We start from the raw sequence: 131,879 nt of genomic DNA, 5'->3' as shown, positions 1-131,879 counted from the left end.
AAATTATATTCAATTGATAAATTTATAAATTTTATTTTCATAAATATAAACTATTTACTTAAAATATAATATGATGATAGAACAGTTTAAAATTAACAAACTGTATAATACATGTCTAAAAATTATCATATCTTAGACTTTTATTATACAATAATAAATTATCTAAAATGAATAAGCATAAAATATTGGTAAAAAGAAATCCAGTTTTGAAAGACGGGTCAAAATTTAGCATAAATTAAATACAAAATAATTTTTAAATATATTTTTTCATTAATATATTAATTTGCTTAATAACTAAATGCAAATACAATAAGATAAATATATAATAAGAAGTGGTAAATATATACGGTTTAAACAATTAATTAATTATAACATGTAAATTATAAAATTATTGTATTTGAAATAGTTATATAAATATTTAAGTATATGATTAACATTAAAAATATATACCACTTATGTTCTAAAATAATAATTTATGTATAGAAAAGTGAAAACAAACACTCGTGCGGTTGCACGGGTCAAAATCTAGTTTCTAATTTATTTCGCATTTCCCACGTTTTTGTGTTAATTTTCTTTTGACATTTCTTCCTATATACAGTAGTTACTTTAGTTTTTTTTTTTGGAACGCAGGTTTAAATAATTTGACAAAATATTAACTAGCTGATTATAGTCTTAGGTATATTGTATCTTTTCTATATCTAAATTTTAATTTACATTTTATAATTAATTAAATTGTTGAAACATGTATGACAGTATGAGCAATAATGCCGAAACAACAAACAAACTTGAAAACCTCCTATGTGTACAAACATGTGCGGACCATGTTGTTAGATTCGGATTTGTTTAAAGTAGCTCGAACACACACAAAGAATATAAAGAACTTGCTCTCTTTATTGAATGCTTTAGAAAATATGCTCAAAACTAAAATACTCCTCTATATGACTATATCAATACCACAATCTCCGTATGTATATATATTAGAGTAGATTTCCTTTTCTTAATAGTTATAAATAACTCCTAATACTACTAGGTATATATCTAAGCTTATCTTATCCTTATCCAACTTGACAAAGGATATCTTGAGCTTCAAGCTATCAAAGCTTACCCAACAATCTCTCTCTTGAGCTTTGAGTCCACAAGTTTTGAACTCCTATCAAGTATCTCATCTCAACGAACTTAATCATTGCCAAAGCTTTTGTGAGGATGTCGGCTTTTTGTAACGTTCCCGGTACGTGCTCACGTCGACGAGCTCTCTTTCAATACATTCTCGAATAAAATGGTAGTGTTTATGAATGTGCTTGCTCTTGCCGTGAAAGACAGGGTTCTTGGTGAGCTCTATAGCCGACTTGCTATCAATCTTGATGAGAATTCTCTCTACCTTCCAACCCGTGATCTCGCTTAGAAGGTCTTGGAGCCATATGGCCTGACGTGCTGCTTCAGTTGCGGCCATAAACTCTGTCTCGCACGATGAGAGTGCAACTGTGTTCTGTTTTTGTGAACACCAAGTAATCGGTGAAGTTCCAAAATAAAACATGTGACCCGTGGTGCTTCTACCATCGTCTTGGTCTATGTTGTGACAGCTATCAAGATACTGCATGATTTGCTTCATGATGTCGCCATGTGACTTACGAGGCCTTTGCATGTAGGGACTTGCCACACTGACCGAGAATGCTAAATCCGGTAGTGTGTGAAGCAAGTAACGTAGGCATCCCACGTTTCTTCTATATTGCGTTGCTTCAATCTATTCTTCTTCTTCGGCTTTTGAAACCTTAAGACCAAACTCCATTGGTATCTTGGTCGCATTACATGTTTCTAAGGTCCTGTTCGTTTGTACATCTGGAAGATGCATCCAGATGGTCCATCTAGATGTCTTATCCAGATGCTTCATCTGGGTGTTGTTCGTTTTTTCATTTTGTTCATGCATCTAGATGAATCATCTGAATGCAACTATTTTTGTTTGCTTTTCATTTTTTAACTTTCATTTGCATCCAGGTGGACTTGTTAATACAATGACAAAAATATATTTTTTTACGTTTCGGTGGAATAATAGCATTTTAATGGTTTTGGCCAAAAATATTTTTGCGGTTTTTGAGAAAATATGTGTTTTTCGCGAAAAAGTGCATTATATGGTTTTGGCGGAAAAATACGTTTTATGGGTGTGGCGAAAAAATACGTTTCTGCAGTTTGGACGGAAAATGTGTTTTTGAAGATTTAGCGGAAAAAGTGTTATTGACAAGAAAAGTTGTTTTTTCACGATTTTGCGGGAAACGTTTTTTCGCGATTTTGGCGGGAAAAGCATTTTTGCGGTTTTGGCGGAAAAATACATTTTTCGGTTTTGGCGGGAAAATGCGTTTTTCCGGTTTTGGCGGGAAAATGCATTTTTCCGGTTTTGGCGGGAAATGCCTTTTTCCGGTTTTGGCGGGAAAATACATTTTTTCGGTTTTGGCGGGAAAATGCGTTTTTCCGGTTTTGGCGGAAAAATACATTTTTCCGGTTTTGGCGGGAAAATGCATTTTTCGGTTTTTGGCGGGAAAATACATTTTTCTGGTTTTGGCGGAAAAAATGCGTTTTTACGGTTTTGGCGGAAAATGCGTTTTTCCGGTTTTGGCGGAAAAATGCGTTTTTCGGTTTTGACGGGAATGCATTTTTTCTGGATTTGGCGGAAAAATGTGTTTTTCAGTTTTGGCGGGAAAATTTCATTTTCCGGTTTTGGTGGTAAAATTGTGTTTTTCAGTTTTAGCGAGAAAATGCGTTTTTCCGGTTTTGGCGGGAAAATTCTGTTTTCCGGTTTTGGCAGGAAAATTATGTTTTTCGGTTTTGGCGAGAAAATGCGTTTTTTTCGGTTTTGGTGGGAAATTGCGTTTTCCGGTTTTGGCGAGAAAATGCTTTTTATGGTTTTGGCCGGAAAATGCTTTTTGGAGTTTTGGCGGGAATATGTGTTTTTTGGGTTTTGGCGGGAAAATGCGTTTTTTCGGTTTTGGTCGAAAATTGTGGTTTTACTGGTTTAGCCGAAAATGTGTTTTTATGAAAATGTGTGTTTTATGTTTTTTTTGCGGAAAAACGCACCTTGCGGTTTTGGCGGGAAAGTGTGTTTTTTAATTTTTGCGAGAAAATGCATTTTTTGTTATAACGGAAAAATGTATATGAAAAAAAATAGAATTTACGGTTTGAAAATAATATTTTGATTTTAAAAGGTCATTTTTGTCATTTATTATTTTGGACTGAACTAGATGCATCTGCATCTAGATGCACCATCAAGACTCACCTTCATTTGGATGAGAATTTGAGATGAGTTTAGCTGGGTGATCCATCTGGATGTAGCATTATAATGCACAAAACGAACATCAATTTGCATCTTCACCCAGATGGATCACCTGGGTGAGGAAACGAACAGGGCCTAAGCCAACTTCTTTAAGAACTTTTCTTGCGTATGCTTCTTGTTTAAGCTCAATCCCATCAATACCTTGATGAACTTCTATCCCAAGATATTATGTGAGTTTACTTAGGTCAGACATCTCAAACTTTGATGACATCCCTCTTTTGAACTCACTTATTGCGTTGATGTTGTTGTCGGTTATGAATAGATCGTCGACATATATCGCAACGATAAGGATCACATATTTTTCTTCTTTGTGATACACTGCGTTCTCCTTTGTGCATCGACTGAACTTCATTCCTTTTAACACTTGATCCAGCTTAGTGTTCCAAGCTCGTGGAGCTTGATTTAACCCGTACAAGGCTTTTGACAGCTTATAAACCTTCTGTTCTCTGCCTTTAGCTTCAAAACACTCGGGCTGTTCGACGTAGACGTCTTCCTTTAGTTCACCGTATAAGAAAGCTGTCTTTACGTCTAAGTGATGAATTTGCCAACCGTGTGATGCTTCTAGAGCACTTAGAAGCCGTATGGTTTCAAGTCTCGCAACCGGCGCAAAAACTTCATCATAGTCGAGGCCTGATTCTTGTATGTAACCTTTAGCTACAAGCTTTGCTTTAAACTTCTTGATAGTACCGACAGCATTCCTTTTGATTTTGAAAATTCACTTGAGACCAATTACCTTTGCTCCAATCGGTCTATCAACGAGATACCATGTCTTGTTCTTGTTCATTGAATCTATCTCTCCTCCGCAAGCATCAGTCCACTTTGACCAACCCTTTGCTTCTTGGTAGTTCCTTGGTTCGTCGTTTATGGATAGTAAGAGCCTCTCGATGTCTAGTTCAGCTTGTAGAACATAGTCGTCTAGATACCGAGGTTTGTTGCTCTGTCGTGTTGATTGTCGTATTGGTTGTTGTATTGGTTGTTGAAGTTGAGGTTGAGCGTCTTGATCAATGTCATTCTCTTGATTATGATCTTCGTCTTGTTCATTGTGCTGGTCCTTGTCCTCTTGTTGTTGATCATTATCAGCGTTGATCACAACCGGTCCTTCCCCTGCATCAATGACTTCTCCCCACTTCATTTGGAACATACCTGGATCACGTGTAGTCCCAGTTGTTTTGTTCCAGTTCCAACCTTTTTTCTCATCGAACACAACGTCACAGTTTACTACAATTCTTCGTGTATCCGGATTGTAGAGCCTATAAGCCTTGGAAGCTGGTTCTGTTCCGAGATGAACCAAGACCAACGATCTATCGTCTAACTTCTTGAGCATTGCACTGTCTATCTTTGCATATGCTAAGCACGCGAAAACCCTTATATGATTTAGGTTTGGTTTCTTCAGTCGCAAGCTTTCATAAGGCGTCTTGTTCTTAAGAGCTCTCGTCAGTAGTTGATGACATAGGTTGAATGTCGAACTGCTTCGCCCCATATACGTTAGTTTGGGTTGGTTTGGGTTCGGGTGGCTCGGATTGGTTTGATTGATTCGATTTTGGTTAAAAGTTTGCAACAAGCTCTTCAAATTGCGAAAACAGTCTCAAAGTCGATAAGAATCACTTAAAGAGTATGATTAAAGCCCTAAACTCCCCCAACGTGACAATCTAAATTCAGTTTATATTCCAAATAGCTACGGGAAAAACTAGAAAATGAAATGTTCAAGTTTAACGATTGTCATCAAGAAACTTAGACCCCTAAAGAACACACATTTCTTGGATACCAAGAAACAAGACAAACATGACATTAAGCAAAAGCATGAGACACTTACACATCCATAAACATTCCAGCATCATCTAAGCATTTCAGTTTTATATTCAGCCTAAGGCAAATGCGTAAGGCTCCAGGGATCTAAACATTCATTGCACACACAAACAGGTTCCACATTCTATGATAGTTCTCTCTGGTGAGCTATCTGGTAGCACCGGCTAAAACGTATTGAAATAGGAAAATGTGTATAAGCCTCTTTGTTTGTAATCTATTACTCCCAACAATTTGGCTTACGCAATAATTAATACAGTACTTCATACATGTTTCTTAGATCTTAGATGTTTCTGCTACTTAATAACATATCATATCATATCAGTATACATGTCTCTCCACTCATACTGCTACTATAAACCTGTAAAATACAGAAACTATTGAACTGAACCAGAAGTGCTTCTTACAAGATCTTTCACATCAGTCAACTCTTTCACCACATCTCTCATGGACGGTCTGTTCCCTGGCCTTTTGTCCGTACACACAAGTGCCAAGTCTGTAACTAGAATTGCCTGTTCTCTAACCTGTGTATCTAGAAGCTCATCCACAAGCCTTGGATCAACGATTGGACTAACAGTATAATCCTCTTCATCCTCGTAGCTGCTTAACACAGATCTAACCCAGCTCACGATATCAGTCTCCTCAGGGAAAGATCTGTCCACTGCTCTCTTTCCCGTTATCAGCTCAAGCAAAACAACTCCATAACTATAAACATCTGATTCCTTGCATCTCACCGTCTTGTACGCATTTTCTGTTTTGATAGCAGCAATGATTAAACCCAACAGTAAAACAAAATGTTAAATTAATGTTAATGCTGAGAAGTAAAGTGTACCTGGTGCAATGTAACCAGTGGTGCCTGTGATGGTTGCTGTTGAAATAGTCGAGTCATCAAGAATCCTAGCCAATCCGAAATCTCCAATGTGAGGCTCCATCTCCGAGTCCATAAGTATGTTCTCTGGTTTGATGTCACGGTGGATGATTGGTGGATGACAGTCATGGTGTAGATACTCTAGCCCGTGTGCAATCCCAAGAGCTATGTTGAACCGTGCAGACCAGTCAAGACCTGTTTCTCCTTGATTATTGCCTCTGTGCAGAACGTCGTGTAAGCTTCCATTGGGCATGTACTTGTACAGCATCAGGCCATTGTCTTTCATAATCCAAAACCTTTCCAACCGAACGAGGTTTCTATGCCTAACTTGCCCGATCGTCTCGATCTCTCTCTTCATATTCTGGTTTGCACGTACGCTTTCTGCGAAGATGAGTTTCTTCACGGCGTATTCTTCGCCTGGGGCTAATGAGGCTTTGTAAACAACTCCATGAGCTCCTCTTCCAATGATGTACTTGTCGTCTAGATTGTCAGTGGCTGTGAGAACTTTGTTAAGCAGTAAGGAAAGACCTTCTTCCTCGTCGAGGACAGGAGTATCTTCTGTCTTGACTCCTCTTTTGCAGCAGGTAAAAACCAAAACTAAAGCAAAAAGTAAAGCCAATGCAGATAGAAAGGAACCAACTGCTATAATGGCGATCATCCAGGTGCTAAGTTTGGCTTGACCTTTGCAAGTTTTAAACTCTTTACGGATCACTGCACTTACTGAGTGAGAAGGTTGAATGCAGAGGCTTGGGTTTCCAGTAAATACTGATGAACTATTCATCAGCTTTTCCGGTATTGGACCGGTGAGCTGATTGTTCGAGACGTCAAGCTGAAAGAAACTACGACTCTGAAGAACGGATAAGTTCCCTGTCAACTTATTGTTGGATATGTTGAGCCGTACGAGATCAACAAGACCTCCCAGAAAGGCTGGAATCTCGCCGGTGAATCCGTTTCCACTGAGGTCTAAGCTGTTCAGGTGCTTTAACGAGCCAAGAGAGGAAGGAATCTCACCTTCAAAAGCATTTCTAGCTACCTGGAGATCTATTAGGCGGCCAAACTCTGCCAAGAACGGTGGAATGGCTCCTGAAAACCGATTGTGGCTGAGAACCAAAGTAGTCAAGCTTTTCCAGCTTATGAAACTTGAAGAAACAGAACCGTTTAGTGAGTTGGAGCCGACATCAAACTCCAGCATTTTCACACAGCCTGATAGCTGAGATGGCAGAGAACCTTCCAGGTGGTTATGTGAAAGATTCAGCCGTTGGAGGTTTTGTAGATTTCCCAGTTCTGGAGGTATCAGACCGGTGAGTTTGTTTTGAGAAAAGTCGATTGTCTGGAGATTTTTACAGCTTCCCAAGCTGCGAGGGATGGATCCTTCAATGTTGTTGCCTTTGATTTCCACAAACTCAAGACTATGTGTGTCAGGAAACTCAGGAAGAACACCAGAAAGCTTGTTTCCTCCAAGCCAGATTCTCTCAAGGGTCTTACACTGACCAACAGAGGGTGGTATGCTACCATGAAGCTGATTAGAACCCAAGTTAAAAAACCTCAACTTCTGTCCATGGCAGAGATTGGGAGGTATCTCTCCTGTAAAACTGTTACCAATTAGATCCACCTCCTCTAAGCTTCTATTCACACCTAAACTCATCGGTATCCCTCCATGAAAGCTGTTGTTAAACATCAAAAGCTTCTTAAGATTCTTCAGCTCAGTAACTTCAGCTGGTAGTTCTCCGGTGAGAGTGTTGTTGTGAACGACCATCTGTGTCAGACTCTGAATCTTCCATACGCTGATAGGAATCTCACCAGACAGCTTATTCTCGAAAAGCTCCAGACTTTGTAGCTTCTTTAGGTTACCCAATGCAGCGGGTATCTCGCCTTGGAGCTGGTTGCCGTTCAGCTTCAAAGTATGTAAGCTGCTGCAGTTCCCAAGCTCATGAGGGATATTCCCAGAGAGACGATTGTCGCCGAGGTTAATAAGCGTAACCTTTTTCAACATACCCAGTGATGATGGAATGTTACCTGTCAAGTTACATCCGATGATGACCAAAGAGTCAAGGTTACTGCAGTTGCCAAGTTCAGGAGGAACACCACCTTCGAAATGATTGTAGGAGAGTTCCAAAGCCACCAACTTCTTGCAGTTGCTTGAACCGAAACGAATCCTCCCTCCAAGGCTGTTGTTGCTGACAAACACTTCGCTGAGATTCTTGAGCAGGTTGAGACTTTCCGGTAACGAACCATTAAGCGTGTTCTTGTGCAAGTACAGATACTCCAGCTTACTGCAGTTCCCAATGGACTCAGGGATGGGACCAGACAAGTCATTATGAGACAAGGTCAGATCTGAAAGCTCTTTCAACTCACCAACACTTGCAGGAATCAGACCGGTAAGATTGTTGTGATCAAGATTCAGCACTTGTAGCAAGGGAAGCTGGAACAAGGACTCAGGCAACTCGCCACTGAAGAAGTTTGAAGTGAGATACAGATAAGTCAAATTCTTCAAGCTACCAAAATGATCTGGAATCTCTCCGGAAAACCCATTTTCAGACAAATCCAAGTACTGAAGTGAAGTACAGTTTCCTAAACTGGAAGGCAACGGACCAGATAAACTATTGTTACTCAGATCCAGAGTGATCAAGCTCTTAAGCTCCCCTATTTCAGAACCTAATTGGCCCGAAACCTCAGACCCACTCAGATTAAGAGTCTCGACTTTACCTGAATCATCATCACAGATGACACCAAACCAGTTATTACACGGAGTGGTTTCAGATGTGTTCTTCTTCCACGTCGAATTTATTTCAATTGGTACCGTGTCAAAGTGACTGAGAAGCGAAAGCAAAGCCAAACCTTCCGAGTTAAGAGAGGAGACAGAATCAATACGGAAAGAGACAAAGAGACAACAAAGCAGAGTAATTCCAACTAACCCAATATTCATCATCTGTGTTGAAATCTCTCAACAGACGTATCAAGACTGAAAATTTGAAACTCTCAGACCACACCAGCCCTGAACCCAGAACGAGAAAGAGAAAAAAAAGGTGAGAACTTGAAACCCTCACAAGAGCTCACCAAACCTGGACCCAGAACGAGAAAGAGAAGAAAGGTGAGAACTTGATTACTCTGACACCTCTCACCAACACTGAACCCAGAAAGATAAAAGAGAATAAAAAGGTGAGAACTTGATTTTGAAGGGGACTGAATAAGAACGTTTGATCGGAATCTATGGCAAATGGCATTATTTAAGGAGACTAGGAGATTGGTAAAAGCGCGCTTTCTAACATGAATGTCAGAGATTGTGAACTTAACTTTACGGATTCGCGACTTCAACGCTGTTTCGTCACCCTCTCCACTCGGAGACTGTCATCACCCTTTTCTCTTTCTTTTTTTTTGGGAAATTTTGTAATTTATTTTATATTTCCCACGTTTTTGTTTTCTTGATATTAATTTTCTTTTGACATTTCGTCCTCTGCGGTTACTTTAGTTAGTTGGGTTTAAATCTTCCGATTGACAAAAGAAGAACTATATGATTATAATCTAGTATATTTGTATATGTCTTCTATATCTAAATTTTTAATTTGCATTTATAATTTAGTAATTTACTAATAAATTGTTGAAACATGTTTTAGATAATTTTTAAACTTGTATAAGAATCTCTAAACAGCAACAAAAAAACTCAGGCCTGATCTAAAAATAAAATTTGATATTCCATGGCAGTTACAACACATGAAATAATGAACCTCTGTCAACAGTATTAGAAGTCTTATTAAATCACTTACATATTCTTATTTTGAATAATGCTTTCTATCATGATTATAAAATGTAAGCATTATAAGCGAGTGGTATTGATGAAATAAGATAACCTGCTTTCTTTGAATAACCAGGTCAGTATGGTCGGGTAGTAATGCGGGTATGGAAAAGTGTAAACATTTTAAATTTGAAATCTACCTTTCAGATTATCAATCAGGTGGCAACATTATCTAACTCTCACGTACAACCATCAAGCTTGATTGCCACTAGTTGGCCGACTATTTTCAGTTATATATATTTTTGTTCATAAGTTTCGAAGATGAGTACTCAATCCCTTTATGAAAGATTTTCTAAACTTATACGTGAGACACCTGAAACCATTAAAAAAAAACATTTTAAAAACTATTCAGTTATATATATTTTTGTTCTTTAGAAAAGATTTTTAGAGTATTCACATGGATTAAGGTTTTAATTAACGTTTATAATTAAAATTATTATTCATTTTTAATGTACACTTACCAGTAATTATTAATCAATGATATTTTTTCTAATTCAAATATTTTAAATAATGTTTTAATATAAAAAATACTTTAATATATGTAATCTATTTTTATAGAACAAAAATAAGTTTAGAAAATCTTTCATAAAGGGATTGAGTACTCATCTTCGAAACTTAATTTAGGGCCCTTTCTCAAAAATAAAAGTCTTCTACACTTAATTTTTAATTTATTCCACCAAACGCAATCATTCCATGTGCACGATGACATATTATATAACCATGCCGTCCTTAATTTTATTCGTTTTACGCACATGGCAATACGAATTCAAAAGTCGAAACCAAGAAAAATATTCTTTTATCCATTTCGATCTTATGTTGGTTGGTCGCCACGTTTGCGCGTCCCCCGGCCCCAAACGAATTTAATACGAGCTTTTATATAGTATGTTTCAGTCACCAAACCCTACTGAATAATAGTTTACGAGAGTCGTCCCATCTAGATAACAACAAAGAAAATGTGATTTACAACATAGGATTTAGAGAGTGGTCCGTCCTTGATCTATAATCTTCTACGTATCATTTAATTTTCGTTTGTGTTTATTTTTGAAATATAAATAAACTCTTATAAAAGGGACGTTTTCAAAAATAAAAGAGAAAAGCTTTAAAGGATTGTCATATGGAACTAAGCCAACAAGGTCTGCAGATTGCGCATACAGTCTCTAAGTTCTATCGGGAAAACTAAAACTCACATGTTCAGGTTGAACGATTTTCATTCTAAAACCTAGAGCCTAAAACTAGAACATACACATTTCTTGGATATCAAGAAACAAGATAAACATGAGATTAACCAAAACAGTGACACTTACACATCCATAAACATTCCAGTATCGCTTAAGCATCGTTAAGTAGAGCATGTGAATGTGATAGATATTTTCACTCACAGTAAGAGATAAAACATCAAACCATATTAAAATATTTTAGTGGTATAATTTAAATTTGGGTTTTTAGTCAAAAAACAAAACTTGTTTCTAATTTATGTAAAGAATATTATTTTTTGTGAATGAGTAAAGATTTAAGGATGGTTATTGGCAAATAAATGTTTGAGAACTTTAATTTTTTTTTTGAGATTCTACTGCTATAATAGTTTAAGGGTTTTTGAAATATTACTAATTAATTGTTATTGATTCTAAGATTTTTAAATTTCATCAAAATTCTTTATTTATTTATGAAAATAGTTTTTCATTCTATTTTAACAAAATTTAACGTTATTAAAATATAATTTACATTTTTTATTCATAAAATACAACTTTCAAAATATTTTAGCAATTAAAATAATAGATGTAAGATTTAAAATCCGCTATGTAATTTGTTATTTGAATATCACAACAACAAATTACATAGCGGTAGAGTTTAGGTTTTTTTAACTTTAAGTTTTGAGATTATTTTTTAGTGTTTAGGGTTGACAGAGTTTTAGCGTTAGATGGGATTTATGGTTAGGTTTAGGTAGGGTTAGTTTAGGCAGGGTTTAGGGTTAGCAGGGTTTAGGGTTAGGTAGGGTTTAGGGTTAGGCAGGGTATTTAGGGTTAGGCAGGGTTTAGGGTTAGGAAGGGTTTAGGGCTAGGTAGGGTTTAGGGTTAGGTAGGGCTTAGGGTTAGGTAGGGTTTAGGGTTAGTAGGGTTTAAGGTCAGGTAGGGTTTAGGGTTATGTAGGGTTTAGGGTTAGTAGGGTTTAGGGTTTAGGGTTAGGTAGGGTTTAGGGCTAGAAAGGGTTTAGGGTTAGAAAGGTTTTAGGGTTAGGTAGGGTTTAGACGTAGGGTTTAGATTAGGTGGGGTTTAGGGTTAGTAGGGTTTAGGGTTTTGTAGGGTTAGGGTTAGGTAGGGTTTATAATTAGGTAGGGTTTAGGATTAGCATGGTTTAGGGTTAGAAAGGGTTTAGGGTAAGAAAGGGTTTAGGGTTAGAAAGGGTTTAGGGTTAGAAAGGGTTTAGGATTAGGTAGGGTTTAGGCAGGGTTTAGGGTTAGGTCAGATTTAGTGTTAGAAGGGGTTAAGGGTTAGGTAGGGTTTAGGGTTAGGTAGGGTTTAGGGTTAGGCAGGGTTCAGGGTTAGGTCAAGTTTAGGGTTAGGTAGGGTTTAGGGTTAGAAAGGGTTTAGGGTATGTAGGGTTTAGGGTTAGGTAGGGTTTAGGGTTAGGTAGGGTTTAGAATTAGGTAGGGTTTAGGGTTAGTAGGGTTTGAGGTTAGTAGGGTTTAGGGTTAGTAGGGTTTTGGGTTAAGTAGGGTTTAGGGCTAGAAAGGGTTTAGGGTTAGAAAGGTTTTAGGGTTAGGTAGGGTTTAGGTTAGGTAGGGTTTAGGGTTAGTAGGAATTAGGGTTATGTAGGGTTATGTAGGGTTAGGGTTAAGTAGGGTTTAGAATTAGGTAGGGTTTAGGGTTAGCATGGTTTAGGGTTAGAAAGGTTTAGGGTTAGTAGGATTTAGGGCTAGAAACGGTTTAGGGTTGGGTAGGGTTTAGGGTTAGTCAGGGTTTAGGGTTAGGTCAGGTTTAGGGTTAGAAGGGGTTTAGGAATAGGTAGGGTTTAGGGTTAGAAATGGATTATGGTAGGTAGGGTTTAGGGTTAGGTAGGGTTTAGGGTTAGGTAGGGTTTAGAATTAGGTAGGGCTTAGGGTTAGGTAGGGTTTAGGGTTAGAAAGTGTTTAGGGTTAGTAGGGATTAAGGTTAGTAGGGTTTAGGGTTTAGGGTTAGGTAGGGTTTAGGGCTAGAAAGGGTTTAGGGTTAGGAAGGTTTTAGGTTAGGTAGGGTTAGTAGGGTTTAGGGTTATGTAGGGTTAGGGTTAGGTAGTGTTTAGGGTTAGTAGGGTTTAGGGTTTGGTAGGGTTTAGGGTTAGGGTTAGGTAGGTTTAGGGTTAGGTTTTAGGTTGGGTTTTAGGGTTATGAAGGGTTTATGGTTAGGCAGGGTTTAGGGTTAAATAGGGTTTAGGGTTAAATAGGGTTTAGGGTTAGGGTTAAGTAGGTTTACGGTTAGATAGGTTTAAGATTTAGGTGGTACGAAGGGTTTAGGGATTAGGGTTAGGTTTATGTAGGGTTTAGGGTTAGATAGGGTTAAGGTCTAGGTTTAGGTAGGGTTTAGGGTTAGGTAGGATTTAGGGTTTAGGTAGTAGGAAATGTTTAGCGTTTGGTTTAGGTTGGGTTTAATGTTTGGTTTAGAATAATGCTTAGGATTATAGGGTTTAGGGTTTGTTTTTTTTTTTTGTTTATGCATTTAGTGATGAGTTTTTCGGATAAAATTTTATATTAGTATTATTGATTCATAATTTTTCTTAAAATGTTAAAATTTTTAACGTGATTTTTAATGTTCTTAAAACAAAGTATGTATTTTTTTATTAAGTTTTTTGTGACAATAAGTTAAATATATCTTAGACCACAAATCATATATATTCTCAGTCTTATACATTTTGTTTTTCAAGTTATTGTTACTTTTAAATCTTTTTATACAATTCTCTTAATATTTATGTATGCATCCATAATATTTTTTAAAAAGGATTTTTCATTAACTAATGTATTTATTGTAGTTTTAAATATATTATAGTTTTCGTGCACTTGATTAAATTTTTTTGGCGTTGGTGGTATTTGAAGTGGTTGAGAAGCTGAATGGATATTTACTTTTATAAAATTTTTGGTGAATGTTTAAAAATAAAAATTTGTAAAGGCTTTTTAAATCATATACTCCTATACATTAAAAGAGAAGTCACTTTAGTGATTTCTGCTGAGGTGGCACTCATATAGAGCTTCTCAGGATAAACATTATAATTATATTGGCTGAGTTTTTTGAATTTTTATTTTTCATTTATTTTTTTTTACTCTCCTCCGCGTTTTCTAAAACGCCGTCGTATGTCCTGAATTTTTTCTTTTTCTTTTTTTTCAATCGCGTATCAATGGAAGCTCTATATGGTTTCGATCCGATGAAGAGAGTCCGACCAGAGGAGTTTGCTACTCCCTACTCTGCTACTTCAATTATATCCATCGCAAACATCGACGATAACCAGACAAGGTTTAGTTTGTCGATACTCTTGGAATTTACGGTTTTTTTGGTTTATCTGATTGGATTCGACTTTTAAGCTAGTTGGCAAAGATTTTTTTGGTTTCTCTGATTGGATTCGACTTTTAAGCTATGATACAAAGATTGTTTGATTTCTCTGATTGGATTCGACATATGTTAAGCTGTAAACTACGATCTGCTTATTAACATTTAGAATCTTTGTATCTAATTGACTGATTAACCTTCTTGCTGTTGAGGTCTTGATTCTCTAGAACCAGACAATTACCACGACCAGAGATGTGTTACGCGGACTGTCTACTGATGGAACAAGAAGAGACACCTGACATTTACAAGAAACTTGCATTCGACTTCAGTCCCTGACTCAGGACTGTAAGATTATCTTCTTCTTAATAACTCAACAAGCATTTAGACAGTCCTCTCTTGAGATATTCAAGTTTGTTTTTTTGTTTCATTAGCACGATTTAGAGCTTCACATTACTAATTCCGATAGTCTGTTGCATCGCTAATTGCTATTCGATTTAGAGGTTCACATTACTAATTTAGTCTGTCGGTTTCATTCCTTGCGGTTTCCGGTCTGTTGGTTTTCGGATTTTCAAGTTTGCTTTTAGTTTAATTATGGGAAAAAATGTGAATAGCCTATTTACAAAAGGCCTAATATATTGTCGATAGATGTTAAGCCTATATAATTAGATAACTTCCGCAAGATTGTAAATTAATTTGCATATTAATAACTTTCTTTATTATACGAATCAATTACTTGCACAAGTTGTTTTCGTATTTATTACATTACTTGCGCAAGTTAAAATCATATCATATGCAAATCAATTTATGACAATACACAATTAAAATCTTTCTTTAAACTATTTCAATCTTTATTAGAGGTCATTAATATGATAAATAAATCGGCTTAATATATATACAGTATACGATTACAGTAGGAGCAATGTGAAGATGATGTGTACTCTGTGGGGTTGTTATGCTGAACAAGTATACGATTACAGTAGGAGTAACATGTCCACCATGATTATTTGTGTTATCAGATTATGTTCTGTTAAAGAGTGGAAAGGTATATAATATTGTTTCAATTTCTGTAAAATGATTGCGAGCATAACATATTAATAAGATCAAAATACTTTGTAGGTGCTTACTCCATATCTAGCGGGTATAATTCAACTCATATTCTGCTCAACCCAACACTTGATTTTATTGAGGAGTTCAAATCAAGGTACGTGTCATGCATCTTACGTTCCAGACCTATAGAAGAGTTCAATACAAATAGATGTTTATTTTAATTTGTGAACGTTATTTTTACTGACGGGATTTTAAATTATGTGTGATTATTTGTGATGGCAGTCTCCCTGATGATTCACTTGATCTTACAAACAACGATAGTAGCCAATGGTCTGTTGGTACTGCTACTTCTATTTGTGCCAGGGTTTTTGTTCTTAATGAGAGGCTAACCATCAGAGAGATCATTGACAGTACTCTGGTATATAGACTACACTCTTTGATCTCGAATTTTTTACACATGCGTATACTCCATGTGTTATCAATGTTTTTAACATATTGTTATTGACGAATAAGTTGGCACTTTTGTCACTCTGGGGACTATTGAAACAATTGATACTAAACGTGGCTGGCAATATTTAAGTTATAAATACTACAACAAAAAGTGATGCCTACAACCAATGTTGATGCTGATGGCTGGACCTTGTTCTTCTGCAATACGTGTGACAAAGAACACAGTGATGTCATTTCCAGGTATTGAGCGGGTTAGATATACAAATAGATGAGTTGGGTAAATCGTCATTGAAATAGTCTGTGACGTTAATTAATTTTTTTGTACAGGTTCAAATTAATTGCCCATGTCAAGAACGATAGCGGTGAGGCTAATTTTCTTTTGTTTGATGCTAATGCTCAACAAATTGTGCGTCATTCTGCTGCTGAACTCTATGACGAGGTACTTTTATGCAATATAATTGTACATCAATTAACACAATAAATTTGTTTGTTTAACCTATCTCTATGTAATTGTAGAATGAAGATGAAGACTTCTTACCAGAAACAGTTAGCGATTTCTTTGGTAAGAGAGTCCTTTTTGAGATTTCAGTTGACGCTGATAACATTAAAGGAAAGAGCTCTCAGTATGTTGTTCGATTGGCTACTGATGACCGTGAAATGGTTGAGGAATTTGCTGATTTGCCTCCTAAACCGGTAATTTACTGCTTCTAATTGTGATTATTTTGATTGTTACAGGAGCATAATATTGATTCGATTAAATATGGTTCTTGCAGGTCTTAATGTTGGAGTCCGCAGATGATATTTCCTCTGGTTCTGGTGGTTTTACAGCAACTCCTTTGTCCAAAAGAAAAAGCGAACAAGATGACGAAAGTTGCCTTGGGGATCAACAATCTATTGGCAAGAAACTCTCTCAAAAGAAACTCAAGGGCGAGTGAGCTGTCTCTTTTTTCAAATGCTCTCCTTTATATTGTTATGGCTTTGTTTTTTCATCATTTTAAAAACATTTGTCTAAGGTACCTTTGTTAACATTGGTTTTGTTTAAGATTTGGTCCGACTACCTTTGTTTTTTGCTTTTAATTGGATTTGAAATTAATCAAGTTCCAATCTAAACCAGACAACCTTTTCTTAGTCCATTTGAAATACTGAATAACAAAAAAATGTAACCGAAATTTTACTAATCTTATAATTATTATCAAACCGATCCCACTTATTAGGTTTTCATTGGTAGTAATACAATCTCAGCCCATTTGTAATACCCAACTTAATAATCGAGGCAGTCAGTCATTAAGCACCAGCAATATAATATTAAGAACACAACTATAATAATTTTAGAATAATTTATAAAATACTTACAAAATACAAGGTAAAGTTGCACTTTCAAGAGTTAAGTCGAGATCTGGATTAAAAATCCTAATAACTGGTAAAGAAGGGAAGCCGCAGACAAAAATATTGAATGTCGTCTACAAACAAGTTTTTCAGAATATTCCGTAGTCACAGTATGTAATTTTAATCTACTTTTTTTCGAACACAAATTTTAAAATATTTAAACTGTTACAATTATTTATTTTTTGTATTTGCTAGATGAGTTGTGATGAGTTAGGAGACCGATGATGGTATGTCAATTTAATATTATTACATGTTCAATAAAATTTAGAAATTTATAAATCTATCAAATAATGTTACTTAATTTTTTGCTTACAAAATTGCTTACAAAATTTATTTAATTTAATTTTTTGCAGGTTTCTAATCGAATTTGTTTTCTTTATCGAGAAATGTACTTCATAATTTATATTATTTATGGATAATATTTTGATTTTTATTATATTTTCTTTTAATATGTCTACATAAATGTTTGTTTATTATTTATGGAAAAATAATATTATTCACCTAAAATAAAGAATTACGACACATATACAATCTAATTAATGATAATATAAAATCTGTTACTTCTAAATCTATACACTATTTATTCCATTTTTTGAATGAAAGTATCTTCGTAAACACACAAAATATTTTATGACGTTGCAATTATACATACACACAATATATGCCTCTTCATACTGACGTTATTGTGTTCTCTCTCGTGAGGTGCGGACCGAGAAGGAACACAGGGTGCGGGCCGGTCATGTTCTTATATCCGCACAGGGTGCGGACCGGTCACCTAGTAAATATAATATTCAACACACTAATGTTGATTGGTTATATACTTAAAATTCTGAAGTAGGTAATTGCAAATTTGCTGAACTCATAGATTCGTTGCTATTTTATAACTTATCATAGGATGAGGTACATATGGTAAAGATTGCTTTGATGATAATATAGCGTCCATATCGTAATGTGTGTTTTTTTGTTTTATCTACTATGTATTAAGAAATAATTAACACGTTCGATAATATTAAAGAGTAAAAAGTATTATTTACTTCACAAATAATAGTTTTAAATTATATAATTAAAAAAATTGTTTGATTGATATTTAATTACATAATTTATGTTTTTAACGTTTTACTAAAATACTTTTTCAGATAACAATACAATATATATATAGAAATTATTTTTTTAATTATATTTTTAGATTTTGGATAATTCAATATTTTATTTTTAATTATATAATTAATAATTTTATTTAATTAATATTTGGTTATAGAATTTATGCTTTTTATTTAAAGACTTTTTCAGATAACAATACAATATATAAAAAAGTTATCTCTTTTTTAAATTATATTTTCAAATTTTGGATAATTCTTACTATTCTTAATAATAATCAATTATCTAATCAAAATCAATTAAAATTTCGTTTTTATTTTTTAATTTATTTATACATTTTATTCATTAAGGGTATAAACGATATTAACCACTCTAACTTTCAACGTGAGAGTTTCATTGCAAAAATTTACTTTGCAAATAATAGTATAGATAGATAAAATTTCTTCGCAGAAAGCAAATGTGCAAAACTGCAAATGGAATTTTAGGATAACTGGGGAAATTAATTATTTAGAAATGGCACTAATGATGTATTTATACATATTCCCCATCATACAAACAGTGGCAAGCGCACCTCCACAACTGACCAATGATACGCGAAGCCATATGTCACCGTCCATTCATAATTTACTGATCGAATAAAAGAATGTCACCGTCAGTAACTCTAACCAAAACATTATAGTAATAGACATTACTTAATACGATTTGTTCCTTCGTTCGTTTGGTCCCGAAGAAAGAAAGAAAAAAAAAGATCGTAATTCCAATTTTATCCTTTTAGAAAGAGACAAAGAGGAAGGCGTATTTTCTCCTCTCGCTCCTCCCTTTTCTACAGAGAGAGAGAGAATCGAAATTCCATATTTTTTTTCTTGAGAAAGAGAGAGAGAGAGAAGACGAAATCAATCATCGATCAAGTGCATCCAATCGCGAAACGGATGAAGAAAGCTATGGAATGGAATGTGTTATAGTGATGAGGCGATCTTCGACTCGGTGATTAAGATTCGGAAGCTCAGATTTCTCTTTTCGAAGCTTTTTTTTAATTGGATTGAAGAAAAAATGAAGGGTGGTGGTGACGATGCTGCTTCCTCCGCCGCTGCTAGTGCTAGTGGTCCTCCTCCGTCTCTAGAGTGGAGATTCTCTCAGGTCTTCGGCGAGCGAACCGCCGGAGAAGAAGTCCATGAAGGTAAATAAATAATAATAATTGCTTACCTCGTTAGAGATTGATTGTCAAGTGTTTTCGAGGAGATGAGAGTTTTTAGATCCAGAGGGTATTATTTGAGGAGGACTAATGATTTTTTATTTGTGGTTTGGATCTGATTTGGATGATATTATTGAGTTCTTCCTATACTACTGCTTAGTAGGCCCCATTGATGTGTCTTTGATTGCACTGTTAGTGATCTAAGCTTCTGTCTGTTTCCACTGATTAGAATGCTTTCTCGACTTTGCTAAAAAAAAAATCAAAGGAAAGCGTTTGATGAAATGTCTGTCGAGCTGGAAGTGTGTAGGGTTATCAATTGTTATGCATTTTTGGTTCATGAGTTATATTGAATTTGTAATATTGAGCTAGTTTTGAAGTTGCTCTTTTTTGGCGGATGTGATTTTTTGGAGTACTAATGTTACAAGATGGTTTTCAGACAAATTTAATTTGCTGTGTTTCGGCATTTCTCTTCTTGTTGTACTAGTCTACTTCACTGTGAGTAGAATATTCTAGCTGCTGTTTACGGCGTTAATGTGTGTAGATTTAGTGATGACTTTGTTTATCTGACGATTCTTTTTTTTTTGCATGAATTTGTTTCCGCAGTTGACATCATTTCAGCAATTGAATTCGATAAAAGTGGAGACCATCTTGCAACTGGTGACCGTGGGGGCCGAGTAGTTCTTTTTGAGAGGACGGATACTAAAGATGTGCGTTCCTTTTTCTCCTGCGAGATTTACTTCAATCGTCTTTCAAAACATGTTATTGTGCTGTAATGCGTTCTTCTGCGATGTTATTTTCAGAATGTTGGATCCAGGAGGGATGCTGAGCAGATGGATTACTCAGTTAGGCATCCTGAGTTTCGATATAAAACAGAGTTTCAGAGTCATGAACCTGAGGTACATTGAAAGATACCACCGGATTTCACTTACGAATCAAATGTGTTGCTAGTGCTACAAAAATAATCTCGCTCTCCAATCTCTTTCAGTTTGACTATCTTAAGAGTTTGGAAATAGAGGAGAAAATCAACAAAATCAGATGGTGTCAGCCAGCAAATGGTGCATTGTTTCTGCTTTCCACAAATGATAAAACCATCAAATATTGGAAGGTGCAGAATCTGGATAGCCTTCTATCTTGTTTCCAAATATTATAGGTCGCAGTCTCACTTGTGAAAGTTGTCTAGAAGCTTGTTGGTTATGCTTCCAAGACTCCATTAAAAAGAGGATGAGTAGTTTCTTACCTCTCTATGCATTTTTGATCAAACAGGTACAAGAGAAGAAGATCAAGAAAATTTCTGAAATGAATATTGATCCGTCCAAAGATCCAGGTTCAAGTAGCCCTCTTCCAATAATCGCTAATGGAGTACATGCCGATAAACCACAAGATTACCTGAGCAAGGACTTTCCCTTCCCGCCAGGAGGCATTCCATCTCTGCGTTTGCCCTTGGTAGTTGTACTCTATGCAATATTATTTTTTCTCCTTTTTTGGTGTCAAATGGAGTTATAGATTCAGGATTCTGAAAACTAAATGCATATAGATATCCAACCTGCCATGCCCGGAGCTTCACTCCAGTAGAAAGAGTTGATCCAGTAATCTATCTGGTTGGTTTGTACTTAAAGACTTGAGGTTTTGCATGGTTTAATATTATTTAGTTCTGAATGTAGGGAATGTAGTTGTCCTTGTTTCCCTTTGTAGTAAGTAAAGATCAGTACCAAATTTTTGTGACATGCATTAATCAACTGTTACTTGGCTTGGAATAATGGTCGTTCTGCATATTTAATTTAGGTGACTAGCCTGGAGACAAGCCTTGTGGCGAGATGCCGAAGAGTGTATGCGCATGCTCATGATTACCATATTAATTCAATCTCAAATAGCAGGTAACTTTTTTCTTTAAGTTTTCCCACAGGCTATATATTTTACTCACGATATCTTTTATGCCGCCTTTTTACCGTTTTCCTCCTTGATTTTCCATCCCCGGAAACAATGCTATTATCTATAATATGTTTTAGTATTCTATAATGCTACCATTCTCATTATCGAACTTCGTTGATCTTAAATTTCACAACTTATACATACATGCCTTCCAGTGCATTGATTCTTTTTTTGCATTGCGATAATGTACGATTCCTTTAATCTTTGAAGCGATGGAGAGACCTTCATTTCGGCTGATGATCTGCGAGTCAATCTCTGGAATTTGGAAGTCAGCAACCAGAGTTTCAATATTGTTGATGTTAAGCCCACAAACATGGAGGACTTAACTGGTATGCCTTCTTCCATTATTTTGGTAGAAGTTATAACGTCCTTATTTGAAATTCTCTTCTTTTCACGTTTACTTTATAAAACATTATCCTTGTTGAGCATGTTTTTTAATACTACATCGTCTCTCCAGAGGTTATTACATCTGCTGAGTTTCATCCAATCCATTGTAATATGCTCGCATATAGCAGTTCAAAAGGCTCCATCCGTTTGATTGATATGAGGCAATCAGCTCTGTGCGATTCTCATACTAAATTGTAAGTTCTATTCTCCTCATCCTTTTATCAAAAAGGATAGTGTTTTTCTGGATTTGCGGAGCGGGTTGTGATATGTGCTTAACTAAGTTGAAACTTTAAGTAAGAAGGGATATGAATAAGTATGTTAACTTCACATATTTCTGTTATCTTGTCATCGATGACATTGGAAATGGAGATTATTAGGCTAAAAATTTCAGACCACTGACAATTGTTACTTTCCTATCACAGGTTTGAAGAACCGGAAGCACCTGGTTCAAGATCATTTTTCACAGAGATAATTGCCTCAATTTCAGATATTAAATTCTCAAAGAATGGGAGATACATACTTAGTCGCGATTACATGACCCTCAAGGTTGGAAATCATCTGATTCCCTTGTCTTCATCTTTCTCGTGGTAGGACAATATAGTTGTATCCTTCAGTTCTTTCTGATATCTGCTTTTTCTGACGTTTCAGCTGTGGGACATAAACATGGATTCTGGTCCAGTTGCGTCTTACCAGGTTCATGAACATCTGAGACCAAGGGTGAGAGCTTCTTCCTATGTGCATCTCTCATTTGATGATTTTGTTTTGAAAACTAACCACGTTATGTTTACCCGGTTGCAGCTATGCGATCTATATGAAAACGACTCCATCTTTGATAAATTCGAGTGTTGTCTGAGTGGTGATGGATCAAGGGTAGCAACAGGCTCGTACAGGTTTGATTGCTTGTCTTCTTTTCAATTCAGTACTTCTCTATCTTATATAAGAGATGAACCATTGACATGCGTGAAACCAGCAATCTATTCCGCGTATTTGGAGCGTCTCAAGGAAGTACTGAAGCTGCAACGTTGGAAGCTAGCAAAAATCCGATGAGGTAAATTGAAAAACAGAGAACATTGATAGCTAAACCCAAGTCATAGTAGTTTATGGTGATCAATTTGCAAATCAATGGTTTACATTAGGAGGCAAATCCAGGCACCTGCAAGATCTTCCAGATCTATGACAAGCGTGGCTAGACGAGGTTAGTGGTAGTGGTCACAGTAAAACACATTCAAGCTTTTACTGTTTTCTTTTGGAGTGAAAAAATGGTGTGTTGGATGCAGGATCAGAGAGTCCAGGATCAGATGCGAACGGGAACGCACACGATTTCACAACTAAGTTGCTGCATATGGCTTGGCACCCAACGGAGAATTCAATTGCTTGTGCAGCAGCCAACAGCTTGTACATGTATTATGGATGAACTGGAGAAGAAAGAAAAGAAACATGGAACCAGCTTGCTCCATTTTAACTTTCCATTTTCTCCCTTTTCAAGCTATCTCTGCCTTTTTCTCTCGCTCTCTCGTTTAACAACCAAAGTGATTATGTAACCAGAAACATTGTAGTCGTAACAGAGGTATGCTGTGACCAAGACCAAAGCAGGAAGAAGCAACAGAATATTTTTCAGGAGTTAGAAGATAAAACAAATGTTGGATTGGGAAAGAAAAGAAGGAGATACCTTTTTTACCAGAAGGGTATTTGTCTGAAAAGGAGAAACCTACTTAGGCTGTCTTTTGTTCTTTTGGGTTGCTAAAGATTCTTTTTTATTTTTTTAGTTTATATTACTCTTTTAAGAAACAGCTTATCTTGTGTGGGAATTTTAGTACGATAATGAAACGATGGGGAGGGTTGTGCTTCAAAATTGTTTATTTATTCTTTTGTCATATCTTCTTCTTGAACGCATTTAGCTCTCTATATCTCTCCTTTTCAATTGATTTGCAGACACCCTTTTGTGATTTTTACCGCCACCGACAATAAAATGTAGTTTGTATATCTTCATATCTTCAGTTACGAGAACTATATTATCAGTGGCTTAATTGTTTTTTGGCAAAAGTTATTAACATGTACACAGTTCTTGTTACACTTGTGAAAATGCCTCTTAAAATATAAAAGACAATTTATTATCCTAACCTCCCAAACAGTGTAGAGAGCAACATATATGGCCACGCCACGCGACCCTTAGATAGAGGAAAGTAATTAACCATTCAACTAGTAGATCGCGTGACACGCAAGTTATCACTATTGTGGATTTTCGTGGTGCTACAGAGTTGCAACGACAATAATTTATTTTCCTCCGTGTTTTATATTAGAGTAGGTCTCTAAAGACGTGAGGAAGAGGAGTAGAAGCTTCTTTTGAGGCGGATCTTCTGATGATAACGTCTGATCATTCGAGAAATATGTATATAAAATAGATAGCGATATACATAGACACAGTGTTGTGTTGTCATGTTAAGACTTGGTTAGGTGATCGACGGCCAAATGTTTTAAAAATATATTTTCTTATTAGATATAATGAAGAGATCAGCTTGATGAGTATTGATAGATGTGGCCACCGAAGTGGGTTCTGATGATCCTTAACTCCAAGAATATTCCTCTTACATTTGTCACTGAATATTCCTGCCAGCTTTGGTGCCTTCTGATGCACTTTCCATAGTATTCCAGACTTTAATATTTTGATAAATTCAGTGTTCTAAAGGCTATTCCAACCGAGTATAATTATTTTTTGGTTTTAACTTTATTGGTAAAGTTTGTGACCTAATCGATAAAGCCACTACCCATGCATGCATCTCTTTTTCCTTTTGTTTAAATTTTGTATCTATATAGAACAAAATCCTTTTGCCAAATCAGTAAAAAATGTTAAAGTAGAAAAATATGACATAAATGTAATTAGTTGAGAAAATTCATCAAAACTAATAGTCTAATATACACATGAACAAACAAAATCCCTCAATAATGAAACATTATATTCTTACCCAATATAATACTTGTATTATGTGTATATATATATACCAATGTTGCAAAAACTTCTTTTTTATGGTTTAGTTTTTTCTCACTCTTTTTTTTTGTAAATAATTTACTTTTATTTTAATAAATAGATAGCTAAACGGATTAATAGGTGGATATGCTTTTGTCTCGTGCCCGCGTCTTCTCACCTGCCTAAAAATCCACATAAAAGGAAAGTTTTAACAAGCCAATCTTGTTTTTTGGGTCAAAAACAAGCCAATCTAAAATAAATAAATAAATGGCCAACAAAATAAACTAAGAGCCGTCAACACCGTCCGATCAGCACACGTAGTCAATATTTGACCTTAATTGTTACCATCCAACGGTTAATAAAAATAAGAACCAAATTTCAATTTTTCTTTGCATACGCGCAAGGTAATATTCCAAAGGCATCTTCCGAGAAAAAAACCCTATTCGTATCTCTCTTTCACTTGTATATAAATCAAACTCATCTCCTACACATTCCACAACAATCATACATCAAGGTTTTCCACAAGATTCTTTTTCAGCGCTCTCGGACAATGGCTAACAAGAACAACATTGTCATTGTATTCGATTTTGACAAGACGATCATCGACGTGGACAGTGATAATTGGGTCGTGGATGAACTTGGCTTCACTGATCTGTTCGACCAGCTTCTCCCCACAATGCCCTTTAACTCTCTCATGGTTTGTGCATCCATCCCTAACTATATTTTCTGATTTTCATTCAACCCAATATCAATATTTGGTTTTCATAATAACAGGCTCGGATGATGAAGGAGCTTCATGATCATGGCAAAACCATTGAAGAAATCAAACAAGTCTTGAGAAGAATCCCCATCCATCCTCGCGTCATCCCTGCTATCAAATCTGCTCATGCGTTAGGGTAATTCCATATTTTTAATTTTGATTATATGCTCTGATTAAAGAAAAGACACGTACACGTTCACTTATACGGTTTGGTTATTTTTAGGTGCGAGCTGAGAATAGTGAGCGACGCGAACACGTTATTCATCGAAACGGTTCTTGAACATCTCGGGATTCGTGAGTATTTCTCTGAGATTAATACAAATCCTGGACTTGTAGATGAACAAGGAAGGTTAATAGTATCTCCTTACCATGACTTCACCAAATCCTCCCACGGTTGCTCTCGTTGCCCTCCTAACATGTGCAAGGTATACTTTACTACCATGTTACATGCACGGATTACAATTAATATTTGAATATTTTATATGCTACGATCAACTCATGTCGTGTGTTGAAACTATACGGATCCACTTGTGTGTGTTTCTTCGGTTAATTAATGGTTTTAATAATTTTATATTTATAGGGTTTGATAATTGAGAGGATTCAAGCTTCTTTTACCAAAGAAGGAAACAAGATGAAGATGATCTATCTTGGAGATGGTGCTGGTGACTATTGTCCGAGTCTTAGACTCAAAGCTGAAGATTACATGATGCCAAGGAAGAATTTCCCGGCTTGGGATTTGATCAGTCAAAACCCGACCTTGGTTAAGGCTACGGTTAGAGACTGGACCGATGGTGAAGCTATGGAGAGAATACTAATGGGAATAATCAACGAGATTATATTATCACCAGAAGAGGAGAAGATGTTGAGCTCTGATCATTGCAAGATATCTGTCGGGATTGTTCACGAACCTTTGGTGCCTCTTGCTCTTCAAGTTCCTTTAAGTCTGGTTAAGTGATTGATGAAGATAAGAAAGAATCTAAGATCTTTTTGTTTCGAACATTGTATTATATTCTTCATGCAACCGAGAAAGAAAGTATAAGATGCCTAAAGTTGAATGGTTTGGTTTATACATGGATTGTTTTGAACTCGTATTTATGTAACTCCATTGAAAGCTTAACGCCCCTTACATCGGAATCCCACTACTCACCTACTGCCTAAACATTCAATTTGCTACTTGTGTAGCATTTTTTAATATTTTTTCTGCAAATTTTGCCGGTCAATTAAAGATCATAGCTCAAATTCTACGCCGGCCTCGCCCACAAGTTTTGTTAAAACCCACCTTGCTTAGATAACAAACCGGATTTAGAAATTTAACATTTTCAGGGCTATCCCATAATGCCCATCAACCAGTATAGGCTATGCACGGTTTATAAGTAAGTGGCTACTAGGTGATTTTCCCGTGATATAAATATTTTTGAAGTAAATATACTATAATAATTGATTGCTATTTACTTTTAATTTTTAATTAATTTATAATTTGTATGCATCATTTATATTTATAATATTATATTACTTTAATAATACATATGATTTTATATATGTTATATTTAATCGATTTTGTTGTTTTTACAGTCAATTTAGTTATCATTTCTGTAATTTGGATTGCATCTCTGAATTCAACTATAATATTTTTTATTCTAAATATATTAAAATTTTGATTAATTTCATATTTGCATTTAGGTGGTTATTGTCTTAAATATATAAATATATTTTATGAAGATTATGTATAACTTTAAATATTTTGTGCTTAGACTAAAAAAATAAAATAAACTAAAGTGTCTGATTTCAGCTAATATAAATTAATATAAGGATAATATTTTGAAGTCTCATGCATATATATATATATATATATATATATAAATTTTAGAAAAGAACTAAATTGTAACAGTTGTTTAATATTTTATTTTTATTTTAATATGTTTTGAGTTGTTCTATGATTTATATTTATAAAATAAATTACTATTCTTATAAAATTATATATTCTTATTGTAGTTAAATCTATGATTTTAGATATAAGTTAGAATAGTCGAATCACTCATGTTGTGAGTATATTGAGTTACTGTTATTCTTTCAAATCCAAATGATATATTTTTATTTTTTATTATAATCAAGTCAAATCAAATCAATTTTATTTATCGTTTAAACGTGCATGTATTTTCATAATATTTATCAAATTATATATTGATGTTTTTTAAAATATATTATAAAATGAAGTGATGCTCAATAGGAAGTTACATACATAAGTAGGTGATACATTTTTGGAAGCTCATGAACACATATTAATATTTACAATAATTAAAAGATTCTATAAATTCTAAATAACTTTATGTCTTTGATTTATTGAATGGAAACTAAAATTTATTTAAAATAATATTAAAAATGAGAATTCAGATTTGCTTTGATATTTTGATTATGGTTATATTAAGTTCCACAAACATAAAATTTAAAAGAAAATTTAATATTAAGAAAACAAATAACTTTAATAATGATAAAATATAATATATCTATTTTGCAACTATTTGATTTTTTTTTGTTTTCATTATCTCTTAAAAATAAGCAGTACACAAAATTGTGATTTGATTTGAAAATAATATTATATAAGTAAAATATAATTTATCGATATTGTTTTTGATGTAATTGAAAGCTATTATAGTCAACAAAATATATGAAAAATAAATAAATCACTTCAATAATACTAATTATAAACTATTTTTAGTCAATTAAACATATATCAATTTATGTTTCTCAATTATTTTGTGTAATCTTCTAAGAAAATAGATAGATTTATAAAAATACTTCTATTAGTTTGAATTTTTTTTTGTATTGTTTAAAATTATGTTTTGAAAGAAATGTTATTTCTTTTTCTAATATCAAGATTATCTGTGTAAATTTTTTTAATAAAATCACATTATATACAAATTTATGTTTTTCATCTAAGAAAATATAGATATAAATAAAGTATTTTATTACTTCAAAACTATATTTTATGTTATTTAAAAATATTTTTTAAATGTAATATTACTATTTTGTGAACTTTCCTTTTTTTGAAATCATATTAAATATACATATATTTACGTTTTCAATTTTTTTTAACTTTATAAAAAAATTCCTTTTTTATTATATGTATATGTTTTTGGAATTTTTTTAAAAAGAAACTAAATTAAAAAATAATAGTATTTAATATTTTTAATTCATTAAGGGTATCAGTGTAATCAACCATCGTGAGAGTTAATATGAGAACGACACATAGGAAACTAACTTCTCAAATAATATTATAGAGATAGAAAAAAAAAATATTTGAAATGAGTTTTTACTGGGACGCTTAATAGGACACCCTTTCTTTTTTATAACTTGGGGTGTTCTTGGGGGTCGAGGCCTAACCAACGTGGTTGCGGTTACTCACAATGAGAATTAGATATTGTACTTATGTCACACTGCCACACAAACGGATATATCTGAGATAGTAAGTTTTTTTTTTTGAATTGAAGAAGTTCTAGGCCGAAGTATATAATCCTTGGACCAAGGAGAAGAGCCGGTTGTTTAATCCCTTTCCCGCAACTGCTGAGACTCGAACCTGGTACCTCTACCTTTTGGGAAAAAGGCTTTACCAGCAGAGGTAGTAGTAGCTCTGGGTCTGAGAACTAAGTTTCGAACCTGATGTGATTAGCGCTTTTCCAAACCCGTACCACTCAGACCACACAAGTGTGGTTATACTACACTTGTTTTGTTGTGTTAAGTTTGTGTTTCCTTGTTTTAATACTGTAGGCATCAGCGCACATAATAGAAAACAAACATTAAATGCTAATAAGCAATGGTAACAAGAGTTTAGTGAAAAAGGATTTGAAGAAAACAAAAAAACAACTAAACAACCGTAGCCATGAATGTGAAATATTCTAGCAAATGAAGACTATTTTATACTTGGGGAAGTAAAGGACTGGTTTCATCTTCGTTTTGGTTAATCTCTTCGGTTTTCCTAACAGCTGCGTGTAACAATACAACCACCACGCCTACCACGACGGCCACGGCAATATTGAGTTTTGCGTCAGTCAAGAAAAGAACCGAGAGAGTGAGAGCAGACATGACGATAAGGACAACACGGTGGTCGATCTCTCGGTCGAATACAGTGAGTGGTTCGTCGCGGAGGAAGTAGAGGAACAACCACGCACCGATAAGGGCCAGTAGGATTAGAAGGGCGAAGGGTTTCCAGATCAGACTGAGAAACACAGAGAAGAGGACGACGATGGTGTAGTTGGTTTGGAAGTAGACGATGTTGGTTTTGATTCGGGTGATTACTGAGGCTATCTTACGTGGGAAGTGGAAGGAGCGTAGGTCGAGCATTTGCTTCCATGGGCGGCGCGTGGCTAGGCCGGGTCTTACGTGGTGTTGGTTGTTGGTGCGTGTGATGTACTCCAGTTTTGGGGCTTGGTCGTTAGCTGCCGTCGGATTTGTACCGTATATTGTTGTCATGCTGTTTCTTCTCTTCTTCTTTTTTTTGTAATACAATGGAGAGTGATATTTTTGTATGTCAGTGTGATGTGTGAAGAGAAATATGTACAATGGAGAGGTTATATAAAGTTTTTAATTTCTATAATATATAAGAAATATGAGTTATACAAAAAAAAATGTGAAATGTGAGATGCGTTAGAAAACAACTAATAACACACAAATAAAATGCTACGTAAGAACGATATTTTTTTGGAACATATCTTTGACGGCTGACTCTTCCGAAGGATTCACCTACATAACTGTTATTAGAGTTCATTTAAAAATAGAGTTTTGTTTAGTTTTTTTGTGTGCATATAACTTGTTTTAACGTTTAGATTATGTAATTCGCAACCGATTTGTTATTACGGTGATCATACTGTCGTGATTTTTGTTTATAATTTATAATCTCATGAACTGGAATGGCTTGCTGATCGGTGATCATAATTGACAATCGTCTTTAGTAGATGAAATGTCACGGAAAGAAAAAGTTATGTATAACAAAGGCAACACTCTTAAAACGACGTAAACCCCCACAATCCCATAAAATAAATATACAAGTGTCTAGTAATAAAACGACAGGTGAAAAGTGCCATGGGGGACAATAACAGGCTACGCTGGCATTGTCTCAATTTATAAAGTGAAAAGAGGTGATATCCAGTGAAAACAAACCACATGGGACTTGTTTAGTAAGATGAGAACGAGGAGAAAACTGCAAGTCATGTAAGGCCAGGCCAGAAAGAGCTGAGACTTGCCGAGTTACTTATTTTTTTCTTTTGCATTATTGAACACTCAACCAAATGAACATGCATGGATCATTTATGGCCACCACTCCAACTTTAAACCCCCTTTTTTATAAGTTCCAATTTTTTTTTTTGGGAAAGGGATAAGTTCCAAGTTGAAACCTTGATATTCTGCTATAATTTTGTTATTGAACAATAATAAACAGTTGATCATGATGAAGGATGGTACGATAGTTTCAATGATGGACACATTGTATGTGGATGAGAGATTCTCAATGGTATTTTTCGAGTCGAGATAGTCAAAAGGGATTAAAAATCAAGATCATCACTGAATAAGGGCTAGCTAAATGTAGATGATTATAAATATATCATTTAATAATGGCGATTAAACGAATGAATACAAGGAAACATTTTGCATCAGGCGTATATCATGTTGTGTGTATGCATTTCTTCATGTCTTCTTGCGAGACGTGATTCAAGTGCAAAACCCAACAATAACAACGATCATGATGGTAAGGTCGACAGATACTTGGACTTGGAATGTGTTACTATCACTAAGACCTATCGCGCAACAGTTTCTAAAGTGTCGAGTGGGAAATGGTGACAGTGCAAGCTTCTGGTACGACTGTTGGACCCCTTTTGGACGGCTTCTGGATCACATTGGACCCACTGGTCCTTGTAATTTGAGAATACCACTAACAGCCACAGTGTCCAAAGCCTCAGACGGCGTGAACTGGACGCTGCCACAACCTAGGTCAGACAGTGCTCTAACTCTTCATATCCATCTAACAACTGTCATGCCTCCTCACGCCTCTGCTGAACCGGACTCTAATATGTGGATTGTTAACGGAACCGACTGTCATGGCTTCTCGTCAGGCAAAACTTGGGATATGCTTAGACCTCGCTCAACTTTTAAACAGTGGGCTCAGACTATCTGGTTTAAAGGACACATACCAAAGCATGCTTTCACTATGTGGGTTGCAAACCTGAACCGTCTCCCAACAAAGGATAGGCTGATCAGATGGGGCCTGAATATCCAACCGTCCTGCTGTCTGTGTACCACTGCTGCTGAGTCTAGGAACCATCTATTAATCACTTGTGGTTATGCGGAATTTGTTTGGCACCATATCCTACAGAAGCTCAATAGGTCTCACCTCTTCTACTCTTGGACAGAGCTTATGTCATGGATCAGAAAACCCTCTTCAGCAACGCCTTCAACACTAAAAATGGTGGCGGCCCAGGCGACAGTGTATCATTTATGGAAGCAGAGGAATATCAGCCTACACAATGGAGTCTGTCTACCCCCTCACACTTTCGTTAGGCTCATTGATCGCGAGGTCCGCAACGTAATCACAGGAAGAAGGGGAAGAAAGCGCTTTGAAGGTCTTATGGTTCGATGGCTTTCTTAACCTTCTCTTGATCATTTGTTTCTCAATTATGTATCCCCTTGTTTTTTATCTTTTTTGCTAAGGTGATATCTTGCAGCTATCTTGTATATCTGAACCTTCTCATATTTATATGATATTTACATTCCTAGCAAAAAAAAAAGACTAGGCTATTTTGTTGTGGATAGTCTTATGATAGTGATAGTACTATCAAGCCATGGTGCTCGAATAGCAAATCCAATAAGATTTTAGCAAAATAGTGATGAAAATTAATATCATACGCCTATAAAATTAGACAATTATTAATTATATTTTAGGCTTAAAATTTTCCTTAACAAAATTTGTGATAAACGCAGTCAAATTGTTAATTTGCTATTAATTTGAAAATTGTGATAAACGATGTCCACCACTGAAACATCATAATTAACTGTACTTAACTTGTTAATAATATGATTTTAAAACATATGATAAACACTTGCAAATTTTTTTTTTTTTTTTTGACAACATCACTTACAAAAATTTAAAACCAATTTTTATTAAAAAAAAATAGATGTTTTCAAATGGTAAAAATGACATTTATAATATTTTAATGAATTCTTCCGGAAAACTTAAAACGCCAGAAATGCTTACAAGTAAAATTATAACCCTATTAGCACTGAGCCGGATTTTAAAATATACCCAAAATATTTCCAAACCAGGTGGATTGGACTCGAATATATACGGGTTTTATGAGTTTTGAGTTAGACCTGCGCAGTTGACACCGCTACAAATAAATCCTTGAAATAGTAATCTTTGCAAGTAGCAACTATATATTAATACTCCAAGTAAATTCAGTTAATGAAGTTGAAACTACACAATAAAGTGATAACCCAGCCTTAAGACAATAATAATAGTTGGTTGTAGAGTTTACAAGACAAACGAAACTTAGAAAGTGCAGTGATCCTTCAAGACCTGCCTCGCGAGATCAAACGCTCCACTGTGCTTATATATCAAATGCAGATTGTGAGCAGCTTCTTTGCGTAGGTCACAGTTAACAGGTTTACGCTCTTCTGCAACATTAGGATCTTCGTTTGGGAGCTTCGGCATTGGATACTCTTTCTCGTAAACCGCTAAAACCTTCTCGTAGTACGAAGCCGCAAGAGTCACAAGACCTACGTGATGATACGCCCGAGCAACGTTATACAAAGCCTCTTGACTGTTGCTGCAGATTCTGATATTGTTGTATAGAAATGCAAAGCCTTGAGCAAGACACTCATGCCGGTTCTTGAGTCGGAAACCGAGGGCTAAGTTGATTAAAGCAGCTCCTGAGAAAAGAAGATATAAGAGATGAAGACTTTTATTTAACTGATCGAAGGAGAGAAGAATATAGATACATGCTTACCTACGCAGAGGTTGATTAAAGGGCTATCTGGCATTAGTTTATATGCTTCAAGGTATTCTCTTGCAGCATCTTGATGTCGGCTTGTAACGGTGAAATGATGACCAGCGATAAGAATAGGCGGTACGCAATCTCTGTACTTGCTTCTTAAGTGATGCATGAACTTAGCTTCACTCGATGCTCTTTTCCCTAGTCTGCGCAAAATCATACGAGATATTTATACTGCAAACCAAACCGGGTGGACAACACTTTCCAAGTGAAATGAAATACGCTCTGTATACCTTGAAATGACTTTGTAATAGCAGTTCCAGGCATTCAAACGATACGGATGTTGCTGAATGACAGATCTTACACAGTCAAACCACTGCTTTGGATCCATAGTATCACATGATATTTCTGTAAACAGCAAAAGAAGAAAGCGGTGTTAACCATACACCCACGAAGAAAAATGGATATCAAGGTTGGGTTATAGGAGATTACTAGCTCCAAGTGACTGAAGCTCCTTTTTTATCTCAACAGGCAGCATTTTGGCGTCCAATCTACGAGCCAGGTTAACTATCTCCAGAGCTTCCCAAAACCTTTGCAGCGATGCCAATGCCTTGCACAACTACAAGACATGCAATTTAAGGAGTCATGACAAACATAAAGGAAGACGGCATCAAGGAAGTTATACGGTCATTCGCAAGAAAAACCGTATGTAAAAAGAAACAATAAAATATGTAGAAGGGAACCGTTAATTACATCTACAAAGAGACGGTGGTACTCTTCATCCTTCATAGCTTCTTCCTGAGTAGAGAAGTCAAAGTATAACACCCGTCAACATAAAAGGCAAACAAAGAGGACATAACCGCCATGCATTTCACCCACAAAAGTCTTGTGGACAAGTTCTTATCAGGTAATACGGGAAGGTATGATTGTGTGCACATAGATAGATACCTCAGATTCACTGCAGATATCTTCGTTCTGAGCTTTAATAGCAGCCCGTTCTCTGATTCTCTTTGTCTCATTTAATGTTGCCCTGATTTTGCGCCACTTTTTGGGTCCGCCTCTCAACCTATAGCTCAACATGTTTCGGAACAAAGGTTACTAATAATGCCCAGACAGAAACGGCAAGTCTTAAAGATTATAATGGATATGTTTTTTTATACTCACTCTGAAGCTTGAGCATCTCTAGGACGTCGGCGTCTTCTATTTCTTTGAAGCTCCGAAAGAACCGATCGTTTTCTTTTTCCCTTGACCTACACGTCTCATGAGACCGAGTGCAAGTACAGTGTAAGGCGCCAGCATACAAAATATTTCCATCAAACGACATTCTGCTAATGCTAAATGAAAGAACCCTAACGAAATGCTGAATGTTCAGGAGGGTACAAGTACATTTTTCTTCAAGAAGCAGTTACTATTTATGTTGTCAATTTCTTTAGCATATTTATTATATGAAACTTGGATACAGAGATATTACCGTCCGCCGCCACACCCATTTAAGAACCAACTGCAATGCTGTATTGGCAAACTCCTCGAGCATCCCCTCTGAATAATAGATCTGACAAAGATGCATCCTGATCTTTCTTTTCTTCCACCATGCCTTCTGTTTAGAAGTATCAAGATCTACACTTAGAAAAAAGAACCATTGTTAGCAAACTTATATCGCATAACTAACATTTGGAAGAAAAACAGTTCGACGCTGGAAAGATATCGCAAATCCATTACTTGTACAAAGTTTGGCAGTGAATCTGACAAAGTGATATTTAATAAGGTATTGTAACATGGGTAAACTATGCACTCGTTTAGATAATACGGCAAGAGAAGATAGTGTTTTTTTTCTCTGCTGACCTGGATTTTCCGGAGGAGAAAGCACTGATATAGCTTCATCTCGTTTGCCATCTTCCAGGAGAAGTGAAGCCAGAGTTATGCGAGCATCAATTGGATCACTGAGTTCATTCAAAGCTGAGGGAATTTTCAGTTAGCAACAAATAGAAAAAAGCTAACGAGAAACTGAAAATACAATTAACAATAAGATTTTAATTTGCACGACATGGAAAATCATAAGATATTTGAGTTTCGAAACCTTCACAAAACATCCAATGTAGTTAACTACAGACAGAACATAGTAAAATTGTATCTCTACTATTGACAAAAGGGGGCTATACATATGCACAACACCTAAATTAACCTCTTATTAAATAGATTAAAAAGTACCTTTGTAATAGAAAATGATGGCCTGATCTCGTTTTGCCAACGACGTATAACAGCGAGCAACTTTCACAAACAAATAACCATCCTACAAGGAAGTCCACGGAACTAGTTAGCCCAGGGACGAAGCAAAAGTTGTAAGAGAAGAAACAATCCGAGTACAACTGCTTATCAACTTACATTCACAGTGTCATTGACTGCTAACAAATAGTATTTGAGAGCAGAATGAAAATTCCCAATCTTTGTTAGCTCATCAGCCAAATTGATGATGAGATTTGGATGTTCGGATACAGCCTCCCGTGGTAGACTACTTAAAACAATCTGCAGATGCGGCAAGCAACATAATTCACAAGAGAAGGTACATCAACTTTTTGAAAAGAGAAACCCCTATATAAAAGACTGCACATCATACTAAAGATCATAACACAACAGAACTGACATACTTCAAATGATGTAAGAAAGTGAGACATGAACTTGAGAAGAAACACGAAGGAATAAGAATGACAAGGACCAATGCAAACCACATTCTCTTTAGGTAGATTTAAAATCTCATTTTTTTTCCCAAATCTTGTTATCCATCTACTAAATAATTAGAGGAGGGTATAGTTTTAAGGCAATCATTGGGATAAAAGATTAGCAGGTTTATAATGTAAGATACACAAACCTCTGCTTGCTCCATTTCTTGGAGGCGAACATGACAGATGGCTTGTCTGATTTTCAAGCTGGAAGGTAGTTCTTTTCCTAGATTGTAGATTTGGCGCACATCATGAATATACTTAAGAGCTCTATCATACGCATTAATTTCCATCAAAACAGAAGCCAGTAGATCCAAGACATCAGGCCCCACTTCAGATGGATGAGATTTTATATGATCCTCTAAGATGTTTGCTGCTCGTTCACCCTCGCCGGATTTTAGAAAATACTGAGAAAACCAAGAAAAAAAAACAATTTCGTAAACTGGGCATAACCATTTGTCTCTTTCTGGGTATAGAAACTACATCACAGAGATTAGCAATTTAGAATAAATTTATACTCATTCAGCTTATAATACCTTTGTCCCCCAATCGAGGACCTCAATCCTCTCAGGATACCGACGAAATATTTGCTCATAGGTTTCGGCAGCTTCTTTATATCTTCCAGCATTTAGGCAGAGGTCTGCATATTCATATTTCAAAGAGAAATTCTCTGGATCAGCTTGTACTGCTTTGGACGCATAACTCCTTGCAGACAAGTCCCCTTGTTCCCTGAAATCAATTAGTTTTGTTAGTTAGCTTGGTACTGTCAAACAAAATTCTAAACAGAAAACAAAACAGCTTCCTGCGTTTTCGTTTTACTCATTTTCCCAATAACTATATTACCAAGGCTAATAACATTGGGTTCTTGTTACTTAATTACTTGCAAGCCCTACAATCTCTGTTACGGTCTTACTGTAAACAACTATCTTGACATCTAGATATCCGTTATTGACAAGCACATAGTAGTAACATAAATGTTTCTGCGTTCGCCATTTCTGCTGTATAAAAGTGAAGACTGGCATGAACAAAGAGAACTTACTTGGACCTCTCGTAAAGCAACTTCCAACACGGTGATTTTGGACCTTCAACAGTTGCAGCAATCCTCAATACTCCAGTAGACAATGAGTCGGTCCTACCAAGTTTCTCATATACAAGCGATAGGTAATGATACGCTCGACCGAAGGTTGGTGCTTGCTTAATAACGTCTAATATAATAGGTAAGGCCTGGAAGAAAGTAAAACAGCATAAATCTGGATCAGTCCATAAATAAATATAAATAATATGAGACACACACGATTTAGGAAAAAGCAGCAGTTTCTGAAATGTAATAGTCAAAACGATATTGTGGTAGAGAAAAATCAGTTTACTTTTTCAGGAAAATAATGAAATGTGTTCCCGAGCTACGCTATTCTCTCTAAAAAGGCACGATACCACAGAAAATAAAAACTTCGTCTGGGATTACCTCACTGTCTTTATTATCTGCGTGAAGAAGAAACGCCTCACTCAACCTCTTCTGAATTTCAGGTGAAACTTTTTTCTTTGACCCCTGTCGTCTACCCCTTTTTTTATTCTGCACAAGTATATACACTGTCATTTAAAAAAAAAAAAAAAAAAAAAGTGGCAGCATATGCAGAGTTGATATATGTCCCATCATATAATTTCGTGGAGTGTAGCACGAGAAAGTGCACAAGTGATGCAGGAGGGAACTTGTATTTCAATGAGGTTCAAGAACAAACATGCAGTTCATGTACTTTTTCCCTTTTAAAAAAAAAGAGTTAATGCTAAATAATAGACAAAAGGACAAAGTTCTTGCTGCAAGAGACGGAGTGAAGACACAATGTAATAGTACAAGTTAACTTGTGAAAAAGAAGAAGCTGTCCAAGGAAAACGTACCTTCCTAGACTTTCGTCGGCGGCCAGTATCGTAGAGTTCCATGAATCCCTTCTCGCCCGAGGTGCTATTCCAGATGTTAATAGCATCATGCCTGGATCTCTTATCTGAACCATCACTGTCACATTCACAAAAAAAATAATCAACACAAAATATATGTTGGGGAGTACTTGACCAACAAATCCAACTAAAAGCTACGTGAATGGGATTTTCGAATGCATAAAGCATTAAACAAAACTAATGGGAGGGAGAATTTAAACAATTTATTCACCGAATTGCACAATCTAGGAAAATCAAAAGTTATTGTCATTGCAACTAGAAACATTATATACCAAAATAAAGAAACAAAAGGAGAGTGAAAGACGAACCGTTGAGACTCAGTAAATGCTTTGCGTTTCTTCTCAGCGAGAGCTTCATATTCAAGGCGTTCGAATGTTGTTGGAATTCCACTGACAGCTTCAGACTCATCTCCTTCTTCAGACTCATCTCCCTCATCATCATCATCATCATCATCATCTACCTGGCCTCCTTCATCACTGTTTCCGTCATCATCATCATCGTCATCATAGTTATCATCACTTCCATCACCACCGTCTACTTCCATATTGCTTGGACCCCCTTCCAACACAGAAAACGAGTGTTCCTCATCTCCTTCTCCCACCACACCCTTTCCCTTATCTTCCATCCTTTCCAAAAGACAAACCAAAAAGAAGTCTCTTTTGGAGCTTCACTATCTACAACGCAGAACCAATCAAAAAGTTGACATCTTTTCTCTACCACGCAGCTGCTTACTCGACACTGAAACCGTAAATATTCAATTTCCCTTGAAACAAAAAGGCTCAAAACCCCTGAAATTGAAGAAATTTGTTACCTGAAAATCCAAGTGAAGTGTGTCTGAAGAACGAAAAAGAAAAGGTTTTGTTTCTCTTCAACGACAAAACACAAAACCAGAAGAAGACCAGATGCAGTTTTCTCTCGGCCGGCGATGGAGAGAATACGAGAGAACGGTGGAGAGAAGATATTGGGTCAGAAATACAATATACTAAAAGGCCCACATGTAAGCCCAAGAGAGATATTTCTATAAGAAGATGATGTCTTTAAGCCCAACAGAAGCATTCTCAATTCTTATGTACAAAGATTAAAACAAGAATCGCTTATTCTCCCTTCAACGCCAAAACCAGACGATTGCCTAGAATTTCTACTTCATTTTCATGTCTTATTATCTATGTTATTAAGCTTTTCGTGAGCATAGAAACCACTTGCTTGGATTTATCTACACCGTGGAAGGTTTTCTATCAAACTAATCTCTCAATTGAACCGAGAACCAGCCGGTGCTAAGAGATTGTAGCTCAACAATGTTGTTTCATGGAAAGAGGATAAACAAGACCCTTACAGGGCTCGTAAATCTCAAACATAACAAGTCAGAACCAAAGCTTTACATGTGTATTAGAAGATGGGCCGCCGGCCAAGCCCCGAGGCTTAGAGTGCTTTTATAAACCCTTACTGTTGTAATAAATAATAAACTGTATGCTCTACAAAAGCACAAAGGTTTCGTGGTGTAGTTGGTTATCACGTCAGTCTAACACACTGAAGGTCTCCGGTTCGAACCCGGGCGAAGCCATTATTTTTTCTTTATTAGTTATGAAAATTTCAAATACTTTAAAAAAGTTAAACGCCGTTGCCGGGGATCGAACCCGGGTCACCCGCGTGACAGGCGGAAATACTTACCACTATACTACAACGACACTATTGATGACTGAGATGACAGTACTTAACTAAATATCTTTTCCACAGATGATTAAGAAGACAATCTCTTTATTATTGCCTTCTTTTAGCTTAGAGGGCCAAATATATTCAAACTACAATAACAAACTTTTGTTTTTGAAACACTACTAATATACATAGTTGTAGCATTAATTTACATCATTAAAAATAATTAGGCAAACAAAGAAAACTACTCACACTAGTTACATTATAAGAATATGATCCCACATCAGATCAGCCTTTTGTATATGTCAACATACAAACTTGAAAACATAAAAAGTGAAATATCAGATACTGGTACAAGTAATTATAATTAATAAATCATTATAATATTCATTTATTATTAGTATTTTGTCATAAATGGTCATTTATTTTTTATTGTCAGAGAAAATTAAACAAAATTGAAGCTAATTTCGAGGGATATATTTATAAAGTTAGAGTTTTATCTCTTAATATTAATAAATTATAACTTTGAAAAAAGAATCTTTCTAGTTATATAAAAACTATTATTAATTGATAATGCAGAATTTTTTATTCAATGAAGATTAAAATGTCAACTATAATCTGATAGTATCGGTAAATTCACAACCAAATTAATGCAACAATTAAACTGAACTCCAAAATGATTTTAAAAACTTGCCATAAAAATATCCTAAGATACTAAAAAGAATAAAAAGTCCCGTCGTCGCTTTCTCTTTTATCTCTTTCCCTTCCCCTCTGTGATGTACGAAGCACGTTAATGGCGGCTCCGCATTTCACACAAATCGAAACCACAGCATCTTCGCTAAACCCTCTCATGTACTCCTTCCTCTTCTCGTGTCTCCTTTCTCTCTCCCTCTTCTCATTCATCTCCGCTACCTACTTCCTCCTCAAAGCCTCCCGCCGCAGAGCTGCTCTCTCCAGCCGCAATAAACTCTCATCCCAATCCGAAACCAAACTCGAACCATCGGAGATTTCTGAATCGGCCCATTACCAAACCGGTGAAGATGACGAGACCCGGTTAGCAAAATCGCGTCTTTACGAGTTACTGCTCTGCGATAAGAAGGAGGAGGAAGAGTCTGATTGGGAGGGAGATCAAGAAGTGTCTGCTAAGAAGAAGAAGAGGAAGAAGAGAGGTAAGAAGAAGAAGTCGGAGGTGAGAGGAGGTGGGAAAGATGAATCCGGCGGCGATGGTGGGTTGGTTTCGGGTTCGGAAACCAAACCGGAGTTTGTTTGCTTGTATCCTTTTACATCTTCGAGCAGTGCGACGCAGAGGAAGATCAAGCAGCAGTACGATCATCTTGTCAAGTGCAATAGTGCTAAAGGATTGACCTTAGCTCAGGTTAGCTTCTAAAGGTTATAACTTTATACGATTTGAAGCTTAGATCAAAGTCTGCTAAGACTCTGAATTTCCCTAAAGTAATAGGCTTTTTGTGCATGTTGAACCTCTGTGGCTTTTAGCTTGGTGGTGGTGTTAGTTCAATATCATATACTACTTGAGTTGATAAACAACATGATCAGCTTCCTTCCTTATGATCTATCTGAATGATCAATCAGTTTAGATTGATGTTCCTTTGGGTTCTGCAGGTTGGGGAGTTTGCTAACTGTTTGATAGAAGCCAAAAATGAATTACAGAACAAGTAAGTTAACACTTCCATCAGTCCATGAGAGGATATCATATACCCCCATCTCTGATCCTTATCATTTGTTCTTCTTACATTTTGAGGACTCAAGATTGTTTCTTTTACGATTAATGTATCTTCACTGTGTGTTCGCTTTCGGGAATATGTTATTGAGAGATCATAGATGTTCATATGCTGTTAACACCTCAAGAATTGGATTTCTAGATTCATAACAATTGTTAGCTGCTTTGTTCTCTGAGCTTAATCCTAAAGTTGACCTCTGATGGTACCTTTTCTTCCCCAGTGATGATAATTTGAGGCTGATAGTTTTATATTTTAGGTCGGAGGTAATCAAGCGTAAGTTTTCAATAACGAAAGCTCTTCTGTTCAAGGCTGATAGGTCTTCCTTTGACCGAATTCGTCAACAGGTGAATATTAGCTTCATCAGTTCTTGCCTGATTATTTTTCTGTCTTTAAGTTGCTTTTAGGCAGAAAGTAATGTTTGTGTCTCAACAGATTTACAAGCTGGAGATGGAACAAAAAAGAGTACAAGAAGATGCACTTGTATATAACTGGCTCCAACAACAACTAAAACTTTCACCTGCATACAAAAAGGTAATACCAAACTCGATCACTTCTTACTAGTCATTTATGCAGATGTCAATGGATTCTGTGATCTCTGTAGATTGTATCCGAGACTTCAAGATCTTATAACTGATGCTGTCTAATAGACCAGTAGAGTCTTATTTTTGTTACCTTTTGTATTGGAATCTGTTAGCACAATTCAAACTTTCCTTTGGATTCTGGTTCATTTTTCTGCTTAACTATAGCTAAAGCCATGAGTACTTTTTTTCTGATAGCGTAGGTTCTTGAGATAAGCGCTTCCATGGAACTCAAAGACAAACTGAGGACAGAGTTAGACAGTCAAGATGATGAAGTTTCAGATATCTCCTTTGAAGAGCTATTGGAACAGGAGAAGAAAGACTCCTTTTGGTTAGTAACTCTCTCTCTCTCAAGCTTATTAATAAATCTAAATTACTTGCCATAGGAATCTTGCTACATCAGCCGTCCAGATCAAGGCGAATAAACTCATATTCAGGATTGTTCTTAAACCATCTTGTTCTCTCCGGTGTTGGTTTTCAGGCATAAAAATGGAAGATTGCGAACTGGCAGCAGGACATGAACTGGTGATCAAAATTCTTGATGCCCTGCCGTGAGCTCAGCCGGAGAACCAAATCCTTTTTAAGTGCTGTGTATAGAGAGAAAAGAGAGAGAGAGAGAGAGAGAGAGTTGAACAGACATAAAAACAGTTTCCTCCATAGGCATACGTTGGTTTATTTTGCCATGGGATACATTAGTACATTACCCGGTTATGAAATAGATTTTTCGGTTCGGTTCGGTTCGAGTTACATTAATACGGTTTTAAGTATACCAGATTGTAGCGATGGCAGTTAAGTCAATTAACCAACGGATAAAATAACAGACGGTAGTAAATCGAGAATCGCCATGTCGTGTTTTTTTGTTTGGTCTTGTTGACCTTCGTGTTTCTGCTGTCGTTTTGTTCCTCAGTAAAATAAGATAAATAATGAGATATATACGCCTCGAAATGTGAGCCAAGACTATAACTTTACAAACACACTGGCCACTGACTTGGCTTCCGTTATCTTTTGAATCTTCTTATTCTTCTCCAAGAGCCATGGCTTTGTGCTCGATCTTCTGCCCTCGCATCCCTGTTCGATTCAGACCCAAACCCATTTCTCCTCTCCTCTCAAAACCTTTGTTTCCCCTCTCTTATAGGGTTTACTCTTCCCTGCAACCTACTCCCTCTACCAAAGGTAATTTCTTTTCTTTTTTCTGGTTTATGCCTTCACATGGTACTTAATTGCCACAAGTCTTGATGTTTCTCAGAACCATGAGTTGTGTTACCAATGCTAAGAAAGATGTTTGGATAACAATCTCGAATTTCCCCCTTCTGGTTAGTCTTGTGTCTGAAGAATGGCTGTTTTATATATGACAGATGAACTTGGAAGTGTAAGCATTGGGTTTCTGGGTATGGGAATCATGGGTTCTCCTATGGCACAAAACCTCCTCAAAGCTGGGTAACACTTTTTTGCCTTGCATACTTATCATACCTTCAATAAAGGAACAGTTTTTAGACTTTGAGGATAGTGTTATCTGTAAACAATACAATTCACATCAGTTTCTACTTTGGTCTCTTTGGTTGTTAGGTGTGATGTGACTGTGTGGAACCGAACTAAGAGCAAATGTGATCCTCTCGTCGGATTAGGAGCAAAGTAAGATATATCTCCAGTAAAGGTTTTTAAGTTAATGTATAAGCAAAACCTATGCTTAAGAAAGTCTTTTTTTTTCATGTCTTGCAGATACAAGTCTTCTCCTGAAGAAGTGACTGCAACTTGTGATCTCACATTTGCAATGCTAGCAGATCCTGAGAGTGCAGTGCGTATGTTTCACTTTTGTTTGTTTGTTTGTTTGTTCCACTCCATTTAAAAGACAGAAACGATGTTATGCTTTTTGTCAGATCGATGTTGCCTGTGGAAAGAATGGAGCCGTATCTGGAATTAGCTCAGGAAAAGGGTACCTACCACCTCTACTACTCCTTCGTTAGATTTACCATCTCTACTACACTTGATATAATAAAAAAATGGGACTTGCCTTGCTGATGCAGGTATGTTGATGTCTCAACCGTTGATGCTGCCTCATCCATCTTAATCAGCAAGCAAATAAAGGATACTGGAGCATTGTTTTTAGAGGTAAAGACTCTTTTTAAAAATCTCTGTTTGGAATCATTCAAAAAAAATATTTAGCAAATGTGGTGGCTTCATTCACTGTTAATAATTATTCACAGGCACCAGTTTCTGGTTCCAAAAAGCCTGCAGAAGATGGTCAGCTGATATTCCTCACTGCAGGTTAGCTACCAGCCTATTCCTCACTGAGCTTGTATTTATCTATGGTTATCATCATTTTATACAATTTTACCAGAGTATGTTTCGTTTGCGTTCTGGTTGTCCATGTTAGTCTTGTCTATGTCTTGTAACATATGAAATGATATTTAAGACTACCTGGCGCTTAACAATTTCAGGTGACAAGCTACTATACGAAAAAGCTGCTCCTTTCTTAGACATCATGGGAAAGGTACTCTCTTTCTTGCTTGTGCTTTGCTTCCAGTTATTCTCTCTTCTGTAAATAAACTACTAGTTTGCATATTATATGATCCCAGTCAAGATTCTATTTGGGTGATGTTGGTAATGGAGCAGCAATGAAACTTGTCGTCAACATGATCATGGGAAGGTATATGATTTCACCATCCATGGATTTCATTTCTTGGCAAATTATCAGACTCTCAGTCTCATTCAATCTTGCAGTATGATGGCATCATTCGCCGAGGGAATACTTCTCAGCCAGAAAGTAGGACTTGATCCAAATGTACTAGTCGAGGTAAGTCAAAAACACCATCCTTTCAACAGCAAATTTCCCTCTCTAATTTTGCTATTGACATGAGGAAAAACCTCTGCAGGTTGTTTCACAAGGAGCTATCAATGCGCCAATGTACTCACTTAAGGGTCCTTCCATGATCAAGTCAGTGTACCCTACAGCTTTCCCATTGAAGCACCAGCAGAAGGTTTGTTAAACAGTGTTATCTCCTCTTGTTGAGAACTCTCACTAAGACTTGACTCTCAATGATTTGTTTATGCGTGTGATATAGGATATGAGACTTGCACTGGGACTAGCTGAGTCTGTATCTCAGTCAACGCCCATCGCAGCTGCAGCAAACGAGCTTTACAAAGTTGCCAAGTCATACGGTTTGAGCGATGAAGACTTCTCTGCGGTTATTGAAGCACTGAAAGCTGCAAGATCTCAACAAAGCTAAGCTGCTTAAAAGATTTGTTCTTTCATTTTCAGTTCTACCTGAACTAAAAGAGTTTTTCTTTGTTGTATGTAAAGATGTCAACTTTACATTAAAAGCATCAAACACAATTCAACCTTTGATCTCCTGATGTGTTGACTAAAAAAGCTATAAAGAATTGTTTGACCAACGTTGACCACATTAAAAACGGTGTCGTTTTCGTATATTCCGATGATTAAGTTGATAACGCCGAATCAAAAAAAAAAATAACTTTGTTCAAAAGAAAAACTCCTCGTCTGGGCTTGTCGTTCTCCAAGTTCAAAACTTTGAACGTTTTTGATGCCATCGGAACTCTAGATTCTAAGAATCTGAATCGTAGAAAAAAAATATTTACTTGTTATTGTTTGGGTTTCATCGGGAGAAGGAGAAAGTTAAGGTTTTTGTGTGTGTGTTTGATTCACATCTGCAGTGATCGATGGATTATAACTCAGGTCGTGGTTATGGTGATGACTCTTACCATCGTCAGCTACAAGAGGAACAGCTACCACCGTCTGATTATGTAGTGGAGACTGTTGATGACCGGAGTAACGGTGGTGCATCAGCTGTGGATACTGGTGGGATGCAGATGAAGCAATCTAGTGACCATCGCCACTCTTCTTCGTCCATGTGTTCTCCTGGGTTCGTGTTATAAAAGAGTTTATACTTTTTTTTTGTTTTGTTCTTGTCTTAGGATTTTGATGGAAAGTGTTGTTGTGTTAGGAAACTATTCGTGGGAGGAGTTTCTTGGGAAACAACTGAAGGTAAACATGTTTTTGTTGTGTCTTTTTCTTTGTCTGAATTGAGTTAGTTGGAGCTTAACAGTAACACGTTGGAAGACTCAAAGGTCTCTCTTGTTCTGTTGGTTTATTTTTCTTTGCGTTTTGATTCCATTTGCTGCCACTTTTGATATTCAGAAAATTTTGGGAAGTACTTTGAGAAGTTTGGAGAAGTTGTGGACTCTGTGATCATGAGAGATAGAATGACTGGGAAGCCAAGGGGGTTTGGGTTTGTGACTTTTGCTGATTCAGCTGTTGCAGAGAAAGTTTTGGAGGAAGAAGAGCATGTAATAGATGACCGCAAGGTAGTTCAAGTTTCTCATTTCTTAACTTGTTAGATGCTTTAGTTAATTAATCCCTACTTATATGTTAGGTTGACCTGAAAAGGACAGTTCCTAGAGGGGACAGGGATACCGATATCAAACCGGTATCAAAAACTAGGAAAATCTTTGTTGGTGGTCTTCCACCATTTTTGGAAGAAGGTACAAGTTTCTCTGTTCAGTGTGTGGTTGTTGCTGTTTTGCTGATAATGTGGTTTTTTCATATTTTGTAGATGAACTGAAGAAGTATTTCTGTGTATATGGTGACATAATTGAGCATCAGATCGTGTACGACCACCACACTGGAAGGTCAAGAGGGTTCGGTTTTGTAACCTTTCTGGCTGAAGATTCTGTGGACAGACTTTTCTCTGATGGTAAAGTCCATGAGCTTGGTGACAAACAGGTAACCCTCTCTTTTACCTTTTCAAAATTTAAGCTAAAGAACCGTAGTATACTGATCTCAAGCATTGATAATGACTCAATAGGTCGATATAAAAAGGGCTGAACCAAAGAGAGCCGGGAGAGATAACAGTTTTCGCTCCTATGGCGCTAGTGGCAAGTATGATCAGGAAGATTGTTATGGTGGGAATGCAAATGAAGATTACAATATGTATGGTGGTTATGGCGGTTATGGAGGCTACGCTGGGAACTCCATGGTTAATGCCGCTGGATTTTATGGTTACGGTGGTGGGTATGGTTATGGCTATGGTTATGGCTATGGAGGCCAAATGTTTAACCCTGGCTATGGAGCTGGCGGTTATAGCCATATGGGTGGTGGCTATGGTGTTGCTGCGGCAGCTGCTTATGGAGGTGGAAGAGCTCACGGAGACGGCAACAGTGGCTCGAGCAGTGGCAAAGGAAATGGGACCAATGGTTTAGGGCCGGGTCGATACCATCCTTATCAGAAGTAAGAACTTCAGGCTGTTGCATAGACTTTGTAAAAAGACTTCTTTTTGTTTTGTGTTCGTTTTAGTTTTTAAGGAACAGTTAAGACTTAAGAGATAGATTGGTATACGTAACCAATTCTTCACATTCAACTGCTGTGAGGGGGGACCTGCTTGATGCTAAGTATGTTTTATGACAAAAGGTGTTGAACATTATAGTTGGTATTGAAGATTATTTCATAAATTTGAAAGTAATGTAAGAGTATGATTAAACTTAAAACTGTTATAGCACAATCTCAGCAAGATATCGTTATGCACACCATTATCTTTGACTTCGACGCTGATCTGTGTGACCATGAACCAATTGGTGGGTATTCTAGGATTGTGTGCGATCTTCAGTGCTAGATTGAACGTTCCAAGGCTGAACTCAACTTTGTTCTGCAGCAGCTCGGCATTTCTCGGTAGTAAAGGACAGGCAATAGCGTTCTTTACCTTTGCCTACGATCATCATTTAGCACATCAAAGATAACGCCGTGGGTTATCAGAACCTACAACATTCTTCACTTTTTGAGACTAGTTTGATAAAGGTCTGTAGCATTGCCTACATCTCAGTCTGTGCGGGATATACTCATCTATTACGCTGTCCATAAGTCATGATCATCCTCGTAATGATGTCCATCGTGTGTAGGACCTTTCTTCCACATGTGACTGACCAAATCCTCAAGAACCGGGTAGACGCTCGAAAACTCGCTCTGTTCTGATGATCCTGACGAGAATTTGTACACTTTCTTCTTTAACTCAATCCAACTGCTTCCAGAAAGTTTCTTAAGATCCTTTTTCTTCGCCAAGGCCCTAACCTTTGCAGAATCTTCCCATCTTCCGCTAGCAGAGTAAGTGTTAGATAGCAACATATAGCTTCCTGTCTTCTCAGGCTCAAGATCGAAAAGCTGTGATGCTACATCCTCTGCGATGTCCATATTTTTATGCATGCGGCAAGAATTTAATAGAGCTCCCAGCACACAGACGTTAGGCTCCATCGGCATGCTCTTCACAATCTCGCTAGCTTCTTTCAGAAACCCTACACGACCGAGGAGGTCAACAATACATGCATAGTGCTCTTGTTGTGGCTCTATTCCAAACTTTTTTCCCATCGAACTGAAAATTTCGCGTCCCTTTTCAACCATCCCTGCGTGACTACAAGCCGAAAGAACAGCTACCATAGCAATCCCATCTGGATGCAACCCGGATTTTATCATTCTATCGAACATGCTTAGAGCTTTCTCACCAAACCCATGCATACCATAACCTTTGATCATCGAGTTCCATGAGATCAAATCCTTGTCCCTAATTGCTTCAAATACTAGATTCCCCTCACTGAGTGATCCACATTTGCTGTACATATTCACCAACGCATTCTGAACCAGAATGTTATCGCTCATCGAGGTTCTAATCACATGTCCGTGGATCTCTTTCCCCAGATTCAAAGCAGGAAGCTCTGCACAGATGGATAGTATACAACAAATCGTCACTGAATTAGACAAAACTTTCGAAAACTGCATTCGCCGGAAATACTCAAGCGAATCATCTCCTCTTCCTTGCACGTTACACCCCTTGATAACGGAGGTCCAAGTCACAACATTAGCCTTGACGTTGCAAAAGCCATTCATCTCCTCCAACTCAGTAAACAACGAAAGCGCCTCGTCGAGTTTACCAGCATCCACGAACGATGTGATCAAAGCATTCCAGCTCTCTATACCTTTGTTCCTTATAAACCGAAACAACTGCTCAGCTTCTTTAACCCTCCCTTGCTTCCCGTACACATACGTCAACGCGTTCTTGGATGGCAAATACTCTTCAAACCCGCCTTTTACAACAAACCCATGAACCTTCTCAGCAGTACCGAACGCTCCCAACTCAGCACACACAGAGAAGAACACAGCAAGAGCTTCGCCGCTAACTACATTCACACTCATCCTCATAACATCAAAATACTTGATCACATCTTCAAACTTCCCGCATTGAGAATGACAAGACAAAACCGAAGTCCAAGTCACTTCGTCCGGTACAAACTCTTCGCGTTGCATCCATTCAAAAACCCTAACAGCATTTTCACAGTCATGCTCTTGAGAATAACCTGAGATCATGACGTTCCACGATATACGGTTTCTCACAGGCATTTCGACGAACAGCTTGTATGCATCACTCATCCTTCCCGCCTTTGGATACAGGGTGAGCAACTCGTTCGCTACATAGAGATTCTCTAGCAAACCGATCTTAATCACATGACTATGTAAAGCCCTGCACAAACCAAGACGACTTGAGTAACGACAAGCTCGAAGGATCAATGGTAAGATAAACCCGTCCCCAGTGAGACCTCGTTCACGCATTGCATCGTAGAGCTCAAGCGCGTTCTCGTGTTGTCCGTGAGTGACGTTGGATTTTAAAATCGAGTTCCATAAACGTAAATCCGAGTACAGAACAAGCGGAACAGTGTCGAACACGTTACGGGCATCGTGGAGGAAACCGAACCGGGTGTAAACCGAGACGAGTTTCGCAGGTAATGATGACCCGGAACGGTAGATGAGATCGGATAGAAGTAGTTGGGCGTGAACTTGCTGGCATTGCTGAGCTGTCACGCTTGATTCAAGAACGAGGTTGAAGTAACGGAAGAGGGATTGGTGATCGTTATCAGTCGTAAGTGACCAGCATGGGGAAACCAAAACGATCCTCTGAGGATAAGAGGTTGGTGTGTATGCACCCGGAGAGGTGTGGAAGCAACGATTGCGAAGACGCGAAGGGGTTACTTGAAGACGAAATCGCCAGAAAGAAGGGTGAACCATCAAGTCGAAGAGGGGAACCAAAGGAAAGAAAAAGGAAAATTTTGAAGTTGTGAGAACTTGCATGCTCGACACGTTAAATTAGGCTAATACAATACCCCTCCGTTGTTTGATAGATGCATGTTTTTGAAAGAAAAAAAAAATTAAAAGATATATTTCTGAATTTTAATATATTTTTATTAACCAATAATGATTAATTGTAAACTTCAAAATAATTAGTTGTATTTTTATTTTTTGAATTTTTATTGGTTTAAAATTATATAAAATATATAATCACAAAAACTATACATTTGTAACTAAAATTTAATATGTTTTATTAATATGTGTGAAAATTTTAAAAATACATTATTTTGAAACAACGGGTCTTATCTTATTACATCCTTACCTTAAGGTAAAGGTGAACTAAGCATAAGTCTTAACCAAAACACAATTAAATAGCACGAGGAGTTTTATTATTAGCCAAGGCGTTTGTGAGTGACTAATAAAAGTCAAACTTGGACATCTAATAGCATGTGGTGGTCACATGTTTTTTCTCCAGTTCTGTGACATTATCATTTTGATTCTACACACTTATTGACATTATAATTGTAGAAATAAGCTTTTCTAGTATAATATATTTGGTTTTACTATCTACCACTTATATGAAAGTTCTCGTTTAGAGCATCTTCGTCCCCACTCTATAATTTACTGCAAAATAGAGTGAAAAATAGAATAGTGAAGAATAAAAAAGTGATTACTCCATAAATTGATTTTTTTTTTATTTTTTGTTCATACTACATTTCCGACTTCATTTTTAGAGTAAATTATGGAGTGGAGATGGAGATGTCCTTAGATATATAATTTGCCGTCAAAGAAATATATATAATTTTTCGATGAAATTTGATATTTATTGATCAATAGCACATTTAACTCAATATAATACATTAATACCTGTATGGAAGAATAAGAAAATATAGTTGTGTAGAAAACTGAAAGAATAAATATTTTTTGTTGCTGCCATCATGGATTTTATAGTTTTACAACTAAAATAGTCTCTTCTTTTTGTGTGGAGATATTCACCAAAATAAATTAGTTCTTGTGAATAAAAATTTTAGACTGGTTTGTAGTTTCTTTAAACCCAAAATATTTACTAAAACATTGTGATTGGTCCATAAGGTAAAATTCTTCTAGCACTTTTATGTGCACCTATTCCCTTCGCACTCTGATATTATATTCATAAGTTCATAACTGATTAAACTAACCAACTCAAAATAAAAAAATTGGTTTCCTGAGTTGATATAAGAAGATTTTGCAACTGCTTTATTTTTTATATATTATTTTGTGGAAAACGAACAAATTCCATCACATGTTAGTCGTCGTTTTACACCATAACACCTAATCTCTTTTTTGTTGTTGATAATTACATAAGACCTGCTTTTCAATCATGATTCATCGTAGCTTTGCTTGTGCTTGTTAAAGTTGAATCGAACATATTCACCGACACCTTCTAGACCTTATCACTTACTTTGTGCCCACATTTTATTAATAAACATACACCACCCAACAGACCTGGAGATTAATAATAGACACCAATTATATACATTCGTTGTGAAGCAATAGTTGATAGGTTCTTAATATGGGTATGTTTATGAGTATATTCTCATACACACATGGACCACATGGCAGGCTCAATTAATTGTTACAACTAAGAGTAGCTCGGCTTAATTGTCTACTTAAGAGATTAACTGTCCATAGCACTTGCAGAAGTTATAGTAGTCGTCACATCACTTGCATTATTACCCCCATATTAATTAATTAAATAAGCATGCTGCGTTTTCTTCTCGCTTTTCTTTTGTTCTTTGTGCCCTAGATGACCCTCTCTTAATCAAATTCGAACAGTAACAATAACTATAATCAACTGATTAAACTTCTTTTGTTTAACAAATCAAACATTTTTCACAAAATAATAGAAAACAGTGAAGCTCAGACCGAACACAAATATATTATATATCTCATTTACATAAACCAAAAAATAAAGTCTTACGGGAATCGAAGAACTGTATATGAAATCAAATTAAGAAGAAAACGAAAATTGAAACAATGGAAAGATGAGAAAAAAAACTACGAACGTGAATTACATTTCCTTTTTTACCCCAACGGTTAAAAAGTAAATTTCCAGATCTTGATCCTAAGATCAACCTTACACTTCGCGCCCGAGGTAGCAGCCGTCGTCGCCTTCTTCCCCGACGGAGCCGCCGCTTTAATCCCTTCGCAAGTAACCCTAATCCCCGACTTAGGGCTTTTCACAGATCCCATCTTCACCTTCACCTTCGTATCAAGAACAATCTTAACCGCCACCGCTTTCTTCGCCTTCAGCTCCCCCTTGAGCTTCCCCGCCGACAGCTCATCAAGATCTCCGGGAGGACTCCCGATCGTCGATTTCAGCAGAGTCGTGTTCTTCTTCCCGTGGACAAACGACGGGATCGAGCCTTTACCGATGACGACGTCATCGTCTCCGGGAGAGGTTTTGTAGACCGTGATGTCGGTGACGTCGTAGTTGAACCCGACGTTCTTGTTGGGGTTCTTGGCGATGACGGAGAGGGAGATGGCGGTGGCGAGGTGGTTGGCGGAGGTGAAGTTGAGAGAGGAGACTTTGAGGGAAGACACGGTGAAGCTCGGGCGTTGAGGACGGTAGATTAGGTACACGACGGCGGACGCGGCGGCGGCGGCGGCGATCAGGAGGAGGATCACGAATATCGTCCAGCAGCAGCAGCGGCAGCAGCATCCGCGGCTATGCGTGCGGCGGCGGGAGGCTGGTTGACGGTAAGCCGGGCGGTTAGCGCTGTAGAGCTGAGCTTTATTCGCCGGGAAAGTGGGGTTGGCGGTGGCTGCGCCGGGAGGCTTCGACGCCGGGTAAACTCTGTCGTCTGTCATGTCGAAGATTCAAAGAGAAGAGAGAGAGAGAGAGATGAAAAGAGTGGTTGAAAGGTAATGGCGTTTTAAATGGTTGTGGGAGAGTTACAGTGAAGCTTTTTTCTTCTAATGGCTGATTAGTTTAATAATGAAAGTGGTGAAGAATGAGAGAGGAAGCGATGGAAAAAAAGCGACGGAGACCGACAAAGAGAGTGACAGCTCAACGCGGGAAGATGGTGCTTACGCGCGTCGCATGAGCGCGTTCGTGTCACGCTTTTCGGGAGTAAGTAAACGGTGCTAAAAAGTCACGAGGGTTCCAGTTGTTATTTGCTAAGCATTTTTTGGTGACATTATTTAATACGTACATATTTTGTGGTCCGTTTTAATCGTGTTATGTCTATTTACAGCAATATATTGCTAAATTAGTAGAGTATATCACATATTTACATCTTCAAAATGACGAAAAATAGAAGAGTTTATTTTTTTTAAATGTAGAAACAAAATTTTGAGTTGAAACGTGAAATCGTACACCAAACATAATTGCCTTTGTATTGAAGCAAAGATATATGAAAGTTCCTTTCCAAATTTAAAAAAAGAACTGATGCTTAGTCCCTTTCTCATTTAGATCTTATTTAAAGCAAGCAATTTCATATATTTAAGCAAAAATGTGAAAAGAAGTTTTTATATGGGGTTTTCGGATATACGTACATCTATACTATACTAAAAGTTCTTTAACTAGACCTCTCAGCCTATCCACCTCAGCAAAAAATTCACAACCTATCAAATTGACATGTCATCACAAATAACAAAAAAAAAATCCTTTTTTATTTTGCTATCTCTTTTCGTTTTCTTCTTCAAATCAAATTTTCTCATCAATATTCATCTTTTCAACTTCTTCCCTGTAAATCCTCCGTAGCTGTTTCTCCCACATTTACTTCCATTGGTTAATTTACCAAGCTTTATGACACTTTTAGGTTTTCCGATTTATTAATGATTGATTTATATATAAGATTGAACGATGGCCAAATTAGATCCTCACTTTCTCTCGCTATTAGATTTCTGGATTATGATCTTATTGGTTTCAACCCCCCAAAATCAATGCGTGGAGGGATTCAGATTTGTTATCCTCATGTAATTTTATGTAAGTTTTCTTATATTGTATCTTTTCGCATGACCATTGTAATTGAGTTGTTTGTGCGTATGTCTTTTTTGTAGATTGTGGATCACTGGATCAACATAGGTTTGCAAGGGAAAAAATATGGGTAATCGGTGACAATCTACCTACACGAGTTCATAAAATCATCATTAGCTGATCTTCATCTCAAACCATCAGAAGAGGACTTAAAGCAATGGTCTGACAGGTAAAAGTAAAACCATCATCATCTTTTTATGTTCTTTATCTTTATAGATTCTGAATTTTATGTGTGTGTTTCCTTTTTGAGTTCTGGGTTTCACTTGCTATAGATGGCCACTCAACTTTGATTTCTTTAGAAACATCAATGGCAAACCCTTCAGATTCTTGATCATGAACGGAAAAAAACACATGTTATTGGAAAAGAATACGGTAAAGAATCATATAACGTTTTGTTTTTTTTTCATTACTAGCTCTTCACACGATATAATTTTCATTAATTATGATAGTGATGATGCAGTTGTATGTAAACCATGGGAAGGTGAATTTAGGGGACGATGAGCACAAAAGCATACTTTGTGTGGATGGTTATTACTTTGAAGCAATGAGAAGAATGGACCAGCCAGCTTATATTAATCGCTGTTAAGATCAGTCTCTGCTTTGATCAACTTGAACAACAGAGCAAAGGATTCTGATTCTGTCTGTTTTGGAATTCCATCCTAAAAAAAATCATCCACTGCAGAGATCATGCAGAGGAATAAGCTTGATAATGTATTTCACTAAAATCTTATTGCAGGTGCTGGCTTTTTCTTACCAGTCTTACAAGAAAGGCCAAGCTCCAAGAAGTTGAGCTGGAAAAACAGCCAAGCAGCTCAAAGAGGCGTTTACAATCTCTAGCGAAGAAACGATTAGATGTGCGGCAACAAAAAAAATGTTATCATATCTCTTACCGCATAAGTAATTTCAAAGCTCAAAAGAAACGACCAGATGTGCGGAAATGCCTCACTGAGACTCTTTTACCCCAACCACTTCTCTGATTTTCCCAGCCCAAGCTTCTGAGTGCAAATCTTGGGATATAACATATCTTCTATATATAAAGATAGAAAATTTAAAGTTTTGAAAGTGTTTTACGTCTTATTTCATTGTAGTTTGGGGGCTCTATGGTGTTTATTGTGAGAAGGTAGTAATTGTCTTATGAAATCAAAGCAATCTGATTACTCAATTAAAAACAGAAAATTATTTCAAACCACCATCCCGTTTTATTTAAAAGTATATTGTAGATCAAGTGGTTAAGTAATCTCAATGGGACAATTAAATATCGCAGTCCAAAGAATATGTATTCGGAAAATAAAGTTGTGACATCACAAGCATTATCTTAAGATATATTAAAGAAAAATAAACACATATTTTTAAAAGTAATGCATTATAATAAACTGATTCAAATTTACAGAGAAGCTGTTACTGGCTTCATCATCAACTACACGGTTTTACATTTTACTTTGACAACACAAAAAAACATAATCGTGAACTTACATACAAGAGCTGAGGCGAAACATTTCACCTACAACTAAAAAGAAAAGCATCAAAATCATAATGAAAAGAACCGTTGTTCTTCTCTTTCAACTGTTTAAAAATTTAAAAGTACATAGGTTTGTTTTCCACCAGAATTAATAAAAATATATCATAATTCCCTATAAACAAGAAACTGTTGTACATATATTTTATATATAAGTATAAACCAACCATTATATTGTTTGTTTTACATTCATAATTAAAGTATCTTTATATTTCTTAACACTTAATATATTTGGACGAGGTTTAATAAAATTATATCTAAAACCGCATTCTATGAGACATATTTTATATACACCAATAATATAATAAAACTAATATGAGTGTCAAATTTCAAAAAAGTTAATTAATGTGTATATACACTAAAATCATATATTTTTAATTTTATAAAAAATATATCCTTAAATAGAAAAATCTAGGGAAATTCTCTCAAATAACTCTTTTAAGTTTTTGACACAATAATAGACTTCAAGAAAAAAGACCAAAATAGCCCCTTTTTATTTTGAAATTTTAATATTTATTTTTATTTTTTAAAATTTGAAACCGTATCCCAAAATCTCACCACCCATTACTTCTAAACTCCAAATCTAGATTAGTTAACCTTAAGGTAAAAATAAGTTTTTACCCTTTAATAAAACTTATTTTGGTCATTTTTTTCACTGAGAGCCATTTTTGTAACAAAAAACTTAAAAATGTCTATCCTATGAAATTTCTCAAAAATCTAATACGGAAATTTTTTTGTAAATTAATAACTCTATAAATTAATAAAATACCAAAATACCAATATTATAAATTTATAGAATTTTTACTGTATATATATATATTTAAAGTAGGTTTATATCTTTTTTATAGATCAAATAAGCAAGCAATGTACCAAAAATTGAACCATAAGAACATTTCTTAAAACCAACATTTTAGTTAATTATCTATACAAAATTAAAATTCAGCTGGGTATATTTCAGATATCAGGTACAACAAACGTTAATAAAAATATTTTAATAATCATATATCTGTATGCGGTAGTTTGGCACTTTTTAAGAAACTATATTTCTGAATGCCTAAATAGATCTTTTGAAAGTTATTTTAGAAAATTCGTTTTATTTAGATCCGATTTTTAGAATACTATTTTCTAAAATTTAAAGTTGCTCGGAAGACAATGCAAATTATAGTATTTCAACTCTTTTTCGTTGCACATACTTAAGAAAAATATTTTTATAAGTTTAGAAAAATAAACATTCTAAAATATACTCCCTCTGTTTTTAAATGTAGGTAGTTTTAGCAAAAAGAGTTTGTTTCACAATATAAGTAGTTTACATATTTCAATGCACCTTTTTCATTTATTGGATATTGTGTGACCAATAAAATAATATTAAGCTTTTTATAATTGGTTGAATTAATTGATTAAATGATATATTTTTTTAGATAACAACTTTCTAAATATTTGTGCTTTTAAGTAAAACTACTTATAATTAAAAACAGAGGGAGTATAAAATTTACTTAAAATTCAAAAGACAAAATCCGCGCGTAGCGCGGAAAAAAAGATCTAGTATATGTAAATACGTGATGAGAAAAAGAATCCTTTCTAGTTTCAAAAAAAAAAAAATATTGCATATTATCCGCACGCACTATCACATACGTTTAGCATGGAGCAACATTGCATATGCATGTGATATGAATCATATGATTGATCTCTTCCTTTACTATTACGAAATGTAAGAAAACTTGCATGCCTTATGTTGGTTTGAAATTTTATAGCAAGATTATATACAGAACAAATGAACAATGTGCGTAGTTAAGAAAAAAAAAAGAAGGTAATAATATTGAAGCCAACTAACCATATGACTATTGAGGATTTAAGTTGTTAGTCAACGGTATACGCTTACTTTTTTACATTCACTAGTAAGTAGTAACACACACAAAAGGGCTTTCGATGTAAGAGAAAGCCCATGTTCATTGGTTACTTTCTTCCATTACTCAAATAACAATTTGTTATTAATATATCAGATCAGACTTGTTAACCCCATTTCTTGGCATTGTTGCCCCTGAGTTTACTCTTCCATGTCGTACGTATAAGAAACTGGCGTACCTCTTGAGCCTTAACCTTTTTACTTCCGTTTGATCTCAATTTCCTAATAATCCAACCGAGTTTCCTAATGTTTATAGTTTCCCTAATCAGGGGCGGCCAGTGCGACCGCCCCGGAGCCTAGTCTAACTGTAATAATATTAGGGGTCTTGATTCTTAAAATTAGCATATTTGATCTAGATTTAGACAGCATAAAAATATGATATTTCTACTTATCTAGTTAAAATACCTGATATAAATGTGTATTGTTGTGATGATTGAGTCAAAAAGTTCTTAGTTACAAAACTAGCCAATTGTAGGGTTTTAACAAAAATTTTGTTTAAGGGCCTTTGGTAATAGTGAGCCGGCCCTGTCCCTAATCCAACCGGAACGGTAAGCCCTATAACGTTAACGTAATGACACAAGTGACTATAACATTTGACATTCCTATTCAGAAGTAATAAGCAATTGTCATGTCCTCAATTTTTTATGAATCTCTTACCAAAAAAAAACAAATCTTTACGAATCTCATATGTCTGAACCCCCTTAGGGAACTGAAAGCTACATAGAAACAGAGAAATGAAAACGTTTACAAGCGCTTGCTTTGTGTGGAAACTGAGTAAACAATAGAGATTGTGAAATATATTACAGGAGCTAGAATTCAGAACACTTTCAAAATCTCTCCTCGTTAGACCTCGTTATTGTTAAAGGAAAGAGAAGATAAGAAACCTTAGCTCCACCTGGATCTGCTACCTCAAGGTGCATGGAGCAACCATTAAATGGTGAGAAATTTGGAAACAAGATTGTCGAAATTCAGAATCATAATAATGTACTTTAGTAATTTATAATGCAACTTGTTTCATTAGATCTTTCGCTTTTTTGTGAGTGATTATCTGAAAATTGGTTAAGTAGTAGCATCTATGTTGATTGATACTGTACACTAACGTTTGTGTTTTAGAAAAAAAACAAAACAAGAAAATCACACAATGAATTTCTTTATTGATCAAATATTTGTACATCAAGAAATTCCTAAACAGAGCGAAAAATTAGTCTATAAGGTAGCGACTACAAAGTGAAGTACACAAACGCTCAATTCTTTGGACTACAAGTTATTACCCTCTGGTCCTTTTTACAAAATATGCTGGGCTCTCTGATGATGTAATCACAAAGGCACTAAGACAAACGCAGAGTATAACAGTGAGGAATGAAAGGAGAGAGAGTGCCCAATGATTCCTTATTCCAAGACAGAGAAGCTCAAAGACTAAAACAACAGAGCTTTCCGTGGCTTGTTATTGGATCAACCGTGGATATCTACTTCTTTGTACACTAGCAACTATACACAAGCCACAAGCAACTCCTAATTCTAATAGGTATAATAAGCAAAGAGCTCACATCTATTAAGTGACTCTAAGACGAACCTAACCATTCAAGAATCATAAACAGAGTTACCAGAAGACTCAGTCACCGATAAGGTTGAAAACATCTCAGAATCAACATAAAGGTCTCTCTCTCTAAAAGCGGACTGACGAAAGAGTTGACGAACTTCAAAGCATCTCAAGCACTCAACTTCATACACAACCTTTATCCCAAACCCAACAAGAAGCTGTTTGTCATGTGTAGTAATAATAACTATACTACCAGGACCAAAGCAGTTAAAGTCATCTGCAAGAGCATCTAACTGCTCCAGTTTATCAACATTGTTAGCCACAAGTAGAACTTTCTGACTCATGAGCCTCATTCTGATCAATCCAGAGGTTTTCATGGTCGAGTAACCTCCTTGGATCCTTATTAGAAACTCTTCTCTAAGATTCGACATTTGACAGTCTTGAGGAATCCCTTTAACGTTTTCGAGAAAGCATTTGCTTTGGAACTTCTTGTGGATTTTCTTGTAGACGAATCTAGCTAGAGCTGATCTTACACTGCTTCCCCTTGCCCATATTCCAATAAGTCTCACACCTTCATTAGAATTTAAACCTAACAATGGATACAGCTCTTTCATGTGTGCATCAATCCCAAGCTGGTTATTGAGACCATCACTTGATGGTGTTGCAGAGAGTAACAGCATGTTGGATATTCTCTTAATAATCTCATCGACTAGCTTCGAGTCATCATCACTGAAACAGGGAGAAAACGAAAATTAGATGGTTAAACATATTAATTATTTTAATCTTATATCTAAAATAACAAAAAATTATTTATCTAAAAATACCCAAAATATCAAAAGTATCTAAAATAAAATATCTGAAAATAGCTAAAAATATTGAAAATACCTGAAATACATATGGGTCATGTACCTAAATATCCAAATGAATCACTTTTCTTGTTTATTTTAGATATTTGATAAGATCTTCTTCCAATTTAAATGTTGAATATTATTTTTATTTTTAGATTTTGAAAATTTAATAAATATTTTAAGTTTTGAATATTTTATATAATTTAAATAGATATTGGAACTCCAACCGATCTGAACCTTAATCAAACTGAAATTTATAACTACTAAAATATGACTTAATTAAATCTCTAGCAAGAAACCTGAAACCCGAATAGATTCGGTCCGACTTGTGAAAGATAACATGATATGAAAGTACCAATCACGAGAGCAATGGCCAGAGATACTAGCCAAGTTGGTCAAAGCTTGCCTCCATGACACAACAGTCTCATGATTCTCCCTCCCTTCATGTTTTGTAAACTGTTCAGCCACTTTTTCTATCTGTCTCCTTACATGAGAAGGCTCAACGTTGTAGAAGATGGGCATGACGGTGAGCGAACCTTGTTTCTCGACGTCCATGATCTTGACTAGCTCATGGAGACACCAGGGGGAGGCAGGATATTTCTTGGAAACAACCACGACGGCGATCTTGGAACCCTCGATGGCCAAAAGGAGGTCTGAAGAGATACGACGTCCACTCTTGAGTTCAACGTCGTCTTTGAAAGTTCGAATACTCATTCGGATGAGTTCTTTGTAGAGAAAGCTGATGAAGATTCTGCGAGTGTCTTTGCCTCTGAAACTCAGAAAGACATCGAACTTTTGTGGAGTAGTAGAAGAAGACGGTGAAAACATTGGATTTGAGCACAAGTAAGCATTGATCTTTTACGTTAAAACTTTGGAAGATGATGAATACTTTTTAGGTAAGTTAGATGATATATATAACTTGAGGTTCGCATTTTTTTAATTAAAAAGAACAAAAGTACTGAGATATTTCCAAGAAAATGCTGAGAATTTGCCAAGAAAATGTTTTAAAAAGTCATGAAACAGAACGGGTCCAAAGATGAAAATCTCCATATACATCAACCAATATTTGAGTTACCGGTCCACGTGCTTTGCTTGATGTATGTTACATATGTAATGCAAATTCTAAGTTTATAAAATCATTATATATATACCTAACCATTTGAAAATTTTATAAGTATGTATGTATATTATAAAGTTGTGTCGAATTATTAACGTTTGCGATATAAACGTGCAATCGTAAGTAAGACAGAGGCGCGGAAAACACGGTAGGGTGACGGTTGATGCCTCATCAAACAGAAAAACTATCTGTGGTGCATAATTGATAAAGTTTTTTTTATTACAACTTATGAATTAAGGTCAGTAACGTAGAGGATTTAACAACAATCGAACTGACTTTTTCTTGAATATGATATCTAACAGAATATTAATTTCGATATTTCAGATAGTTTAATAGAAAAGTGTTGACGTTAAGATTTAGAAAGTAAATAAAAGGTTAATCTGTTGGTGCAACGAATGAAAGCAGATGAAAACATAAAATATTAATGAAACACTCACAACTCCTTTGGAGTTGGAGTTTACAACCTTGGATACAGAAAATAACCATTGAGAATGTAGTTTCGGCCGTGACATGATCGATTATCACCACAAGCATGACTTTGAACGTCGCAAGCAGAGCCGTTGAAATAAAAAAGACATTTGCTTCAGCCTCCAGAGAATAAAAAAATTACATAACACCTTGTCATCACTAATATGTATGACTAGGAATACTAAGACATAAAATGAAGATTATTAAGAATTTTGCTTTAGGTTCATGAATAGTCTCTCTGTTTTGACTATTTATACTGGGGTATTTACATGTAATATATGGAAAAGAAAAAAAATGTGGTCCACAGGTTATATTACTTGTTTTAGTACAACCAATATGGGATTAAATGTTTTCATAGAAATAAATTCCTTAAAATGTGGTTTTTGAAGAGGAAATAAACAGTGAAAATAATCCCTAAACCCTAACATCGTCAGCAAAACACTAAACTCTAAATCCTTAAACCCTAAACCCTAAATCCTAAATTACTACGATTATTTTTTACTTTTTAATTATAAAAACATAATATAATTTGACAAAAAAATATCGAATATGAAATAACATAATCATATTGGTTGGTGAACCCATAGGTTTACCATATGAAGTGAACCCAAGAATAAGTCGAAAATAATATAAGCTTGCACGATGCGAAATACTTATTCTTGGGTTCATCTTTTAGGGTAAACCTAGAGGTTCACCAACCATAAAATTATGTTATTTCATATTCGATATCTTATAAAAAAGTAAACAAAATATTGTCAAGTTATATTATATTTTAAAAATAAAATAAATAAACATAGTAGTAGTTACAGAAAAAATATATTTTTTACGTCGTTAGAAAAACATTAAATCCTAAATCCTAAACCTAGATCTTAAATCCTAAATCATTGGATAAATCCTAAACTATTAGGTAAATCTTAAACTCTAAATTAAAAACACTAAACACTAAAAAGTTCAGGATTTAAGATTTAGGGTTTTAGTGTTTTGCTGATGAGGTTAAAAATATTTTTAATTTTTTTCTGTAACTACTATTATTTTTTATCTATTTTTATTTATTTTTTCACTTTAAATATATAATATAATTTGATAATATTTTGTTTTATTTTTTAAAAGATAAATAATATAAAATAACGAAATTTTACTGGTTGGTGAACTAGATGCGAAATAAAATAACTCTATAAGAAACCTGTGCGGGCTTTAAACGAAATTTTACTGGTTGGTGAGCTAAATGCGAAATAAAATAACTCTATAAGAAACCTGTGCGAGCAAAGCCCATATAATTTTTAGGCAAGCCTAATAAATTCCGACACGTTCACTTTTTGACAATGTAATTGTTTTTTTTTTACTTTACTAAAACCCTTTTTAACGAGATATGATCGTTGTGACGAGAACCCTAATATTTCGGGCTCCCTTAAAGTAGCTAAGCACAATTGTGTGTACAACACTCAAAAACATTTAGATCTAAACCTCTCTAGCTGCAGAAATGGCGACAGCTTTAGTTTCCAGACTCACCAAAGGTAGAAAACGTATTCGTCTCTTGCGTATTTTTTTTATACAGCGAGTCGCTAATTCGATTATGGTTTTTATAGTATTATTTTTTCGTAAAGTTAACTTCTTCCAAGAAAAAACAAAACCTACACTTTATGCCATTACATCTTACTGAGTTAGGTCGGTAAAATATATATAACAAAAAATCCGATCTTTTGAGAACTTATCATGAAATGTAGACTCAAAGAGTCAAACTTTTGTCCATGCTAATTTATCATGATATGATTGACGTACATTATGAGCAGGACGTTCATTGCTTGGAGGTCTTACCAATGCCTTCTCTGGTTTGATGAGTTCATCCACTGGAATGATGAGTGGAAGCACCCTCTCTCAGGTTAATATCCTCTGACCTTGGTTATAAAACGTTTTTTTTTTACATAATGAGAGAAAACATGTGAACTGTGTTGTCCCCTGATGATGATTTCCAATTTTTGGCAGCATCAGCAGCAGCAACAAAGGACGTTCATTCAAATGGGAACGAGACTCAAAGTGGTGGATAACTCGGGTGCAAAGGAGGTGGTGTGCATACAAACTCTAAGGGGAAAGAAAGGAGCAAGACTTGGCGATATCATCATTTGTTCAGTGAAACAGGGATTACCAGAAAAAAAGAAAGGGAAAGATGATGCCGTACCGATAGGTAAAAAGTTCAACTGGAAAGATTTTATAGGGACAGGTAAAGTGCGCAAAGGGAATGTCGTCTACGGTGTGGTTGTTCGTGCTAAGATGCAGAAAGGTCGTGTTGATGGAAGCCAAGTGTGTTTTGATGACAACGCCATCGTTATTTTGGGAATTAAGGAACCCAGGAAAGAGTATTCGGGTGGTTTCTACCAACCGATTGGTACCCGTGTGTTTGGTCCTGTCCCGCACGAGCTGCGTCTCAGAAAACAGCTCAAGATCCTTGCTTTGGCTCAGGACCTTGTTTGAGTGAGATTATACACCACTCTTGCACCAGCTCCTATTATTATTATCTCTTTATATTATGCTACTTTATTCCATTCAGCATTTAGATTTCTGTTTGATTAATTAAAGGTAATTTAATATTCTTTTAGTCCCCAGCTCTCTGCTCCCTAGTGAAAAAGAAAAACATTATGAAAATGGAAAGACTTGTAAGTGTTACATGAACCACCCTCTCTAAACCTGCATTGTTTATGTTTTATAGATCAGTTTACAGCAACATCCCTGTTAAAACAAGAGAACTCTTAAAACAATAGCAAAGACAATATTTATCTTTTTTTTTTTGTTCAAACAAAGACAATATTTATCTATTACAATAATATATACATAAAAGGAGATAAAATTACATAAATATTAAGGTTAATGAGAGAGAAATTCCAGTTACATTTTTCCTTAAGCCACATCTCAAATATCACACACAACATGTCCATCTACATTTTATAAGACAAGAAAAGAACATTTCTTCTATTCTTCTTATACATAACAAACATACACATTCAAGTCCATGAGAAAAAGGAATGGACTTTAGCTATCATCAAGGTCTTAATTCTTCTTCTCCTTCAACATTTTCACTTCTTATTTTTTATGTAAAACTTGTGGAAATTAAAAAAATAATAAAAATTATATAGTATTGTAAGAAGAGCTGGAGCGTACACTGTTTTCAAGATTTGGTCTTGAACTTTCTCTGAGCTTTCAGGTCAACCACTATGATAGAGATATTGTCTTTGCTTCCCTTCTGAATAGCGAGTTTGGAGAGATAATCAGCTGCGGCTTGGCAAGCTTGGTCTTCCCCTACACCTCTCTCAGCTAAAGGCAATGCTCCATTCTTCTTGTGCCACCATAAGATCCTTTTCCTCGCAAACTCACAAGCTTCTTGGTTACTTATCACATCCCAGAGTCCATCACTGGCTAATATAAGACACTCGTCTTCTCTTGCTCGTGGCATAAACGTCACTTCAGGATCTGGTATCACATATGGCTCCAGATATTCATCACCTGAAGAAAATTCAGAGAACATCCTCTTGAGGAAAAGTAATGATTTTGTAGAGACTGTAATAGGTAGTTTGACCTACCAATGGATCTTGACATGGCGAGAACGCCGGAAACACGTGCGCCTTGCCATTGTATAACTTTTCCTCCAGCTCTCTCTATTCTTGCATACTCATCCTCTCTATCTGGCTGCAAAAAGAGGATATGAAATAAAGAAACATTCTCAGATCGTGTGTATTATTGAAGGATAAGGAGGATTCTTTTACTTTGTGATCAACTGATAAAGGCATGGAGTCTTTGCCACGGAGTAGGACAGCTCTTGAATCACCACAGTTTGAGACTATTATATGTGATGAGCAGACCAGAGCAACCACAGCAGTTGATCCCACGGTTTCAGGGGAAACAGCCTCGAGAACCATCTCATCAGAAGAAGAACCAACAACAGGTCTACTGACTTTGCCTTTAACTTCACCATCAACTTTCAGATAGCAATCGACAAAGACTTTCTCCCACTGGACCTGCCTACCCTCGCCAGTGTTCCTCTCGCACAACTCTTCTTTGATCCGTTCGATTTCTTCAGCCAAAGCAAAATGGATTCTATCTTGACAATAGTCAGCAACCTGCAAAGAATCCCATTTCCACCAAAGGCATCATATATCTACATAACAACCTGCAAAGCATCCCATTTCCAGTAAAACCCAATATCATAAATACATACAACCTACGGCAAGTGGCAACAAAACATGACTTCAAGAAGAGGCTAAAATCAAATCTAGTGTTCTAAAAATCGGTTTAGGTGGCAAAGGAAATGATTTTTCTAGACCGACTATCTAAAAAATTGATCTAGTCGTTTAGAAAATTGGTCTAGGCGCCCGCCTAATCAATACTCTCCTATAAAGCGTCTAATTACCGCCTATCAATTTCTTGAACATTGCTAAAATCAATATTAACGCTTAAAGCATACCTGAGCGCCTCCATGGCCATCATATACACCAAAGAAGTGACTAGTGAGGTGTGTGAGACTTGGACTCATCCCTTCATGATCCCCCATAAGCATTTTAATAGGTATTTTCAGACAATGAGGCAAAGCACTGACAGCATCCTCCATCTCAGATCTTCCACCGCAGATTGAAACAGTGCCCCAAAGAGGTATACATTCAAGTTCATAGACACTCCTGCTTCCTCTTGCAACGTTATGATGAGTTTCTTCAGGCAACCTAATGACTACCTCTGAAGCTGTCGCTTCCATACTCACATCGTGATTCAGACTCGTTATAAGGACTTCAGCTGTGGGAACCTGATCTATGGTCGTCTCGTTTATGATAATGGCCGTAGCTAGAACCCTCCCGTTATCTGTATCTGGCAAAGTTATTTCAGACCTAGCGTTCACAACTATTAAACCCTCGCTTATAATAGTCGCATCATCAGATACTAATACCTCATCTTCTTCTGATTCTTGGACAGCTACGCCTAAATCAGAGGACAAGGATCTAGCTTCAGATAGTGTTTTGTCTTCCATCATATGTTCAACCTCTCCATTACTGTAACTTTGATCTTTCTGATGGGACAACATGTCAACTGCATCAGTAACGTTCTTCATCTCAGTGATATCTAAAGTCGACGAGATTCCTGAGTCACACATGGTGTTGGCTAAGCTCAAAGTCAGTGCAACTGCTGGTGAAATCTCGTCCATGAGCTAGCTACTCTTATGCTTACTTCCACCACACCTTAACGGCTACACAATTCAATAAACTTCATCTTCTTCTACTCCTTCATCTCTAAGTCATGGTCTGATGGTCTTTAGTGATAAATACTACATCCAACTCAGCTCACACTAGCTTGGCCAAAGAGTAGCGAATCAAGAAGAAGTGCGTACCTTTGGTGAACAGATCTGACGGATCTATGGGACAGATCCTCTGTATCTGGTGGGGTTTTGATCACTCCTAAGATCCTCTATAGCTCTTGATCTCACCAAACCAAGAAAGACCAGACACACAGACCTTTAATTAGAAACCAAACCCCCCAAAAGATCAGCCTTTTTTTCCAAAAGAGAGGACACAAAGCTCAAAACTTTAGGAACTTTATCCAAAAACAGAAACAGAGGATCAGGTGAAAGCGAAGCGCAAGGACAATAACAGAGAGGGTTTCATGAATCACACACAAAAAGTTGAAACCTTTATCTTTCCAAAAAACGAAACATGGGTTCACCTGGATCTAATGGTCTCTTACTACTACCCCCACAATAAAAGAAGATAAAACAGAATAAAAAGAAAAAAAATAATGAATAATTAGGAATCCCAAATTCTTTATGTGACAACGACCTTGATCTTAACACGTTTGATCCAAATCAATTATTTAATTAATTAAAGCTTTCTTCTATATTCAATAATGGCTAGACAGATGTCCTTTAAAGGTCAATACTTTGCTCAAATCTTTAGTTTTCTATGCATTTATTAAAGATAAAGATCATTAACTTAATCTTTACAGAACACCACAAGACTTGTCTACCAAATATACAATTTTACAAGATGGAATTTTCCAAAAATATGAGTCAACTAAATTTTTTTTTTTAAAAGTCCTCTCTTTTTTCTTTTTGCTTCTCTGTACATTTTTACTGTTCAAATCTGTTAAGAAATAACTATAATTAGTAAACTGCAAACACCATTAAAAAGCTTTGAATTTTCTCAACAAACAGAACAGTTCAAATCAGTTTCCTCTGTTCTTTTATTTATTTCCCTTTTCATTCGGGTCTCCTTGTTTCTTCCTCCTGAGACTAAAAGTCTTTATATGTTTGCTTGAGAAACAAGTTTCTGACATTTCTTTCTCTTAAGGTGGACAGGATGGCTGCAAGAAGAGTTAAAGGAAAAGACAGCAATGCGGTTACCGCCATAGCTATTGACAAAGACAAGAACAGCCAACACGCTTTGAAGTGGGCTGTTGAGAATATTGTTGTCAATTCTCCAAACTGTATCCTTCTCCATGTTCAAACCAAACTGAGTAATGGCATCATCATCATCCTCATCATTATCTATATATCATTATCATCATCTAATGAAAAACTTTAAACAGGAATTGGTGCAGAAGAGAACACAGAAGCAGACAACGAAGAAGAGGCGCATCAGTTCTTCCTTCCCTTCAGAGGCTTCTGCGCTCGCAAAGGGGTAAGAGATCCTATCAAATCCACTCTTTCTCCTTCACATTTATACAAACAAAGTCTGAGCTCGCTCAGATTATGGCAAAGGAGGTTCTGCTTCACGATATTGACATAGCAAGTGCAATTGTTGACTACATCAACAACAACTCCATTGCAAATATAGTCCTTGGAGCCACCGCAAGAAACTCCTTCCTCAAGTATCTATCTTAATCTCTCGTATATAACCTGGCGTTAACTTCTGCTAAAAACTCACTGTGATGGTGTCTTAAATCAGGAAGTTTAAGACCGTAGATGTGCCAGGGACCCTGCTTAAAACAACTCCAGATACATGTGCTGTCTTTGTTGTGTCTAAAGGTAAGCTATTAACAAGCAAATCAGCGAGTAGGCCTCAGACACCTCAACATTCTCCCCAGCCTCCAAAACCACACCCACACTCTGCCATATCCGATCCTGGCCCGGCAAGCTCCATCACTTTCAGTGATTCCGGAAGGTAAATCAATCATTAATCAAACATAAAAAAGTTGTCATCCGGTTCTGTCTGGTTAATGTTTTTGCCATTCCTGAAGGTCATCTCCTGCATTAAACGGAGGTTTCTCTCCACCTACAGCTCATTTCACGCCATCTCTTATTAGGAGTTCTCCCTCAAGGTTTAGCAATGGACTCTCTCCCAGCGGTCACAGTGGTGAGTCAAATGTGAGTTTCTACAGCATCCTAGGAAGATCCACCTATGGAGGAAGCTCCCACTCTTCCACATCCATGGTTAGTATAACATTCTCACCACGTTTCAAATCCACGTTTTGCCACCAGGCGTGTTTGACATTTTCTTTCGAAATCTGTAGTCTGAGTTAGCAGATGGAGAGGAACGCTTTTCTGGGGGGAGTTATATCACTGAACAGGTAAATAAACGTTTCAGAAAAAGTTAGATTTGGTCTGAATGTCAAGTGCATGGTACTGAGATGTTTCCGTTTTATGTGCATAAATATACTCAGAATCATAATCTTGAAGCAGAGGTGAGAAGATTGAGACTCGAATTGCAACAGTATAATGTTTCCATGGGCAGAGAAAGTGTAAGATTACTTACTTCCATGTGCACAACTGACAAAGTTTCCTTCCAGAGATGTGTGACTAATTATCAGACACTGAATGAATATGCGTGTAGGCCCCTCATCTTCAAGGACCAAGCGCTGCCGCCGAATCTATAAAGTTGGAGGAAGCAAAGGTAGCAAGAGACATGCTTAGGGCAATGTCTGAGATGGATAAGCATAAAACACAGAGCGAGATCCACGCTACCGAACTGGCGCACCGTCTTGCGGAAATGGATAAGCAGAAGAGAAGACTCGTGGAGATGCAGGCCAGATTCACGGAACAAGACATGGCCAGTAACGTATCTTACAGAAGATATAGCATCAGAGATGTCGAAGGTGCAACCGACGGTTTTTCAGACGCTCAAAAGATTGGGGAAGGAGGTTACGGACCTGTGTATAAAGCCGTTCTCGAAAACACTTCCGTTGCTATCAAAATCTTGAAGTCAGATGTCTCACAAGGCCTGAAACAGTTCCAACAAGAGGTTGAGGTTCTCAGTTGCATGAGACACCCTAACATGGTGATCCTCCTCGGTGCTTGCCCCGAGTACGGCTGCCTTGTGTACGAGTATATGGAGAACGGAACGCTAGAAGATCGTCTCTTCTGCAAAGACAACACTCCTCCACTGTCTTGGAGACAACGGTTTAGAATCGCTGCTGAGATTGCCACAGGACTTCTTTTCCTTCACCAGGCCAAACCTGAGCCACTAGTGCATAGAGATCTGAAGCCGGCAAACATACTGCTAGACAGACATTTGAATAGCAAAATCAGTGACGTTGGCTTGGCTCGTTTGGTGCCTCCCGCTGTTGCTGATAGCTTCACCAATTATCACATGACAGCTGCAGCCGGTAAATAACTTTCAGTTTACCTTTTAAAACCAATCTTTCCATCTCCTAACAATGGACCACTTGCTGAACACAGGTACGTTTTGTTACATTGACCCTGAGTACCAGCAAACAGGAATGCTTGGAGTGAAGTCTGACTTGTACTCATTTGGTGTGGTGCTTCTGCAAATCCTCACAGCTATGCCAGCGATGGGATTAAGCCATAGAGTGGAGAAAGCACTTGAGAGAAAGAGACTCATAGAAGTTTTGGATCCCAAAGTATCAGACTGGCCTGAAGAAGAGACTCAGGTGCTAGCTCAATTGGCTTTGCAGTGCTGTGAGCTGCGGAAAAGGGACAGACCTGATCTTGCTACCGTTCTGTTGCCTGCACTGAGCAAGCTAAGGGAGTTTGCAACAGAGGATCATGAAGACGATAGAATATACTCTGTGCCACGTGCTCACAATTCGGTTCATGACGTAGATGACGACGATAGAATATTCTCTGTGCCGCGTGCTCACAATTCGGTTCCCCGTTCCCCAATATCTTCTTCCTCTCAGGTTGGTTTCTTAGAACCTGTAATTACAGAACTATACTTTCATTTTAATCATTTTATTTGCAATGTAAACAGTGGATGCATTGAGAAATTCCTATTGATCCCATACCTACCAGAAGAAGGCGACAAGACAATGAGAAGGAAGATTTTATTGGTCTTTTAAATAATTTGTGCTCCACCCAAAAGTTCAATGTTGATCTCCCATATTGTCGGAGTTCCCATCTTGTATATGAAACACTTTATTTTTTAGTCTCGTGAAAAGAAACACTTTCATTATAGAAGAGCTCTCTCGTCCTTGCAAAATCTCGTCACCTACATTCCATCTGTAGCACATATAAATCTTTATAAGCAACTGCATACCGAAATTTGAAGAGTAGAAGCTTCTTTGAATGTTGGACAAGATAGACGCAAAGATGTAAGTAGCTAGTTGCACATAACAATCTTCTCAAAACCAGAACATAGAGAAAGAAACAAAGACTTATGGAGCTACACCATTAATATCAGCTGATAAAGGGACCTTGTTAACTCGAGACAATTCGGGCTTGGAGAGACAATTACAATACGCAAAAAGCAAAATACTTTAGTATTGGGAAACAAAGCACAAGTTCACATTATATCAAGAACACATGTTGTGAAAGTCGTTACCTGGAAAAGCTTGAAGAGAATGTCCCGCGAGTACAACTAAGATTCGGATAATGTGTTGTGTGATACTTACACGTTCAACAAAGAAGTCCCAGCTAGAAAAGCCAAGACCTTTTAAAAAAAACTCAGAAATGCTAGTAGAGATTATTAAATTGCCAACTATAAAACAAATAAGTCCTCCAACATTGGTGAATAACACATTAACACCAATAGAGTGTACAAAGATGAAACAAAGACCAAACGAGGATGATACCAAACGGTAAAACTTATCATTAAATTTAACTAAAAAGGTTCACAGGTCATCTACTCTAGAAACCCACAAAAGCTATGATTTTTATGATTCCCATATGCCTGCCTGTCCCTAAAGATCACACCTTCTTCAAATGTGAGCATAACGCTTCAAAACCTGCTTCCCCGCCACAACCCCACCAGCCACCATCCCTCCAAGAGCACCCGCCACAGCCGCAGACCTCACCCCTCGCGCCGCCCTAAACACCGCCCCAGTTCCCAAACCCGCCACCACGCTAGTCCACACATCATCCCTATCCGCATACGCCACAACGCCGCTCTCAATCCCCGCGTAGATCAGCCCAACAGCCCCGATCCTGCAACCCAACGAGCGACCCTTATGACCAGACGAGTTCAAAACCCTGTTGATCTTCAGCTTAGTCGTGTCTCCGTACTCAAAGCTCTTGACGCCGGAGATAACTCCAGCTGCAGCTCCGGCTACGGAGCCGCCGAGGTAAGCGGTCCCTGCGTAGAAAGTGAGATTCTCTCCCCAAGATCGACGCTTTTTGAGGGACTCTTCCGAGAAGAGGTATTCGGGAGAAGTGGGGAGCTTGTAGAGGTGCTGGGCTTTGATGGGGAGCTCGTAGCTCTGGTAAGGATGGTAAAGGCGCGTGCTTTCGTCATCGGAGCTATGATTTGTCGCCATTTTAGGGAGTGGAGGAGAGGACGATGGAGTGGAGACTGGAGAGAAAGCTTGTGAGTTTAAAAGGGGTTTAAGAGGTTTTAGCTAATTAGAGTTTGACCCCTAATGTTTTATTTAATAACATTTACACCCCCAAAATCTTTCCGGGTTTTAATTATTTCCATATCCGACCCCTTAGTTTTCAAAACTTTATACGATTCGCATCTTAATTTGGGAAACTTACCATATTAACCCACTTCGTAGATTGATACACAGAGATATAAAAACAAGACTTTTTTTTTTTAATTTTGGATTTGGAAATTAAGAAAAAAGGCAGTAGCTTTAGGGAGCAAGGACGGCGGGGGGAAGAGTCGCCGATTCTCTGTTTCCGATAACGAAATCGATTTGAGTGTTTGTGGATAAAACAAAGCGAGAAGCTGGTGAGGGAGGGAAGAGGAGGAGAGATGGGAAAAGAGAAGAGCAAATGGACGGAGGATGAGGAGGATGCGTTGCTCGGCGGCGTGAGGAAGCATGGACCCGGAAAGTGGAAGAATATCCTCCGCGATCCTGAGTTCGCTGCTGTCCTCTCTCTCCGCTCCAACATCGACCTCAAGGTCTTTTTATTTTTATTTACTTTCTTCTTCTTCTCCTTCTCAATTACTAAATGTGCAAACATGGTCACGTTACTTTGGGTTTGATTTTGTAATCCGAGTTGCAAAAGTTTGAAACTTTAGGGACGTCGACTGTTTATGCATCAATAGTCATGGACTTTTGCTGATAAGTATTAGTTCTTGGATGAAAGATGAAAACTTGATTAGTTTTTGAATTTGGGTTTCTAGAGGGTTTTAGTCTCTCTCTCTGGTGACTCAGTCAAAGTGTACAGATTGTCTGCTCTGTTTCTTCTCTACCATTTAGTGAGCCTAGTTTTATATTTTGTTGCCTATGTGCTTGCTGCTTGCTGCTGATTAATCTTTTTGGTGTTTCCTGCGCTGTCTTGAGAGAAGGAATGTCTTGAACTGTCCCGAGACCGAGCTGCTTGATTCGTTCAAATGAACACTATCAAGTGCAAGTAATGATTTAGTCTTAACTCTTAGCTATGATTTTCAACCACCAGCAAGTTGTGAATATAGGTTTTAAAGCCAAGTTTTGTCTTCTCTTCTTGTTTTGGGAGAACCATTTATACTCAATTGTTGCCTCTTACGTCATAGGTTTTGTTGATATCTTATTGTGTAGTGTGATCATTGAGAGTGAAATTAATTTTCTGATTTGAAGATTACCAGTGTCTACATTATTTGGGAACCTATGACCAAGAATCTTAAACATTCCATTGTTTCATTTTTTTTCTAGGATAAATGGCGTAATCTAAGTGTTCCCGCTGACATCCAAGGCTCAAAGGATAAGGTACGGACACCAAAAATCAAAGCTGCCGCTTTTCAGCTGGCTGCCGTTGCAGCTGCCGCTACCACTCCATCTCCTAGTTCGGTCTCTTCTCCAGTTGCTCCTCCCCTTCCTCGTAGTGGATCTTCTGATTTGAGCGTCGGTGATAGTTGTAACATGTTGATTGATGCAAAGAATGCTCCCAGGTTTGTTTGTTTTTTCTTTAATTTTTCTTCTTCTCTGAGCCAGCACTTAAGAAGAACAAATTGCTACTTGCATTGTGACGCTTCTGATGAGCCATTATTTAATGGAAGGTATGATGGGATGATATTCGAAGCTCTTTCAGCATTGAAGGATGCTAATGGATCTGATGTCACTACAATTTTCAACTTCATCGAGGTTAGACATAATTATTTTCAACTCTATTCTTCCATATCTCTTCTAACAATAAAAGATTTGTCAGCTAACCGGTAATGATCAAATTCATGATAATGGCCTGGTTTTGTGTAATAGCAAAAAATGTATGAAGTGCCAGAAAAAAGGGTCCTGGGTTCAAGGTTGAGGAGGCTTGCTGCACAGGGCAAACTTGAAAAGGTTAGCCAGTTAAAATCAGGAGTAAGTCTTGAAAAGCCTTGCGTGAATATTAATAACAAGAAGGCAAAAACTTTACCTTGCGTTCCATTTTTGGTTGGTTTCCTGATGCCCTGCTTTGTGTGTTATGTTTTGGTTCTTCTTCAAACAACAGACGCAGAACTTGTACAGGATGAATAATAATAGCTTCTTGACAATGAGAACGCCAGTTCCAGCGAGAACAAAAGAGGCGAATGCGAAACCCCGGCAGACAGCAAACAGCCAAGGACTCACGGTTTCGCAGGAGAAGATTGATCTGTCTTCAGGAACGGCAGCTTTTAAGCTCTACGAGTTAGACGGCAAATTAGAAGTGCTGAGTGGAGCTGTAGATGATAGAGCAAGGATGACAGAACTGGCGGAACGAGCTGAGATTATGCTGCTGCTAGCGGAAGAGCTGCACGAAAGATGTAAATAATTTATCTTTTTATTTTAAACTCAGTGTTGTTCCATCTTGAAAAGGCTTTAGGATTTTTGGTGTCTGCTAGTTTTAAGATTTGTTTTTTGGCTGCAGGTTGTCGGGGAGAGATTGTGGAACTGAACTGAGGTTGTGGGAACAAAAAGAAGCAAGCACAGAGTGAGTGAGTATATAGACTAATAGTAATTAGGCTATTAGCTTGCATTCTCTACTTTTTTAATGACTACCAACATTAACAAAACAATATTTAACCTTTGTTTCATTTACCATAAAAAATGGTAGTTGGGAGTAATTAGCCAAGAACATAAATGTGTATGATGTGGTCTGGAAATGACAGTGTAACTTTGAAGCTCTTATCTTTTTATTTTGTGTTGTCATGTTTTTAACCTTTTAAAGTTTTAATCAAAACTACAATTTTTTTTAATCTTTATTGTCAAACATATAAGAGCCTTTAAACTTGCAAGTAACCGAGAACCATAGTTGGCGAAGAACCTGCTAGTTTTCATCATCAGTTTGTAACACTTGAGCTTCACGCAAAAGAGAGAATAAATAAGACTTTTAGTGAAAACTGGGGGGTAAAACATAAAAATTACGCAGTTAAAAAATGAATCCGAGTAAAATAAAATGATAGGGTTTAAGGTTTTTTTTTTTTTTTTTTTTGTAACATGGGTTTAAGGTTTAAAAAGAGAGTCAATTTCATTAAAAGGATCATAACGAAGGGGAGATCTGAAAAGTGAAAAGGGAGAGGTGAGTCAAATGGCGATCAAAGCGGGAAAGGTTCTCAGAACGGCGTCGGCTGCCTCTAGGAAGTTCTTAGCAGCAGCACATCCGGCGCCTTCAGCCGTATCACCGCCAGGTGTGACGTCATCTTCCGCTGTAGGAGCATTTCTTGGTATTATCGAAGTTCCTCGCTCCACCACCGATATGTTGATCTCCAAGTACATCCGACTCTCCCAGGTATAAATCTGAAACGTTCTAACAAACTCACCATAATCACTTTGGGTAGTTTGTTTGAAATAGCACACCAAGTGTTCGATGAAATGACTTGATGTCTGTTGTTTCTTCCTTAGAACCGATTGACGAAGAAGGGTGATTTCACTGAGGAGAAGCTAATGACAATGTTGTCTGGTAATGTCGGGATCAGTGAGACTGTCAAGTTACTCGATGGCCGCAAAACTAGCGCTGACTTTTCTTCTCCAAAGTCAACCAACGTTCCGTCCATTGCCAAGCCCAAGAAGAAGAAATGAAAAAATTCCTCTGTTTTGTTCAGTTTTTTTTAACGAACCATATAAAGCTTCAAGCTTTTTGCATTTCTACTTTTGCAAGTTTGTTCCTTTTTGAGTTTCAATCTAGTTGCTGAACATATATATTTTTATTATGCATTCACTCGAAAGATAGTTTTTGGTTGTTGTTTTCAACTGTCTCAAAACATTCTCTGAATGAGTAATAACATTGAGAAGAATATGTTTCTGTCCAAACAAACAACCTTTGGTGTCGATTATTCCAAAACAGCTCTAACTTGGGTTTAGATTATTCCGTTTTGTCACATTGGTGATGAATATGGTTTTATCAGAGAAACATAAAGGATGTGTCTTTATTAGATGGAAAAGGGTTTGTTTACTGTTCTTACACAGAGAGATAACTAAGGCAGCAACAAGAAAGAAATAAAAAACGATGATGATCTGTATCACTTGTCATCAGCAGAACTTTTGCTAGGAGTAACTGCATCGACGATGGCTTCCACTTCTTCCTTCATTCGTCCGAAGACACCAGGTCCTTTCACATCATCCACTCTTGTCTTCTCGTTGATGTCTTCACTTGTTCCATGAGTCTCCTTTTCATGAACCTTTGATTGTTTCTCTTCCTTACTGCTTCTTCCAATCACACTCGTCTTATCATCTCAAAAGTCCCAAACACACATAAACGAGTAATGAGATCATAACAGAGACCTCTAGCATCCCCCTCAAATTAACCATAGAAAACCAAAAGCTTCATGATTCAATCACATATAGAAACCCCTAAACTCGATCAAGTAAAACATAAGAAACAATGATAAAAATCTAAATCCATGAAATTAATCAACATATCTAATCATCAAAGAGTCGGTGTTACCAGAAACAGAGCTTTGTTTTGATTCTTCCGCCATGTATGTATGATCTTCCTAGGTTCCCTTTTTTTATCTTTGTTTTTTAGGTTCCATTTCCTGTAATAAAATCTTGAACCAACGCATCGGGAAAGAGATAAAATTACGTGTACTAGTGTGAACCGTTCGATCTAATAAAATATCAGATGAACGAGTATATCGAACCGACCCTTCCCGGTTGGTTACTGTGGAAACCAACTCGTCCCGGCCCAAATTTTGGAATCATTTGTGTTCCATTAACTTGTGATGTTTTTTTCAACATTTAGATTAAGTTACACAGATGAAAATAAAACATTTAAAATCTAATCTATTAATTTACAGTGCTATCGTAATTCATTATATACAGATGAAACAATGGTGAAAACGAGAAAGGGAAAGATGAAATTATTGTAACTAATAACTAAATCGTATTAGTTTAGTGGTTTCCACTTTCCACAACGAAAAAAATTGTCTAGTAGATTAAGACCAGAAATCGATTCTCTTCTAATGCGGAATTATTACTTCTACATATGGTCACACGGATATGAACTTATTGCTTACGGTTCATTTGAATATCCGGAAAAGTGTATATTCGTAAACTACATCTTCCACCCGGGAGTTAGGTCTATGTTTTTAGATGTGATTAGCTATTGCTGTAGATGCTCTCTACAGCCACAACTATACCTACAACCCTAAATCTACACCAATCTTGATTTGTATTATTTTTAAAACTCACAGCCTTTTTTTAAAGTCTACAACACTTTTTTAAACTCATGTCTTTATAATTGCTCTGCAGAGACAAATACCTACATCCCAAATTTAAAAGCTTTAAAAATTAAAAATCTAGAGCTAAAGCAAAAAAAATCACAGCAACATTCTTACAGTCAAAAAATGAAATCACAGTTCTTACCAATCAAACCCAAAACTATCGGGTCTGATTGGTAATAGCTGTAGCTTTAAAATTTTTACTGTAGAAAAAAATTTGTATACTTTTTGTTGTGGTTTTAGATTTTATTGCTGTAGAATTTTATGGAAAGCACTAAAAAATTGCTTTGGATATTTGGCTCTGCAGAGCACTTGTACAGCTGTAGGTTATTTCAATTGATTGTGGTTTCAAAAAAAAAATTAAAGCTTGAATGCTCTAAATTTGGTGCTGCAGAAATAAATAGGGATGTAAACAGCACTTACAGCAACTATCAACCGTGTGATGATGGTGTTCAGTTGAGTATAATTAGGTAAATCAGTTGTGAGATAAATAATTGTTGGTATCTTTTTATTTACCTCTTTTCATTGTTAAATTAATTTTATAGGAGTTTTTATTTTATCTCTTTTATTATATTAAATCTAATACAATTACATACACATATATAAAATCTTGTGTTTGATTGCTAGATTTTTTATATATATCACAGAAAATACACATGTATTTTAGGATACATATTTTCCATGATTTTAGGATAAATCATTAGTTTAATAAATCATTATTATTAATTTTTTCTATATCTATATATTTATCATGATATTTAAAATCATGATAAACATGAACCTATTTTACCGATATATATACCAATATTTTTAAAAAATATATATTTATTATATATTTTAATATATAATAAACATGATATTTAGAATATTTAATTAATAAATAGATATTAATAATATATACGGATAATATCATCGTTACTTTTCTCCCATTTAAATTTTAATGACTAATATTTTAGGTAATAGCTAATTTCTCTCATTTTTACTGAAAATATTGATCAAATACACTTTATTTATATATAAGTATACTAATATATCTGAATTAATCAGTTTATTTAGTTAATTTGCTTATTTTTATCTTTTCCATAGTTATATGATAAATTTTTAGTTTAATTAATTTTATTATTTCATTTATTTATTTTGATATCTATATATTTATCATTATATTTAAAATAATTAATAAACATTAACATGTTTTACCAATATTTAAACTAATATTTTTAAAAAAATATATTTTAATATATAATTATCATGATATTTAGGAATTAATAATTAGATATTAACAATATCTACCGATAATATCATCATTATTTTTCTCTTATTTTATAATTTTAATGACTAATATTATAGCCAATTTCTCTGATTTTTACTGAAAATATTGATCAAATACGTATTATTATAAAATTTATATATAAATATACTAATATATTCGAATTAATCGGTTTCTTTTGTTTATTCGGTTTGATCTCTTAATATATTGAACCATATCTATATACTGATATTTTCTAAACATAACATCCTCGGTACTTCCAAATCTAGACTATTTTCTCTATTTCGGTTTGGAATGGTTTTGTTTTACCAGATTGAACACTCCTAAACTATTGTTATTTGTTAATATTTTATATTTGTGATTCTTTATAATCCTTATAGTACCACATGATTCTTTTCAGTCCAAATACAATATGTGTTAATTTCACATACAAAATTTCCTAATTTAGTTATTACAATAAAAAAGATTTTGATCCAAAATCTACATCATATAAATAAAAATATGAAACAAAATAATATGATATAATAAATTGATTATCAATATGAATATTGAAATTTTATAATATATAATAATTTAAAATTTGTATCTAATTTAATTACTATTATTTTATTAAAAAAATTGAATTAAAAATTGTTAGATGTATAGATATATTAATCTGCACAAAGTGCGGGACATCAACTAGTTCTAAATTAATAGAATAGATATGTACATGTACTTAGACAAGTAGATAGAGTTAAGAATAAGGAAAAGGAAAAGATTATAATTTAATATTTTACACAATATGTTGTTAATATACACATTAGATATCAATAGACGCGCAACATATATCTACAGCTTGGTAAGATCAACAAGATCTAGTTAACGAGGATTGGAAGATAACTAGAAGAAACACCCCAAGCAAAATCTCTGTCTAGTTTTGCTCCAACCTTGTAGCTATTAGTCCCGATGGCGAACAAAGAGACAAACCTTTCGTCGCTTCCAGATGAGATGGTTATAGACTTTTTAGCTCACATATCGATATCCTACTACCCGAAACTCTCCTTAGTATCCAAGAGATTCAACTCTCTCATCTTATCCAGAGAGCTCTTGTTTGCTCGATATCACTTGAAAACACGTGAACACATCCTTCAGGTCTGCTTAAAGTTTCCCGGGCGTCGTCTCCCCTCCTAGTTTAGCCTCTGGATAAGACCTGATCAGATCCTAACTAATGACATGGAAGAGGACAAGTCCACCACACGAAATACTTTGTTGGTACCAATACCCTCTTCATATTCTCCTTATGTAACAGATTTATCTATGGGCATGGTTGGGTCCAAACAATACATAGTCAAGGATTACAATATTCCACCGACGCCACTCCCCATGTGGGTACGTAACCAAAATGAGAGCACTCACGCCTGGAGAGAAGCCCCTAGAATGAAGGTGGCTAGAGATAATCCTATGGTGGCTATTCTCGATGGGAAAATATACGTAGTGGGTGGTTGCAAGGCAGATGAAACCACTAACTGGGCTGAAGTTTTCGACACAAATACTCAAACTTGGGAGTCTTTACCTGACCCTGGCGCTGAGCTCCGCTCGTCTTTACTAAAGTCAACGAAGGTGACCGATGGAAAGGTTTACGTTAGGAGCAATGCCAAGAATGAGTATTATTATTATGATCCAAAAGAAGGTAAATGGGGAGTTGTAACCGAGGCACTGCAGTTTGAGAGAGCGTGTTTAATAGAGAACGTTTGGTACTATTGTGGTGAAGAATATTTCTCGTGGTTTGACACAAAGCTTCAAAAATGGAAAATGGTCAAAGGCTTGGAGGTATTGAATAGGAATTGTTGTGCTGGTGCTCTTGCAGTAACTAACTACTGTGGGAAACTCTTAATCTTCTGGGACAAGTTTGAGGAGTGTGAAAACAAGAACATTTGGTGCTCGGTGATTACGCTTGAAAGAGGTGGTGGCGGGGACGATGTTTGGGGACACGTTGAATGGGCTAGCGTTGTGCGCATCGTTCCCAGTTCATACATTTTCTTGCGCTGTCGACAGGTATGGGCTTGATCATGCTTTGGTTCTGGCCATTGACAACGCATTTTGGCTTCAAAGTTGCAAACTTCTTTGGTTGATTATATTTTATATGTAATGATATATGTTATGTTATCCCATTCCTTGGCTTTTCTCATCACTTTTCAGTACCCAAATCTTGGTTTAATCCCCATAAACTGACACTAAAAATTATTATTAGCTGTTCATCTTCACAAAGACTACAAGAGTAACTCAATACTACAAAAAAAAAGAGTTTCAGAGAGGGAATACTTTCTTGTGTTTAAAGTATAGTACGAAACCAAAATACAAAAGAAACTGACTTCTAAAATAATACTTCTTATGTATCATATTAAGTGTCATTTTGACCTTATGCACAAAAAATTAAGGAAACAATTAATCTTGTATATTTTCTATATAAAAACACAATTACCATATTTCAACCAATATAAAAATAAATTACTGCATAAAATTAATAAATTTTGCATTAAAAATCAAAAACGACACTTATTTTAACGAAAAAAATTCTCTACAACGATACTTAATATGAAACGGAGAGAGTTTTATAGAGATTTTTTTTTTTTGATCAATACCTAATAGCTCATTTAATATATATTTTTACAAGAAACTTAATCCTAGCAGAAATCATTTACCAAAGGCCCATTAGGCCATAACATGTGGCGTTAGTTTGGAACCGTCTCGACCCTGACCTGACCCGACCCGTTCCCAGAATCTGGATTGTTCCACGAACTTGTGGGGGCTAAAATTGAGAACTTGGTAAACAATAGTGGTTTAACAAAAGTTTAGGAAGCGTTATTAATTTCCCCCCCGAAAGAAAGAATAAATTAAAGTTTTACCGTTATTTTAAAAAGAAATTGCCTTCGTTCCCTCAAAAATTCAAATTTCAAAAACGTCCTTTCTCTCTTCTTTCCTCTTTTAACACTGCTAACTTTTGTCAACATCATTCCCATTCACACAACCAAATCCAAGGACCAGTTCTTTCCCCAACAGCTTCCAAAGTTTTGATTTTTGTAAGAATCAACGATCCAAAGTTTCGATTTTGATCAGATGGGCGGGTCGGGAAACTGGATTAAGTCACTATTATCTCACAGAAAACACGTTGATGATCATCAGGTGATCCCTCAATCTCTTGAATGTTTCTAGATCTCTCTTCTCTTGTCTACTCTTAACAAACATGTTGTCTTGTTATCTTTATTGCAGCAGGAGAAGTTAAGCAGCAAGAAGAAGTGGAAGCTGTGGAGGCTTTCATCTGAGAGCTTCACATCTTCCTCCTCCTCCTCCAAGGAATGTTTTCTCAACCGCCGTGGAAGCTACGGACTTTCTTCTCTAGGCTCAGAGCCACCGTCCTTCTCTGCCGACGAGGCTTTCGCTGTGGCAATGGCAGCTCTCATTCGAGCTCCTCCCAAGGATTTCTTGTTGGTTAAGAGAGAATGGGCTTCCACAAGAATCCAAGCTGCCTTTCGTGCTTTCCTGGTATTGTATTGGCTCACTGTTATGACTCTGATTCTTTTTATCTTAAAAGCTCTTTGTTTTGCTCTTTTTGTTGTTCAGGCAAGACAGGCGTTTAGAGCTTTGAAGGCTGTAGTGAGAATCCAGGCGATATTTCGTGGTAGACAAGTTAGGAAACAAGCAGCTGTTACACTCAGGTGTATGCAAGCTCTTGTTCGTGTTCAGTCTCGTGTGAGAGCTCATCGCAGAGCGCCTTCTGACTCAACTGAACACAAAGATCCTGCAAAGCAGAGCGAGGTAAAGATTCAAACACTAAAGAGTATTAAACACGTATACGGGACTCTGACTGATGTTTTTGTAGAAGAGTTGGTGTGGTAGTCCAAGAAGTATCAAAGAAGTGAAAACAAAGTTACAAATGAAGCAAGAAGGAGCTATTAAGAGGGAGAGAGCTATGGTGTATGCTCTCACACATCAGGTTGGTTTATGTCACTTCAGAAAAGAAACCTCTAGAATGCAATTATGTCTGAATGAGTTTGTTTTGGTTGTTTTGGCAGTCGAGGGCGTGTCCAAGTCCAAACGCAAGATCTATTAAGAATCATGGTTTGCGCAAGAGTGGTCCTGGTTGGAACTGGTCTGAGAAATGCAGTGATAGCAGCGTATCGTCTGAACACGAGACTGTAAAAGTCAGGAAGAACAATCTTACTTCAACTCGAGTTCTTGCTAGACCACCCCATCTTCTTCTTCCTCAGGTTTTGTCTGGCACGAGTTCAGATTCTTTACATGACGAGACATCAACCTCGTCAACATCTCAATCACCAGTTGCATTCTCCGGCAGGGGACTTGAAAGTGGCGGGTATTATCGGAAGCCGAGCTACATGAGCCTGACACAATCTACTCAAGCCAAGCAGAGAGGATCAGGATCATCTTCCAATGGTGATGCAAGAAGCAGTGCTGGTTCAGACCAGTGTAGTGATCTATACCCACCGGAGATAGTAGCTGGAAGACATCTCTGGGCTAAGAGCCAGCGAAGCTAAAAAAAAACGAGTTATGTTTGTTTCTTTTCAAGTCAGTTTCAACAGCCTGTTGGCTTCTCTTTGTCTTGTTTCAGGAACGGTTCCTGTGAAACATATACACGAATTATATAGATACAGAAACAGCTTCTGTGTACCGTTTACATATAAGGGTATTGATGTGAGTTATTTGAGCTTGTAGTGTTTGGCTACTTAAGCCACTTCTCAGTAACTTGGAATCTGAGTCGATTTTGTTCCTAATTGTTTGTTTAAACCTTCACTATGAATGCATTTCAACTTTTACTTGAATATATCAAGAACTTGAACCAGGCTTGTCAAAATCAAAAATATAACTTATGAAAAAGAGTGAATGTGAAATTGTATTCTTGAAAAAGTAAATGGTTCGAAAACTTATACTGTGAGAGAAGGCAAAAATGATTCAGATACAACATAGTACATCATAATACTCAGCTTGACAACGATGGTAAAGATATGTGTATGGGGATCACTGAGCATTTGAGTTTATTGCTTAAGAGGAGCTTTCTTCTCTCGGTCTGCAATTCTAGCAGGGGCATTAGAGTGTGACTTGAACCGGCCTCTTCCTCCTTCATCTCTCTCCTACAGAGTCCAGAACCAAGAGTATAAGTTTAGATAGTCTCATCATCATCATGGCACATGGATTATATTATATAAATTTGAGCCATTTGCCTATGCCAATGGAAATATTTTATCGTTTATGTACCTTTTTCTTGACAACCTGAACAACATCTTCGTCTTCAAGATGCTGAGAAAGACCACAATTCTGAGGGTTGTGCCTTGCGCTTGTGCCCCACACAAGAGCATACTTCATATCCTTCACCAAAGTCCTGTGGACGTGGTTACAGAAGTCTTCAACTGTGCAGCCACCTCGATCCTGATGAATCAGACAAGTAATTAAAGATGGATATTAATGATGTGGACAAGTTTCAAGGGTGTCTTGCAATGAGGAAAAAGAGATACACTTACAGATGAGAGGACAAAAGGCTCATCAAAATCTGGTTGCTGGCCCTGAGGCTTCGAGTAAACTCTCACAAGGCCCATTTCGTCCCACATCCTTGCAAGTAGTCTGTCTAAGTTCAGCTGTTTCACGCAAATCATTCACAAAATTTGAAAATGTCATAAACAGAATGCACATGGAAACTAAAACAAGAGCGAGTTGGGGTTTTAGCATTTGGTATCCTTGCAGACTGATCTTTTTCAATGTAATTAACTTGCCTTTAGATTGCAGCTAATAACGATGGAATTTGGCTGCCGTGCAAGTCTATCCACATCATCAATTCCAACAACATCAATTTTGTTGTAGACATACACACACTTAATATATTTGCGATTTCCTTCAATGACATCAATGAAGTCATCCACTGTGGCATTCTCACGAAATAGCACCTGAAATACTCATGACCAATTTCATTTAGAAGTCTGCGAGGAAAGCAAAAACTAGCTTTAAGAAAACGAGATTAAAAATGGAGCCTTGTACCTCAGCATTGTGAATTTTGTATTCATGAAGGATCTGATAACAGAGCTTCTCATCAATGTGAGTCAAGGGTGCTGTAGTGTTGAAAGAGATTCCACCAGTCTTTTTCTTCTTAAAGTATATCTATTGTACAGAAAAAGCAAAAATACAAAATCAAGTTCCAGGGACAAAGAAACCAGGTTCAGTGGAGCACATGGAAGCGAACCAGAAGTAATTTAGACTTCAAAGTACTAGATGCTACATCTGTAATTTGACCAAGTTTCTCAATGGAGATTTACCTGTGGAGGCTTTTTGTTTAGCCGCAAGCCCACTGCCTCAAGTTCCTTAGTCAGAATTTGCCTGTGGCCTTCACTCTAATATTTTTTTGAAGAGAGAATATAATAAAGTTACTAATGACTGCAGGATAAATCAAACAGCAATTCACAAGGGCAGCCACACTGTAACTCACCTTTGAGGCATCAAGAACCATCAATACAAGATCGGAAGACTTTGCAACAGCAATAACCTGAGAAATAAGTAGTCATAATCAAAGTTCGTATCATCCTGATTATATTTTTTCGGGTTGGCAAGAAACTTGGGATGGTATAGCCAATAAGAAAATCAAGGGACTGGATTTCAACCTGCCTTCCTCGCCCCTTTCCTTCGGAAGCACCTTCAATAATACCAGGAAGATCGAGAAGCTGAATCTTTGTGTCATTGTAGTGAATTACTCCAGGGATACATGTAAGTGTTGTAAATTCATATGAGGCTGCTTCAGAATGCGTTCCAGTCAACATTGTCAAAAGCGTGGACTTTCCAACACTGCAAAGTGCACACAACCAGTTCCATCAGTTTCCCTAAACCATACTTCTGCAATTTCTAACGGATCAACATAATTTTACAAAAATGGAAAATATTTGTCAATGAGTATAAGAATCAAAGAAACTCGACCTTGGAAATCCTATGAGTGCAACACGTCCATGACCATACTTGGTAACTTCAAAACCTTCCCCGCCTCCACTAGCACCCTGAGACAGAAATATAAAAGACAATTACAAACTAAAGCAGTTGTGAGAGAGAAATATTTGAAACTCCACTTCAAGAACACGCAGCATTCATTTGTACAAGTAGTCACAAAGTAGAAAACTCGTCGATATTTAGTCCTAAATAGGCAAGCTAAGGTGAAAAAACAAGCGAGCCACTCACAGTCCATTTTAGAAGTAAACAAACATCAACAGCTGGGAAAACAACAAAGATCATCCAATCCAAGTAAGAAAATAATCAAAAAGTTGCTTCAAAGAACAACTCAGCTATATACAAACAATCGCACAGGCTAATGGTTTAGTCTTTTATTAAGGGCTTACCTTTGGAGGCTCCAGAAGTTGTGTCCTGAGCTTCGCAATCTTTGCCTTGAGCTGACCAAGATGATACTCTGTGCATAACGTAAAACATTATCACATCAGTATAGAGGCTCAAACATCTGTTCTCTGTATTTACTGTATACAATCTCAGTCTTCTCATGTAAAACTGATGTTGTATATGTAAAAGAGGAACCTGTAGCTTTATTCTTCTGTGTCCGGGCCATCTCGGCCTCGATTTCTTTAATCCTTTCGATGATCCCCATTCTGCTTCAGTTCCTTCTGCTACTATCACTAAACAGAAGAAAGTATAAAAAAAAGTATATTTTTATAAGACTCAGAATCATAAAAGTTCATACATTAGTAGACAGCTTAACCACTGAATCAATAACTCACTCTAAATCAACACCAATAATATCCATAGGCTTATAAAGCTTTTCGATTGATATTTTTCTTAAATTAGCATATACCTATCAAATGAAATCGATCCAGTACAGAATTTAATCGACAAAAGGCGAAAGCAATTGTCTAATCGAGCTCAAACATACGAGAATTATATCAAACGAGCAGGATTCAAATAAATAAATGCGATTTCTACTACACATAATTTGCTAAATCAAAGGATATCTATGAACAAGTTGGAAGGATTCGATGTGCGACTCACAGTGGAATCAATCGATGAAGGCGATCTCCGGAAAAGAGAGAGAGAGAGAGAGAGAGAGAGCGAGAGCGAGAGCACGAGCGTAAGAGCAATAGGGCGTACAAAAAGTTCATGGGCCCATTTAAGTCGTAATAGGCCCATTATTAAAATCGATACTTATAAGCCTGTTTCTGTGAAACGCGGCGTTTTAGTATGGGATTTGATTTTAACCGAACCGATATAAAACCCATGACAGATTCAACATTTAGCATATATCAGAAAACCGTTGTTCCATACACCGGTTTATAAGCCGGTTTAACCACAAAAGCTACCTTAGGGATTAAAGCCTAACGAAATCAAAAAAGTAAAATAAGTCAAAAGCTCAGATTTTCCGCGGTAAATATATTTTAGGTTTAATACGAAAACCTTCCTACAAGAAACCGTGTCTTGATGATGCCTTCACCATTCTAGCCTTCCTTGCCGGTGAAACATGTGATTTCTTCTGAGAAAGCTCTTTTACCTGTGACAGAACCTGACTTGGAATAGCCATCGACCCATATTTTCTCATACTCCCCTGCACAAACACAACCATTAACAGCTTTAGAGACTCAAAAACCGCAGTTGGTAGATTCTGTTTTCTGAACTTGAACATGTGGGGAAGTGCTAACCATTTTGTTTGAAGGAGCACGAGCAAAACATGCTTTGAGTAGATTTCGCCATTTGTCCTGTCAAAAGAGACACTTGTAGTTAAAGGAAAAGTTACAACGAGGATTAAAAATATTAAGAAGAGAAAGAGTTTAATTAGTTCAATCGAAGCAAAACCTTGAGATCCACTGGGGTACGATGCGGGAATGATGAATATGAAAGCTTTTTGATCACAGACCATTTCCCAACTCCGTATTTGGACACACCTTCCACTAGGTTCTTAACCTCAGAGAGAGACCAAGCTCTATGATGTTTCCTTCTCATTGCACTTTGCGTGATTGGTCGATCAACGCGATTATAAGTACTGTCGTCTGAGCTATCTCCAGATGAGTCCATGTACTCTGGCTCCATGATGTCTTCATCCACCTCCCTGAGTTTAGGCTTTGAATGGTCCTTGTAGCTCTGATCATTAGTAGTTATCTGCATTTGTGGATCAAGAACGCAATGAGCAACTAACTGTATCATACCATGAATCAAATCCATCCAAAATATCCGGCATAACTTTAGGAGAGTCCAAGATCAACGATGCTTCCTCAAAGTTTGAGAGACTCTTTTGATAGATAGAATCACAATAATATGGATTATATTATATTGATATTTTTTTTTCTCTTAATCAGTGATGAAGCTATAAATAAGATAAAGTGTACTTACTTTTTTCTGGACAGGTCCAGAAACAGATTTGACACCTGAAACTCGCTTCACGTCATTGTTCAACTGAGATTGGCTTAGATTCAGGTCACTCTCTTCTGGATTACCTTTCACCTCCCATAAACCGGAATTAAATTCCTGCAAGATGTTCAGATAATCTGTGTTATCCTTAATTACTTTGACAACACCAAAGAGAAAACTAAAAGATCATGCCATGTTTTAAATCTTTCCACAGTGTGTAGTAACAGGAATGAATCTAGCACATGCCACATAAATGGAAAGGTTTTGATAGCTTATAGTAACAAAGAGACATACCCCAAGAGCCATTATGTTTTCCCTGGGACGGCTTCTCCTCACATGAGAAACATAGGGAACCTGAATTATGGAACCACCAAGAGACACCATCCTGGTTACAACAACTCTTCTTCCTGAAGAAACGGTGTTAATAGACCTCTCATCTTTTGAAGGGATCGGTGACTCTTTACTTTGCTGCTTTTCATCATCAACTTTTGAAATCTCTTCGATATATCTCCTTGTAGCCTTCCTAACTCTTTTCGCAGATCTATATTCACCTTCAAAATCTTCATTTCCAGAATAGTGATCCACAAAAGCTTCAACAGGACTATAACCAAAATCATTTGGATGCCTCTTTATGCAATCAGGACTAGCTCTTCCTTCATCAAAAGTATCCTTGCTAAAAGCAACAACCATATCACTATCTTGACCTCCAAGAATCAGTTTAGTGTCATCAACTGTCAGGCTAGTTGTTGGGATAACACATGGGTTAATCCGTCCCATCTTGATCTTCCTTTCGAGCCAGAGTTTGTCCTTGCAAGTAGTTTCACGACCAAACGTGGCTCTGAATGTATCTTGCAATGCTTTAATCGAAAGATTACCCAAGCATATCTCCTCTGTATCTCTAGAAGCTCCAGGGGTTGAGGCAGTTGTTGACAATGCAGGTGCTTTAGGACTACCACCTGCAGCATTTGAGTATGGTGACACATCCATAGGTTGATCTATACCACATCCATCTGATGAAAAACAAACAGGTTCCTGCAGCAGAACTTCGGATAGGACAAACTCCTCATCCCCAGGCAACTCATTAGAGCTATGATAGTTGGTATCCAGAAGAGTAAAAGGCATCTGAGATCCATACACCAACTCCTCTTTAGACTGCAAAAGTTCCAAAGGTGGAGGACAGACCTCAAGCCGGGAGTTCAAATTTTCTGTATATGCTTCTGCAGTCTCCAACTGGAAAAAGCCTGGATTCAATAACTGAGTTGGATAAGGAAACTTATCGCCAAGAGGCATACATGATCCCAAAATAAAAAAGACAAGTAAACCCTTTTAGTGCAGTCCTAAGGAATTCTACTCGTATAATATGCTTAGGAGTGATTGTGACCGAACCTTCTAAACTATCTAGCTGCAGAAACTGAGAAGGCGAGCCTTCATCGGTAATATACTCATATTGTCCAGGATCCGGTACAACAGAAATATCATTCTCGTTGTTCTCGACCAAGTCCTTGACCTCCAACATTTCTTCATCAGTTGCAGGAACCAGTCTTCCATCTTGTGCAACCTAATGGTGATTCACATAACCAGCCTCAGATCAAAATACTGAAAAAGTCTAAGACTTGTAATGGCATTTTAGTCATAGTTCTCAGTTCCAACTTGAACATACCCTAACAAGCTTGTAGACAACAGGATTTTCAATTTGATTTGATGAAGAGAGTGATGCGCCACTAGTCTGATCAACAGCGTCTTGAAACATCTCTCCATAGTCTTCCACAGAGCCAACCATTGTTCCCATATATTATTACTCTACCCAATGCAGCTTCAAATCTACACACCAGAACCACATTAACAAAAGGAATAAGCAAACTCTGCACAATAATCTATATTCAAGGGTACAAAAAGACTCTCCTACACACTAATACCATAACTGATGAGTCAAAACTCTATCTTTACTCTTAGAAACCTCTAAAAGAGACACCATCTACAAAAATTTACAGAAAGTTTTGAACTTTGAGCAACCCTTTCTCAAATTCCTGTAGAAATTGCATGTTGCAGTCCTAAAAATCAAGTCTTTGGCAGATTCTAACTCGAAATAGAGGTAATAAAACAAACCCAACACTGAAATCTCAGGAAAGCATTATCAAAAAGTTACTAAAAAACAGCAGAAACACACAGTAACGAGTGTGTCCGGGAGTTTACCGGAGAAGTCGAACGGAGAAGATACCGAGCTCGAAGTTTCACCGGAGAGAGAAGCTTTCCGAGTAAGCAAAACAAAAAAAAAAGTTTTGGAAATTTTTGTGTTCTGCTTTTTCTCTGTTTTTTTTTTGGCTCGCTTTCGCCTTTTGTTTCCCCCTAGTACACACTGTGTAATTACAGGTCCGGATTCCAAAGCCTTTTTATTAGCTCGATTCTATAATGCCAGTTGGGATCCGCATTGTTCTGCGGGAAGCTCCAAGATGCTTCCACGTCAGTCAAAAGAAAAAATTAAATATCTGCCCGGGAAAGATCGAAACGACGTTCCGTCCCGGTTCTCATGCAGTACAACAGCGTGCCGTCTAAGACTTCTAGATTTGGATTACGTGCCGTCTTAGAGTTCAAATAGCTGCAACAAAGTAAATTTCACATGGGGTTTGAATCTACAATGGTAACAATGGAGAAACCAAATCATAAACTGAAATGTGTGAACTTTACAACAAGTTTCTTCAAAGTAAAACAAACAAACAAACAATTAATCTGAAAATGAAAATCATCTTGGTGAAACGTATGTAGCTATCATTTTCCAACAGTGAGATATTGCAGTAGTAAAACTCTCTTTCTGACTCTTTGAATTTTAATCAGCTTCGGGTGGTGGCTCTCGGTTTATATATACTAACCGGATCTAAACCTCTTCTGGTTAACTTTGCCATCAGATTTCAAGGTTCCACTAGATTCACCTTCTGATGAAGCATCCATCGATCTTGCAAAAGAATGAGAGAGGTCGCCGTAAAGGCTAGCCACTCTTCTGATATTGTTGTTGAGCTCTTTGATCAGACCGACGTTTCGACCCAAGTTATCAGGCTGTTTGGACTCGTGGTTCTGATTGATCTCGTTGATCAGCAGCCGGTTCTGGTCTAAAATGTCTTGAACATCCACAAAGCTCTTCTGGAAACTCTGCAGCAGTTTGCCATCCATGTTGTGTCTCTCACCAAACCCTGAGAACACATCTCCTTCCATCTTTAGGCTCCTCCTCCACCAAGCTCAGAATCTTGTCCTTTGGTTCCTGTAAAAATGCAAAGAAACAAACAAAAGCTAAGAAAGGGACTCAGTTTACATTAAAGATGACGTTGACCACTCCAAATACAGAGTGCGTTGACCTGATCTTATATTTGATTTGAGAGCTCTAATCTCACATAAAGATTCCATTATTAGTACATATATACTTTAATTCCAATCTCAAACCCCTCAATTTAAGACAAGATCCCAAGCAAGATCAAGGTGGAAAAGGTCATAAATTTTGTAGAGTGGAGGAAAAAAACACAAGCTTTTGTTCTGATGAGACAAGGGGGAAAGAGATCTATATAAAGAAGCTGTTCCAGAAATAGCCATAAACTTAATAATTCAAAATACCAAGGAAAAAACATATCTCCAACCAAGACAAAATTGAAAAGAGTTTCGATCTACAGTTGTCTTACCTTGAGAACCAGAAAAAGAGAGCTCCGATGAGAGAAAGCAGATGGAGAACGAGAATATTATTTTCTCTGGAGATTGATTATTTTTAGCTATAATTTATAGTGACAACAATTATTGAATACTGTGTATAGGGAAAAAATAAGTAATAAAAGAATACACTTGTTTTCTTCTGTAGGCAAACAGTTTTTTTTAGACAGATATTTAAAGCGTGACTTTGATGATTCCCTTAAAAGAAAAAAAATTGTTTATCTTTATAGCTTGTACTTACTCTGAATCTCATTTTTGGCAGAGATACGGAGGTGAAAGAAGCCTGACAATATGGATCGAGTCTTTCCGACCCAGAAACAAAAACAAAACCCGACCCGTGAAAAATTTGTGCTGTGTTGTTTGCATCAAGTTCGGTTGAACAACATGCCGTTGAAAGGACAAAAATAAAACGGCAGGTTGTTATAAGCGGTGGCAAATGCGTCAACATGGACTTTTGGCGTAAGGGCACTATCGTCATTTCATTCTTCTAATCCATCCCCAAAGGATAAGGATAAATACCTCGTAATTGTTTTGTCCTTCGTAGTTCCTCGATATCGATCCCGTCATCAAGACCTCAAATTTTATCTCTCTCTCGATCGTCCTCTGATCCCGCCTGCGTCGATTACTGATATAAAATACTCCAAGTAAGCATCAGGCAAAATGGCTTACACTTTTGCTTGTGTTAACTACTTTCTTTAGTATTGTTCTAACCTCTAGTTCATTTACAGGCCATGGAACTTCTGATAGCGTTGTAGATGTACTTCGAACATTTGGGATAAGCTTTGAAGGTTTTTCTTATCATCTCTAATTGGACAAAACACTTTTGCATTAATTAAGAAAGTGCTTGGTGAGTTAGTTTACTTCCATAATTGTTCCATAGACTGCGAAATCATTTCATCACTTTACATCCTTTTCAACAAGGAACTATTCTTAATAAGACGCTGTCTTAACTTCAGTTCAGGTAACTGGGTTTGATCACTCTGATCTCGCTTTGTCCATTACGTCTCCCGATCAAATATTTGGAGGAGAGTAAAACTTCCGACAAAAATCTTCAACGCTTACCAACAGTAAATTACATCAAGAGAGCCTTAATTAGAAGAACATAGGTCAAACGATGTCTCTAGCATCTGCATTACCTCACGTCGTTGCGAACAACAAAGAAAAATGTTACAATGCTTAACCTCACTGAAATGGCTCAAACAAGCGGTTTGCACGCACGAAGCATCCATCAAAGCTCTCTCTGTTACCCTTGGAAAGTGTCTAGAAGATGAAACAAATGAATCGGCTTCTGAGAAGTCACCATTGCCTATATATATATCCCATCATTTTAGTTGTGGCAGGAGGAGATCATAAATCTTATGGCCGTTACGCACACTAAATCCTCAGGTAATCAATCTACAACTTAAAAGCTCTTCGTTTCGTGTCTTGTCCATAATACTGACGTGTACGGTTCAGATACACTCTCTGGGGAACCTCCCGTGTTAAATCAGCTGACGTGTACGGTTCAGATTACTTCTCTTCTTTCTCCCCACTGGGATTAAACAAACAAAGAAAAAAAAAAGAAAGAGGATATTTTCTCGGGAAAATTTTCCGATTCATGAGAGAAAAATCGACAAAAACCCTTCAATCAAAAACACACACCTGAGTTTCTAATGGCGGAAGCTATTCCTTCATCGTCTTTGTCACCCAAGTCTCTCCAATCTCCTAATCCAATGGAACCTTCCCCTGCATCCTCCGCACCTCCACCGTCCTCATCGCAACAACAACAACAACACATGACACCTCCGATCTCTAATTCCGCAGCTTCTCCGGCGATGGCGGCTGTAACGAACACCGAAGGTGCAATCCAGAACAACATCAGCAATCCGCAACCGAACCCGGCCGCTGGAGCTCAGATCCCGTCGCCTTCTCCGTTGGATCAGCAGGCCCAGACTCAGCAACAACAACTCGGTGGTCAGACTCAGCAAATTATGCAGCAAATCTCCTCCTCCTCGATTCCGCAGCTATCTCAGCAACAGCAGCAGCAGATTCCTCAGCAACAGCAGCAGCAACATATGAGTCCTCAGCAGCAGATTCCGATGTCGAATTACCATATAGCTCAGTCTCTCCAGCGATCTCCTTCCGTCTCTCGCCTTAATCAAATTCAGCAGCAGCAGCAGCAGGGTCAGTACGGTAGCGTTTTGAGGCAGCAGGCTGGGATGTACGGGACGATGAACTTTGGCGGGTCGGGTTCAGTTCAGCAGCAGAATCAGCAGATGGGTAACCCGAATTTGTCGAGGGCGGGTTTGGTTGGTCAAAGTGGTCACTTGCCTATGCTTAACGGTGCTGCTGGAGCAGCTGCTCAGATGAATATTCAGTCCCAGTTATTGGCAGCTTCGGTATTGCATTCTTATCTCTACTCTGTTTCTCTTTTGTTGATTCAGTTGAGACAACATGTCAAGTATGTTTCTTTTTGTCAAATTTTTGATTTTTTATTTGTTTGCATTTGATTTTGAATTGAATCTTCTCTATGCAAAAGTTACTTTCTTTATTCTGAGACAAATGAGCTTTCCTTTGTAGCCGAGGCAGAAACCTGGGATGGTTCAAGGTACGCAGTTTCATCCAGGAAGTTCTGGACAACAGTTACAGGGGATTCAAGGAATGGGAATGATGAATTCACTTAATTTGAGCTCGCAAATGAGAGGTAATCCTGCTCTCTATGCTCAGCAGCAGCGGATCAACCCTGCGCAGATGAGGCAGCAATTGTCACAGCAAAACGCTCTTACTTCCCCTCAGGTATGAAGTTACAAAAAAGAAGTCTTATTAGCTTCCTGAATTGGCCAATTATAGTTAACTTCTCTCAAATTGTCAACTACTTGCTACCTTATGGCTGATAGATACACTGTCTGTTAATGGCTACTAAATATACCTGCATGACGCTAGAATGATTCTTGAATTTGGCATGTTTTTACTAGGTATTGTAAAACCTGACTTGTATGTTTATAAATGAAGGAGTGTATTTATGATCCGTTGAATTCAGTTTTGAAGTAAAAAGAAAGAGTTGCCTGATTGCAATCCACTATTTAGGTCCAGAACCTGCAGAGAACACCTTCTTCCCTCGCATTCATGAATTCTCAGCTACCGGGTTTGGCCCAAAATGGACAAGCTGGCATGATGGCGCAGCAGCAATGGCTGAAGCAGATGTCGGGAATAACCAGTCCCAATTCACAATCATTCCGGCTCCAACAGAGTCAAAGACAGCAGGCTCTACTCTTACAGCAGCAAATGCCCTCTGCTCAGTTACACCAAAATTCCATGTCCTTGAATCAGCAGCAAATACAGATGCTACATCAACAGCAGCAGCAGCAACAATCACAAATGGGCCAGGCTCAGATGAGCCAATCCCATCAACAACAGCAACTACAGCAGATGCAGCAACCCCAACAGCAGATGCAGATGCAGCAGCAGCAGCAAATGTCAGTAAATCAACAACAGCCATCTCCAAGGATGACGAGTCATGCAGCGCAGAAATCTGTTAGTTTAACAGGTTCGCAACCAGATGTGACACAGTCCGGTACAACAACACCAGGTGGTAGTTCCAGCCAAGGAACAGAAGCAACAAATCAACTGCTTGGCAAAAGAAAGATACAGGATCTGGTTTCGCAGGTGATTATCCTACTAGGCTTGTCTTTTTATCTTCTTCTTTCTTCTTCTTCGTCGTTTATATATGAAGAAAATAAAATCTCATCAAGTTGTATATGATTTTCAGGTGGATGCGCATGCTAAATTGGATCCTGATGTTGAAGACCTCCTTCTGGAGGTAGCGGATGACTTCATTGATTCGGTAAGAAGCTAATGTCAATTATTAGTTATTGACTACCTCTAGTTTTTTTTTTTCACTTTCCATATTCATGGAAAACTATCTCTAGCCTATCTAATTGTATAATAATTGATTGCAGGTGACTTCCTTTGCATGTAGTTTGGCTAAGCATCGTAAATCATCCATATTGGAACCGAAGGATATATTACTCCACCTAGGTTTGTACATCTTGAGCTCTGTTTCATGTGGTTGATTATTAGTAGCTTACTCATTTTCCTGTTCGCTCTGGGTTACAATATATGCAGAGAAAAACTTGAACTTGACAATTCCTGGATTCTCAAGTGAGGATAAACACCAAACAAAAAACGTAAGTGATTTTCATTATAAAACTCTCCAAGAATATAGTATTTGTGAACGTGCTGATTCCAAGATACTGATTGCAGGCACCAACAGATCTCCACAAGAAGCGACTTGCAATGGTAAGCTAAAACATATCATTCACATCTTTCTGTGTAGAGTCAAATTTATGGAGCTCTCAAGTTTCTTTTTGTTTTTGTTTTTGGGGTCAGGTGCGTGCTTTGATGGAATCCTCAAAATCGGAGACGAATGCAAGCAATTCTAAAGAAACTAATAGACAAATGATGGTTAACCCAAATGGTCAAAACCATCTCTTAAGACCATCGCCAAGTTCAGAGCAATTGGTTTCGCAGACATCCGGTCCTCACATGTTACAACATATGACACGCTACTAAAGGACTTCAATACAAAAGCCGAAGCTACGTTAATCTTCTTGGTAAACAACCATAAATTTTACCATATTTTTGTTTAATAAATTAAGCTCAAGTTCATTATGGTGTGATAGTCCTTCAACTTTTGCTTTTCTAGGTTTCAAGAGTTTACACATCTATCTATACCAGACATTAAAGAGAGTGAAGGCACAAGGAGTCAAGTTAAACTGTATGTATTATATATATGAGTCTTCTAGGCAAACAAATAAAACAGTTATTTCTTCCCATAGTTTGATCTATTTAATAGTCACATACATTGTAATTGGTAATGATTTGCATTGAAGTTTTTGGGATCTATCCTTAGTGGTATCATTCACATTTTGGGAAGAGAGCAATTCATCATGATATATCATTCACATTTCAACCATATACATATCAGAATATATGCATAGACCCAAAGATCATTTGTGCTGTTTTTTCTTCACGCTTTATCCTTTATAATCAGGCCTAGCCCAAGTAAGTGGGTAAGTAAGATGGGAAACGGCCTGGTAGTTAATATGGTTATGGTTCTGATAAAAAGGGTAAAGAATAATAGTATATCTAAAAGGGTAGAAAGGGAAATAAACAAAAACTTTCCAGAAATAGAAAACTTTACTGGTACGCTACCGAAACGTTACGAAAGAGAGGAAAAATGCCTCGTTTCTAACAATTTATCATGTGCTTCTCCTTTCTTCTTCTTCCTCTTGCATCTTTCTTCGTTTCTAGTGAATTTGTTATCTCGATATATTTTCTCTCTTTCCCTCACTCGCTAATTAATAAACTAAACCGTTTTCTGTAACTGATGACTATAATGACGAGTATGGTTTGGACCAATACAAATCGATTCATATGCCATCTTGGAAACATTTTAGTGTATAATCCAGTTAAACCTTAACTGGTATCATGTCTTGAACTGGAACAGTGAGAGGAAACCAACAAAAAACCAAACTTAAGAGTTTCTTTTTTTTTCATATCCGAACAAACGGTTTCAGTTTTTGGTTATTTATTTAACTAAGATGTATTTATAATATTTGACGTATTATATTTACCAAGTAAATAATTTTTTGGCATCTTAAACCATTTATTTATGACGAATATTCGATATCATATAAAAAATAGAACAAACAGACGTAACTAGATAATTATAGACGATATATAAAAACAATGGTTATTAATGTAAAATATGAAAAATATTATATTATGACTTAATATGGCATAAAAGATTATAAATTAGTTATACATGTTTAAAGAAAATACAATGATTTTCAAACTTCTATGAAAAATTTAACATATAAAAAAGGGCGATGAATTAGTCATCAAATTGTAAATAATTTCATAATTTTATTAATAATAAATTATTTATAATCTCTGTTTTTTGTCAAGATATTTATTAAATGTCCATAACATTAATATGTTAAAAGGCCATATTATGAAAGTCCATGTTGTAACCATTTTTTCTGGGAAGTGTAACAAAAAAAATTACATTTAATTTAACTCTTCATTTTGTTTAAGTTCTGTATCGGTAAAAGATTAAAAAAAAATTCTCTATCTTTTTCAATGTTCAATTTGAAGCATATTATGCGAAAATCATACGCAAATATAGGCAATTGGTTGGAATCTCTATATCTTTATATTTTTACAAATTTTAAATTTATTGTTTCCTCTTCTGCAAGCAAATCAATTACCGAAGTAATAGATCAATTGGTTGTAATCAAATCTATTTTTATAATTAGTGTAATTATGATTATAGTTTCTATATTTAATAGGTACATTAAAGATACGACATTGAAGATTTTTTTTTTTTTTTTTTTTGACAGCAAGAAAATTTACAGACTCATATAGACTCTGTAAACCAATGTGGTAACTCCGCATCCATGTGTACGACGAAAGACGGTTGTGTCCGAGCACTACGTACCAAGCGATCCGCCTTTATGTTTTTCGTCCTTGGAACATGAACAATCTCTGAGTTGGTAAAGCTTCTTCTCAAAAACTTAATGTCATCCAGGTAGCTTTCAAATGCCGGCCATTCTTCTGGTTCCGAAACCATCTTCACCAATTGAGAACAATCCGTTGCAAACGTGACCCGGTACTGTCGTAAGTTCTTCATACACTCCATTGCCCAAATTAGAGCCTCCAACTCCGCATGAAGAGGTGAAAGACTTGCCCTTACATTCCTTGCCCCTAACAAACCCTCAAACTCCGGAAGCGTGCTGAACCAGCCTTGTCCTGAGAAAGAATCCTTGTCTTTCCAAGAACCGTCAATGAAACACCATCTTCCTGTAGTCTGTGAGTTAACTCTGAACTGCGTTTCAGGGGCCATCCTGGAATCATTAACAATTTGTGTCTCCGCCCAAAGTGTTGATTCCAATTCAGCTAAGTTTAGCGTTTCTCTCGGGTCAACATCAATATTACTAAAAACTTTATTATTCCGACCCTTCCAAATATACCATAGAATCCATGCAAACTGATGATCCTCCATTTTTGGATTAACTCTCCAAAACAGATGATCCATATTAGTAAATATCGAGCCCAAAGGGAAAATATTTGGGTTCGATGGAATCTTAGATAGTGCCCACACTTGTCGTGCCGGAGGACATTCAAAAAACACATGATTTATTGATTCCTCCGGATCACCACACCTTGCACATCTTGTATCTCCTTGTATTCCACGTGATTTTAAATTTTTGGTCACTGCTATACAACCTGTCAACAACTGCCATAGAAAATGCCTTAACTTTGGAGGACACTTCACTTTCCAGCAGAATGCCTTAAGAATATCCACGTTGGGTCCATAAAATTCTCGTTGTTTCTCCTTATCAGGATATGTCCTTTCAATTTGATACCCTGATTGTACCGTGTATCTTCCATTTTCAGTGAAATGCCATCCATTTCTATCATCCAACAGATTTCTATTCAGAGGAAGACTTTCAATCATTTTTGCATCATTGGGTTCCACCAAAGTCCTAATTACCTGTAAATTCCATGTTCGGGATTCCTGATGAATGAGGGAATCCACTGTGAGGTCCGGGTAGCTATCGTGAAAATTTTTGTTTGCTGGTCTCGGGCGGGTGGATGGGAGCCAGGGGTCATTCCATACTGAGATAGATGACCCTGTTCCAACCCTTTTAATTAGTCCTTTACAAACCAGAGATCTAGCAGAGATAATACTTCTCCAGCCATACGACGGGGAATATGAGCGAATCGGTTCCAGGGGTGAAGCATTCCTGTAGTACCGTCCTTTAAAGATTCGCGAGAAAAGAGAATTTGGCTTCTCAATCAGCCTCCACAGCTCCTTTCCCAACATTGCTGTATTGAAATCCGTCAAATCCTTGAAACCTAGCCCACCATTATCCTTATGGGCACATAATTTATCCCATGATTTCCAATGCATACCCCTTGTACTTCCTCCTGGGCTCCACCAAAACTGAGCTACTGCACTCGTTAACTTCATCACTATAGCTTTCGGTAGTCGATACACCGACATCACATGATTTGGCAGAGCCGTGATAACCGACTTAATAATCACCTCTTTTCCCCCTTTTGTAAAAAATCGAAGAGTCCAGCCATTCACTCTATTATTCAGACGATCTTGTACAAAACCAAACACTTGAACCTTAGATCCCCCTAAACTTTCTGGCAAACCTAAATAAGAACCCATACCTCCTAGGTTCTGAATCCCCAAAATATCTCTCAACTCTTGCCTATTGGATTCCTCAATTTTATGTCCAAATTGAATTGAGGATTTCTGAAAGTTGATTTGTTGTCCTGATACAGTCTCATACTCCTTTAGTATCCTAAGAATAGTCTGACACTCTTCTTTGTTTGCCTTACAGAAGAACAAACTATCATCTGCAAATAGCAAATGAGAAACTGGTGGACACGCTCTTGCTACCTTCATACCAGTTAAATGTTTCTCCCGCTCCGCTTTTTTTATATTCGTGATTAAAGCCTCAGTACACATCATAAATAAATAAGGAGATAATGGATCTCCTTGACGTAATCCCCGCTGAGGTATTATAAGGCCTCTCGGTTGCCCATTAAGAAGAACTCTATATTGAACTGAAGATATACATCCTCGCATTAATTTAACCCAATGAGAATCAAATCCCATTTTTTGAAGAACAGCCTCGATAAAATCCCACTCTACCCGATCATATGCCTTACTCATATCCGTTTTAATTGCCATAAACTTATTTTGACAGGATTTGTTGGTTCGCAAACCATGGAACATTTCCTGTGCAATAAGAATATTATCCGATATTAACCTTCCTGCCACAAAAGCCGATTGTGTTTCTGAAATTAGATGGGGAAGACAATTCTTCAACCTTTGGCACAACACTTTCGAGATAATCTGTTTTGATTAATAGAATATATTGGATTTTGAGTTTGTATTTATTGATTGGCTTTTTTTATAATATGATGTTTTATGTTCATTTAAATATGATGTATTTTTAGGTTTATTTAATGATATTAAGTTTAAATTTGATTAAGAAAAAACTCATTAATTTAACTGAAAAAGACAAGCACTAAAATATGTAGGTTTATTTAATGACATTAAGTTTAAATTTGATTAAGAAAAACTCATTAATTTAACTGGAAAAGACAAACATTAAAATATGTAGTTTAATTTAATTTTCAGTGCCTTAGAAGTGTAAATAAGTTAAAAAAAACTTAGGGGTATTTTTTAATGGGTACTTATCTTTTAATAATATAGATATTAATTAATATCCATCCAAAAAATCTAACAAAATCTAACAATTAACATTATATATCGGATTTATTTAATAGTATATATCTACACTTTCCTAAATAGTTTATATATGCATGATTTTGACATTTGCCATATGATTTATACTTTATTATAAAAAATAATGTTTACTTCCGTATCAAGTTTATGTATCTTTCTTATTTACCTACAATATTTCTCTTCCATTCTTATAGGATATTTACAGAATATATTTTTTTTATAATGGAATATTTTAAAAATGTTAATCATATGAACATTGTAATATATTTAAAATTAATTTTAATGAGTAGAAATATACCACATTTAAATCCCTTGTAAATTTTATGAATAATTTTTAAACATAATCAATGAACACAATTGTAAAAATATTAGGCTATGCATGGGTTTTCGAGTATCCCTTCGTATATGGGTAAGATCCATTCGAATATCGGTTTTTCAGATTTTGAAAAAATCACATTCAGATATTATAAAAACCAAGTCGGATTCGAATCGGTTTTTAGGATTTCCGGATCATTTTTTTGGTTACAAATATTATTATTGAACCTTATATTAGGCTATTATAAATTTAAACACATAAGAAGTTAATAATTATTTTAAAAATTAAAAAGAAATAAATCCTGCGCGTTGAAAGTGGGGGTAAAAATCTAGTATATTTTAAATGATCAAGTTTCTCTAAAGACTAAAATTCACTAACCTAATGTGGAGTACAATATTCATATGATAAATGGTATAAATTTATGATGATATTTGATTACGTTTACGCAAATGCTATGCAATAATTATGATATATATTAAACTTATTCTAATGCACAGACATCCGGAAAATATTTGTTATTTAATACATATATCCAATTGAGGCATTACATAAACTTACATGTTACAATTTTTTTTTAATATTTACTTTCATTAATCAACCCGAAGATCGGGAATTCAAATGTCGATTACAAGGTTAAATCGAACAAAACGATTCTAATTCAAACATCTATTACAAATAATTTCTGATTAAGGCATTACAAATTTTTTTTATTACGTATAAGAATTTAATCAAATAAATCAACACTTATGGACCTATTAATCTTCTCATCGTTATATCAAAAGGTGTATATAACGACATTTAATACAAAAATAATTAAACGAACTATATAATATAATATGAACCAAATAATATATTATGAATCAAGTTGTGTATAATGTATAACAACATTATGTGGACAAAAATATTCATATAATTGTATATAGTTACAGATCAAGAAATATATAGGTCTCTCATAACATTACAAATATCAACATTTCAGTAAAATTATTTGTATATAAATTAGCTTTAAAAACCATTAATTCCAAATATTACATCAATCTTCTTAAAATGTATGTGGACGAAAACCTTCGTATAATTGTATATAGTTACAGATCAAGAAATATTTAAGTCTATCATAACATCACGGATATCAACATTTCAAATAAAAATTGTATATAAATTAGCTCTAAAAACCGAATAATTTGTTTTCCATTTAAGAATGTAGTTTACGTTTTAATATTGAGAAAAAGATTTCAAACTACTGCCACAATAACATTGCATATTAAAAATGGCATAGTTTACATTCTAAAACCCATTAATAGACAAATAATATATATAGGGAATAGTAAAATGTACAATATGTAAGATCCATGGTATATTTTAGTGAAAGGTGACTTTTTAATTTAGAGCATCTCCAAAAAGACTCTCTATTATAGAGTTTTGCAAACTCTATATTTGAAGTTTCAAGATATTCTTCTCCAAAAGGAAAATTTCAAAAACTTCAAAACTATTTGTAATTTACATTATGCTCTTTATATTTGTCATAATTAATATAAATCCATAAAACTTTTGTAGATAACTAGCACATATATAAAAATATTATAGTAATATTAATTAATAAAATCTTACATTAAAATATAAAATTATAAATAGAAATACATAATTAAATATTAAACTACAAGAAAAATACCACATTATTACATAAAATTATTTTATTAATGCTCCATTTTCGGTTATACAAAATTTGTTTGGACAATATTTTAGAAGTTCCGGAGAAAATTTACTAGACTATTAGTGTAGATGTAATATTTAAATTTGTATAACAATTATGTCTTCATGTATATATCTTCTTTAGAAAAATTATTAAGCTTCTTTTGTAATATTTTTTTTTGTCTAAATCTAGTTTTAAAATATTATAAATCTTTATTTTGATTTTTTAAAAAAACTTTGATATGTAAAATTTTAATTTATAAAAATAAATTTGAAATATTTAAAATATACAGAAGTTTTAAAGATTAAAACCATGAATGAAAAAATACTTAAGAATCATAAATGTAATGTATAATTAATTATAAGGACCAAAATGCAAATAAAAAGATGAAACTTCAAATTTAGAGTTTTGAGTAGTGAAACTTCATATTTGAAGTTTCACTTCTTAAAACTCTAAATTTGAAGTTTTGAAGTTCTTTTTTGGAGAGCCAAAAACTCTATATTTGAAGTTATAGAGTTTCTTTTGGAGATGATCTTAGAGATATGAGAAGATATATTAAACTGACACAATGGCATAATAGTAATTTTGTGAATAATTTACATATTTAGAATGTGGTTGTATATCATTAATGGCAATAGGAGGTGAAAAATATTGTTACTCTCAATTCAGCTTATAATTTGCCAGACAACTACATAGAAATAGATTTCATCATTATTACGCTAGGTACTGTTTAGTTAAAGGTAAATATACTATTTTGTTCTCTCAAAGAAATAACAAGTAACGCTGACTTTAATTTTTGCTTTATTATTTTTGTTTTCTTTATATTATGTTTTACTCTCAATTATTCTAATAATTTTACTCTCATTTTCTTCATTTAATTTACTCATTGTTACTCTGATAAATCTCATATCCTAAATGTTAGTTCACTACAAGAAAACACAAGTTTTACGAGGGCAGTTTTCCTCGTTACTTCGTCGTAAAAGCAGTGTTACGAGGAATTAGCGAGGAAACCCGTTTCGTCGTTATATGTTTGTCGTAACGCATATATCCTCGCTAATTCGTCGTAAGGTAGCGAAGAAATAATTTCGACGTAAAAGCGAAGGAGGATATTTCGTCGTAAAGACCACGTAAAGATTCCACGTAAGGACGTCGCTAAGTTTCCTCGTAAATACCACGAAAAACTTTCCTCGTAAAACCACGTAAATAAATACTCGTAAAATAAACGTAAATACCTTGACAGCTTTCCACGTAAAGAAAACGTAAAAACCTTGATAGATTTCCACGTTATTTCCTTGTAAAAGTTTCCTCGTAAAAACCACGTTAAGCTTCCACGTAAAGAAGCCGCAAAATTAGCTACGAATTTACTTCGTTTCATTATTTTATAGAAATATAAAAAATTATAATTATAAATATAATTTAAATTATTTAAATTATTAATAAAATTAAAATTCTAAAAAAATCAAAACCAAAATATTTTATATATAAATAAGTTTTGAATTCATAATACAAGAACCGAAATCAAAAAGAACTAAGGGTGGTCGTTAATCGCCTGGTAGAATTCATCACTCCTCGCCTGAACATCCGCCTCGGCATGTGAGTCGTCGGTCGGTGACTCGCCTGGGATAGGATTTTGTTGTCGCATGGTCCTCAACAAAGTCTCTCATTCCGGATTTGTGGCCGCTACAACGTCCAAGAAGCCCTCGAGTCCACCCATACGAGATCGCAGCTGAGTAGACTCTCTACGCAGCTCTTCGGACTCCCTACGCAGCTGAGAGACTTCATCATCCCGTCGCTGAACATAAGACGATGTCGCTCTCGGAACATCGTTGACGGAACCAATCCCCAACGTCCGTCCCTTTTTTTTAGGGACAACCTTAAAAACAAAAAATAAATTTAGTTAGTAAAAATTTAAAGTTAAATTAAATGAATATTTAAGAAAATTAAAATTTTAGAAAATTTACCTCCTCGTAAAGCTTATCCACTTCAGGTGTGGATAAGGTGACGGGTAATCCATCGGTGGACTGTTGGGTCAGCTGGATCTGGCGTTCTTCAACCCGAGCAGCCAAATCGTTGTAGATTTGCTCGGACTTGCCATCTATAAATCGGCCCGTCTTGTTCTTGTGGGTCCTCTCGTAAAGTTGCATGGCCTAAAAAAACATTTAAGAAAGTTGTTAGAATATATATAAAAATATACTAAAAATTTAATATAATTAAATTTTTAATTACCATTTCCAAACGGACACCGGCGTGGGGTTTTTGGCCCGTAGTGTGAAGCATCGGCCCGTTCCCATGCTCATCGACTGTGTTACGGGAGTTAGAGCAAGACTGGGCGATTCTAATGGAATCAGGAAGACGCCAATATCGGATGAGGCCATCCCAGACATCCGTGGTGAGCTCAGCGGGTTTGCCACGCTCATACCCCTTCACGATCCAGTCACCCTTCCAGTTGGAGACCGTGTCCAACAAGCGTACTTTCGCCTTCGCGACAAACTTCTTCCTCACCCTCTCAGTGATCCCCAAGGCCCAATTATATTTTTGCTGTTGGAAAAAATAATTTATAATTAGTTTTTCAGAAAAAAAATATATATATAAATAATGAAAAAATTTAAAGATATATATTTAATTAATAAAACTTACAGCGTAAATTTTGAACCACGTCTTTCTGACGTAGTGGGGCGTCGTTTTCCAGTTCGGATGTGGCATGGAGAAGTAACCTTTTATCGTGTCGGTTACGTCCGATGCAAGACATCCGTCAATCCCCCACCTGAAAAATACAAATTTAAAATATAAATTATTTTTTAAGTTATAAAAGAATTTAAAAAGAATAAAAAAATAATGAAACATACCATAAAGTTCCGTCCGGTCGGTCGGGGTCGATGACTGGTAAACCTTCTCTGCCTGGCAGACGGAGAATGTCCTCTACGGTGTACTGCGAGTAAGGAGCACTCGGAGGCACCATCAAATCGGGATGAATCTCGGCGGGCATCGGAGGTGCCGGCATCGGAGAAGGCACAGGAGGAGGAGCCATCTGGGGAGGCACGTGAGGAACCGATGGTGCACTAGAAGAAGGAGATCCAATGACTCTCTGAGTGTACTGAGTCTCGGGCACAGTCTCCTGACCCGAAGAACCGGGAGCTGAAGAAGACGACGGGTCTAAACGACTACCCGGCTCACCGAACATCTCTCTGTAATGGGCAGTAAGTCTACCTTTTCGAACCTGAGAAAAAAAATTAATTTTTTAAATTTTCGTGTACAATATACTTCCCAACATTATCCACCTAATCAACACTAAATAACATAAGATCCGTAAACCTATCTAAATTCCCTATACTAACCACGTAATCTATCCTAAACTAATCAAACTAGAGAGGAATTAGAGAGACTTACCATTGTTACGAATTAGGGAGGAAGTGGAGAGAAAGTGGAGAGGAAAGACAGAGCGAGCTCGCTCGGGATATATATAAGATTACTTGTCCTCGTAATTTCCTCGTAAACTTACGAGGAATTACAGAGGTCCGCGTTTTCATTTACGAGGAAATAGCGACGAAATACAAAGGCCCGCGTTTTCGTTAACGACGTTTTTACGACGAGTTAGGTTACGTGGAATTAACGAGTTAACCAGTTACGAGGAATTAGCGAGCCTATATTTTCTATAAATACCCACAACTTTCCTTCTCAAACCACACACAAACTCACAAAACACACCCTATCTCAAATCACACTCCTCACCAAAATACTTTTCAAATTAGAAATATTTGAAAAAAAAAAGAAGAAAAGAGGATATTAGAATTTATGTGGGTGAGACTTAAGTCTCGCCACATATAATTCCAGTATCTTTCTTTTTTCTTTTTTACTAGTTTTTATACTATGAGGAAGTAGCTAGTCCCGCTTTTCACCAAATTAGAAATATTTGGAAAAAAAGAAAGAGAAGAAGATATTAGAATTTATGTGGGCGAGACTTAAGTATTATAATTACTGGAAGTCTTGCCACATGTAAATCTGGTGTCTCTCTTCTTTTCCTTTTTTTTTCTAGTTTTTAGTCTACGAGGTTTTTACGACGATTTTTGTTACGAGGTGTTTACGACGAAATCATCCTACGTGGAATTAAAGAGTGCCTCCTTCGTCATTTACTTTACGTGGTATTTACGTCTATTTACCTTACGAGGTCTTTACGACGATTCCGTCCTACGTGGAATTAACGGGTTTCGCTTTCTTTATTTTTTTTAGTTTCGTCGTTATTTCCACATAAGCTAACGAGTTCTTTACGACGATTCTGTCCTACGTGGAATAAACGAGGATTACGTCGTACATTCGACGTCAACTTACGAGGAATTAACGAGTATTACGTTTAAATCCCTAAAATCCGAAACCCCAAACCCCAAAACCCCATATTCCTTATCTTCTACTTCATATATTCCAAACCCCATCTTTATTTCCATTCCAAACCACAATTCCCACATTTACTTATTTATAAAACAAACTCCCACAATTTCTTATTCATAAAACAAACTCCCACATTACCTTATTCATAAAACAAACTCTCACATTACCTTATTCATAAAACAAACTACACAAAATCAAATACATCAATCGGATACATCGACATTCTCGTCATCACTAGAAATATCATCATTTTCATTAAACTCGTCTTCTACAGCTTCGTCTGTGGCATCATCGGTAAGATCTTCGTATTCGTGATTATGCGGATCAATGAGAAGGATGTCATCAATTTCTTGTTCAGGTTCCTCGACTTCATTTATCTGTTCTTCTTGCAATGGTGGTTCTTCTCCACTGATGATTCGTCCTCGAGGTGTAACTTTGATCACTGCTAACCAATTTATACCCGAATCTCTCATCCGAGGGTATGGAAGGAAGCTAACTTGGTCTGCTTGTGAAGCTAAGATGAAAGGCTCGAATTTGTTGTACCGACGTCCACCGTTGACATCAACTACACCAAATTTGTTAGACCGAACACCTCTGTTGACGACGGGGTCGAACCATTCACATTTGAAGATGACGCATTTCAGCTTCAGTATCCCTGGAAATTCGACTTCAATAATCTCCGTCAAGATCCCGTAGAAATCTGTTTCCCCTTTCACACATATTCCATAGTTACTGGTCGCCCGCTGTCTACCATACTCATATGTGTGAAAAGTGTAGCCTCGTGTGAAATACATCTGTGATGTGGTGACCTTTACAAGTGGAGATTGAATTACTTCGTGTAACCACTTAGGATAATCTGCATCGTCGTCATAATCAACCTGCAAAAATAAAGAGAACATTAAAATACAAATCATGTATGAAAAAATAGTTTGAGTTATAATACCTGATTCCGCAACCACTTAATGAAGTGCTGATCTTTCCTTTTGTCTACGTCACTTGTGGATATACCAGGAAATGTTTCTTCGACTTGAGAAACAAATAGGCTGTAAAATTAATCACATTTCATAGGAATGAATCTCTTGCAATTATATAATTAATTATATGTGTTTTGAAGTGTCCATATATGTTACCTTTCAAAATAACGCATCAATGGATCCTCGCAATTGAGTAGAATATAGGTGTGTGCACTATGAGCGTCTTGTTCACTCGACCACCAAACCTCTTTAGACTTCCCACCGAGTCGTCCAATCTGGCTAAAGATGTCTGGAACACCAGCAACTGCATATGTTGGCGCAACTCCACCATCATCATATCTTCTTGGAGCTCTTCTACGGGTACGTACTTTTGACGCAAAGTAGTACGATGTGAAGTGAGAAACTTCTTCCGTCAAACTTCCAGCAATTATAGAACCTTCAACTTTGGCGAGGTTCTTTGCTTTTCCCTTCAAATATTTCATGGCTCGCTCATACTGATACATCCATCCGTAATGTACAGGTCCACGAAGCAATGCTTCATATGGGAGGTGGACAGCTAGATGCTCCATGACGTCAAAAAATCCAGGAGGAAATATCTTCTCCAAGTTGCACAATAAGATGGGAATGTTCTCCTGAAGCTGTTCCACAACTTCTTCTTTAAGAGTGCGTGTGCTCAGATCCCTGAAAAATGCTCCAATGCCTTTTATATTCCAAAAACAATTAAACACATTGTTAGTCGTATATTATTTTGCAAACTAGACCGTTATAAAATTATTGTGATATAAAACACTACGAACCTGCAAGTGCTTCATGTACGTTTGTTGGAAGTAGCTCCGCAAATGCAAAGGGCAGTAGTCGTTGCATAAAGACATGACAATCATGACTCTTCATCCCAGAGAACTTTTGACCCTTTTCAACACATCTAGAGAGATTTGAAACATACCCATCGGGGAACTTCACTTCTGATGCCACCCAGTTGAACAACACCGACTTTTTTTCTGAAGACAGTCTGAATATCGGAACGGAAACTTGTCCATTGCTTTTAATATGTAACTCGCTTCTTGAGCAAATATCCGGCAAGTCCAACCTCGATTTTATGTTGTCTTTTGTCTTCCCTGGGACATTCAATATTGTATTCATGATGTTCTCAAAGAAATTCTTCTCTATATGCATCACATCGAGGTTGTGGCGCAGAAGAAGATCCTTCCAATATGGCAACTCCCAAAATATACTCTTCTTGTGCCAGTTGTGATGAACACCGTAAGAATCAGGCATATTACGAGGGACATGCCAATTACCACCCCAACGAACTGTTTCGTTAGCTCCGTAGTAGTCGATTTGTGCTTCAATTTGTTCTCCAGTTAGATATGGTGGAGGAGTGTCTCTCACAACCCTTTTGTGCCTAAACAAATTCTTGTTTCTTCGGTAAGGATGGCCAATGGGAAGAAATCGACGATGACAATCAAACCAACTTGTCTTCCTACCATTCTTCAGTTGAAACGCATCTGTCGTTCCATTACAATATGGACAAGCTAATCTCCCATGTGTAGTCCATCCAGACAACATCCCATATGCAGGAAAGTCACTTATGGTCCACAAAAGCATAGCTCGCATCGTAAAATTCGTCTTCGTTGAACAGTCGTACGTCCTCACCCCTGTTGACCACAAATCCTTCAACTCTTTTATCAGTGGTTGTAGGAAAACATCCAGGGACCTTTTTGGATGGTTCGGACCAGGTATCAATATCGTCAAGAATAGCAACTCCCGTTGCATGCACATCTCCGGTGGCAGGTTGTATGGCGTAAGAAAGACTGGCCACAATGAATATTGTCTCCCTGACATTCCGAACGGACTAAATCCATCTGTGCATAATCCGAGATACACATTCCGGCTATTGCTAGCAAAATCCGGATGTACTTTGTTGAAATGTTTCCAGGCTCTTGCATCTGATGGATGAGTCATCTCACCATCCGTCTGAGTATGCTCGGCATGCCATCTCATCTTTGCAGCAGTCTGCTCTGATTGATACAATCTTTTCAATCTGTCTGTAATTGGTAGGTACCACATCCTTTGGTACGGTACCCTATTACGTCCCCGTCCTTGCGGCTTGAATCGTGGCTTCTTGCAGAATCGACATACTTCTAGCTTCTCATCATCTCCCCAATAGATCATGCAGTTGTCGATGCAGACATCTATCATCTCCGAAGGCAACCCAAGACTATAAACTAATTTCTGAATCTCATAATAAGAATCAGCAGACACATTGTCTTCCGGCAAATACTCTTTAAACAAGTCCGCCCATTCGTTCATGCAACTTTCAGGTAGATTGTGATCAGTTTTAATATTCATCATTCTAGCAGCCAACGACAATTTAGAGAGACCTTCTCTACAACCACTGTAAAGTGGTTGATTCGCCGCGTTTAACATTCCGTAAAACTTTTTTGCATCTATATTAGGTTCTTCATCTTCATCATGAGCTACGAATGCATCAGCTACCATATCATGAACCCTATCATAATCTACCATCTCCTCCTGATGGTAACTATGTTCATTATGCAAATGATGATTAACCGGTTCTTCCTGAAAATTGCTATTACTACTACTAGCTTCATTCTGATCATAATTATAACCTTCCCCATGTTGAAACCAGATATAGTAATTTGGCGTGAAACCTCTATTTATTAAATGCTTCCAAACATTTTCACGGTTTGCCAATTTCGAATTGTTGCATTTCCGACAAGGACAGAACATCTTACCACTTTCTTGGGCGAGCGGTGTTGAATCTGCTTGGTGCATAAATGTCTCCAGCCCCGCAAGGTATTCTTTCGTCACTCTCCCGTTAGCATCTCTATGCATATACATCCAATTCCGCAACTCGTAAATAGTCCCAGAGCCAGCCATTTTTTTTCTTTCACGTTTTTTGTTGTTGGTGTGTTTAAAATGATGTTCAAACATCCATATTTATAGAAAATTTCGAATTTGGTAGTTGTAATTTTACTATGAAATTACGACGAAAATTAATTGGATGGCCAAAAAAAAACGTGAGCCACCTACCAAGTTGGTGGATTCAAAATTTCCTCGTTAAGTACACGTAAAATATTTCGTCGTAAAGAACTCGCGAAATTTACGTGGCTTTTACGAGGAAATAGTTTTTCCTCGTAAAAGCCACGTCAATTTACATCGTCTTTACGACGAATATGTTTTGTCGTTATCTTACGACGAAATAACGATGCTTTTCTTTTTCTACGTACTTTCCTCGCAAAATCAACGTTTTTTTACGAGGATTCTTTTTCCTCGTTAAATTTTCTCGTTAAGGTTACGTTTTCTTGTAGTGGTTTTTAAAAACGTTTCTCATTTAATATATAGGGAATATGTTTCCAAGTTTTTATAAGATGAGTAAAATAAAATAGTTATAATTTAGATGCCTAACACGTGTACTGTTTGAAAATCAAAAAGCATCTTAAGAACACCCTAGATTTTGTGTTAAATCACAATTCACAAGAGTTTAGGCAACGTATCAACTGTATGAACCACATATTAATCTGCTAAGAGTGGTCCCAAATCCTAATTCTTGTCCCAATGTTCCAACGTATTCTTAATGTTCTTTTAAAAACAATTGTTTGGGCGTGTCAGTGTAATGTCGCTACAAACATTCGGATTAATGTTTCATTTTATCTTTATTTTTGCTAAAGATACTGCTAAAGATTATTAATTGGAGGATGGTATTTAGAAATTAGAAAAAAAGAGAAGAAGAAGGTGGAAGAGCAAGTTGACGTAAAAGACAAGTTTCATGGACACCGAGAAATTGTTTGCTAATCCAATGATGTTAATTCATTCGGTAACATGCAATTCTATTGGACTGTGATGATCATTTTATATTTTATTTTATTTACATATCCTTTTAAACTAGTAGAAAGCCTTCTTTTTATTCATATAGGTTGGATAAGTTTCATATGTATACATCGCAAACAAATACATTATCAAACATATATAGATTTGAATTGATTCCAAACTAAACTCTATAAATAGTATATCGTATGAGAATCATTAGATCTAGTTATCTAAATATGTCTTCCAAATTACAAAAAAAAAAAGAAAAAAAAAACAATTTCGGCCATCAACGAAATGGGAGTGTTAAATCTTGTTTTGTGAGTGTTACAAAAAAAATATTTTTTTGTGTTTCTTGGCATGAAGAGTCTTAAAATCTATTGTCTTAGAAAGGGACATCAAACTTTAATCATGAGATAACTCCGTTTAAACACATGACCAAGTTTTCAATCAACAGATCATTGTGAACTCACAACTTACTACTTAAATTGTAAACGTACAAGTGCCATAAGCCCCGTTGAAACCTAAAGAAAAAGGTGCTTCTTAACCTTTGACTATCATAGTATAGTGTACTTTATAATATCTTAGATTTAACTTATCTCAAAACCATACTATTTATTTACAAATTTTAATTTCCAGATTATAACTAATAGTAGAAGAGGCCATCCAAACTCCTTAAAACGAAGAACCCTGAATCTCTTGGAGTATTTGATAGCTGATTCTTGTGTACTAGATAAATTACACATGTAGTATAAGTCTGTATAACACAATTTTTATTAATTTATTATGGAAATACCCAAATTTCTATCACTCGTCTAAAATTATGAGTATTGGCTTGAAAGTCAACGACCTCTTTGGGTAAAAGAGGACGGACAGAAGATTACCAAAGCAGCATCTGTTGTCAGGCACGTGTACATTCTCTTTTCCTTTTTAAAACATCAGTATAACTCTATTAATTTACCATTTATGTGTATGGTCACGTGGAGTTGTTTTATTGGATGACAGAAGGTACTTGGGAATGGTGAGCTGGGACGCGAAAAAGAGCGAGCGCTCTTTGTATAATTTTCACTTTCCATTTATCTACTTTTTAGCTTTTATAAACTGGATATCTCAGCAAAAAATTACTCAGTAATCAAATCTTATATAATCTAATTTCAATGGTGACTAGTATATTTATGATTTAAAACTTTTCAATGTAAGTACAATGCTTTTTAAAAAAATATATAGGACACTTGCCCAAAAAGTTGAAAGACATTTGCCCTTATACAGAAGGGTTAAAGAGTTAAGGGGACATCGCACGAGCTTTTTTCGTGGATTTTCGTTAATTTATTTTTCGCTCTTTCTTTCTGACTTTGTTCTTTTAGATTTGTATGCACTCTACTTTAGCACTTTGCGATTTTTAATAGTTTTTCCGTAATATCCAAGACTATTGTGGATACATAATTGATGATCAATAATACAATTTATAGCAGACATGCCTAAACTTGGATTTAAACGGCTTGTCTTTTATGCTATATTGTTTGACGTTTGATTTGTATGTTACGAGTTACGACACTGAGCTGACACCAGTTCATCAATCGTCCAAGTTAAATGCATTGTTGAAAACCAGCACTGCTTCGAAAAAGATACTAACATGCATTATCAAATATACTTAACTGGCGGATGTACATCGATTAAGAAGGTGGCACTTGCACCAATGAAAATTTCAAATTGTTTGTAACATACCTAAATTTTACCATTTCTCTCCTACTGAAGAATACATTTTAACCTTATTTTTATATTATATGTGGTTTGCCACCTCAAAATTTTTATGCTACATCCGCCACGCCATTGCTTAACTCCAGTCTTCATATAACTGAGCATAAATATTTTTTAAAATAATCATGAAAGGTTTGGTGTAGTGGTATCGCCTCGACGATCAAGAATTAAATTCGTTACAATATTTCACTTGCACATTTCTTATGGCCACGTATGGGGTTCTTAGCTCAAAAATGCCTATGTTAGAAAAATAAATTTCGGAACTAACACTTAGTTATATATATATATATATATATAATATAGAACATACTATATGACATAAACTAAATTTACTCCTTCAAATTTCCTAGTCTCAACCGATAATTTGTTTTAGAAATACCACCCTCGATAACTATGATTATATATCTTTGATATCTAATGTTTTGCATGTGCCCATACTAACAGTGGAAATGGGAATGTACCCCTATAAAGCAACTTCTATATCGAATCACAACACCAACATACATTTATGTAAACTAGACACACAAGTTTATAAGTAAATAACAAATCCAGGAGAACCCTTTCCGTGTGTCACCATAGTAACCATTCAATGTTATGCATTTCTAGGGATTCAATTTATTTTCTCGTTCTTAGAACTTCAACAGGCTGAAACAGATCAAAATGTAGTCTAATTTCTACATATCTTCAAGGTTGCTCCGCGGTGTATAAGCCGAGATCAAAGGCGTGACGTTCTCTCCAATACATGGTGGCTATATATAATAATTAATTAAGTTTTTAGGGTTAATTTTCTTTTTAAAGTTAAATGTAGTTTAATCTGTGGGCCGTAGTAAAATGTAGAAGAATGTTGGTGGACTCGTGGGGATATGTGCTTTAATATGTAGTTTCTGAGTTGTATAAAAAAGCAACATGGAGATAACATCTAAACACAATATTACAAATTTACAAAAAGCAGTTTAAAATATATATTTTTACTTAAAAATCTCTCTGTTAAGTAGTCAAAGTTTGGAACTTGAACACCATCAAATTCATCAATCTTACTCCAAGTTGTCTAAATCCCTCTCCCATTCTATCTCTATAATAACCAATCTTTATTCACCAAACAACTTAAGTTCATACATATATATATTAATTCTCTCTGTCACAGAACGTAAGAAAAAACAACAACATGAAGGTTAGTTTTGTGAACCTTTGTGTTTATTGAGTATATAATCATAAATCATATGCGCTTCATTGAATTTTTTCTTTCTCATATGGTTTCTGAAATTTTGTTTTTTCTTGTTGTATTCAGTTATTCGGGTGGATGCAAAACAAGCGAAATGCGAAATATGAGAATCATAACAGAACAAGCACTTCCTCTGCTTCATCTCGTAAGCTCTTACTTTCATTAAATCTTAACTTCAAGACTGTTGTCTGCTAGGAATATGTGCAAAGCAATGCCCCCAAGAGTCTTGTCACTTTAGAATTTCTTGTCCTCATTCTTGTTTTTGGATCTCATTTTAACAAGATTCTTGTCTTTGCTTCTTCTGAATTTGATTGGTCCTCTAAATTTTGTTCCCTGTCTTGAATCTTGTTCTTAGATCATTTGAAGCAAGAGCCAAGGGAGGAGTTTAGCGACTGGCCCCACGCGCTGCTTGCTATTGGAACTTTTGGTTCAACAAGCAACGGTGTGAGTGACACCAAAAGCAAGAATGTTCATGAAGAGATCGAAGAAGAGAAGGAGGCTATCTCTCAACCCGAGCAAGAAGAAGAGCCTTCTTCCTCTGATGATATTGATGATTTTACTCCCGAGGAGGTGGGGAAGTTGCAGAAGGAGTTGATAAAGCTCTTGTCAAGAACTAAGAAAAGGAAGTCTGATGTGAATAGAGAGCTCATGAAAAATCTTCCATTGGATAGATTCTTGAATTGTCCATCGAGTTTAGAGGTCGAGAGGCGAATCAGCAATGCGCTATGCGCTGTTGTGGATTCATCTGAAGGGAATAAGGATGAAGATATGGAACGAACGATTAACGCTATATTAGGCAGATGCAAAGAGATATCTATAGAAAGTAAGAAGAAGACAGACATAAGCAAGAAGTCTTTCTCATATCTTTTCAAGAAGATCTTTGTTTGCTCAGATGGAATTTCTACGTCACCAAGCCCTAGCTTGAGAGACACGCTTCAAGAATCGAGAATGGAGAAGGTAAACAACATGTATTTACATATTTGATTTAAAGATTTTTTTTTTTTAAATCTCAGTTTCTGATCAAAATAAATTTACAGTTGTTGAAGATGATGCTACATAAGAAAATTAATTCTCAAGCCTCCTCAAAGCCAGCATCATCTACAACAAAGAGATACTTGGAAGACAAGAAACAGCTCTCTTTGAAGAGTGAAGAAGAAGAAACCAACGAGAGAAGAAGCAGTAGTGAGGGACATAAATGGGTCAAAACAGATTCTGACTGTGAGTTTTCATCAAATACTCATTAACTTTACTAAAATTCAAAAAGAAACAAGAGCTGACTCGATCTTCTTTTGCTTACAGTCATAGTTCTTGAGATCTGATGGTCCTTCAAGCTCTTGGAATAACCTATCAATAACAAAGGTAACTAAGACAACACAAGTGAATCTCTTAAGCTTTTTGTGTTTCTCTTTCCTAAAACTTACGTGAGATACTCGGTTTTATCAACTATGCAGATTCAACTCTCTTCGAGAAAATTCAAAAAGAAATAATGAAAACGGTTTTCTTATTTCGGAGGAAAATTTTGGAGCATCAGCACATGTATACCTTCTTGTTTTTTTGCATGATTTGTTCTGTGGCCAATTGGGTCCATTGAACCAAACATGTTCTTGAGACATACATACATGTGTATGGGAATGCATGGACACATACATGTGCCTACGTGATCATTTGTGTAATTTTAAGGTGGATAACCTTAGCTTATAAAGATTAGTACTGCTTCTTCATTATTACATTCTTTCTGCATTTGATTTAGTTATTTTGTAAAAGACAAGTAAGATCTTGAAATGAATAATAATACTTGTTCTAGTTTAACCAACTCAAACAATTAGACTCTTAGATCATTCTGTCCCAATTTCTAACCCATATACCACTACTTGGTTGAGTTAATTAATCAAACAATTTATATTAAAATAAAATCATAAAGCCAACTACATCTAACTAATTAAAACAAGTTAAACTGAGTTTTGTTTTTATTCAACTAGTTCATCAAAAAAAAATTACGCTGATTAATTATGTTATTATAAACTATAAGAAACACTACAAAACCTATTTTAAAGCCGACAATTCTATAATCCACATGTTCCTAAATATAAGATGTTTAGGTAGAAGCACACATATTAAGAAAATTATTTTTTGTCTAGAAAGTATCATTAAAACTACAAATTAATGGTATTCAACCAATTACAAAATAGACTATTAAAATATGATTGAGTATACAGTTTTTAATAAAGTAAAAGTTACATAGAAAAATAAAAACATTTTATATATTGAAACATCAAAATTCTGTAAAACATCTTACTTGTAGGAACAGAGGGAGTATGTCTTATAAAAATTCACGCATGCCTTCGTAAGAGCATCTCCAAGGGCACTCTATTTTTTCCTCTATAATTTACACTAAAATAGAGTAACTCTATTATAGAGTTAAATTTGCTCCAATGGTTCACTCTATAATAGAGTTACTCTATAATAGAGTGAAATATAGAGTATTCTTATTTTTCACTCTATATTTGGAGTAAAAAAATAAGATTACTCTATATTTCACTCTATTATAGAGTAACTCTATTATAGAGTGAACCATTGGAGCAAATCCAACTCTATAATAGAGTTACTCTATTTTAAAGTGAAATATAGAGAAAATTATAGAGTACCATTGGAGATGGTCTAACTCAACGTGAACCGCCCTGTGAAATCCACATATGACAATACTTCTTGCATCATGCCGAATATCTTCTATGAACATTTTCTTCTTTAATCTGCATAGTTCACTTTTATTAAGATTAAAAACTTAGATTTTCTAGTGTAGAAATATTAATGAATCCATCAAAGATTAAAAGGGCTTTTACATTCCTCGGAAGATTTAGAATCGAATTGATTGCGAGTACCATGTAACAATTAACTTGATGTAACAGTTAATAATGGGTTAATTTAGAGAGAGCACTCCTCAACCATTCAGAAATTTTGAGGTTTTAGCCCAAGCCCATTTCAAACACAAGGGTTGAGTATTCACATGATTTAAAAAGAGGAGAAGCCTGCTTAACTATTCTTTTCTTAGAAAAACTGTAAACCACCAACATGTATATATCCCAGTAAGATTTTGGTTTGGGTTTAATGAACAGTATCAGATTATGTCTTTTCTTCATTTTCCCAAACACGTTTTTATAACAAGTCGTAAACGTGAAGGAACAACGTATGGACTATTGCATCCGTGAAAGAGGCCATTGATTTAGTTGTTGACCAATTCTTTTTCTTTTTTGATAATCGAGTGTTCTGGCCCCACCATGGTGGTCCAGACTAGAACCGAACCCTTTAGTGGCGCGGACGCACATCCGAAAATAGATCATAGCCAGGCAACGATCTTCAGTCTCGGGCGCCAAAGCAAATCCGCATGTAAATTCTCTAGTGGCCAGTGCGAGTCGAACCCGGAACCGTACTTGCAGCCATAAGCCGTTTACCACCAGACTAACTCGTCCTGGTTTATTGACCAATTCTTATTAGGTGGAATGTGGGATCATAATATCTTCCCTTTCTCTTTCTTTCTATAGGAACTTACGAAGTGGAGAAAACACGCGAATCACACCATACTGTTGCGAGTGCGCCGGACAGATTGCACAACTTGTTGCAATTTTAACATATGAGTCTATTTAAAATCACGTGTTTTAAAATTCCTGTCGGGTTTCAGACAAGATGTGTATGCTTTTTTTTCACGAAATTTCGTTGAGGGGCTAGGAGTAGGGCCGTAGGGTCACACATGCCCCCACATACTATTTTGTTAAAATCGTCGTTAAAGTAACTAACGCGAGGGTATTTCGCATTCGTTGAAAAAGGCTACGAATGTGAGGGCTAACTACGATGATGCCACCACAATGAGTTCTTGTGAAAGGGCAATTTTGTAGATACAAGCATCTTTGGAGTCCTTTTTGAGTTTGTCGAACGGTGTTTAGTAACGTTTTGTAGTCGGTTCTTCATTATTTTATTATTTCATCTTTGTGTGCCAGGAAAACCTGAGGAAATTCTAACCTGAAATCTGACCGTCGATAAATAGATAAACTGTACCAAACTAAACAAAAAAGTTTGACATACAATCCCACTATATAAAAGAAGCTATTTTTAAGCTTCCTAAAGCTATCCACATGGTCAAAATAATCAGGACCAATCAAAGTGCCATGTCATTGTGGACTAGGCTTGGATACAAAAATTAAGTTAACCTTTGCAGCCCATTTAAACCATTTCGCAGCCCAACCTAAAATCTAATTCTCAAAAATCTAAAAATCACTCATCCTCCCCCTAACCTAAACGCCGTCTCATAATGGTTTCCAGAAGCTGATAAGATCAAAGATTCAACTAGACAAAGCAAGCAGCTTGAGGAACCAAAAGTTATGGATTGGCGTTGTTTTATCGGCTTTTTCAGTTCAAGTTTATTTTGTGAAGAAGAGTATTTGTTGCTTGGGTCATCTTCTTGCATTTTCATGCGATTGAGTTTGTAAGTCTCAGAAGCATCTTTACGGTTTGTTTTCTGATGGAATGTACTGTTTCATAATTGCAATGCGTACTTCTTTTCATTATATATGGATGAGATGAGATGTGACCGAATAAATTTCGAAACATGATTCAATTATCTCCATATTTATTATGTGTGATTCATGCCAGATTGGTTAAAGACATTGACTGTGAAGCTCTCCTGAATTTTAAGTAAGCAATTAAATGACTATAAACAATTTGTGGTCTGATTTATTATATGCTAAATTTTATACATATGAACTTAGTAAATAGTTCTTTTTTTTGCCACTGAGGGGACATAGACAACATGGGAGCATAAATAAATGTTACCCTCATCTCAGAGGCTAGGGGTTCCTCAACGATTCTTTGGTGTGGTAAGATACTTTTCTTTAAAAGTTACTTGGAGTCACTATAGTTGGAATCACATTATTATTTCCTAAAGTTAGATGCTTATGTCGTCATTACATATGTTTCTTTTAAATTGATAACCTCTTACTTTCATCCCTAAAGCTTAGAATCTGGGCCTTTAGAGGATATTCAGAATCGGATACATGATGCGCTGGAGGAATTTGCAATAACGGGTAATTGCCACATTAGCACTTATTTTTAAGCATCTGACACTATTTTGGTGGCGTATATAAGTTAAAAGATAGTGAATTATTTTCCAACATTTGTAGCCAATAATGACTTAGATCTCATACAAGAAAGGAAATGCCAACTTGGACTTTTCAGGTGGCTCTTATATCTATGTCTCTCGAAAGACATGTCTCTTAGCTGGAACAGAGGATGTGCACTTAGGTTATAAATTATAGGACTGGGCCGAGGGATAGGCCGCAACGTTGGGTTTGGAGGATTGCAAGGAGAATGTTGACAGAGATGGTGGCGATGACATAAGTTAAAATGGCGGTAAAGAGAAGAAACATGTGGTGTTGGACTCCAACAAAAGTTAACTATTTTAGGATGTTTTTTAACCAGTATTCAACTTCTGAGCAGCCACTGATCGATATGTGTAAAAGCGAAATCGTAGACCTGTGTATGTGAAAGAGAAAAAAATAAGCAGTTGAAGAATCATGTGAAAAAATAAGGGATACTTTTATGCAACGATTGTTATTTTAGATCAGCTTTCTCTATTTGTAGCAGAGAATATAAAGACAAATAAGTTTTGAAATAGTGGCCATTTTTAGTGTAGAGAAACAAACATTCGTTGTCATCATCGTATGAGTTTTTATTTTTGATCAGAAAAAGAGAGAAAATAACATTTGAGGTCATCATTGTGAAATCCAATTAGGATTTCTCCTCTGTTTTTGGGGATTGTTATGAAACTAGGGTATGCTTCTGATTTTCATAGCTCTCTTTAAATCTTTAAAAAAATTATTCTAAGCTTCAAAACAAGAAACACTGCAGTTTTAGTGTGCATAATTGTTTGCTTGGTGACATATTCTTTGATTGTTTTGGGCTGAAATATAAACCCAACATATTGTGTTGTTCCATTTAGTTAGGTAATTATATATATGTTTTACGATGTTATCGTTGCAACTATGTTGAAACTAAGAATGAGATATTTGATTAGATAGGAATTATATACTTTCATTCAATACAGCCAACATTAAAAAGACTAAAGGATTTAGTTATTTCTTTAAGATTTTTTTTTTTCAGAAAACATTTATACGCAGTCTGGTTCATCTTAATTTTCAGATTATTAATGGTTATACTACATTTAATTTTTTTTTATGTTTGGTTCACTCAAAGTAAATTATTTAATAAGATAGGGTATAAAACTCAAGTAAAATTATGTTAGAACTATAATAATTTGTTAATTTATAACACTATTAATCTATAAAATATTTTCAAATAGTATGAGCAAAATTTTCAACAAATTGTTTTTATAAAAAAGTTCAACAAATGCTTAAAATAATTTACAAAAATAATTAGTAAAACACTAAAAATTAAAGAAAATTTTATTATAAATTAAAAATCTAATATAAAATAAAACAAATATATATTATAAAACATCATTTGTTGTTACATAATACATACTAAGACAATATTGAAAATATTTGTATATTACTTTAAATTATAAATTTTAATAATTTTATCACATTACATTTGATTTTCAATTGATTTAGTTTGGAGGTGGGTGTAGTAATTTATTATCGTGAGAAATTAGTTATTATAATAATATTAAAATCTGATACTCTTAAAAATATGAAAAATATTAATTATTCTTACTTTAATTTTTTTCAAATATATCAAATTGAAACAGAAATCAATTAGAAATATAAATCATTACATTTTCTTTAGTTTTCTGATTTAATAATTTTGTATTCTTTAACAAAACAATTTTAGTAGTTTTTCACTTCAAACCAACAAAATTTAGCGAAGTTTAAAATATAATTTTAGAATAAAAACATATAATACTTATTATTTTCAATATAAAGTAAAATTTCAAATATTTTGTAAAATTAAAATACAATACACTCAAACATAAAATAATTTTAGTGCAAATTCACCCGCCCGTAGGGCGGGCCAAACCCCTAGTTTTAATAATAAGATAGGCGATAGATTTATTACAACAACTCAGAAAATAATAAATATATAACGATGAATTATTAACTTTATTATTGTTAATTAATGACGTAGTATGAAACCTAATTTCTTTCACATCAGTAGAGTATTCTCTCTGTATCAAAATAAGTGGATTTTAAGGTTTTTGCACACCTATTAAAAAATTACAAACTTTTATTTAACTTTTTTCATTTGTCTAAAAACAAGAATAAATACATATAATTCAACTAATAGAAAACTATACTGTAGAATACAAATAGTCAAAAACATAAAATTATATTTACTTTTTACATAGAAACTTGAAAGCATCATTTAAAATGAAACAAAAAAAATTATCTTAAAGCATCACTTAAAGTGATACAGAAAGAGTATTATTTGATATTAGCAAACGCATTATGCCAATTAGTTTTTAAAAATAGATATACCTCAAAGTATTAAAGTCTAAAAAGTTCCAAATGTGTATCATAAATAGCATTAAATCATAAATGATAAAACCCAAAATGAAAAGTTTGTCCTCTTTTTTTTTCTTTAATTTATTGGAGGCTATTTATTTTTTTGGAACAATATTGGAGGCTATTAAAGCCAGAGAAAATGAGGTTATAAAAACATGAGCGAGCTCTACACATCCCCTCTTGTTATCTTCCATTTCACGCAGGAAACAATTAAAAAAAACAAGATGAAGGTATTATACAACAATACATATTAACAGATAAGGACTCTAGAGAATTTTTTTTTTTTTTTTGACAAAGGGCTTGACTCTAGAGAATTGCTCCTTACCATTTACAAGATGTCGAGAAATGAAAACGCTAAGACCATCTCCAATGTATTTTGCTATTTTCACCTCTAAAATAGGGGAACTCTATAATAGAGGTGAGATATGCTCCAATGTATTCTCCTAAAATAGCAATCTCTAAAATATAGAGTAAAAAATAGAGGAATGCTATTTCTTCCTCTATAAATAGAGGAAAAAATAGAGATCTCTATTATAGAGGAAGAAATAGAGGTGGGTTGGAGCAATTTCACCTCTAAATACTATTATAGAGGTGAAAATAGCAATGGGTTGGAGATGCTCTAAGGCACAACCACCGGAGAAGTCCAACTTTACCCGGAGATGTAGTCTGCTCAGCCGTTACTTGAAGGAGAAGGGTAGTTTCGGAAATATTAATCTTGGGTTGATTCGAAAGCCCAATTCGGATCGCGTGCTGTCCGGAAACTCCGATCCACCAGGTACTTTTATCTCTTTCCTCTGTTACGGCCACAACTTGTAATAGTAGACTGAATGTTTAGTTATGTTTTTGTTCCTTTATTTGCAAGTCAGTTCTTTAAATCTGAAATAACTTTCACTTGTAACATTATGAAGATGAGAAAACAGTTAGAATCTCTCAAACAAGATGTTGTATGTCCCGGGGAAAAGAGTTTTAGTTTTATTTTTTTATAGGATTTATTCTAACAAAGCTGACCAAAGTGTTTACTCTTTGTTCAGGGAAACAACATAAGGCAGATTCGGAAACCAAAACCCTCGATGTCTTTCAGAGGGTTTTAAAAGGCGAACCGTCTCCAGGCAAAGCCAACGAAGATTCCAACCTCAGGTCTATACTACTATTCTTTAAGATCTTTGGGAGAAAAATATTGTTCTAAAATCTGGTTTTGGTTTATAGTAACCCATCAGAGCGAGAAAGTTCGCAGCTGACTATTTTCTTTGGAGGTCACGTTTTAGTATACAACGAGTTCCCTACAGACAAAGCTAAAGAGATACTGGAAGTGGCTAAGCAAGCCAAGCCTGTGACTGATATTAACATTAAGACACAAATTAATGTCGAAAACAACGATAACAAAAGCAACATGGTTCTTCCTGATCTTAACGAGCCCACAAATTCTGTGGATATCATCAATCAACAAAATCAGGTCGTAGAACGTATAGCACGTAGAGCTTCGCTTCATCGATTCTTTGCTAAACGGAAAGACAGGTAAAACCAATAATTAACTTGACCATACTTTCTAATGTTACTTCAAAAAATTTACTGATTCTTTTAACATATGTTATCCTACTTGATCCTAGTATATATACTCACCAGCCACGTGATTTTCAATTTTATTACCATTACAGAGCAGTGGCTAGAGCTCCATACCAAGTTAACCAAAATGTGGGTCAGCATCATTATCCTCCCAAGCCAGAGACTGCCCACGGTCGATCACTTAAATCAGGGCAGTCGTCAAAAGCACCGGAGGAGGATGTTGCTCAAACCATGTCCCAGCCAAAACCAGAAGGTGATAAATATATGTCTATAGAGACTGAAGAAGAAGGCCAGTGTTCGAAAGATCTCCAGCTTAGGCTATAGTAAAGTTGGCTCAATATTTGTTATGAACTAAGTTTTTAGATTAAAGTTTCCATCCTCTTGACTAATTTGAATATGTTTTTTTTTTGTTTTCTACTAAAGTCTGTAATCTACTTATGTATGTAATCATAATCTAACTTGAATATTCATAGGGAGTTGTAATCCTGTTTTATATCTCAAATATAGTAGAAGTTGTCAAAGTAAACCAATCAGCTTGTTTAGGAAGTATATATTCGAAGACTAGGAATGACAAGGCTCGATAGAAGGTTAATTTGTTATAGATTTTTATATCTGAGTTTTGTTTATTATTAAATAGTTGAGGGAGTTTTTCATAAAAATGGATCCATTGATACATGATGGTTTTGTCATTAAAATCCCTTTCTAAAAAAGGAAAGATTCATTAACTAGAAGCCAACGACCCTCACTCATCACTCCCTCAAGCCTCAAGCTAGCTCTGTGAAGAGAGAAACCCTAGGATTTTCCCTTTTCCGACACTTGTAAAGAATACAGTCTATGAGCAATGGTGATATCGTCCTCAACAATCGATGTTGTTCTCGGCGCCATGGTGTGGTTCATCTATCCATTCGCTTTCATGATTCTCACAGCAGAATCTCACCCAAGGAGGTACCAAGAGAAGATCCAGGAGCTTCTCTTCTACTGGTACATCACTGAAACACTCTCAGGCCGTCGTCCTTGGATGGAAATCCAGCACTTGGTAAATCCTAAGAAAACCTCAGCTTGGAGAATGAAGAAAAGGGTAAAAAACGGCTCAACTTTGAAGATCCAAAATGAATCCAAGGCAAGGGTTGCAGCAACGGAACTCTTCCAAAACGTAGCCAAGCCAGGATCAAAGTAAATGATCCCTTTCACGGTGTTATTCTTTTCTTCTTATATTTCCAATATAGATCTTTTTTCTAAGTTAACTCGGTCAGATATCATGTTAAATTTGGTTTTATCATGGACTTTCAACATAAAACCAATTGGTTATAAGCGAATTGGTTATAATCCTTTATACATTAGATAACTATTTATCCAACTAGGAAAGACTTTCATTCATTCATTAACAACAATTCTTCGGTTGTTTCAGGTTCATTGAACTGGGGGACTTAACTCGCTTCCTTCCGGAAAATGATGCCTTGTCGTTTTTGCGCATCTTTGGACCGACAGGAGAGGATGGGACAACCCGAATCATCTTCCCATCTCGGCTACCATTCATAGTAAATGAGAGGACAGGAATCAGCTGCTCATCTATGCAACATTTTATGGTAACTAAAAACTCAAAAAAAAAAAACGTTTTGATATTGATGAACTTTCCTTACCAACTATTTTAAGTTATGGTTATCTATATATGCTCTATAGGTGTAATAGTGGCGAACCCAGAATGTTTTTTTAACATGGGTGAAAAAATTTAATGGGCTTTAAATCACTAATAAAAAAATGGTAAAGAGAGTGTGAGGTGAGTGTTGAACCCGGATTTAGGGGTGTCACCCTGAGAGATTTTGCCAACAGATCTACTGAATATATACCGTTTCTCTTTAACAAATTAGGATTTTATCATTTAAGGTGTGTCAGCTGACCCACCATTAATACATGTGGGTCCGCCTCTGGGTGTATGCTTACAGGCTAGAGATGTCTCTTGTCTTGTCAATGGAAGACACAGACTCTATAATGAACAGTATGAGGATCACAGTCTTCATAACTGCTGCGATTGCAGACGTAGTAGCATTTGTTCCCGTATACCTAACGCTAGGCGTATTCGGATCATTGTTTTACATTTTCTTCGTTTTCCTGGCGTTACGTGCTATAAAACATTCTCAGCAGTGGAATTTGATTCTCGAATCAACCATGTTGTTTTTATTTCGCCATCCGTATTCTGTTGGCGAAAAATGTATAAACGATGGAGTCGAAGTAAGTAATCACTTCCATAGCCCTTTTATAAGATAAGTTCATTATCAAACACATAAGTATTCTGTCATGTGATGTTGGAATCCAGATGGTGGTGAAGAAAATAAACTTCTTTTCTGTAACTTTCGTTGGACTCGATATGAAGGAATATCAAATCAGTAGTGGTACTCTACGGTCCAAGTGGCGCATTGACCTCTTTCGAGGTAGTTCTAGCTTGGAGAAGATGCAACTGATTCTGAGTGAATCCCAAGGTAACTTGTTTCCATAGTATATAATGTGCTTGATATTTGGAGATTACATAATTTGACCTGAGTACCCTTTTTTTTAACCGTTGTCTCTTTTAAAGATGAAACGGTTGTTTAACTACAGCTTTTGTCTTGAAGACTTTGAAGATTAGGACATAAGGATGATTGTAGACTTCTTTAACATGCCTTCTTATTACTTACTTTGTTGTGATGTAAAAAACAAAAAAAGAACTGTATTGTTGTTATATAATCAAAAGTTATTTGTTTTAGCATTCAAAAGCTCTGTTGTGCAGATTTCTACATACTTTTCAGTGTTTCAAAAATATGTTTATCTCAATTAAATATTAAAGAAATCAACAATAATGTACTCAAATAAAATCAAGCACTGTAACTTTGTTTCAACACTACAAACTTTGTACTAGTGTTGTTGTAAAGGTAAAACACACAGATTGATTTTGTTCTTTCTTCTGTTATCTTGGCTTCGAGTCGTTTCCTTTGCTACGGAATGTAGAGAGTGAGAAGAATGATTTCTTAAACTCTCCATCTTTCGCTTTAAAGCTCCCTAAACCCACACAAAACACACAAAGCTATAACCAATAACCATTTAAGACAACAAAAGAAAACGTAAACAGACTATATACCTTGTTCATCCTCAGAATGCTGACTCTGAGAAGATGCCATTCTTGTTTTCCTCAACTCATCAGATGATCTATAAGCAAAGTCATCGTCACCTTCAGATGTTGTCACAGAAACCCAATCCATCAAGCTATCCGCAGCACGAGTTTTCTTTCCAAACTTGAGCAAACGTTTGATCCCTTTCGCTAAATCCTTCCGAGAGTGGAGCGGTGAGGAGTTTGAAACAATGACAGGACTCTGACCTGTCGTTGTTCCCCATTTCTTTCTCATTCTCGAACTCCAAGAAGCAGGACTCCCCATGGGAGAGTAATCCATCGAAGCATCGGCATCCGAATGCTCGTGAGGGTAAGAGAAAGCGTGCTGCAAGTTTGAGTTCCACGAGAGGGGACTCTCGCTAGGTGAATCCATTAACGAGGCAATGTGATGCTGAAACGGTGAAGGTAGTAGAGTAGTGTTCACCGGTAAGTCTACAACCTGAGATTCATCCTCTGAGGAGTTCTTGTCACTAAGTGTGGTCTTTTCATCAACAACATCCTCAGCCACTAGAGTTTCCTCTTCTTCTTCTTTGACATGATTCTCCACAACTTGCTTCACTTCTTCTTCAGCCTCAGAGTCAGTTTCCTCTTCGTTCCTCAAGCTCTCTGGTACCTCATCGACGTCAGTGTTCTGCTTCTCATTCCTCTCATCAGAGTAGAGAGTACTTGTCAGCTCAGTGAACTCTATGTTGGCAGAGAAGCTCTTCCTCAACGACCTCGGTCTCCGAGGCTTAACAGGAGACGGTACATCCTCCTTTGTAGTCTTCTTATTACCACCCCTCACCTGTGTTCGCATCATAGGAGGGTTTCTAACAGCAGATGGTTTTGTGTTTTCTTTCTTAAGATCAGAGAAATTGGGAATGGAAGAAGATTGTGCAACCGGATTAACCTCAGCTGTTGTTCTTCTCCCTCTCCCGGAAGAAGTAACGTTAGTGTTTGAAACTTTACCTGATGGTTTCGAGACTCGAGAGCTCCGGTTTGGTGATGGAGCCTTTCTAACTTGAGAGCTCCTTCCACTGAGTGGTTTATCTTTCACGTTTTCTTCTTCGCTCTGTAATGAGCTTATAGGATGCTGCTGTATACAAGAAATGAGAAGATTTTAACCAAATAGTAAGTTACCATCATAGGAACTTAAAATGATTTTTGATTTACCTGAAACTTCTTCAAACTCGACCGAGTATTAAAAGATCTAAGCTTCTCAGCACGCTGACGTGTACTCGATATAGAATCATGTCTCTTCTCGGAGAACTTAGCCTTCATCTCGGTTCTACTTCTCTCTAGAGCTTCTTGCATTGACTTCAACTTAGCTTCTTTCGAACTCCATTCTTCTCTCAGCTTTGCGTCCCTTTTCTTCATATACGTCTCGTATAGCTTTCCTTTGGAATCATCTGAATAGCTTAAATCAGATACGTTCCGACGCATCACAACGTTCTTGTTGTTGTTGTTGTCTTTTACATCACCAGCTGATTGATGATGATGATCTCCACGAGGACCTCGTTGTTGATGCTCGGCGAAAATCTTCTCAAGGTCGTTTGCCTTTGTTTTTAACTCGTCGTTGACACCTTGAGAGGTTTCCCTAGACATTCTTGGTCTTTGCATCTGATCCACAGATGTTGCACGAACTCTGTTACTGTTGATTTTTCCAGCAGCTGAATCTTTATTCACAAGATCAACCTCAAGATCATGCTCTACACCAAATGATTTTTGTCTCTGTTCAGACCCTGCAGAAGTGTAAGTAAAATCAATCAGTTTTAGTATTTTAAACTTTGACTTTTAAATTATTATCAAGAGTTTTTTTTTTAATACTAGGAGTTCAGGTAATCCCCCAGGCCCCGAAACCACAACATGTAGTATTAGTTTCGTCCCTAGGGTCACCAGAACTGGGGACCTCTAACACAATGACCGGGATTACTTTCAAGTTGAGCTAATGACTTCTGGTGTTTATAAAGATTTAGTTAGGACATCTCCAGCCCCACTCTATTTTCTCCTCTAAAATAGAGTTTAGAGTAAAAATGCTCTAATAGTACTCTATTTTCTACTCTATAATAATGTAAACATATTTTTTATTCTATATATAGAGTAATTTTTTTATTTTTTGTTCATCAGTCTATTTTTCACTCTAAAATAGAATACCATTGGAGCAACATCCAACTCTATTACTTTATTTTAGAGTAAAAAATAGAGTATACTATTGGAGATGGTCTTAAACTAACCTGCAGAAGCTGGTTTTGTCAAGATTGTTAAGGCAGGATGCTTGTCTGAAAATATCACATCTTTCTTCCGGCTTTGTGATTGAAGTTCATCACTTTTGATATCAATACCATCTCCTATATGAGCTGATCGAGACCGCGAATGTCGAGGAAACATGACTGATGGTTGTGGCTTGGAAGCATATCTCTCATCACCATCAGACTGGTTCTGAGAATCATCACATTTAGTAGAAGACACATCATCATCATCATCATCATCATCATCACCCTTTTTACTCTCCTCTTCAGACTCTTTTGGCACTGTGACATCAGGATTACCAGAGGATGGTCTACTCAAGGGACCTTCTTCGTTGCCACTACCCTCAGACTTCTTGTTATTATCCGATGTAAAATCAAAGCTCATGTCACTAACAACACTCCATCTTCTCAAGACAGATTTCTGAGGGAATACAGGAGGAGGAGCAGCAGCTGATGAGACATCAGAGGAAAGTCTCCTCAACTCTGTGGTTGATTTAGCAGCAACAACAACCACCGGTTTGTGTCCTGCAGAGTTTGAATCTTCCGTCTTTTTGCTCTCAAAGAGATTAATCCTGTCTTGCACGCTGAGCCTCCTCGTATGTTGAGTGGTCTTAACCGTAGAGGAGTCATCTTTTTTCTCCTCTTCATCATTCTTGATACTTTGGACTTGACTGGTGTTTGTTTCGTTGGTAGTCAAGTTCTTCTTGATCAGGTCTGGTCTTCTTTGACATAATGATATGTATTTTCCACATGCCTCGCTGGTAAAGAAAATAATGTTCAGATCAAATTTTTAAAACACAATTGCAAGAATGAAAAAATCAAGAAAGAAAAAAGAAGTGTTTACTTCAAAGGATGAGCACCGAATGTATCAGCAAAACGTTGGAGATCAGAGACAGTTTGAGGATCAAAACCATTAGCCGAGGCTTGAACAATCGCTGTGGTTAAGTCCTTCTTAATGGCCTCAAGTCTTAAATCAATAGCTCTTGAGAGCTCCTTCCTGTATAACAAAACAAAAGCAAAGTAATCAGCAAAACACTCTTCCATTTCAACATGCACTTTGACTCAGTATGAAACCAGAGAGCTTGACTTACTTTGTTGCATCCGTTACACCTCCATCATCTGAGCACATGTGAAAAGAAAACTAAGATCAAGTTTGGTCCTAAACGTTTAAAAGTTGATTAGACAAATGAGAGATTTTTAACAGACCCTGAGAATATAAAGTCCGAGCTGCTTCCAACTGTGACATCTCCAAATCAATTGTATCGACTCTTACCAGAACTTCTGGACTATTAACAAATTGAACAAACCTGAAAAAAAAAACAATGAAGTTCCAAGGAAAATATTATTAAGCTACTTTGCGTGTTAAAAATGAAAATGGAGAAGCAAAATGTTCTGTAAAAAACCTCTCGAGTGTCCTTCTTGTGAACCAAGATTTGCCATTTTGGTTTTTTTCTACTTCCGCTCTAAATAAAGATTGTGTTGCGAGAACACACAGATGATTCACAAAAGGTTCGATCAGACCTGAAGCCAGTTTCTCTGTTTCTCCATTACTCGACACAAACAGTTCGCATCTGTTAAAACACACCGCAATTCAAATAAGATTTTCAACAAACATAGAAGCATAATCAATCAAGACAGAACATTTCACTGAGAGAATTAAGATTTACTCACCGCGAGTGTTTATGCGAAAGCTCGAATATTGCATAGTCAAGAATACTATCAGCCTTCATTTTTTCACTGCAAGCACAAGTGAGAACTTATAGACCAAAATGTGTATCCTTCAACAGATTATATAATCCCAGAGAAACCTGAGGAACAAAAAAGAAGAAGAATAGGAATGAGATTGTTAATCAATGAAAATTGCTAATCTCATGAGAGTATTAGTAAGTAATTAATTGTAGAGCAATAAAGATTTTACCAAACTTTTAACATTGAAACTAATAACACAAAAAAGCCAAAACAGACTTCAATTCAACTATGTTTGCTGTCAAAAAAAAA

The 131,879-nt window shown here is 36.3% G+C and overlaps 30 protein-coding genes, 1 long non-coding RNA gene and 2 other non-coding genes across 48 annotated transcripts in view; 19 read left to right on the top strand and 14 right to left on the bottom strand.

Moving 5' to 3' along the window:
• Positions 1-5,302: 5,302 nt before the first annotated feature.
• On the bottom strand, positions 5,303-9,348 carry LOC106346849 (leucine-rich repeat receptor-like protein kinase PEPR2). 2 transcript variants are annotated; one of them, XM_022687232.2, is made up of 3 exons: positions 8,909-9,347; positions 5,958-8,806; positions 5,303-5,876 (listed from the first exon to the last, which is right to left on the bottom strand). In XM_022687232.2, the coding sequence occupies exons 1-3, from the start codon at positions 8,920-8,922 to the stop codon at positions 5,503-5,505; spliced, it is 3,237 nt and encodes a 1,078-aa protein (XP_022542953.2). In that variant the 5' UTR covers positions 8,923-9,347; the 3' UTR covers positions 5,303-5,502. The 2 variants fall into 2 exon arrangements, with proteins under 2 accessions (XP_022542953.2, XP_013641750.2); XM_013786296.3 differs by having other exon boundaries at positions 5,958-9,348.
• Positions 9,349-15,951: 6,603 nt separating this feature from the next.
• Positions 15,952-16,732, top strand: LOC106349877. The gene is made up of 4 exons (XM_013789837.2): positions 15,952-16,037; positions 16,125-16,236; positions 16,314-16,490; positions 16,571-16,732. The coding sequence occupies exons 1-4, from the start codon at positions 15,952-15,954 to the stop codon at positions 16,730-16,732; spliced, it is 537 nt and encodes a 178-aa protein (XP_013645291.2).
• A 2,345-nt stretch (positions 16,733-19,077) lies between these two features.
• LOC106346851 (serine/threonine protein phosphatase 2A 55 kDa regulatory subunit B beta isoform-like) lies at positions 19,078-23,663 on the top strand. 2 transcript variants are annotated; one of them, XM_013786298.3, is made up of 14 exons: positions 19,078-19,458; positions 20,077-20,180; positions 20,274-20,369; positions 20,459-20,578; positions 20,737-20,919; positions 21,256-21,347; positions 21,613-21,731; positions 21,860-21,983; positions 22,212-22,335; positions 22,438-22,506; positions 22,588-22,679; positions 22,760-22,837; positions 22,926-22,984; positions 23,067-23,663. In XM_013786298.3, exons 1-14 carry the CDS (start codon positions 19,233-19,235, stop codon positions 23,201-23,203), a joined length of 1,623 nt encoding a protein of 540 aa, XP_013641752.2. In that variant the 5' UTR covers positions 19,078-19,232; the 3' UTR covers positions 23,204-23,663. The 2 variants fall into 2 exon arrangements, with proteins under 2 accessions (XP_013641752.2, XP_013641753.2); XM_013786299.3 differs by having other exon boundaries at positions 19,080-19,458; positions 20,737-20,916.
• Positions 23,664-24,972: 1,309 nt separating this feature from the next.
• LOC106351387 (inorganic pyrophosphatase 2) lies at positions 24,973-26,581 on the top strand. Its single transcript, XM_013791191.3, has 4 exons — positions 24,973-25,451; positions 25,529-25,650; positions 25,738-25,939; positions 26,095-26,581. The coding sequence occupies exons 1-4, from the start codon at positions 25,305-25,307 to the stop codon at positions 26,467-26,469; spliced, it is 846 nt and encodes a 281-aa protein (XP_013646645.1). The 5' UTR covers positions 24,973-25,304; the 3' UTR covers positions 26,470-26,581.
• A 2,711-nt stretch (positions 26,582-29,292) lies between these two features.
• LOC106351388 (PRA1 family protein F1) lies at positions 29,293-30,002 on the bottom strand. The gene has a single exon (XM_013791192.3). The coding sequence runs from the start codon at positions 29,979-29,981 to the stop codon at positions 29,427-29,429; it is 555 nt and encodes a 184-aa protein (XP_013646646.1). The 5' UTR covers positions 29,982-30,002; the 3' UTR covers positions 29,293-29,426.
• A 1,246-nt stretch (positions 30,003-31,248) lies between these two features.
• LOC106349878 lies at positions 31,249-32,148 on the top strand. Its single transcript, XM_013789838.2, has one exon. The coding sequence runs from the start codon at positions 31,249-31,251 to the stop codon at positions 32,146-32,148; it is 900 nt and encodes a 299-aa protein (XP_013645292.2).
• A 759-nt stretch (positions 32,149-32,907) lies between these two features.
• LOC106346852 (general transcription factor 3C polypeptide 3) lies at positions 32,908-39,157 on the bottom strand. Of its 3 annotated transcripts, none has more exons than XM_013786300.3 (18): positions 38,969-39,157; positions 38,466-38,831; positions 38,101-38,215; positions 37,670-37,777; positions 37,247-37,431; positions 36,744-36,936; positions 36,357-36,614; positions 35,873-36,013; positions 35,699-35,780; positions 35,333-35,446; positions 34,962-35,107; positions 34,655-34,740; positions 34,439-34,556; positions 34,244-34,288; positions 33,983-34,109; positions 33,784-33,898; positions 33,506-33,696; positions 32,908-33,428 (listed from the first exon to the last, which is right to left on the bottom strand). In XM_013786300.3, the coding sequence occupies exons 2-18, from the start codon at positions 38,780-38,782 to the stop codon at positions 33,049-33,051; spliced, it is 2,721 nt and encodes a 906-aa protein (XP_013641754.2). In that variant the 5' UTR covers positions 38,783-38,831; positions 38,969-39,157; the 3' UTR covers positions 32,908-33,048. The 3 variants fall into 3 exon arrangements, with proteins under 3 accessions (XP_013641754.2, XP_048638365.1, XP_048638366.1); XM_048782408.1 differs by having other exon boundaries at positions 38,466-38,895; positions 38,969-39,118; XM_048782409.1 differs by having other exon boundaries at positions 38,466-38,881; positions 38,969-39,083.
• Positions 39,158-39,644: 487 nt separating this feature from the next.
• TRNAV-AAC lies at positions 39,645-39,718 on the top strand. Its single transcript has one exon. It is a non-coding gene; the product is annotated as a tRNA-Val (tRNA).
• A 52-nt stretch (positions 39,719-39,770) lies between these two features.
• TRNAD-GUC lies at positions 39,771-39,842 on the bottom strand. The gene has a single exon. It is a non-coding gene; the product is annotated as a tRNA-Asp (tRNA).
• A 645-nt stretch (positions 39,843-40,487) lies between these two features.
• On the top strand, positions 40,488-42,854 carry LOC106346853. 2 transcript variants are annotated; one of them, XM_013786301.3, is made up of 6 exons: positions 40,488-41,182; positions 41,428-41,480; positions 41,803-41,890; positions 41,979-42,077; positions 42,328-42,455; positions 42,606-42,854. In XM_013786301.3, the coding sequence occupies exons 1-6, from the start codon at positions 40,601-40,603 to the stop codon at positions 42,643-42,645; spliced, it is 990 nt and encodes a 329-aa protein (XP_013641755.2). In that variant the 5' UTR covers positions 40,488-40,600; the 3' UTR covers positions 42,646-42,854. The 2 variants fall into 2 exon arrangements, 1 of the variants encoding a protein (XP_013641755.2); XR_002652556.2 differs by having other exon boundaries at positions 40,514-41,182; positions 42,323-42,455.
• A 198-nt stretch (positions 42,855-43,052) lies between these two features.
• Positions 43,053-45,472, top strand: LOC106346856 (glyoxylate/succinic semialdehyde reductase 2, chloroplastic). The gene is made up of 12 exons (XM_013786307.3): positions 43,053-43,297; positions 43,480-43,561; positions 43,691-43,756; positions 43,844-43,919; positions 44,002-44,057; positions 44,149-44,233; positions 44,329-44,389; positions 44,563-44,615; positions 44,701-44,771; positions 44,846-44,918; positions 44,998-45,102; positions 45,187-45,472. Exons 1-12 carry the CDS (start codon positions 43,159-43,161, stop codon positions 45,349-45,351), a joined length of 1,032 nt encoding a protein of 343 aa, XP_013641761.2. The 5' UTR covers positions 43,053-43,158; the 3' UTR covers positions 45,352-45,472.
• A 128-nt stretch (positions 45,473-45,600) lies between these two features.
• LOC106346855 (heterogeneous nuclear ribonucleoprotein 1-like) lies at positions 45,601-47,590 on the top strand. Its single transcript, XM_048782410.1, has 6 exons — positions 45,601-46,005; positions 46,087-46,127; positions 46,281-46,447; positions 46,516-46,624; positions 46,696-46,865; positions 46,948-47,590. Exons 1-6 carry the CDS (start codon positions 45,803-45,805, stop codon positions 47,371-47,373), a joined length of 1,116 nt encoding a protein of 371 aa, XP_048638367.1. The 5' UTR covers positions 45,601-45,802; the 3' UTR covers positions 47,374-47,590.
• On the bottom strand, positions 47,566-51,939 carry LOC106346854 (putative pentatricopeptide repeat-containing protein At1g17630). The gene has a single exon (XM_013786303.3). The coding sequence runs from the start codon at positions 50,247-50,249 to the stop codon at positions 47,982-47,984; it is 2,268 nt and encodes a 755-aa protein (XP_013641757.2). The 5' UTR covers positions 50,250-51,939; the 3' UTR covers positions 47,566-47,981.
• A 206-nt stretch (positions 51,940-52,145) lies between these two features.
• LOC106346857 (NDR1/HIN1-like protein 13) lies at positions 52,146-53,275 on the bottom strand. The gene has a single exon (XM_013786308.3). The coding sequence runs from the start codon at positions 53,094-53,096 to the stop codon at positions 52,323-52,325; it is 774 nt and encodes a 257-aa protein (XP_013641762.2). The 5' UTR covers positions 53,097-53,275; the 3' UTR covers positions 52,146-52,322.
• A 713-nt stretch (positions 53,276-53,988) lies between these two features.
• LOC125610229 lies at positions 53,989-55,453 on the top strand. Its single transcript, XR_007340254.1, has 3 exons — positions 53,989-54,216; positions 54,291-54,639; positions 54,728-55,453. It is a non-coding gene; the product is annotated as an uncharacterized LOC125610229 (long non-coding RNA).
• A 2,851-nt stretch (positions 55,454-58,304) lies between these two features.
• On the bottom strand, positions 58,305-61,278 carry LOC106349879 (disease resistance protein Roq1-like). The gene is made up of 2 exons (XM_013789839.3): positions 60,430-61,278; positions 58,305-59,955 (listed from the first exon to the last, which is right to left on the bottom strand). The coding sequence occupies exons 1-2, from the start codon at positions 60,900-60,902 to the stop codon at positions 59,268-59,270; spliced, it is 1,161 nt and encodes a 386-aa protein (XP_013645293.2). The 5' UTR covers positions 60,903-61,278; the 3' UTR covers positions 58,305-59,267.
• A 1,861-nt stretch (positions 61,279-63,139) lies between these two features.
• On the top strand, positions 63,140-64,247 carry LOC106351391 (50S ribosomal protein HLL, mitochondrial-like). The gene is made up of 3 exons (XM_022688179.2): positions 63,140-63,173; positions 63,450-63,538; positions 63,643-64,247. The coding sequence occupies exons 1-3, from the start codon at positions 63,140-63,142 to the stop codon at positions 64,126-64,128; spliced, it is 609 nt and encodes a 202-aa protein (XP_022543900.2). The 3' UTR covers positions 64,129-64,247.
• A 245-nt stretch (positions 64,248-64,492) lies between these two features.
• LOC106346859 (protein phosphatase 2C 7) lies at positions 64,493-67,419 on the bottom strand. Its single transcript, XM_013786310.3, has 4 exons — positions 66,113-67,419; positions 65,415-65,768; positions 65,232-65,337; positions 64,493-65,154 (listed from the first exon to the last, which is right to left on the bottom strand). The coding sequence occupies exons 1-4, from the start codon at positions 66,839-66,841 to the stop codon at positions 64,820-64,822; spliced, it is 1,524 nt and encodes a 507-aa protein (XP_013641764.2). The 5' UTR covers positions 66,842-67,419; the 3' UTR covers positions 64,493-64,819.
• Positions 67,420-67,785: 366 nt separating this feature from the next.
• LOC106349882 (U-box domain-containing protein 35) lies at positions 67,786-70,926 on the top strand. Its single transcript, XM_013789842.3, has 9 exons — positions 67,786-68,145; positions 68,218-68,309; positions 68,378-68,499; positions 68,577-68,792; positions 68,869-69,061; positions 69,142-69,198; positions 69,292-69,369; positions 69,462-70,233; positions 70,307-70,926. The coding sequence occupies exons 1-9, from the start codon at positions 67,989-67,991 to the stop codon at positions 70,924-70,926; spliced, it is 2,307 nt and encodes a 768-aa protein (XP_013645296.2). The 5' UTR covers positions 67,786-67,988.
• A 589-nt stretch (positions 70,927-71,515) lies between these two features.
• LOC106346862 (mitochondrial import inner membrane translocase subunit TIM23-1-like) lies at positions 71,516-72,416 on the bottom strand. The gene has a single exon (XM_013786314.3). It carries the CDS (start codon positions 72,337-72,339, stop codon positions 71,785-71,787), a length of 555 nt encoding a protein of 184 aa, XP_013641768.2. The 5' UTR covers positions 72,340-72,416; the 3' UTR covers positions 71,516-71,784.
• A 179-nt stretch (positions 72,417-72,595) lies between these two features.
• On the top strand, positions 72,596-75,114 carry LOC106346860 (telomere repeat-binding factor 4-like). 2 transcript variants are annotated; one of them, XM_048782405.1, is made up of 6 exons: positions 72,596-72,929; positions 73,663-73,898; positions 74,007-74,091; positions 74,206-74,286; positions 74,438-74,729; positions 74,834-75,114. In XM_048782405.1, exons 1-6 carry the CDS (start codon positions 72,780-72,782, stop codon positions 74,863-74,865), a joined length of 876 nt encoding a protein of 291 aa, XP_048638362.1. In that variant the 5' UTR covers positions 72,596-72,779; the 3' UTR covers positions 74,866-75,114. The 2 variants fall into 2 exon arrangements, with proteins under 2 accessions (XP_048638362.1, XP_048638361.1); XM_048782404.1 differs by having other exon boundaries at positions 72,620-72,929; positions 74,206-74,307.
• Positions 74,880-76,150, top strand: LOC106351392. 2 transcript variants are annotated; one of them, XM_048782406.1, is made up of 3 exons: positions 74,880-74,896; positions 75,444-75,694; positions 75,808-76,150. In XM_048782406.1, exons 2-3 carry the CDS (start codon positions 75,494-75,496, stop codon positions 75,982-75,984), a joined length of 378 nt encoding a protein of 125 aa, XP_048638363.1. In that variant the 5' UTR covers positions 74,880-74,896; positions 75,444-75,493; the 3' UTR covers positions 75,985-76,150. The 2 variants fall into 2 exon arrangements, with proteins under 2 accessions (XP_048638363.1, XP_013646651.2); XM_013791197.3 differs by lacking the exon at positions 74,880-74,896 and having other exon boundaries at positions 75,428-75,694.
• A 161-nt stretch (positions 76,151-76,311) lies between these two features.
• LOC106351393 lies at positions 76,312-77,007 on the bottom strand. Its single transcript, XM_013791198.3, has 2 exons — positions 76,850-77,007; positions 76,312-76,636 (listed from the first exon to the last, which is right to left on the bottom strand). Exons 1-2 carry the CDS (start codon positions 76,881-76,883, stop codon positions 76,425-76,427), a joined length of 246 nt encoding a protein of 81 aa, XP_013646652.2. The 5' UTR covers positions 76,884-77,007; the 3' UTR covers positions 76,312-76,424.
• A 2,063-nt stretch (positions 77,008-79,070) lies between these two features.
• LOC106351394 (putative F-box/kelch-repeat protein At4g39756) lies at positions 79,071-81,340 on the top strand. Its single transcript, XM_013791200.3, has one exon. The coding sequence runs from the start codon at positions 80,104-80,106 to the stop codon at positions 80,935-80,937; it is 834 nt and encodes a 277-aa protein (XP_013646654.2). The 5' UTR covers positions 79,071-80,103; the 3' UTR covers positions 80,938-81,340.
• A 230-nt stretch (positions 81,341-81,570) lies between these two features.
• LOC106346864 (protein IQ-DOMAIN 7) lies at positions 81,571-83,679 on the top strand. Of its 3 annotated transcripts, none has more exons than XM_022687228.2 (5): positions 81,571-82,053; positions 82,141-82,413; positions 82,492-82,686; positions 82,754-82,864; positions 82,944-83,679. In XM_022687228.2, exons 1-5 carry the CDS (start codon positions 81,988-81,990, stop codon positions 83,421-83,423), a joined length of 1,125 nt encoding a protein of 374 aa, XP_022542949.2. In that variant the 5' UTR covers positions 81,571-81,987; the 3' UTR covers positions 83,424-83,679. The 3 variants fall into 3 exon arrangements, with proteins under 3 accessions (XP_022542949.2, XP_013641771.2, XP_013641770.2); XM_013786317.3 differs by having other exon boundaries at positions 81,574-82,053; positions 82,144-82,413; positions 82,751-82,864; XM_013786316.3 differs by having other exon boundaries at positions 81,587-82,053; positions 82,751-82,864.
• Positions 83,680-83,731: 52 nt separating this feature from the next.
• On the bottom strand, positions 83,732-87,034 carry LOC106346865 (developmentally-regulated G-protein 1). Its single transcript, XM_048782402.1, has 12 exons — positions 86,914-87,034; positions 86,446-86,543; positions 86,256-86,323; positions 85,843-85,919; positions 85,533-85,713; positions 85,361-85,417; positions 85,191-85,265; positions 84,916-85,035; positions 84,654-84,824; positions 84,405-84,518; positions 84,142-84,312; positions 83,732-84,017 (listed from the first exon to the last, which is right to left on the bottom strand). The coding sequence occupies exons 2-12, from the start codon at positions 86,513-86,515 to the stop codon at positions 83,922-83,924; spliced, it is 1,200 nt and encodes a 399-aa protein (XP_048638359.1). The 5' UTR covers positions 86,516-86,543; positions 86,914-87,034; the 3' UTR covers positions 83,732-83,921.
• Positions 87,035-87,133: 99 nt separating this feature from the next.
• Positions 87,134-90,619, bottom strand: LOC106346863. Of its 3 annotated transcripts, none has more exons than XM_022687227.2 (8): positions 90,482-90,619; positions 89,924-90,084; positions 89,650-89,821; positions 88,558-89,504; positions 88,246-88,380; positions 87,712-88,014; positions 87,558-87,614; positions 87,134-87,463 (listed from the first exon to the last, which is right to left on the bottom strand). In XM_022687227.2, exons 2-8 carry the CDS (start codon positions 90,050-90,052, stop codon positions 87,320-87,322), a joined length of 1,887 nt encoding a protein of 628 aa, XP_022542948.2. In that variant the 5' UTR covers positions 90,053-90,084; positions 90,482-90,619; the 3' UTR covers positions 87,134-87,319. The 3 variants fall into 3 exon arrangements, with proteins under 3 accessions (XP_022542948.2, XP_013641769.2, XP_048638357.1); XM_013786315.3 differs by having other exon boundaries at positions 90,457-90,616; XM_048782400.1 differs by having other exon boundaries at positions 90,431-90,609.
• A 289-nt stretch (positions 90,620-90,908) lies between these two features.
• On the bottom strand, positions 90,909-91,515 carry LOC106346866 (protein ELF4-LIKE 4). The gene has a single exon (XM_013786319.3). The coding sequence runs from the start codon at positions 91,468-91,470 to the stop codon at positions 91,126-91,128; it is 345 nt and encodes a 114-aa protein (XP_013641773.1). The 5' UTR covers positions 91,471-91,515; the 3' UTR covers positions 90,909-91,125.
• A 985-nt stretch (positions 91,516-92,500) lies between these two features.
• On the top strand, positions 92,501-96,839 carry LOC106346867 (transcription initiation factor TFIID subunit 12b). 3 transcript variants are annotated; one of them, XM_048782397.1, is made up of 12 exons: positions 92,502-92,597; positions 92,682-92,800; positions 92,910-93,339; positions 93,409-94,331; positions 94,513-94,728; positions 95,020-95,598; positions 95,702-95,776; positions 95,892-95,970; positions 96,058-96,119; positions 96,196-96,231; positions 96,322-96,545; positions 96,638-96,839. In XM_048782397.1, exons 4-11 carry the CDS (start codon positions 93,606-93,608, stop codon positions 96,502-96,504), a joined length of 1,956 nt encoding a protein of 651 aa, XP_048638354.1. In that variant the 5' UTR covers positions 92,502-92,597; positions 92,682-92,800; positions 92,910-93,339; positions 93,409-93,605; the 3' UTR covers positions 96,505-96,545; positions 96,638-96,839. The 3 variants fall into 3 exon arrangements, with proteins under 3 accessions (XP_048638355.1, XP_048638356.1, XP_048638354.1); XM_048782398.1 differs by having other exon boundaries at positions 92,501-92,597; positions 92,910-94,331; XM_048782399.1 differs by having other exon boundaries at positions 92,501-92,597; positions 92,682-93,339.
• Positions 96,840-114,823: 17,984 nt separating this feature from the next.
• LOC106351395 (protein LAZY 2-like) lies at positions 114,824-117,733 on the top strand. Its single transcript, XM_022688177.2, has 4 exons — positions 114,824-115,386; positions 115,504-115,582; positions 115,793-116,394; positions 116,475-117,733. Exons 1-4 carry the CDS (start codon positions 115,381-115,383, stop codon positions 116,679-116,681), a joined length of 894 nt encoding a protein of 297 aa, XP_022543898.2. The 5' UTR covers positions 114,824-115,380; the 3' UTR covers positions 116,682-117,733.
• Positions 117,734-123,472: 5,739 nt separating this feature from the next.
• On the top strand, positions 123,473-125,037 carry LOC106351396 (protein TIFY 11A-like). The gene is made up of 4 exons (XM_013791202.3): positions 123,473-123,723; positions 123,980-124,085; positions 124,155-124,463; positions 124,604-125,037. Exons 1-4 carry the CDS (start codon positions 123,552-123,554, stop codon positions 124,833-124,835), a joined length of 819 nt encoding a protein of 272 aa, XP_013646656.2. The 5' UTR covers positions 123,473-123,551; the 3' UTR covers positions 124,836-125,037.
• A 54-nt stretch (positions 125,038-125,091) lies between these two features.
• On the top strand, positions 125,092-127,254 carry LOC106351337 (mechanosensitive ion channel protein 10-like). The gene is made up of 4 exons (XM_022687222.2): positions 125,092-125,684; positions 125,920-126,740; positions 126,826-126,988; positions 127,084-127,254. The coding sequence occupies exons 2-4, from the start codon at positions 126,423-126,425 to the stop codon at positions 127,098-127,100; spliced, it is 498 nt and encodes a 165-aa protein (XP_022542943.1). The 5' UTR covers positions 125,092-125,684; positions 125,920-126,422; the 3' UTR covers positions 127,101-127,254.
• Positions 127,255-127,294: 40 nt separating this feature from the next.
• The window catches only part of LOC106447246 (COP1-interacting protein 7-like), a 5,372-nt gene continuing 787 nt past the window's right edge, over positions 127,295-131,879 (bottom strand). For 2 of the 3 annotated variants that reach the window (XM_048782393.1, XM_048782394.1), the window contains exons 2-10: positions 131,553-131,689; positions 131,285-131,452; positions 131,088-131,188; positions 130,973-131,000; positions 130,726-130,878; positions 129,867-130,639; positions 128,806-129,374; positions 127,624-128,728; positions 127,295-127,544 (exon numbers count right to left, since the gene is read on the bottom strand). In XM_048782393.1, the coding sequence (XP_048638350.1) occupies positions 127,453-127,544; positions 127,624-128,728; positions 128,806-129,374; positions 129,867-130,639; positions 130,726-130,878; positions 130,973-131,000; positions 131,088-131,188; positions 131,285-131,452; positions 131,553-131,611 (3,048 nt within the window). In that variant the 5' untranslated portion in view covers positions 131,612-131,689 and the 3' untranslated portion in view covers positions 127,295-127,452. The remainder of the gene's footprint in view (positions 127,545-127,623; positions 128,729-128,805; positions 129,375-129,866; positions 130,640-130,725; positions 130,879-130,972; positions 131,001-131,087; positions 131,189-131,284; positions 131,453-131,552; positions 131,690-131,879) is intronic. The other variant, XM_048782395.1, reaches the window with a different exon arrangement.

The sequence above is a fragment of the Brassica napus genome, chromosome A6 (assembly GCF_020379485.1).
Source record: "Brassica napus cultivar Da-Ae chromosome A6, Da-Ae, whole genome shotgun sequence".
Classification (NCBI taxonomy): Eukaryota; Viridiplantae; Streptophyta; class Magnoliopsida; order Brassicales; family Brassicaceae; genus Brassica; species Brassica napus.
This window is presented reverse-complemented; position numbering and strand designations above follow the sequence as displayed.

Bases quoted from the DNA above. Each gene is read 5' to 3' on its own strand.
- LOC106346851 (XM_013786298.3), top strand. From the start codon at position 19,233: ATGTGTTATAGTGATGAGGCGATCTTCGACTCGGTGATTAAGATTCGG. The intron at 20,579-20,736 runs GTGCAGAATCTG...TTGATCAAACAG, and splicing joins AAACCATCAAATATTGGAAG to GTACAAGAGAAGAAGATCAA. The intron at 22,507-22,587 runs GTGAGAGCTTCT...ACCCGGTTGCAG, and splicing joins ATGAACATCTGAGACCAAGG to CTATGCGATCTATATGAAAA.
- LOC106349882 (XM_013789842.3), top strand. From the start codon at position 67,989: ATGGCTGCAAGAAGAGTTAAAGGAAAAGACAGCAATGCGGTTACCGCC. The intron at 68,310-68,377 runs GTAAGAGATCCT...GAGCTCGCTCAG, and splicing joins GCTTCTGCGCTCGCAAAGGG to ATTATGGCAAAGGAGGTTCT. The intron at 68,500-68,576 runs GTATCTATCTTA...GTCTTAAATCAG, and splicing joins GCAAGAAACTCCTTCCTCAA to GAAGTTTAAGACCGTAGATG.
- LOC106346857 (XM_013786308.3), bottom strand. From the start codon at position 53,096: ATGACAGACGACAGAGTTTACCCGGCGTCGAAGCCTCCCGGCGCAGCC.
- LOC106346862 (XM_013786314.3), bottom strand. From the start codon at position 72,339: ATGGCGACAAATCATAGCTCCGATGACGAAAGCACGCGCCTTTACCAT.
- LOC106351388 (XM_013791192.3), bottom strand. From the start codon at position 29,981: ATGACAACAATATACGGTACAAATCCGACGGCAGCTAACGACCAAGCC.
- LOC106351396 (XM_013791202.3), top strand. From the start codon at position 123,552: ATGGGTTGGAGATGCTCTAAGGCACAACCACCGGAGAAGTCCAACTTT. The intron at 123,724-123,979 runs GTACTTTTATCT...CTCTTTGTTCAG, and splicing joins CGGAAACTCCGATCCACCAG to GGAAACAACATAAGGCAGAT. The intron at 124,464-124,603 runs GTAAAACCAATA...TTACCATTACAG, and splicing joins TTTGCTAAACGGAAAGACAG to AGCAGTGGCTAGAGCTCCAT.
- LOC106351395 (XM_022688177.2), top strand. The intron at 115,583-115,792 runs GTAAGCTCTTAC...TCTTGTTCTTAG, and splicing joins CACTTCCTCTGCTTCATCTC to ATCATTTGAAGCAAGAGCCA. The intron at 116,395-116,474 runs GTAAACAACATG...ATAAATTTACAG, and splicing joins AAGAATCGAGAATGGAGAAG to TTGTTGAAGATGATGCTACA.
- LOC106351337 (XM_022687222.2), top strand. From the start codon at position 126,423: ATGTGGGTCCGCCTCTGGGTGTATGCTTACAGGCTAGAGATGTCTCTT. The intron at 126,741-126,825 runs GTAAGTAATCAC...GTTGGAATCCAG, and splicing joins GTATAAACGATGGAGTCGAA to ATGGTGGTGAAGAAAATAAA.
- LOC106351394 (XM_013791200.3), top strand. From the start codon at position 80,104: ATGGAAGAGGACAAGTCCACCACACGAAATACTTTGTTGGTACCAATA.
- LOC106346852 (XM_013786300.3), bottom strand. From the start codon at position 38,782: ATGGAAGATAAGGGAAAGGGTGTGGTGGGAGAAGGAGATGAGGAACAC. The intron at 36,615-36,743 runs GTATTATAAGCT...TGGTTTTCTCAG, and splicing joins TCCTCGATTGGGGGACAAAG to TATTTTCTAAAATCCGGCGA. The intron at 34,110-34,243 runs GTAATTAACGGT...CATGTCTTGTAG, and splicing joins ACCACCGTCTCTTTGTAGAT to TTGTGCAAGGCATTGGCATC.
- LOC106351387 (XM_013791191.3), top strand. From the start codon at position 25,305: ATGGCTAACAAGAACAACATTGTCATTGTATTCGATTTTGACAAGACG. The intron at 25,452-25,528 runs GTTTGTGCATCC...TCATAATAACAG, and splicing joins TGCCCTTTAACTCTCTCATG to GCTCGGATGATGAAGGAGCT. The intron at 25,651-25,737 runs GTAATTCCATAT...GGTTATTTTTAG, and splicing joins AAATCTGCTCATGCGTTAGG to GTGCGAGCTGAGAATAGTGA.
- LOC106346863 (XM_022687227.2), bottom strand. From the start codon at position 90,052: ATGGGAACAATGGTTGGCTCTGTGGAAGACTATGGAGAGATGTTTCAA. The intron at 87,615-87,711 runs GTTTTGCTTCGA...CTCTTTTGACAG, and splicing joins GTACCCCAGTGGATCTCAAG to GACAAATGGCGAAATCTACT. The intron at 87,464-87,557 runs GTTAGCACTTCC...GTGTTTGTGCAG, and splicing joins GTGCTCCTTCAAACAAAATG to GGGAGTATGAGAAAATATGG.
- LOC106346860 (XM_048782404.1), top strand. From the start codon at position 72,780: ATGGGAAAAGAGAAGAGCAAATGGACGGAGGATGAGGAGGATGCGTTG. The intron at 74,092-74,205 runs GTTAGACATAAT...TTTGTGTAATAG, and splicing joins CAATTTTCAACTTCATCGAG to CAAAAAATGTATGAAGTGCC. The intron at 74,730-74,833 runs GTAAATAATTTA...TTTTGGCTGCAG, and splicing joins GGAAGAGCTGCACGAAAGAT to GTTGTCGGGGAGAGATTGTG.
- LOC106349878 (XM_013789838.2), top strand. From the start codon at position 31,249: ATGGTAAGGTCGACAGATACTTGGACTTGGAATGTGTTACTATCACTA.
- LOC106346855 (XM_048782410.1), top strand. From the start codon at position 45,803: ATGGATTATAACTCAGGTCGTGGTTATGGTGATGACTCTTACCATCGT. The intron at 46,128-46,280 runs GTAAACATGTTT...TTTGATATTCAG, and splicing joins TTCTTGGGAAACAACTGAAG to AAAATTTTGGGAAGTACTTT. The intron at 46,448-46,515 runs GTAGTTCAAGTT...CTTATATGTTAG, and splicing joins ATGTAATAGATGACCGCAAG to GTTGACCTGAAAAGGACAGT.
- LOC106349877 (XM_013789837.2), top strand. From the start codon at position 15,952: ATGCCTACAACCAATGTTGATGCTGATGGCTGGACCTTGTTCTTCTGC. The intron at 16,038-16,124 runs GTATTGAGCGGG...TTTTTTGTACAG, and splicing joins CACAGTGATGTCATTTCCAG to GTTCAAATTAATTGCCCATG. The intron at 16,491-16,570 runs GTAATTTACTGC...TGGTTCTTGCAG, and splicing joins CTGATTTGCCTCCTAAACCG to GTCTTAATGTTGGAGTCCGC.
- LOC106346866 (XM_013786319.3), bottom strand. From the start codon at position 91,470: ATGGAAGGAGATGTGTTCTCAGGGTTTGGTGAGAGACACAACATGGAT.
- LOC106351391 (XM_022688179.2), top strand. From the start codon at position 63,140: ATGGCGACAGCTTTAGTTTCCAGACTCACCAAAG. The intron at 63,174-63,449 runs GTAGAAAACGTA...CATTATGAGCAG, and splicing joins AGTTTCCAGACTCACCAAAG to GACGTTCATTGCTTGGAGGT. The intron at 63,539-63,642 runs GTTAATATCCTC...AATTTTTGGCAG, and splicing joins GTGGAAGCACCCTCTCTCAG to CATCAGCAGCAGCAACAAAG.
- LOC106346853 (XM_013786301.3), top strand. From the start codon at position 40,601: ATGGCGGCTCCGCATTTCACACAAATCGAAACCACAGCATCTTCGCTA. The intron at 41,183-41,427 runs GTTAGCTTCTAA...TGGGTTCTGCAG, and splicing joins AAGGATTGACCTTAGCTCAG to GTTGGGGAGTTTGCTAACTG. The intron at 41,481-41,802 runs GTAAGTTAACAC...TTTATATTTTAG, and splicing joins AAAAATGAATTACAGAACAA to GTCGGAGGTAATCAAGCGTA.
- LOC106346867 (XM_048782398.1), top strand. From the start codon at position 93,606: ATGGCGGAAGCTATTCCTTCATCGTCTTTGTCACCCAAGTCTCTCCAA. The intron at 94,332-94,512 runs GTATTGCATTCT...TTTCCTTTGTAG, and splicing joins CCCAGTTATTGGCAGCTTCG to CCGAGGCAGAAACCTGGGAT. The intron at 95,777-95,891 runs GTAAGAAGCTAA...AATTGATTGCAG, and splicing joins CGGATGACTTCATTGATTCG to GTGACTTCCTTTGCATGTAG.
- LOC106346849 (XM_013786296.3), bottom strand. From the start codon at position 8,922: ATGATGAATATTGGGTTAGTTGGAATTACTCTGCTTTGTTGTCTCTTT. The intron at 5,877-5,957 runs GTACACTTTACT...CTATCAAAACAG, and splicing joins CACTGGTTACATTGCACCAG to AAAATGCGTACAAGACGGTG.
- LOC106349879 (XM_013789839.3), bottom strand. From the start codon at position 60,902: ATGTTTTCACCGTCTTCTTCTACTACTCCACAAAAGTTCGATGTCTTT. The intron at 59,956-60,429 runs GTACTTTCATAT...TCCCTGTTTCAG, and splicing joins GGCCATTGCTCTCGTGATTG to TGATGATGACTCGAAGCTAG.
- LOC106351393 (XM_013791198.3), bottom strand. From the start codon at position 76,883: ATGGCGGAAGAATCAAAACAAAGCTCTGTTTCTG. The intron at 76,637-76,849 runs GTAACACCGACT...GGGACTTTTGAG, and splicing joins AAAACAAAGCTCTGTTTCTG to ATGATAAGACGAGTGTGATT.
- LOC106351392 (XM_048782406.1), top strand. From the start codon at position 75,494: ATGGCGATCAAAGCGGGAAAGGTTCTCAGAACGGCGTCGGCTGCCTCT. The intron at 75,695-75,807 runs GTATAAATCTGA...TTTCTTCCTTAG, and splicing joins AGTACATCCGACTCTCCCAG to AACCGATTGACGAAGAAGGG.
- LOC106346859 (XM_013786310.3), bottom strand. From the start codon at position 66,841: ATGGACGAGATTTCACCAGCAGTTGCACTGACTTTGAGCTTAGCCAAC. The intron at 65,769-66,112 runs GTATGCTTTAAG...GATTCTTTGCAG, and splicing joins ATGGCCATGGAGGCGCTCAG to GTTGCTGACTATTGTCAAGA. The intron at 65,338-65,414 runs GTAAAAGAATCC...CTCTTTTTGCAG, and splicing joins CTTTATCAGTTGATCACAAA to CCAGATAGAGAGGATGAGTA.
- LOC106346865 (XM_048782402.1), bottom strand. From the start codon at position 86,515: ATGGGGATCATCGAAAGGATTAAAGAAATCGAGGCCGAGATGGCCCGG. The intron at 85,418-85,532 runs GTTGAAATCCAG...CTTATTTCTCAG, and splicing joins GAAAGGGGCGAGGAAGGCAG to GTTATTGCTGTTGCAAAGTC. The intron at 84,519-84,653 runs GCAAGTTAATTA...TGCGTGAAACAG, and splicing joins TTATTAGCTGCAATCTAAAG to CTGAACTTAGACAGACTACT.
- LOC106346854 (XM_013786303.3), bottom strand. From the start codon at position 50,249: ATGCAAGTTCTCACAACTTCAAAATTTTCCTTTTTCTTTCCTTTGGTT.
- LOC106346864 (XM_013786316.3), top strand. From the start codon at position 81,988: ATGGGCGGGTCGGGAAACTGGATTAAGTCACTATTATCTCACAGAAAA. The intron at 82,414-82,491 runs GTATTGTATTGG...TTTGTTGTTCAG, and splicing joins CTGCCTTTCGTGCTTTCCTG to GCAAGACAGGCGTTTAGAGC. The intron at 82,687-82,750 runs GTAAAGATTCAA...ATGTTTTTGTAG, and splicing joins ATCCTGCAAAGCAGAGCGAG to AAGAGTTGGTGTGGTAGTCC.
- LOC106346856 (XM_013786307.3), top strand. From the start codon at position 43,159: ATGGCTTTGTGCTCGATCTTCTGCCCTCGCATCCCTGTTCGATTCAGA. The intron at 43,920-44,001 runs GTGCGTATGTTT...GCTTTTTGTCAG, and splicing joins TAGCAGATCCTGAGAGTGCA to ATCGATGTTGCCTGTGGAAA. The intron at 44,616-44,700 runs GTACTCTCTTTC...ATATGATCCCAG, and splicing joins TCTTAGACATCATGGGAAAG to TCAAGATTCTATTTGGGTGA.